This window comes from Sinohyriopsis cumingii, chromosome 17, assembly GCF_028554795.1.
Source record: "Sinohyriopsis cumingii isolate HCF-2022 chromosome 17, ASM2855479v2, whole genome shotgun sequence".
Classification (NCBI taxonomy): domain Eukaryota; kingdom Metazoa; phylum Mollusca; class Bivalvia; order Unionida; family Unionidae; genus Sinohyriopsis; species Sinohyriopsis cumingii.
Window position 1 is genome coordinate 8,271,326 of NC_142977.1, and position 121,896 is coordinate 8,393,221.

Here is a 121,896-nt window from a genome sequence, read left to right on the forward strand (position 1 = left end):
CGTTATGGGGGTGGGGGTGATGTTCACACTGCATCACTAGTACAGGGAAGTCACCGGCTAGGGCGGAAGGTCTCTACAGATCAACGGCAAAGTGTTCGGGACCAAGGCGCACCATATGTACTAGTGGACTGCGGCTGTGGCCGACCAGTTATGGATCGAAATAGAAGGGAAGGCAGATCACTTCAGTCATGGTTGGCCATCTGCCTAGAAGAGAGAACTCCGATATAAAACCTACGGCTCGTGGACCTCGCTGTCACCGTCCTGGCTTGCTGTGGCATGGCAGATAAACCCCAGGTTTAAAGGGTTGGTCCAGTTTGCTCAGACTGCACTCCACCTAAAAGCTCCATTCCTCAGGCATGAAGGAACTGTCTACTATCTACTGTTTACGTTTGACTCTATCAAGCCCTGCAGCGATGGGAAAGGGGCAAAAACGGTAGGTGAAATATATCTCTGGGACCGCATCCTGCATGCAGACGACTCATGCAGACGACTCAGGCCTTTGGATGTCTGGTGTTAATCCGGAGACGACAACATCGTGAGTGACCAAGTAGCCTTTTCTAGGGACAGCCCTACTTGCTTCGCATGGAGAGGGGCCTAGAGAAGGTGGTTTAACCAAAGGTCGTCTCCTTACCCACCCCCCAGTTTTCCTGCCGGTGGCAACGGGCATCTTCCAACGCGGTCGAAACTTAACAGAAAAAACCAAGGCAGGCCCTATCTGATTCCCATCGTGGCAGAAGCCTAAAACGGGCTTGTTTGAACATCAGAACAATGCTAGACTCAACCGACAGCAACAGACCAGAACGACGCTTTGCCTTAATAGCACACGAACTCTCTCGCCTTGCTGTTTACATTGCTGCATTTAGCGAAGTTCGCCTTTCAGAAGAGGCAAATTTGAGAGAACTCTGCGCTGGATAGACCCTTTACTGGTCAAAAAAACCCCCAAAAAACTGAAGAACGACTTTCAGGAGTCGGTTTCATGGTCAAGGACACAATCACCACCAAGTCAACAAACCTTCCCACTGGTCGCAACGACCGCATTATGTTCATGCGTCACCCATTAGGGAACCATTAACACGCCACACTCTTCAGTGTATATGCTCCAAACGCTCCAAGCAGATCCTTCTGAAAAGGATAAATTCTACGCTGATCTGCGCATACTTATCAAGAGCGTTTCAGAGAGCGACAAAATAATAGTCATCGGAAATTTCAGTGCCAGAGTGGTCAGAGACTCAGAAGCATGGAAAGCCGTCCTTGTGAAATATGGCGTTGGTGGCTGCAATGACAATGGGCGCTTGTTTCTTGAATTTTACGCAGAATTACAGCTCACCATAACAAACACCGTATTTTTATTAAACTACCTGGATGCATCCTAGATGAAAGCATTGGCACCTAATCGATTGCATCATAGTACGCCAGAGGGACTTAAAAGATGTCCTTCATACCAGAGTGATGCCCAGTGCAAAGTGCCAAACAGATCATCGTCTTGTCCGATGGAAGCTCGACTTCCACTTCAAGCCCAGGCCCAAACAACAAGGAGGTACTCCGAAAAGGAAGATACAGATCAAAAACTATGTTGTCTGAAGACGTCAAGGCAGACTTTTAAGAGACCCTGAAGTCTACACTGGAAGAATTTAATTGTCCGCCAGATCTACCACGGAAGAGATGTGTCATCGCATTAAGGCTGCCATTCTGCAAACCTCAGAAGAAATCCTTGGATTCACCAATAAGAAAACCAAAGACTGGTTTGACGAAAACAACCAAGAAATCCAAGAACTGCTTGCCAAAAAGAGATCAGCGTACCAAGCTCATCTCGCATAACCATCCTGTCCACAGAAGACAGCAGTGTTCCGCCTTATCTGCAGTTCCCTCCTGTGCAGTCTCCGAGACATACAAAATGAATGGTGGAGAAAGCTTACAGAAATAACCCAGCAGTACACTGATACTGTTGACTACAATGGGTTCTAAGAAACGCTGAAATCAGTGTATAGTCCTTCCTTCCTTCCAAATACATAGCCCCCTACGGAGTGCAGATGGCCAAGAGCTACTCACTGACAGGGAATCTATCCTGAACCACTGGTCAGAGCACTTCCACACCCTCGTCAGCACTAGCCGTACAGTCCAGGAGGCAGCTATTGATCGCATCCCACAACAAACACCTAAGATGGAACTTGATGCACCCACACTCCAAGAGACTAAAAGCTATAGAACAACTGAAGACAGGAAAGGCTGCATAAAAAGATAGTATCCCATCAGAGATATGGAAGAGAGGAGGCCTAGCATAGCACACCAAACTCCACGAGTTCTTCCTTTGCTACTGGGAGCAAAGGAAACTTCCACAAGACCTCCAGATGCAGTCATCATCACCTTGTGCAAAAACAAAGGGGAAAGGTCTGACTGCTCAAACTACCGTGGGATAACTCTGTTCTCTATTGCAGACAAAATCCTTGCTACAGTGCTGCTAAACAGATTGGTACCCACAATTGCAGAAGAACATGCTCCAGAGAGTCAATGTGGCTTCAGAGTCAATAGTGGCACAACTGGCATAGTGTTCGTCCTGAGACAGATCCAGGAAACACGCCGAGAACGAAACAACGGCCTCTACGTCACATTTGTGGACCTGACGAAGGCATTTGATACGGTGAGCAGAATTGGACTGCGGAAAGTCCTTGAAAAGCTCGGCTGTCCTCCTAAATTCCTTACCATGATCATCAAACTACACGAAGACCATCTTGTTCAGGTCAGAAACAACTACGACCTGTCACAATCCTTCCGCATTGTAAATGGCGTGAAACAGGGCAGCGTTTTAGTCCACACACTGTTCTCAATCTTCTTCAGCATGATGCGCTAAAAAGTAACACAATACCTTGATGACGAAGATGGCATCTATATCCGATTTCGGACTGATGGCAACCTCTTCAACTTAAGGCGACTTCATGCCGACACCAATACCTTGAAGAAACTGATTAGAGAACTTCCCCTCGCAGACGACGACGCACTTGCTGTTCACACGGAAGCTGCCTTACAGCGCGTAACATCCTGCTTTGAAGAAGCTTGCCAGCTCTTTGGTCTTGAAATCAATCTAAAGAAAACTGAGGTACTTCACCAGAGTATCTACCACCAAGCATATTCATTCATCAAACAGAGCTGAACCTAGTCCACCAGTTCACCTACCTGGGCTGATTGATATCCTTTGATGCCAAGATTGAGAAAGAAAAAGACAACAGACTGGCCAAGGCAAACAGCGCCTTCGGCGGACTCTATAAACGAGTCTAGCACTACGCCAGTCTAAAAAAATATACAAAGACCAGAGTCTACAGAGCTGTCGTACTGACCACTCTCCTATATGGCACCGAATCCTGGGTCACCTACACCCTCCGAACCATCCCTATTGGCTTTGAAAACTGAAGTTCCACACGAATTTGGCCGGATGTTTTAGGTTGGAAATGTCCCTCGTCGCTGCCTTGGTCTTGGGTGAAATCAAAGGCCAACAAATTGTAACCTTCTGCATAATCCTCGTACGTAATCCGTGACTGGTGTTGGTTCCTAATTGGTCCGTGGCTTCATATAGGGACAAGTACTTTCTCAAGTAATTTTTCTTGCAGATGGGTGTTTTTGGCTTCTTTTCCGTACGTCAAGAGATTTTCTTGGTACGCTCGGTAAGGGTAGGTGTCCATGATGCTACTGACAAGTTTGTTATTCAAGTACCAATTCACTCTACTGAACAATTAATGCGTGAAATTATTGACGGGAGCTACTTTATATTTGTACTTTATATCGGGACCGTCCGTCGATGTGTCGATCACTTTCACTTTTAAGTAAAAGTAACTGCTAATCAGATCAATGTAATGTTCGGGCTCTCCTTTGATTTTAAACTCGATGGGAGCTGGTCCTGAGTCCTTGACAGAGGAGATGGGATCAAACTCGACCCATTGGGAGTTTTGCATCGTCATCATCGTGTGTGACATGGTAAACAGATCTAGTTCCGACTTGGGACAGGCGCAATACTCTCGGTGCATCATTTTTCTCTTAGTCTTTCTAGCTTTGTCAGTGTGAAGTCTTCTTAGTCGTCTCTTTCTGCCTTGTCCTTGCTGTGGCGTCAGGGATGCAGGAATGCCTGATTTGTCAGAGTCGAGGCCATTTATTGGAGTTTCTCGCCGACCCCAAATGCCTTTGTCTGTTTGAAACACGACATTTTTGCATGCTATGAAGAAAGCTTCTTTTGGGTTTTGTTTGTCGATGATGACATTTTGGAGAAATTCTTTACCGTGCGTCAACACAGTATCTTTCAAAGCGCGCACCGATGACGTAACACATCACAAAGATTAGGGAGAAAAACACGATCTGCATTTAAGGCACACGTTCTCCACACCACACCCACAAGGGTTGCTTTTGTAGATCTTGCAGAGAAGAACTGGGTGACGGATTGGTCACATTAGTAGCGGTAGGTAAGCCTGTGTGGAAGTTCTTAATGGGCACTTCTTGTTATAGTCGATGATTTGCGAAGCGTCGATCCAAGAAACAAAACTGGAAAGATATCCTTTCCAACACACTTTAACTTCATTGACACGTCGTTTTCCCACTTTATGGGTTCTTCGATCGAGAATGCTTCGATATTCGAGCTCAAATTCTCTGCTGCCATATGTGGATGTTCATCCAAAATTTCAAAGAAACTACCATTAAACCTGATGGAAAACTTGTCTGTACCCTTAAATTTCATCAGAAGACGACGAGACGTTTTATGGTACTAAAGCTTAACACTTTTTATGCTTTGTTCATCTTCCTTTTGGTCACGCGTTATAACTCGGGCAAGTAAGACGTTCATTTTAACACTTCCCCGTTCAAGTCTTCAAAACTATAGACGGCAAGATAACGTTCACGCATTCGCCCAGTGACATGAAACAATTCTGTGGTCCAGAATATTTTTCTTTTGACGATAGGATATTTTCTTCTTGACCATTTGGGGAAGAACGTGTAGATGCTTGGCTAAGCATTCTTTCTGATATTTCTACAAAGGTATCGTGCCTTTCAAGACATTCAGGCAACATTCATGCACCGTATCGACGACGTCTTTGCAGGACGTTTGAATGAGTTGGTGTCGCATGCATGAGGGAGATTTGGACAGAACAGGTAACATGTCCCAAAGTTTGGCTAAACGATGAGGAAGTACTTTTCTTTTCTTTCCTTTTATACCCAGAGAGTGGTGTGTCCTTCTTTTATGGGACATCTTTGGGCTTTGTAGAGTACAATAAAATGAATCTCCATCCTTTACCGAAGGTCTCTCTTATACTGGAATGTGTCGCCACTGGTTGTCTTTACGTCGCACCAACTTGATGACGTCGTAGAGGGGTTCGCAACGGACTAAATCGGGATATTCCTTGCTTGGATAAGTCCAGTAATCTCTGTAACATTCCCGATCTCTTTTGCACTTTGACTTTGTAGTTAGCTACCGCAGCTAAAGACGATGCAGAGGGTGTCTTGGAGACGATTTTGGTTACGTGGGTTTTCGTTGTTTCATCAAATGAGGAAGAACGGGTGTCAAATTGGGTTAGCCAGGCATCACCAAAAACGGAGAAGTGGAAGACCCTGAGACTACTGGAGACGCGGTCACCGTCGTTGCAGGTCGTGATTTGCAAATGTAAAGTTGCTTCCTGGTCCAAGTACCTCTCTTACGGGGAGAAGCTTTTTTCTCGGGTCTATTCTGGGGACTTTATTTTTTTTAAGTGGTCTTTTATTTTACTGGTGTTGTGACCTGGTCTTGACACCGTTACAATTTTCTTCTGTCGGGTTCGTTTGTTGTTTTTGGGAGTGACATTTTTCTTGGGGACGACTTTGGGGGCATTAGGATCCCATTTTCACAGGGAGCGAATGACGACACCTCTTCGCGAACCGCTACCTCCAGGTTAGAAAATGATTTGCTTTTTGGTTGAAGTGTCGATACAGCGATCGCCCAGTTGCGTCATGGTTAATTTGTTTATGTCAAAAAAGCGTTCGGTTTGATGAGGAATGTGAATGATGCCTGCAGTATTTTACGTGCTGTCCATCGTAAGACTTCTCTGAGGCTGTCTTCTTAGACACGAGCACATATTTGTGGATTTTTTACGCGACTGATGCCGTATAACGCACGAATCAATTTGATGGGAAGATGAGACTGAATTGATGTTATGTTGACACTATGTGAGACAAAAACAAAGTGACCGAGTTTTTTTATAGATTCTTTTGTTAAGTCGACGACGGGGACGTGTACACGACAGGCCCTCCGTCTTGGCATTAGTGGTGAAACAGATGGGTACGAAATCGCATATAATCGGGAGTGGTAGGTTTTAAAAAATCCGCGAGTAAATGGGCATGTGGGATTTGAGTGGCATCGTCGTACACATGAGTCCGTCAAGACGTTCCTAACTGTTTGGCTAAGATTTGCACTTGCGATTTATCTTTAGAGCTTATAAACAAGACTACGTAATGAGCTTTGAGACTGATGGTGCGATGGGCTTTACTTTGTTGACAAAAAATTTGGGTGATGTAAATGACACTGGCATTACGATGACGCCCTTTGCGCGTAAGCCACAACTTAGATTCTTCTTCGTTTTCTCCTAACATATCGTCGAAGATGACCAGATGGGTTTGACTGTGGTCAGACACGATCCCGTCCTCTTCACCAGGAATGCCTTACACAAAAACGATGAAATCGCCTTGACTTTCTCGCAAGAGACTGTACGCCGATTGCCACATTTTCTAACACCACAAGATTCGTTGAGGTAGACGATAAGATCAAATGGTGGTTATGCTCGATGGCCATTGCCAATCTGAGTTTGCAACAAGGATATAAACAATTGTGGACTATTTTATGAGCAGTTGCATCGGTTACCTTCTTCCCAATCTTTCCCTGAAATACTCTCCAATCGGCGCTGACAAGTGGCCTGGTGCACATCGTTCATGGTCCGTTATAAAAAAACTGATTTTAAGTGTCACGTTCAGGGCACAGAGGGTCCATTCGTGAAACAAGCAACCGTTAAACTCGTACACGGTATTTGGGTCTTTTAAGTCCCAACCAACCTGTTCCATTGCGTGCATCTTGGATCCATTTGTCTTCCTTGTTGCACAAGTAATGAAGCCAGCGTAGGTCTTTGACCGAGTACTGATGTTTGACAAAGTTCTTCGTTTGACAGCTGATGACAGCCAGAGTGTTTTCGGGCATGAATCGATGGCGGTATACTAAGGAACACGTTTTTGCAATGGTGCAGGCATCTTTCAAAGGATCGATGCCTCCGTGTTCCATGAATAAATCTCGAAATCTTCTACAGCAACGCCGTAAAATGTCCGAGTCGGAATGACAATACTTTAACATTTCTTCCTGAAAGTCGATGAGGTCCGATGCGTGAGTCTGGTACCAAGCGTAGAAAGCTTCTCTTTGTTCGGTACGCATGGTGTCGTGGTCGTAGTTGTGAGCCTCAGGCAAAAGGGGTAGAATGCCGAATTGATTTGCTTCGTTATTGAAAAAGTGCGGAAATAACGTTTGGTCATTTCTGTCATTCCAACGTTTTAGGCATTCGACTCAAAGGCATGGCCAAGTAACTGATCAAATCTTTAAACTGCACTGATCCCAATTACATGGAATGAGTTTGGGTCCGTTCAAAGTCACTTTCGGTCGTTTGGTACTTTGTTCTGTATAATATCTCAAAAGAGACTGTCCATCGTATCCCGAGAAATTGTGAGCCATTACCGTGGCATGACGATGACAATCTCCGTAATGTTCGATATACTCTTGGCTCCATGTATCGTCGATTGGGTCGAAGATCCATTGGGCGAAATCGGCTATCGTGTTCGGTTTCCGAAAGATTTTTTCACGTTCTTCAGCTGCAGTGAGGGCATTTAATAAAGATTGGCTCATGTATTCACTTCACGTACGCTTCATGTGCAGCACAATGATTAGGAATGTGAATGCCGGTTTATTGCATGCATTCTAAATCTAAAATGATGAAACTCTCTTATTTTTGGTCATCTTCCTTCTCTTGTTTTGGAGTAGTATTTTCAAATGTTCCAATTCCACGATTTGGCGACAAATGTGACATTGTTTCTTTCCTCGACAAACGTGTCACTTGGCACTTTTGGTGCATATGCCTTGTCCACAGTTAGGGCATAACCTCAGGAGTTGGCAAGCATGTTTCTGCTGTGAACCTTGCATCTTTAGATGTTGTTTGTTACAGGTTGGACTGACAAAAGTTCGCTGACTAGCAAGGCAACGCAATGCACTTGTTCTTGTCCATCGTCCAGACTGGGTTAAGAGGCCAAACATCCCTCACATTTCGATCCACAATGTTTGTGTTTATCTCGATTGTTATAGGCATAGTCACATTTCTCACAGTCATAACTGTATCCCAGGAGGGGAGCGTTACTGGTAATGTCATCGAAATGTTCATCGTGATGATAGACGTGAACGTATATTCCGTCTTTAAAATTTTTTCCTCGAAACAACAAAGGTCCGCGCACTTCTTGAGGATGCACCTTTAAGTTGTAGCGTGGAGCGAAGACGTCTTGCAATTTTTGCATTTCATGAATGCCAAAGGGTGTGTCTTTGGATAGCCCATCTTGCTGTAAGAATAGTTCTGCTTTACTTCTTTGTTTGACTGGTTCGATTTTAGAATGATTCCCCATGCTCTTTCTCTTCCTACCGTGTCGTTCTTGTCGGCATATGTTCGTTCCGCCACGTCAGCAAGGTATAAACACATCTTGTCTTGAGGATTGTTAATTCAGACGAGACTCTTTCTGGTGCTGCGAAGATCGTCTACTAATAACACCGTTTTGTGTCCTGTCCCTTGTGGAAGTGAAACGTGGATCATGAACAGTGTCGCTTTTTCATCGGTGATGTGAAAAATGTCGTTGGATTGTTGCACGTGTTGAAATCTTATCGATGACTTTTGAAGGTGTCAATTCTGCTGGGCTGCTAAACTCGATCCAAACGGGGGACTTCAAACTGTCGCGATGAATAGAAAGTCTCAAGCGATCTTCTTCTTTGGCTTCAACTTTTCCTTTCAATGTGGTTAACAGAGAATCCCATACATCGGCGATGAACTCTTCTGATTTCTTCAGCGGTACATTGGACTTGAAATATTTAAACTTCACCGTGTAAATGTAAGCCGTGATTCTAAATTGTTTAGAGAACCGCTTTTCCGTCCCTCGAATATGGTAGTATTTTTCAGGGATTATTGGTGGTAAAGTTTGGTTGAGTGTAGACTCTCTGGGTCTGGATTCTGGCTCATTCATGTCGTCTTCAAAATCGCTGGCATGAATTTGAGCAAAGACTTCAGCTACTGTGCGAGGCGATGAATCCCGTTTCTGTCTCTTACTTTCTTCTCCTTCCTTCACGAAATAATGCGATGGTTTCATCTTGACTGAAAAAAGTCAAATGACTACATTTTGAACGCCATGGGCACCTTTATATCTATGTCAGACCAGTGTTTATATAAAGGGTCAGTGTCTTCCCTCCTAATATTAATTTCACTCTCAAACCGACCAGAACGATGAAAGAGCCCATATAGATTAAACTGGGTGGCCCTGAAAGGGACCGTTGGGTATTTATTTTATATAAAACAAGTTCTGGTACGTAATCTACTTTAACTGCCTTAAGCTTTTTCCACAGCCAAGACCAAATTCTGGACTTGCTACTGTGAATGATTTAGTAGAAATCACTAGGGGTGGTATCTCATGCCTGGTAACAGGATTGGACTGCTTGGCTCGGGAAGGTCATTTTCTCTTGGGCCGTAATAAGGAAGCATGATAGATTTGTTTGAGGCTCCTTATCTCTGCCAAAATATCTAAGAGTACCGTCACCGTTTGACTTTCACTGTCCTCCTTCAATCTTAGACCGTGTTTCTTCTCTGCTGTTCTTCCTGTCGTTTCCTTTTTCCCTCTTCTTCTTCTCGCTGTTGTTGTTGAAGGAGAAATGCTTGTTCTGCTTCTTTCAGCTGTTATAAAATCATTCTTAAATTAATCTTTCTGCTTCTCTTTATAACCTTCGACGGGTGGTAAAGAAGGAGAAAGTGGCAAGGTTCTGGTATCGGAACAAATTCTTGCAAAGAAGAAAGAAAATCGACTAAATACCAATTAAAATCGGTCTCTTCTGAAGCAAGTCTGTGTTGACTTTATTAGCCGATGTTGTACCATGGCTTCTCGTCTTCATGGTCGGTGCACCCCTTACATCGTCGTCTTAGGTTCCGTCATGTTTGAAAACTCAATCGCTTGGATCACATAGCAAAGACGCTAGCGCATCTATACAGGGAATGTGACGTCACATGCAACTCTTCGGATTGGAAGACAGACTCAACACTGTAACTGAATTTTTTAACGGGTGTTTGGATTGGTGAAACAAACAATCAATCCGTTTCGATCCGCTCTTCCACTATATATAACGGCAGTTCATTTCATTTCCTTCTCCTGTTTTGTTCACAAGAGGTGGACTAATGTTGAAGCATCTACTCTCGTATCGTTGATGCTGTTTCGTATGACTAACCCATGTATGTCAAATCATCATGGACAATCATCCGGATCACCGATACAATCGTTAGGAAAAGAAATATGTATGTAGAGAGACAAGGTTGTTTGAAAAGATTCCTCATATACGGTCCAGAAATCAAAAGAAATTTGAAGTAGGCAAGAAGAAGACCTATGAGATGACCTCTGTGTTAACAGAATGATGTTAACATAAAAACCAAAGGCCCTTTTCAGAGCCACTCATATGCATCGAAAAAAATTGCTTTTTTGTCTAAATTTTGTTTAGTCTGTTGTATAGTTGTTTGTATAATATATAGATGTTCATCCATGTCTGTATGTTGTAAGTGTTATATATGTCTATGTCCCGCCAGTTCCGTTCTCGCCAAGCGTTCTATGTATCTTTCCCGATGTTTGGTCAAATTGATTTCAGCCTCTTGCTACATTGTTACCAATCTTCAGTACCGTGACGTCACCTCGCCTGTTCCATTCCTATTGTCCCTATACAGTCCCTATACTTTTCTGTCCCTATACAGGCCCAATATGGTAAAGTCCCATTGCCCCCAGAGTGCCGGTACTCTATTCCCCATGTTAAATTCTCATTGTCCCTAATCATGCCTACGACCTTTTTGACTGAGATTTCCATTGTCCCTCCACAGCCATTTTTTACTACTGCCCTAAATTTTATCCCTGACTTAGAGAAATAAGTAATGTTAAATATTATATAATATGGCGCTGCCAACGTGGATCCAAATTTGTTTGCTTTCATGCGTATTTGAGCACGATTTGTCTTTGTTTCCTAGATAATGATCAACATCTGGACGATTCATCATGATGCAGCGATATGGGGCGACCCATGGGTATTCAGGCCTGAACGTTTCCTTGACGACAATGGTAAACTCTCGCCGGCAGAACATACTCTGATACAATCGTAAGTGTAGACTAATCAACACTTAGCAACAGCTTCACGCCTAGGATTCTGGTTTTGTATAATCTTCTGGCTTTAAGACAATCGTAAGTGTAGACTAATCGACACTTAGCAACAGCTCCACGCCTAGGATTATTTTATTATATAATCTTCTGGCTTTAATACAATCGTGAGTGTAGACTAATTGACACTTAGTAACAGCTCCACGCCTAGGATTATCGTATTATATAATCTACAGGCTCTAAGACAATCGTAAGTGAAAACTAATAGACATTTAATAACAGTGCCGTGCAAACGATTGCTTAAAGGTAATCTCTAAAACCCTTTTCTGAATTTCCGTTTCGTAATTATCATCTATCCAGAGAACAAATGCCGACGATGGAGTATTATCTTTAGATATTCAACAGTGTATGGGAACAGGAATTATTTTAATTCGTGAGGTGTAAATATACACCACTTGAATAGATAAGCGTATCTATAAGTTGACTGGCAAATTTGTATCATTATCGTCTTCTCTACACCTTTAAATACTTTAAGTTACAAACTTGCTTTAATCTACTTTTTATAACGATGAAAGCAAATATTATAAGTCGCAGCACAAACAAAGCTATACTCCATTAGCTCCATGAACCATAAAAACAACGTCGTATTAAACGTTTTTCATTAACATTGAGAGTATATGTTATTATGTTTCCGTGCGTTTCAATTTAGAAAATACTTTAATTTTTGTTCGACCTAATTTTATACTGGTGAATTTTGGATCCGGACCAAGGAGTTGTGTCGGTGAAGACCTGGCGAGCTCACGGATATTCCTCTACCTGACAACACTTGTACAGAAATATGACCTACTTCCGCCGGAAGTAGGCAACGGAATTTCGGACGACCCTCGGACCTTTCTTCCCGGTGGGGTATTGCGACTTCCTGATTACATGACGCGAGCAATTGCCAGATGAAATTAATAGTTTTCAAAATACCTTGCTTCATTATGTTTATGAACTATATATGTTTGTATGTATGTTTATATATCTGCATGTACAAATGTAAAGTCAAACGTTAAATGTATGCCCTCTACGAGACCGACTTGTCAAAAAAAAGGAAATGTTAGATGCTGACATATTATTAAAAGTAGAAAGAAACATTCAATTGTATAAGCGCCTATTGCTTGAAAAGGGATAATTTGTTACCTGTCAAGCTTATTAATGACAATAATTCTTTTTCTATTTGTTGTAGTTGTTTACAAAAAAAATTATAAAATCTTTTTCAAAAAATAAATGTTTTTAAAGGTGCCGCAAAAAGTAATGGCATGAAGTTTTAATCGTTCAATTTAAAAAGTACCTTTTATTGTGGGAACTGCTTCAAAACATACAAGTTTGCTTGTGGTTCTGAGAGAGTGTGTATACTGCTCGCCCGGTATACATATTGCAAAAACTCGCATGAGCTGTATTATATGTATGTAGGTGTTTGAGTTTGACGTCACGTCAACTTTATCTAAAGGCTTCCTTATAAACATCAACATGACGTACCCTTTCATGAAGGTTGAATATAATATAATAACTGGTGAGCTGTTAGCAAAGTGTGCATAAAATGCAAGATAAAGGTAAACATACGACATCAATTAGAAATAGGGAATGACAACATGTTGCGTATCGAAAGCAGTCACTCATGAAATGTGTCAAGCTTTGACTTGGTAGAAAAACATGAATGCTGAGTAGAAATAGGCAAACGAAGGCAACGAATGGCCAATATTAACTCTCAACACATACTCAATATAGCATTTAAAAGTGATATTTATTAAACTCGTTGCAGATTTTTTAAAGATTGGTATTCATATAACATTTTGTTTGTTCCACTGAGAAATACAAGAAAATGTGGATACTTCATCTCCCAGGAGCTGATCAATCATCGGTGTTACCCTGCAAAATACAAGGAAATGTGGATAATTCGTCTCCCAGGAGCCGGTCAATCATTGGGGTTCCTTACAAAATACAAGAAAATGTGGATACATCGTCTCCCACGAGCCCGTCAATCATTGGGATCCCCTGCAAAATGTAAGAAATGTTAATACTTTTTGGTCACCTACCAACATGAGTAGCACTGGATTCCACTGAGGAAAGAAGAAAATGTATGTAAGTGGTGGCACACATAAAGACCATCCTTTATCAAACAAACTGCACCCAATCAATAGCTGGCGGTTCTTTGAACCTCATGAAATGTATATATCATGTTTCTGTATAGTCATATGTTCTCAAATTTGTTAATTATTCTTTGTGATTACACTTACTCTATTTCCATGCCAGTATTAGTTTTGAAAAGTCATACAGAAAGTATGTGTGTTTGGAATCTAAATTTGTTCAAAGCAGACTGTAGCTCGCAAGTAAGCAAATGGCTTCGTCTGAAATGACGTGAAGGGAGGAAACTTGGCTCTAATCGTTTCTTGACTTTTTAAAAGTTGTTACCTTATTCCAAACATTATACAACAATCTTAGTTTTATGGATTGATAAAATACCTAACTGTTCCTTACACATGAAAAGTCAAATCCTCTTACATCGATCAGCAACTGTAAGAATGTTCCTATGTTTCTGACAGTGACATGCAGTAAAATTACTTGCAAGCAGCTATATATTTTGTATATGATAAATTGCTCTAGCTGTGAATGTTTTATATCCTATACAAATAAAAATCTAAATTCCCTTTTTACTACAATTTTACATGCCCCTTTCCTTTCGAAAGGTCTGGACCTCCTCTGTCGTTTTCAGATATTATCTGGAACGTTGATACAACGTTTTTCAGAGCGCATTGCACGAAATGATATTTTAACCCGATACACTTTTTACAGATGAAAATTGCCACAACCGTCGTTTGAACTTCAAAACTGGTTGTGTATCCTTTCTTTTTCCTTATCTATTTAGCTTTTCTTAGCAAATATCTGTCCACATCACAGGTTTGCTTTGTATATATAACTTATTACCACCATATCCCAATGATTGTTCAATGTCTCCTTTTATAGCAGACGACCCATTGTATTCTGTTTAATGTATATGGTACTAGTTCATCAAGATTATACGATGAGAACTTGCCACCAAATAAAATATGAAAGTGGTCCCTTTGAATGTCCACGAGAGAGTAATTTTATTCAAAGCCTTGCGTTTTCATCTGGATACTTCACCTCTACGGGAAAAAGATTCGTCAACTTTTAGGTACTGAAGATGTGTATGACGATGTGTGGAAAAAATTGGGGTTTAGAGGCTTGGACCAAAGAAGTGGCCAATTATGCTAAAGAGCTGTGATCCTTAATTCAAACGTCTAGGGAAAAACGTAACTTTTAAACCTGTGTTAGTGCCAGTGCTATAAGAAGAACCCGGCACCGAGGACAACCACTCCCTTCAGGACAGGACTGTCATAGACATTCCTGAAAGACCATTCCGGGAGAACCCCTGTGTGACTGTACCCAATGTAGAGACTTTAAGAACATTACACACTGTACATATGACACCTTGGTTACCAAAAACGTGTTGTACAGTGACTTGTTTATATCCCACTTTGATCGTTTCAATGTGTTTCTTATTGCTGTACTTAACCATATGGGTTTTATGTATTCTTGTATTTCGTGTTGTTGCATTTTAAGAAATAAACGTGTCCTGAAAAAGTATAAAAACTCTTGTCTTGTCTGTTTTCGGGACAAAAGTGACATTCCCTGCACTATGGCTACGTCTACTGTCTCTGCTCCCTCTTCCTTTACTTTCAAAGTCATCGACGAACACTTAGATCGTGCCAGTTGAGAGGCCATGGATCTTCGTCATCCCTTTAACATGTTAAATGCCGGACCTAGTGGTTCAGGCAAAACCGAATTTGTCAAACGATTGATCGAACATCAACATCATTTGATCGATAGTCCACCTCAACGGATCGTGTGGTGTTACAAAGAGTAGCAGTTGGCATAAAGCCTCCTGCGAGAAAGTCAAGGCGATTGCATCGTGTTTGTGGAAGGCATTCATCGCAAAGACCCATCGTTCGTGTTTGACCCCAGTCAAGCCCATCTGGTCATTTTCGTTCGACGACATGTTAGGAGAAGACGAATAAGATAGGAAACTGTCGTTTAGGCGCAAAGAGCATCATCATCATGCCAGTGTCATTTACATTACCCATATTTTGTTTCAACAAAATACAGCCCATCGCACCATCAGTCTCAATGTTCATTACGTGGTCTTGTTTAAAAGCCTTAGAGATAAATCGCAAGTTCAGGTCTTAGCCAAACAGTTAGGAACGCCTTGGCTGACTCATGCGTACGACGATGACACTCAAACACCACACGCCTATTTACTCGTGGATTAACCCACCACCATCCCCCACCAGATTATTTGCGATTTCGGACCCATTTGTTTCACCACCGGTGCTAAGATGGAGGGCTTGTCGTGTACACGCCCCCGTAGTCGACTTGACAAAAAAATCTATAAAAACCTCGGACACCCGAGTGGAGGACAACGATCATCATTAGCAAGTGGCTTTAGCCGATGTCTCTCATTTGGCCACCAGCAATCTCGGCCGGAAATATTTGTTTTGTGTCATCGACGTATTTTCTAAATGTGCCTGAGTCGTGCCATTGATTTCCTAATAGAGCAGTAAATTAGTGCGATCCCTCAAACTGGCGGTGAAACAAAGCGAACGTCACCCTCTTCGACGGCAAGCCGGCAATGACACAGACTTTCTAAACCAAGCTTTTAAAAAAGAATTAGACAAACGAGACGTTCATCTTTTCACCACCGAGATTCCCGAAACCAAAGCCAGCATTGTGGATCGTTTTGAAAGCAGCTTGAAAGAACGCATGTGGAAATATTTTGCGAATCAACACATTCTTAAGTACATTAAGGTCTTACCACACTTGGTTCAAGCGAACAACCAATCTTACAATCGGAGCACCAGACGTGCCCCTCAAGAAGTGATTCCCGACAACTAAGTGACAATTTCTGAGCGCCTGTTTTGTCCGTCCCAGACGGTGGCTGTCACCCAAGAAAAGTGGAGTGTTGGCATTATTAGATTGGGTACGCACTGGAAAAAACCAAACGCACTTTCGACAAAGGTTACTTACCCAACTGGATCAACGAATTGTTTCGTGTCACTGGACGATTGCATGGTCGTCCTCCTGCCGTCTATAAATTGGAAGACATGAACGGGGAAGTGTTAAAAGGAACGTTTTACTTGCCCGAGGTATAACGCGTGACCACAAAAGAAGACTAAGTGTACGACATCGAAAGCATTCTCGAACAAAGAACCCGTAAAGTTGGAAAACGACGTCTAGAAGAAGTCAAAGTGCTTTGGAAAGTATATCCTAAAAGTTTTGATTCTTTGATCGACGCTTCGCAAGTCATCGGCTATAAAAAGAGGTGCCTTTTAAGCCCTTCCACACAGCCTCGACCGCAGTGACCACTTATTCACCTAGTTCTTCTCTGCAAGATCTACAAAACCAACCCATGTGGGTGTGGTGGAGAACATATGCCTAAAATGCAAATCGTCTTTTCTGCTAAAACATTGTTCTGTATTGTGTTCTCGGTTCGGCCATTGCCAATTTGAGTTTGCAACAAGGAGACTAACAATTGTGGACCATGTTACTGAGCAGTTGCAGCGGCTACCTTTTTCTTATTGTTCCCTGAAATACTTCTGGTACGGGAACAACGGGAATCTTGCGTTCAGCGTCAGTCACCGGTCCAACAACAATAACGTTTTGGGCGGAGACACTTCTTTGACTTCCAGTGACCCCTTGGACAGTACCAGAACTCTGGAATTATGAACAACAACAACCAATTTTACTTAACGCTACCCAGTGACAGTTCCATGGAGGAGTTTCCCAATAACACCGATATTATACGGACAAATTACCTCATACCGTCCAATTAGATCACGAAGCCTATTAGAAAGCGGCTTTGGTGGAAAAGATTTACCCCACACAAATCAAGAACATCACTGAAACTCAAAACACTTTCAAGAAATACAGAATTGGGTTTTCAAGTGACACAAGGTTAGCAAGCAATCCATCATTCAGTATTTACACGTTGAAAATTATGCCAGGCTATTATTTTTGAGGTGAACATTTGGTGGACACAATTGCTGAGGTTCGAAGTAGCATTTTGGCAAAGCCCCGAAAGGAGTCAAAAGAAGTGTTAAGATTGAGTACCATGAATTGGCTCGTCACCTACAGATAAAATTTCACGATACCGACACGTTGTCTTTCAGGTTTAATGGTAGTTTGTTTGAAATTTTGGGTGGACATCCACAGATGTAGCACACAATCTGAGTCCAAACATCAATTGTAATATGGATTTTACGGGGCTGTTGGATTTCTGTAGAATTGAACGAAGGACTCAGTTTGATATTTGAGTACTCCGATCTGGTGGATTACAACGTGGTGGGGCACACCTCCGTACCGTTACTGTGTGTCATTCTTCTCAAAGTGGATTCTACCACGGCCAATGACCAGGAATTCGGAAATACCTATCACGTTCAACGCGAATTTGTACATCCTTACTTTTTACCCGTCCGTAATACGTATTTTGACACTGTCAACATTGCTATAAAAGGAGATCTGGGACAAAATATTCCATTCTCCCAAAGGAAAAGTTACGATAAAATTCCATTTTCGAAAACGATTCTCTAGCGATGTGTAAGTCATGTATCCAGTGTACTGATGAGTCGCTCGACAGTAAGGACATGGTTTAGCAGATATGATGAAATCGGCCTTTCGTTCGGTGGACCCGGTGTTGAAACCGATGGTGACACAAGGATTGCATGCTTTTAAAGATGCCGAACTGACGCATGGCAAAGAATTTCTCAAAAATGTCATCATCGACAAATAAAAACCTAAAGAAGCTTTCTTGAGAGAAGACAAAAATGTCTTGCTTCATTTGGGCAAAGACATTTTGGAAACTCCTGCTTCCTTGACGCCACAGCAAGGACAAGGCAGATTGAGACGACGAAGACACCCTTCCAGAAGACTTCACACTCATAAAGCTAGAAAGACTAAGAAAAGGAGAACTGTTGGAGACTTGAGTGTTAAAAAAATCACAGAGAGACAAAAAATATGCACCTAGAGTCTTGCACCTGTTCCAGATCGGAACTGCATCTGTTTACCATGCCACACACCATGATAATGATGCAAGAATCCCAATCGGTCGAATGTTATCTCGTCTGCTCTGTGAAGGACTCAGGATCAGCTTCCATCGAGTTTGAAATCAAAGGACAGCCCAAAGATTACATTGATCTGAATAGCAGTTACTTTTATTTGAAAGTGAAAGTAATCGACACATCAACGGACGGTCACGATATAAAGGACCAAGATAAATTTGTCCCCGTCAATAGCTTCTTGCATTCCTCGTTCACTGGGGTGGATTTGTATTTGAATGACAAACTAGTCAGTAGCAGCATGGACACTTAACCGTACCGAGCGTACCTGGAAAATCTCTTGACGTCCGGAAAAGAAGCCAAGAACACCCATCTGGATGCTTGCGTGGTATGGAAACCTGATACCGCGGACAAGTTTGATGATACCGATTTGATTGCAGATAAAGATCGCAACCAAAATGCAGGATTCAACACCCGACGAAACAAAATCAAATGACCCAACAAAAATTTAGAACTAATGGATCGTTTGCATTTAGAGATGTGGGTGCAAGAGAAATACTTGTTGAACGGAGTGGAAGTCCGCCTGAGACTGAATCTTAGCAGTGTCACTTTCCATTTGAAACGTGAAGCTGTCTATTACAAAGGCATCATCTTCCTCCACCATTAATACTGGCCGCCATGCATAGCTATCTTATGCTGAAAAAAGGCGTTAAACCCCACAATAATAACAACAACAACAAAACCATCATCGAAGAATCTAGACTTTACCTGCGACGTGTGGAAGTATTACCTAAAGTGGGAAACGACATCAGTCACACTTTGAGCAGAACGACCGCCAAATATCCGATACGCGGCATCAATCTATCATCGAAGATCATCTGTTCCAAGATCAGTTACCCAGACATGTGATCAGTGGTATCGTCAAAAATAGTCTTCACTGGAGCCTTCGAGGAAGATCCTTTTGAGATTCAGCACTATAATGCGTCCAAGATCGATACACACACACACACACACACACACACAGATATATATATATATATATATATATATATATATATATATATATATATATATATATATATATATATATATGCACACACACATATAAATATACGTGTCTGCAGCATGATGTCCCAGTGCTGTACATCACTGTAAACTGTCACACTGCAGACATCGTAGCGATATGACTGAAAACTTCTTAAAGCTACGTTAAAAATCTAAATCACACACACACACACACACATCTCAGCTAAACAAACTAAAGCAAAAGAAAATCTAAAATCTTTCTGCAATGAGCTTCAAACTGCAGGACATAAACTATAAACAATAAAATAGATTAATTACTTAAATGTAATATTGGCAAAATAATCTCCTCTTCTCCAACACATCTTGAAATTTGCCAGTACAGTTTCACCTATTACATACAATAATAAGAAATTATACGTAGAACACAAACCATTCATAGCAAAATTGTATCATCTCGCTAATGCCATTTGTCTTTGACATCTTTTCGTATATATTCACATCCTGCTTCCCTAACATCATTGCTTTGTTACGACTCTATGGTCTTAAACAATGTAACAGAAGGATGAAACCAACAAAATTAAAGTATGCATAACAGTTTACAAGCAACAATCATTTTCAATCTCACCTTTGGATTTTCAGGATCGTTAATACTTTGCCTTTACAAGTACAAAACTTTATTTCTGTATAAATAAGGCCATAATGTTTTAAACTAAATATAGATACATTAACAACAGACAGTTTGGTAAGAACCAACTCGCCGTCATTAGCGTGCAGACTGATGCATCATTGCCACAGAATATATGCCAGTAAATGCGATCTTGTGCCATTTTGTCCGTCCATTACGCAGCCCGAAGTCAAATCCTCAAGGACCTGCTCCACTATTAAAGCACCCAGTTAACTATAATTTCACATGGTGGGGGAGAGGCCTTGGTTTGGTACTAGTCTGACTTCCTACAGTGCGGACGTGAAGTTTGAAGTTAAGTGGGTAGGAGGCGCACATTTAGTACCACTTTACCTGATTTTTTAGAAACCTGAAAGAATTAAGGTTAAGGAAAGTTAAAATGTAATCGACGACCATTCGTCCTACACTAATATCATTGAATCTCTTATCCACACACACACCACCACACACATACGTCACCCCCACACACCACCACCAACCGCACAATAATACAAAACAAAAAAATGAAAATATGAACAATGACAAACCACACAGTTCTCCCGAATTCTTGGGTTGGCCCACATTTGTATCTGCCGCATACACCCTTCATGTATCAACCATGCACACAAGTTTACAAATCAGCGGTTTCGTCTTTGTATGGCCTTGATTGTTACATCATCTTCCATATTCATATAGATGCACAGACGGCCAGACAGACAGCCTGGTATACCCACACATACATACGCACATACAGCACACTGTTGCTGAATTGGTTTGGCCTAGTTGTATTGGGAACGCCAGCCCTTGATGGATCAACCATGCTCACTTACCCACAGTCAGGTACAGACAGTTACAATAAAACCGTGCTGGTCATAATAACAGGTACGGAATTAAAATCTATAGATACATGCTACTAAATTAAACTCCTAATAGCAATTTGTAACAGTTCAAAAGTTCACAACATTTCAAATCCGCGTAGTGGTAAAGGCATCAATTCACGAAATGACATTAAAACCTGACTATGTTTCACATATCAAATAAAATACAAATGTCACACTTACCCCTATGGCTGGAGAACAAAAATGGAGAACGTTCACTCCATGACAAGATCCCAAAAACCAGTATGTCAGTTAGAAAACAAACTCGCCTTAAATCTACGTGTGTGTGAGTATTGGTAAGGGTAAAACACCTCTGCATACCGTGCTTTTAGTGTCTCTCACCGCAAGCCATCTACAGCGAGATAAATGCTAGTTTAGATGCTTGACAATTGTCCACCCTAGTTAACGTTGTACGCAGGTACGAAGAAAATGATCAAATCGTTCTAAGGCGATACAAAGTTATGTCTTGCCTTATTCTGAGACAAACTGAAAGGGATTACAATATCATCTCCCTCCCAACAGAGATGGAAGTAAATTTATTAAATTTATGTCAGTAATTTAATCTACCGTCGTATGATTCATACTAAATGGTCTCCACACTGAAGCGCAATACACTTCTTACAGTATAACTGTGAGATATTAAGTACGCTTTCTGATAAGGTAATAAATGGTGTATAGACTGTGGACTTTGAAAAAAAATAATAATAAATAATTAAATAATGATTCTAAAGGTGGATGGGCACAACAATTTATATTTTATTAAATATTTGTTTAATATCTTGGTAAATTTAAAAATACAAAATGCAAAGTGATCGTCATGAACTAATAGTAAATTATTTCTGGAATAGAAGTTACATAAGATCTCTGAATCAATGTCATATTTTATTTACCTGCCTCAATATGAACTTTATGGTTAGAAAACAAACTTGCCTTAAATCTACGTGACAGTCAGTGGTAAAATGCCTCTGCATACCGTGCTTTTAGTGTCTCTCTCCTCAAGAGATCTAACACGAGATACATGCTAGTTTAGTTGCTAGACAATTATCCACCCTAGTTAACGTCCTAAATACGGAAACTTTCAGATTAATGTAAATAGGTAATCAATGATAGGCAATCATCTGCATTCCGTGAAGACTTATACTCTTTGTCATAGATTTTGTTGATTTTGTTATTTACGTTTTTTCTGTTCTTGTTGTTGTGGGGTTTAACGCTATTTTTGAGCACACGATAGGCTACGCATGGCGGCCAGTATTAACGGTGGAGGAAGAACCCGGGAAAACCCCGGGAAGAACCACCGACCCACGAAAAACTACTGGCAAGCTTTCTCACATACTCACATTAGCCGAATTCTAGATTCGAACCCACGCAGACAGAGGTGTCATGGCAGTGATCCGTAACGGAGAGCGCTTAACACCACTCGGCCACTCGGGGCCCCTACGTTTTTGTCGACTTTGATACATAATATCTCTGTAATGTTTAAAAAAGTTAATGCAAGAAAAGGTTTTAAATCGCTGATAGTTGTTCGCTAATTAAAAATTCAAGTATTCCATAATTCCTGCACCACGGTTGTATCAATTTAATTATAGCCATGTGCCTTAGGAATTATCTGACGATCTGGGTTTTTAAATCTTATTATTTAGATTGCCATTATTGTAATTACTATAATTCATTTAGTTTTCCATTTCATCTCTTACTCTTGTAATTAAAATCAAAACAATAAAACAATCGAACAAACAGGTACGTGCATGTAAGTTGGCAGGTAAAGGAATAGAATAAAATGAATGAAAAATGAATAAACGAATGAAAATAACAATGAATGAAAAACAAGATAGACAAATTGCAGAATGGCGAAATATATGCATTTATAAACAAATGAGAATAAACAAGAGAATAATAAAGGATAAGAAACTTTCGCTAAACGGGCTTTTTTATGTGAATAGAAATGCAATATGCATATTACGGGAACGAACGGAAGAATATATTTTGAAAGGGGGTAACATTTACTTATGTCCTCTTAGCTAATAAATTACTAATCTAGCCAATTGAAAGGACTTAACGACTATAAAGCCATTACGTTTTGTTTTCTCTGCTAAATCTAGTTAATAGTTTATCTTCGAGTGCCATTGGGTATAAATTGCTAAGAGCAGAGGAATATATATTAGTTTAAACCGTATTAGGGAAACGTTGTCAAATTCAATAACAAGCACGTAATTTTGAGGGATTCAGTGGAAAGCATAAGCTTATTAGCATTGTCTCCCCTTCCCCAGTAACAACAAACGTAACATCAGTGATCTCGATACTGCTGCATATGATTATACAGAAAATATGAATAAAATTACATACAAAGCATAACAATGAACATAGTTCCCATGGTACAAGACATAGTTTACAGAGTACAAGACATAGTTCACAGAGTACTAGACATAGTTCCCAGAGTACAAGACATAGTTTACAGAGTACAAGACATAGTTCACAGAGTACAAGACATAGTTTACAGAGTACAATACATAGTTCACAGAGTACAAGAGACAGTTCACATAGTACAAGACATGGTTCACAGATTACAAAACAGAGTTCACAGAGTACAAGACATAGTTCACAGAGTACCAGACATAGTTCACAGAATACAAGAAATAGTTTACAGAGTACAAGACAGTTTACAGAGTACAAGACATAGTTCACAGAGTACAAAACAGAGTTCAAATAGTAGAAGACATAGTTCACAGAGTACAATACATAGTTTACAGAGTACAAGACATAGTTCACAGAGTACCAGACAGTTTACAGAGTACAATACAAGTTCACAGTGTCAAAGACATAGTTTACAGAGTACAAGAGATAGTTCACAGAATACAAGACATAGTTCACAGATTACAACACATAGTTCACAGAGTACAAGACATAGTTCATAGAGTACAAGACATAGTTTAGCGTAAACATCACATTATGTAGATTCCAATCAATGTTCTTCTGTTTTTCCAAAGTAATATGGCATTTTACGCCAGGTCTTGTGGGTAGAAAATACATTATATTATATTTATAACAACACGGTGAATCCATAAACTGCCCTACCAAGGCCTGACACACTCTTTAATGCCTGATTCGAGTTGTATATCCAGGGCCAAGCACAACTCTTTAATGCATGATTCTATTTGTATATCCAGTGCCAAACACCACTCTTTAATGCATGATTCGAGTTGTATATCCAGGGCCAAACACCACTCTTTAATGCCTTATTCGAGTTGTATATCCAGAGCCAAACACCACTCTTTAATGCCTGATCCCAGTTGTATATCCAGGGCCAAACAAAACTCTTTAATGCCTGATCCCAGTTGTATATTCAGGGCCAAACACCACTCTTTAATGCCTGATTCGAGTTGTATTTCCAGGGCCAAACACCACTCTTTAATGCCTGATCCCAGTTGTATATCCAGGGCCAAACAAAACTCTTTAATGCCTGATCCCAGTTGTATATCCAGGGCCGAACACCACTCTCTAATGCCTGATCCCAGTTGTATATTCAGGGCCAAATACCACTCTTTAATGCCTGATTCGAGTTGTATTTCCAGGGCCAAACACCACTCTTTAATGCCTGGTCCCAGTTGTATATCCAGGGCCAAACACCACTCTTTAATGCCTGATTCGAGTTGTATTTCCAGGACCAAACACCACTCTTTAATGCCTGATCCCAGTTGTATATCCAGGGCCAAACAAAACTCTTTAATGCCTGATCCCAGTTGTATATCCAGGGCCGAACACCACTCTCTAATGCCTGATCCCAGTTGTATATTCAGGGCCAAATACCACTCTTTAATGCCTGATTCGAGTTGTATTTCCAGGGCCAAACACCACTCTTTAATGCCTGGTCCCAGTTGTATATCCAGGGCCAAACAAAACTCTTAAAGCCTGATTCGAGTTGTATATCTAGGGCCAAACAACACTCTTTAATGCCTGATTCGAGTTGTATATCCGGGACCAGACACCACGCTTTAATGCCTGATTCGAGTTGTATATCCAGGGCCAAACACCACTCTTTAATGCCTGATTAGAGTTGTATATCCAGGGCAAAACAACACTCTTTAATGCCTGATTCGAGTTGTATATCCAGGGCCATACAACATTCTTTAATGCCTGATTCGAGTTGTATATCAAGGGCCAAACAACACACTTTAATGCCTGATTCGAGTTGCATGTCATGGGATAGCTTTTTATCCATTCAAATAGATAGAGCATTTTTTGTACATAACACCAAAAACAGCTGATTCTTTGATAATTATTAATTAGAATTCCTTTTTTGTCATAAAATAAATCAATCAAAGTATAAGGGAGAAGTCCAAATATTCTGGCACTATTTGCAGTATATCGGTTATATGATAAAATATGAATGTTACAAACAACTCGGGCTAATGTAAGGTACTATAATAATTGATGTTTAGGGAAGCAGAGAGAACTCGCTCGTACAATGATCAAAGCCGTGATAAGGCACTAACAATCAGATATTTATGCAATCTACTACGACCTGTCTATGCGACTCAGCCCAATCTTTTTTAAAATTACCTTGGCGCTTGCTGTTTTACGCAGACACTATACAAATTGAAACTGGTCGATTTGAAAATGTACCAGTCAAGGAAAGAAATGTAATTACTGTGACAGATATGGTACTGGAGACGAATACTACTCATTATTCATTAGTCCTCTCTTTCGAGACCAAAATGGACGACTTTAGAAGCTATTTTACTACAGTAGACGTAATATTCTAAAATGTTGTGAACTATTTTCTACAGATAATTTCGTAATGTGTGTGTGTGTGTGTGTGTGATATTTGGATTTTTGACGTAGCTTGAAAACCTATTCAGTCATATAAAGATGTATGCAGTGTTGCAGTTTATAGTGATCTCTAGCACTGGGGCATCATACTGCAGACATGTAGCATGATGTCATACCCAGTCACATTATCCTGACATCAGGATGAGCAGTCATAACACTAACCTCTTAATGTTGAGCACTTAGCGAGGCAGCTGTAAGTACCGATTTAAAAAGTCTTTGGTATGACTCAGCTGGGGTTCCAACCCGCGACCTCCTAATCCGAGGCGGATTCTCTAACCACCGGTCTCACTTTTATAATGAAAACATTATCATAGGTTTTTTCATCTACGTATAGCTTTTTATTTACACGATAATTTATAAATGCATTTGAAAATAATTGTGCACACCTCACGACAGATATTTTATACGCTAAAATTCTTTTACACTAACCATCTCTTAATCGTCCCGAGAGTTATTTGTCTAATGTGAACCTTATACAATCAAATGATGCTTTCAATATAAGTGTGTTTTGCAAGGCATCTAAAAACTATGCCATGTTCTAATATAGTTAAAGGAAAGTGGATCTTAAAATCAGAAATATATAGTGTGCTTTTAATAATTTTTCTGGAAGTACTTGGAGGTAAATAAATATGGTCACTCGGCAATTAGCTATTGTCTTGAATATGGAAATGTGTCCTCTGTCCTTATTTATTTATTTATTTTATTTAAACACCAATCAACGCTTTCTCGTGATACTTCTTTCAAAAGGGAAAATGTCATTACAGGTCGTCGGTTACATTGTTTCACTAACGTATTTATTAAAACCATTTGAGGATAATTGTGGAGAATATTTTCAAAATGCAAGTTTGTTGTGTTTCTTGTAAAACATTCTGTGAAGATTGAAAAATCAGTTTTTCTTTGGAAAATAGACTAAAACCGAATTCCCGAAATTTCCAGTTAAAGTGAATGTGTGCAAAGTTACCACTCCATTACATCCATTTACCCAGTCTCCGTTCGTTATTGTGTGTAATGGGATTCTATAACCAGCGAAACCGCCGTAATGGAGGTGGTTTAATTTCGATTTGATGGTTGTAATGCCATTTTTCACCACAAGAGAGGCCATACAAGGCGGCAAGTATATTTGGCGAAGGAAAATTCAGTGAAGAACCACCGATCGACAGGAAACCACTGGCAAGCTTTCTCACGTTCCCACGCTAGCCTAGTTGAGATTCAAACCAACTGACATAGGTGAAATGTGAGTGATCTGTTAATTCGCAAGACTTAGACCACTCAAGCACCCGCGGCCACCTATAAAAATTAGAAGTGTATTGATAGCACGGTAATTTCAAGTAAAGGCGGATGATTTTGTGCCGTATAAGTTTTCAATTATGAATATATAAAAAAAACCAGAACAGTGCTAATATTTTCTTTTTTCTAATTATTACAAAAATATGTTCTTAAAATAAATAATAAAAAGAAGTGACAAGCAACCAGCTTTGTAAAACTTCAACAAGTAATTTCTTTCCCTAAAATACCAAAATAAAAAAATGTAAAAGTAGATTACGTTATTGCGAAACAAATCCCAAATAATCTTTGAGCTACTAACACAAGTCCTAATGATTAAAGTTCTGAATTTTTTTTATTGATATTTCAAAATAATTTTCAATGCTGATAGTGTTGATGTGCCTGTGTCGATATGCCAACAGTCTTTTGTTGAATCATAGTATTACAATCCAAAAATATATCCTTATCTGAATTGCGCTATAAATCCAAGTCTTTATTTCTAAGAATGTTATTTTGGGGCAGTTTTTATTTCCAGAAAAGAATAACTTCAATTAAATAATATGAATAAATAAAATGAATAAATAAATTCCAGTCAGAAAAAAAAATACTGGGCACAAAAATGACTCTGCTTCAAGAGCTGATAGCACAAAAAAATGTATATTTCCAATAAACAAGTTTACGTAGTCCTCTACTTGACCTCACGTCACAATTAGCATTTTAAAAACACAAAAACAAACAAACATCAACTATCACTTAATGAAAATTTCACTCTGGAAGGTTCAAATGTTTTCAAGATAAAATCTTAGTTATAATTAGAAATTATGTTACCAATAATGTAATAAAGAACATTGTAAGCACAATGTCATTGACTCATTACAATCCTAACAATTAACCCTTGCATCGATAAATACTTGTTGTGTAAAAGTTGTTAACAGAATTATAAATACCAATATTTTAATTCAAGTAGAAAATGAACTTGACTTTGGACAAGGTCAGATCCAAAATACAATTATTCATAGCATATAATGAATAGAACTAATAACAAACAATGCTAATTAAATATATATAACATAATTTATAAATAAAGACGCGGAAGATAAGGATCTATCAAAAATAATACTTTGTTACAGTGGGAAGTACTATGATGATCTTTCTGATTAGGTCATAATCCTCGTGCAGTTTTGTTTCGAAGTGTATTACAAGCGATCGGATTATCACAGGGTCAGGCATATACAAGCCGTAAGATTATCACAGGGCCTAGCGTATTACAAGCGATCAGACCATCACAGGGACAAGTATATTACAAGTGGTCAGACCATCACAGGGACAAGCATATTACAAGCGATCAGATCATCAAAGGGCCACGCATATTACGAGCGATCAGACCATCACAAGGACAAACATATTCACAGCGATCACACCATCACAGGGACAAGCATATTACAAGCGATCAGACCATCACAGAGACAAGAATATTACAAGCGATCAGATCATCACAAATCCAAGGATATTACGATCTATCAGACCGTACAGTTACAAGCATATTACAAGCGATCAGATCATTACAGGGACGAGGATATTACTGACGATCAAACCATCAAATGGACAAGCATTTTACAAGCGATCAGATCATCACAGGGACAAGCATTTTACAAGGATCAGATCATCACTGGGACAAGCATATGACAAGCGATCCGATCATCACAGGGCTAAGCAAATTACGAGCGATCAGATCATCACAGGGACTAGCCTTTTACTACCTATCAGATAATCACAGGGACAATAATATTACAAATGATCAGATCATCACAGGTCCAAGGATATTTCGAGCTATCAGACCATCACATGGCCAAGCATATTACGAGTGATCAGACCATCACAGGGCTAAGCATATTACAAGCGATCAGATCATCACAGGGACAAGCATTTTCCTACCTCTCAGATCATCACAGGGACAAGCATATTACAAGTGGTCAGACCATCACAGGACCAAGCATATTACAAGCGATCCGATCATCACAGGGCCAAGCTTATTATGAGCGATCAGATCATCATAGGGCCAAGCATATTATGAGCGATCAGATCATCATAGGGCCAAGCATATTACGAGCGATCCGACCATCACAGGGCCAAGCATATTACGAGCGATCAGACCATAAAATGGACAAGCATTTTACAAGTGATCAGATCATCACAGAAACAAGCGTATTAGAAGCAATCAGATTATCGCAGGCTCTTTTAAAAGTTGTAAAAGTGGAAATATACATGCGCCTTAGGCAGGAGAGAGAGAGAGAGAGAGAGAGAGAGACTGGTAATGAAGAATATTGAAAATTAGTTCGTGTTCATTCATAGGGCAAAACAATATGAACTGTAATTCTTATCTTCATTAAAAGTTTGATTGATTGACTAAAGAAGGAAACATTGGAACATGGCGAAATATGGTTAGAAATAATGGTTTATATTTGGGAGCGGAAAGGTAAGTCCCCAGATACCTCTCCAAACATTCTGCAATTTATGTTTGAAGAGTTATAGCAGATACTGTAAACTAAAAGGAAATAAGTGAGGTATTTTTAAAATGTGTGAGGTATTTTTAAAATATGTGAGGTATTTTTAAAATGTGTGAGTTATTTTTAAAATGTGGCTTACAAAATGTAATATTTGGGGAAACACAGCTAGTTTGTATTTCTGCGTTTGAATGCACAGTATTGAAACTTTTCATAATTTTCCAAATACTTGTTATAATTTGCTTTGTTCTTTTCTTGATATATATATGACCATGATGATCGCAGGTGTAGCGGTGGTCTCTTTTTTTTCTTTTCACATGATTAGCCATCATTTCATATGCTACCATAAACTCTGTATAGCTTAATTTACATTAGCGATCTTTGTGGTTTTAGTGGTATGTCACTCCCGCATACAATCCACATGTAATGCCTGTATCCCCATTCACTACTACCATGTTGTGGGAGGGTCATCCGGTTAAAACCAGTAAGTATTGTTCGTTGATGATGCAATATTAATTTATAGATAGTAACAACGTATATGAGGTTTCTTATGTGTTGAAGATCAAAACATAAATTAAGCTTTGATCAATGACCACTCCATGGTTTTAAAATAATTAATATAAATAGTGAGAAGCAACAAGCTTAGTAAAATTCAACAAATAATTTTTCCCTAATATACAAAGTGAACACTTAAAAATAGGAACTTACTGTATTGCGAATTAAATCCAAAATAATCATAGAATTGCAGACACAAGTCCTAATAATTACAATTCTGAAAAAACTTTAGTGGAAATCTTCATTTCTATACTCAAAAAGGCAAAACCAATTAATTCTGTCCCTACTCTCCCTCCATTGTGCTAGAAGCCTGTTTTGAAAACAAACTACCAATGAATTTATTTCAAAATTTACAAAAGACCTCGCCTCGCAGTAATCTGGTACACCAACACGAGGTGTCAATGTTTAGTGATGTGTCACCTTTTGCGAATATAAAACGATTGATCTTGTATTCTTATCAACATAACCACGAAAGCGAGCATAATGAAGCTCGACAATCCGTACATGTGCTAGAAACCTCATTTTTGAAGCAACAAATGACAGAATTTATTTATGTATATGTGGCCTCTCAGTGTTCCCCTAATCCTACATCAGGCAGTAATAATTTAAATTCATAAGTTGTCTCGCAGTAACCTCGTAGGTGGTAATGTGTAGCGACCAGTCACCGTTTGTGAAAATAAATCAGAACCCTGTTTGATTAGTATTAAGGCTCATTGAATATAACTTTTGTTTGGTGAGGGTGTGATTTTTATCGGACTGTGACAGTTTGGAAAAATGAGAACACTTGTACATCAGTGATGCAAATAGAAACTAGCCAGTGTTTTTTGCCAAGACTTGTTCTTTATTGCACTAAGCTTGCAATACTCAACATATGAGGAAAATATTAGCATCTAATATTGCATGCATGCACATCAGCCCTGGACAATATATTTTCTCTCACAGTAAATGCAATAAACTCACACTGATAGCTCACAGTATATGCAATATAACTCACACAGATAACTCACAGAAACTACAATATGACTTACACTGATAGCTCACAGTAAATGCAATATAACACATTGATAGCTCACAGTAAATGCAATAAACTCACACCGATAACTCACAGTATATGCAATATAACTCACACTGGTAGCTCCCAGTCAATGCAAACTACCTCACACTGATGGCTCACAGTAAATGCATTATAACTCACACTGATAGGTGACGGTAAACGCAATATAACTCACACAGGTAGCTCGCTGTCAATGCAACATAACTCACACTGATAGCTCACAGTAAATGCAGTATAACTCACACTGAAAGCTTCCAGTAAATGCAATATCACTCACACTGATAGCTCACAGTAAATGCAATACACTTCCACTAATAGCTCACAGTCAATGCAATATAACTCACACAGGTAGCTCGCAGTTAATGCAACATAACTCACACTGATGGCTCACAGAAACTGCAATGTAACTCACACTGACAGCTTACAGTAAACGAAATATATTTCACAGTGATAGCTCACAATAAATGCAATAAACTCACACTGATAGCTCACAGTATATGCAGTATAACTCACACAGATAGCTCACGGTAAATGCAGTATAATTCACACTGATAGCTCACAGTAAATGCAATATAACTCACACTGATAGGTCACAGCAACTGAACTATAACTCACACTGATAGCTCACGCAAAAATGCAATATAGCTCACACCGATAGCTCACAGTAAATGCAATAAGCTTCCACTAATAGCTCACAGTCAATGCAATATAAGTCAACTGATAGCTCACATTAAATGCATTATAACTCACACTGATAGCTCACAGTAAATGCAATATAACTCACACTGATACCTCACGGGAAATACAGTATAACTCACACCGATAGCTAACAGTAAATGCATTATAACTCACAATGATAGCTCACAGTAAATGCAATATAACTCACACAGGTAGCTCGCAGTTAATGCAACATAACTCACACTGATAGCTCAAAGTAAATTCCATATAACTCACACTGATAGGTCACAGTATATGCAATATAACTTACAGCGATAGCTCACAGAATCTGCTGTATAACTAACTCTGATTGCTCACGGTAAATGCAATATAGCTCACACTGATTGGTCACAGTAAATTCAATATAACTCACACTGATAGCTCACAATATATGAAATATAACTCACACTGATGGCTCACAGAAACTGCAATATAACTCACACTGACAGCTTACAGTAAACGAAATATATCTCACAGTGATAGCTCACAATAAATGCAACATAACTCTCACTGATAACTCACGGTAAATGCAATATAATTCACACTGATAGATCACAGAAACTGCAATATAACTCACACTAATTGCTCACGGTAAATGCAATATAGCTCACACTGATAGGTCACAGTAAATGCAAAATAACTAACATTGATAGCTCACAGTAAATGCAATATAACTCACACTGATAGCTCACAGTAAATGCGATATAACTCATATTGATAGCTCACATAAAATGCTATATGACTAACACTGATTGCTCACGGTAAATGCAATATAGCTTACACTGATAGGTCACAGAATTTGAACTATAACTCACATCGATAGCTCGCAGTAAATGCAAGATAACTCTCGCTGATAACTTACGGTAAATGCAACATAACTCACACTGATAGATCACAGAAACTGCAATATAACTCACACTGATTGCTCACGGTAAATGCAATATAGCTCACACTGATAGGCCACAGTAAATGCAAAATAACTAACATTGATAGCTCACAGTAAATGCAATATAACTCACACTGATAGCTCACAGTAATGCAATATAACTCACACTGATAGCTCACAGTAAATGCAATATAACTCACATTGATAGCTCAGATAAACTGCTATATAACTAACAATGATAGGTCACAATAGATTCAATATAACTCACATTGATAGCTCACAGTAAATGAAATAAACTCACACTAATAGCTCACAGTATATGCAATATAACTCACAGTGATAGCTCAGATAAACTGCTATATAACTAACACTGATTGCTCACGGTAAATGCAATATAGCTCACGGATGGTCACAGTAAATGCAATATAACTCACACTGATAGCTCACAGTAAATGCAATATAACTCACACTGATAGCTCAGATAAACTGCTATATAACTAACACTGATTGCTCACGGTAAATGCAATATAACTCACAATGATAGCTTGATTACATTATTACAGTCATTACTTCAGTGGAATATGATCTTGTTGAAACTTAATTATTTAGACGTTGGTACATTTGGGAAGACGGTTTGTATATATGCTTGGGGTCCTCCTGGACAGTCTCACAGAATCCTGGACACATTGTATAAAAAGTATACTTTAGGAAATACAGTTACGGTTTCAGTCTAACGCCGTGACCTTTTACCATCAGACTGGGCAGTAATAGCTAAGAGTTTTGCACATGGCAGGATAGGACAAAGATACTTTCCGATTCGTTTGTCAAAGATCTTCATAGCATATTGACTTACAAAATGGACACTTTTGGATCAAACCAAGAAAAACTGAGTTCTGCATACTTATAATTCTTTCAAAATGAAGAGAAGCATGTCTTGCAAAAATGACGAGAGGTCAGTTTCCTGATGATGATGTCGTAGACGTTAAGCTGGCATGACTGTGGAGTTATATCTTCTCTTTCAATGGAGAAATTGAACGTAAAGAACTGAACCAGGAGCCAAGTTTCATTAAATAACGTTGGCATGGAAGCTTGTAGGATGGTCGTTTTCAACTTCAGGATGATTTGCAGAAACATTACGATAAACGTTATCCTTTGTCAAATAAAGTACTGAATTATATTGGATTTTCCAGAAAATATGACACCTTCAGAAGACAGAAATAACAAAATATCCAAAAAGGTGTATCATGGAATTGGATGCATGGAAACTTGAAAACTTTCTTCTTAGATTTGCTGTGTATCAAACACCATGCTGATGGATGGAACATGTCATTCCTACCTAATGGTTCTGGTATGTACTACATGGTCAAGGTTTCACGAAGGTCACATGCGGCAGACGCTTCGAACTTCGCATGCAATACAAAGACCATGTGGAGTTCAGAGATGGACTAACTGAATTGCTCAAGTGTGACATAAGGGTTATGGCCCTTGTTTAAGTACTTCTCCTTCTTTAATAAAATATAACAGGTTTTCGCATCTTTTTCTGTTGCTTCCGTAACATTATGCATATATTACTTCAAAGTACAAATAACGTTGCTTTTCTTCAAGCACAGCTTATTTTTCTTATGGCCACGTGACCTTTTAAAGTTGATTTTACATGCAGTGTGAAATATATCTAACTTGGAAAAATATCGTTACGCATGTTCCTAGGTTTTGGGATGGTGATGGATTCCAAAGTTACAAACGTTGACTTGATGGATGTCCGAGGCGAGACGTCACCTGTTTTGTTACAATCTCAGTGTTTTCTTGGACTCAATTTTGTGGTTACACTTTAAAACACATTAGAGATGCATTTGAAAGACGTTAATACACTATGCAAAATGTAGGTGACAGTTACCTGAATTTCACAGTTTATTGATTTTTATTTGCCGCTATTCATTTGTTGCTCTTCTATGATTTTCAACCCAATAATAGCTATACTACGCAAACTGCCTCGGATGCAGGAGGTCATGGGTTCGTACCCCGGCCTAGTCCTACTAAAGACTTATAAAAATGATACCAGCAGCTGCCTTTCCTGGCGCTCAGCATTAAGAGGTTAGTGTTAGGACTGGTGTGCCTGGTGTCAGAATAATGTAACTGGATGGGAAATCATATTACATGTCTGCAGCATGATGCCCCAGTGCTCATCACTTTATACTGCCACACTGCAGACATCGTAGCGATGACTGAAAATTGTTTAAAGTTAAAAATCCAAATCACACACACACACACACACACATGCACTCGCACTCGCACGCGCAAATTATGTGTGATTACATATGTAGGTGTCTCTGACTTAATTTTTGTGCAAGAGTCACGCCTGTATTTTCCGGTATATGTAATCATCCTAATCAGTCTGCATATTTTCAGATGCACAAATGCGCGTCCCTGTTGGCGATGGTAATTGTGTTTACGTAACTATCTTCTTTATGTTCTTTTTCTTTAATCGTTATCCTATCGGGACGAGACGTTCTGCAATTGTATTATGTTCCTTTAGTCCACTGGATAATACATAAAGCTAATGCATTTTTAAACGTTACTTAAAATGATTATTTATCCTCCATGATGTTTGTTTTTTTTGTACATGATATAGAACATCATCTGATAACTAAACCTTTGCAAAGAAAATGTCTATTTGTCGTTATGATCAGGAGTTACGCAGCCAATTAGCTCGTATCACAAAAATCGAGTCTGAGACGGTTTACAGCAAATACTTTCAGTTCTGTATCTTTTTCACCGCAAACACTTTCTTTATTTTCTAGTTCATGTACATATTATTGAGATCTTTCGAATTCTACAGTAAAAATAACTGAAAAAAGCTATGATGTTTACGCTGACTGGCTACTCCGACCGCTCGTTCGTTAAATGGCCCCACTGTAGCGAGAATTACATTTTTTTATGATGTCTACCAGTTCGTCCGTCTCTTAACCAAAATCTCGAGTTGTAAGCCATCTTTAGTTGCCAAGCTCTGTGAATTGCTTGCATTTAGAGCAAAGAAAACGACGTTAAATTTTGCGGTACAGAGGTCAGAGGATGAGCTTCTGTGTATTTTAATTAAAATAAGAAATTACAGCCTTTTCGGTCTTTTTTTTTTTTTTTTTTTTGCCTACTAGCGTCAGCCGGTGTCACGTCAAATTGTATTCCAGCAATGGCAGGTTCGATATCTGACCAGGAAACCCCAGGTTCTATGTACATTTGGGACAGGTAGTTTGCTCCTGATTGTTCAGCCGGATATAGGAAATAGTGTGTTAGAAGCTACATAAAAAATGTAATTTAGTGATGTAGTACGAATCCGTTAGATGATCTAATGGTATGAAAAAATCAAGCCTAGATGATAACTTTTGCTGCATGTTACATTCAAGGAGTTTGTTTATCTTTTGAAAACCGAGATATTGATGTTCACTTTCAAATTGTGTATTACCGTTGTATTAATAATTTAATGATTCTATTAAAATACTATAAGTGTTCTAGAAATATGTATTTGTTTAATTACAACATGTATATTAGAAGGTTAGTTTCTTATTTTGAAGAACAAAATGGTAGCTAAAATGATTTTGATCTGTTCTTGGAAGTAAGACAAATGTACAATTATACAAACAGCCCAGGTGTCCTAGTGGTTAGAGCGTCCGCCTCGGATGCAGGAGGTCGCGTGTTCTAACCCCAGCAGGGCCGTACCAAAGTTATATGAAAACGGTACTAACAGTCGCCTCGCTAGGTGTCAGGATAATGTGATTGGGCGGGACATAATGCGACATGTCTGCAGCATGATGCCCCAGTGCTAGACATCACTATAAACTGCCGTACTGTATACATCGTAGTGATATGACTGAGAATTTGTCAAAGCTGCGTTAAAAATCCAAGTATCAAACACACACACACACACACACAAACACACATAACCAAATAGACTTAGATACACACACACACACACTATATATATATATATATATATATATATATATATATATATATATATATATATATATATATATATATTATTTTGTAACACTTCATAACCATGGCTGCAGATCGAATAGCAGGATGATGCTTTGTGGAGGATGTACAGTCAAAAAGAAATTCCGGTATAATTATAATTTTACTTCCCTTATCACAAGTTAATATCAGAATTATTATATTTTTTTATTATTAAGTTTGCTTCTCAATAATCTTGTGCCTGCATCCGTCTGTGAGTCATTCATATTGGATATGTATATTTGACATGATGAGTACAAAATCGATGATGGTACCTGCAACGGACTAAGATGGTTGAAAATTCAAATGGTCACTTCTGCAAAAGTTCATTCATTAGTGATGGTTTACATGTATGAGCTAGATTTTTGTTTCAGTTTTACATGAAAGAATTGTAATTCTCTAACCTGAGAAAATATTTCACTGCCAAATGTACTTGAATTGAAACATAAATTCAAATGTTCCCCTCCATGGTGTCGGACGAACGGACGGACTCTCTGGATTTGATTTTGTTTCCTGCCTTTCTGGAAGTCCTGTGTGATTAAATAATATTTACTAAAAGAGAACTTATTTTCGTTCCTGCAAGATGTTTAGTGCTGAAATATTATTGATTTGAGACGACCCTTTGCTCAGCTTTTACAAACTTATTAGAATGTAAAATTGCTTTCAGCAAGTTTGCAGATGATACAAATCGCGGCCATGGATGAATTCGTATTTCCTTGACGTAGATCGTTAAACACGTCTAACATATCACAGGGACCCGATGGGAACACCAACTGCATATTTTTTCCATAATTAATCAGTAAAGGGTGTGAACAGTTCTCTCGCATAGAATGTCTTCTTTCATTATCGTTTGTGTTTCCATGTTTTCAGATTTAGCTGCTTTCAATTCCGCACTTAAAGAGTCAAGTGCTGATCGCAGCAATGAGTCTTCCACACTGAAGGCTGTAAAGGAACTGAAATTTTATCAATAAAACAATGTCAAGATTTTATTTCAGTTACAAGTAAGATAAGTTCTGAAAATAATATTTTTTATTAAATTTTATCAACGAACTCCAGCCAACAGCTGAGCCGATATATACTCTGTTTTTATATCCAACAATTTATAGACTGGTTTCCATTCTTCCATATCTTTAGGACCGTGAGTACCATAGAGTAAAGATGTCTTCCTCGATTTAATAGTCCGATTATAACTTTGGGTATTTCAAAAGAGTCTATTTCAGCCAAAACTAAAGAATTAGATGCAAAATAAAAGTAAGTAAGGAAATCAAGCATGAAAGGATGGACAAGAGAAGGAAGGGAGCAAAAAATATGTATCAAGAGATACACATTAACACAAAAGCCATCGGAAGTACAAAGATACGTAGGCCAATCAATAGCCAGTAAGTGAGAGATATGGCTTATCCATGTCCCACATCCAAGTCCCACATCCATGTCCTACATCCTGATTATATATCCTTTCTATCGCCATAATAGTATATAGCTTCCTTTGTGACTTACGATATCACTTTCGCAATAGTTATATTTAAGGCACATAATAAATGATATACCCATTTTATGCCCAAAATGGTACTTTGCATCGAATAACATAATCACTGCCAAATTTATGAAGATACCAAAAACTATTGCCAAGATTCGTTTCGTAAGTTCAAAAGCCTTTAATGTTGTGTAGATGAAACGAAAGTGTGACGGACGGAAAGACAACAAGTAGAAACATAAATTTCATGTTGAAAGCATTTGTTTGAAAATCGCTGGAAAATTAGGATTTTAAGCAGTTTGTTGATTGAAGTTGTAAAATATACATCCAACGGATTATTGTATCTAGAGTGAAAATGATGGTTCCCATAAATAAATGAACTTGCAGACTCGATTGGTTTGCAAAATTTTTCCATGCATGTAATCATTTACAACAATATTGCGTCTTTTTCCAATCATTAAGAAGAAAACCCCTGTGCAAAGTCTTCAAGGAATTGATAAATGTAGGGTATTTTGAATTTTTTTTCTTCAACCAAAATGATATTGCTACACCTTTATTAAATTTAAATTGCAGTTTATATTTCAAACAGACTTTACAACTCTCATATTATTAAACAAATATGATTGGATAAATGCAGCCTATTCGACAATTTATCCGCTCACTCCCAGGCGCCTTTATGCAAACAAGTAGTAAACAAGCAATGAAATTTAGTGTAACGAATCCTAAATAAGCCAGTGTTATATATTATGAATTTCGAATGTACACAACCAACGTATGTCACATTGGTACTAGTAGCCACAATGTTAAAAGTAAAATATCCCCAATGCTACAAGTAAAGTATGTCCTGTGCTACAAGTAAAATATGTCCAATTCTTCAAGTAAAATATGCCCAATGCTATAAGTTCTATATGTCCAGTGCTACAAGTAAAATGTGCCCATGGCTACAAGTAATATATGTCTTAGTACTACAAGTAAAACATGCTCTTTGCTAGTGCTACGTTTAAAATATGCCAAAGTGCTACAGGTAAAATATATTAGTGTTACAAGTAAAATATGTCACAGTTCTACAAGTAAAATGTGCACAATGCTGAAAGTAAAATAATCCCAGTGCTTCAGGTAAAATATACCACAATGCTACGATTAAAATATGTCCAGTGCTACAAGTACAATATGCCCCGTGCTAGTGCTACAAGAAAAATATGTCACAGTGCTACAAGTAAAACGACGACGACCAAAAGATAACAAAAAAACTAACTTAACTAGAGAAACTCTCGGACGGTTAGAGGCTTTGGTTTGACGTTATTGACCTTTTTGTATTGTTTTCGAAGGAGGCTTTAGTTTCAAAATAAGGACCTTCGAAAAATTGGTGGGTTCGCCCTCTCTGCTGCTTTCTTTTCTCCAATTAAATAGACATGGATTACTGCGTTATTATTGCTTGTACTCCATGCTTCCATCCATATCACTTGTATAAAAATAGCCATCCATACTTCCAGAAATATTTATTCCAAAATGTTTTAATTCATCTTATCAATCACTATGTCAAATTGCGAGCAGTCCAAGAAAGAGATTGGCGTCTGTGAAGTTGTCTACTCAGTCTTGCTTGGAAACCGTATCGGTCCTCAATTCCTTGGAGCAATCGCACTGTTCTGTGTGTGAAACTAGTAGCCCATTGCAGATACCTTTAGAAGGCATTGGAAAGTGTCCGTGTCATTTCCACGAGGATTCATTTCTTTCAACTTAATCATGGTGGCATCTAAAATTTCCAAAGAATGTATGTATATGTGTGTGCGTTTGCGTGCGTGCGTGGGTGTACGTATGATTACATGTATGTATGTATGTGTGCTTGCATATATATATATATATATATATATATATATATATATATTTGTACATGCAGAAAACGGTTACAATAAATATATCTTTTGCACTACCACTTTCTCTCTCTCTCTCTCTCTTTCTCTCAATAACTGGACTGTTGACACATGTGTATCCCTCTTTCGTTTTCTCTCTCCGATCAAGAAGCCAAACTTAAATTCTTCATTTGACTATAATTAAAATACAGTGCTATTTACTAGTCCTAGCTATTATACACAGCAATGAACACATGTTTGTAATGAATTGTAATGTAGTCGGCGGGACGGTCCCTCGACCCTCATGTACGGATAATAATAATAATAATAATAATAATAATAATTTATTAAAGGATACATCTGTTTCCATGTAACCGGGGATAGTTTTTCAATATCGGTACTTAAGACTCTTTTGATTTTAAAAATGTTGAACGTCTGTTGAGAGAGGGAGGGACAGAGAAACAGAGACAGTGAGGAACTATTAAAATAGACTGATTGGAGAGTAATCTGTAAACTCAGGTTCTATTTTTCGTTTAGACTGGTCACATTCAACCATGCTGAGGCTTAACATCCTATTTTGTTTGGTGTTAAATATTGATGCAAAATAATTAATAAATACTTCTGATAATTAATTTCAGGAAATAGTTAAAAATAGACGTGCGGGTTTCTTTCCCTATAAATGAGGCGCCTTTTGGAACGATGAATGATATTATCTGTATCACTTAACGTTCATTTTTAATTTGAAAAATATAAGTGTTTTAATGTCGTCTGTATGGAGAAGCATCTTATGATCTTTTTTTCCTTTGAGACGGAACGACTGTGTTTGCTCAGTTCCTCGCTCCAGGCTAAGAATTTAAGAATAAATGATCTAAGGTTGCCATATCTGCGCATCATCGAAGCGAAACATTGTGACTCGACCTATACTTCAGTGAGCCGGGCCTAGCTGGAACAGCATTGCATTGCGTATTCTAGTTCGAACAGCATTGCAGTGAGTATTCAAGTTCGAACAGCATTGCACTGAGTATTATCATGGTCGGTGTCATATATCTCAGTTAATGAAATCTGATATGGCATTTTGTATCTAAAGAATAATTTCTGTACAAAGGTGACGTCCAAATGTTCGCAAAGATACGCTGATTTATACGAAACGTTCAACCAAAAATACTCATGAATGCCCTAACCCACTCGATTTAAACGCATGAATTTGAATCGGAGCAAATCAGCAAGTCAAAGTACCCTTACTTTTATAATACATACTATAGCAGATGCATATGTTTAAACTGAATTAATAAATGGTGGACTAACTGTGTGATTGACTAATTGTTAAGTTATTGACTGACTGACTGACTGTGTGATTGACTAATTGTTAAGTTATTGACTGACCAAACTACTTAAGTGAATGAGATCCAGAAAGCAAACACTGATATGTATGTTCAGGTACACGCCGCTGCTTAAACAAATCAGTCTGAAAGCAGTCTCTTTCCAAAACACACCCCACTAACATTCTATAATACGGGTACGTACAGTACTTCCGTAAACAAAGTTTTGTCTTCCAACATACCTAAACACGTGCTCAGTTTGCATGACAATATAAATTTTTTGGACATGCACAGTGTCTGTTCCAGTACCTGATCAGATTGTTTCTGGATATCCATTGTTGTGTTTCATCGTCCAATGACGTATTCAGCGATTACAGATTGTATTCTATGAATTCCAATCAAATTATGCGTCAAGAGAATCAATCCATAACCCATGAATAGCTATTCCAAAATGCTTTTTATTCATCGCATCCATCAATATACCGAACTGATTTCGGTCCAGGAAATAGAAACTGACTTCGGTGAAGTCGTTACTCAATCTTGCCTGGCCACTATTGGGATCCACTATTCTTTAGAGTAATCTCAGAGATTTCTGAGAAACAAGTCGCCCATTGTGGACACATTTAAAATTCACCCATCGGTATATGTGTGATTCCCTTGACCTTTCCATTTCTTTCAAAATATACATGCTGACATCTAAAATGTCATAAACATTTTGCTCCTGTACAGTCGACACTTATACATGTTCTTGTCCAAGTTCGCATGCTAAGTGCAACTCTGTGTATAGTTGCAAAATATTTCTCGATTCGTAAGACCTAAGCGGAAACAAAACATTGTAAAGTTACTCGGATGAGTCCTCCGTGTTGTGATCATTCCTTGTTAAAGTTTGTGTATCAGCCCACGAATCTTTATCCTTAAATGTTGACTTAGTATCTCGAACTTTCGAGACAATATAATGAAATTTCGAGATACTAAATGAAATTTCGTGTTTTAAAGTCAAAGGTTATGTCTACTTAGTGAAAATTTCAAGATAATGATCGCGCATTTCCATACACCAAGCCACACTTTCGACTTACTATGCCTACATTTCGAGATACCAAGTCGAATTTGCGAGTTACTGAGTCGACCTTTTGAGATCATAACTCGGAATATTGAAATACTAAGCCGACATTTGGAAGTAATATCTTGCAATATCAAGATCGTAAGCCGAAATGTCTTATTACTAAGTCGAAATTTCGATTTTTTCAGTAAAAAAAATCAGTTAATTTTTGTCACTTTGCTTCTACATAGCTCTCCCAAGTCACAGCTTGTGACATATATTTTGACAATTTCAGTTGCAATCCATAAACACAATTTTCACTATGATTTCAACTGTCCTTGACACACGTACTTGTTTCCATTATATCTGAAACTCAAAACTTCATGTAAGTAATGGTTGCCCTGAAATTTTGTTTTAGTACTTGATTGCGGGTTTTATAGACAGTTTGATGAGTTACGGTCGCTTGACATTTTTAGAAACAAACGCTATCTTTAAAGTAGTTATTACTCCTGGCGTACGACCCGTTTTACTTTAACAATTGCAGCGGACAGCCGACGAAAGCTTTGTTCAATACACATTTGGATATTCAAAGAGTTAAGAGAATTTAATCTATACATTATATATATATATATATATATATATATATATATATATATATATATATATATATATATTTTCCATTTTAGCAATTCACAGTTCGTTGATTTTTTTAAGCATGTTTTAAGTCTGCTCCGTGTGTGTGTGTGTTTGAGAGAGAGAGATATATATACAGGCTGAAAGAATAATGATCTGTCAATCCAAAAGCTTTCTTTTAAATGTAACACAGGTAAGCTCTCTACCTTGATGAGACTGTACATCATAAAACGGTTTATGTAAATAAAATTATGGACGGATTCATTCCCTTTTTCAGGATATGGTTCAAAATATACGTGTATGTTGTTTGTATATAAATATATATATATACGCCTTTGAAGCGACGAATGATATGTTCTGTATTGTTGATTTAAAAAATTTGTCATGTTTTATGTCATTTTATCAGAAATGCAGCCGATACTCATCTGGTCATCAGAGTTAAAATAATTGCTTTTCGCCCACGTCTTCGCCCCACGCTAAGAGGTTAATAGTTACGGTTCAAAGGCGGCGGTATCTGCGCATGTTCGCTATATGTTGCCACGGCTTGCTTACTGATCAACATATCACCTTGCTGTGCTTAATTTGGATAACATTCGATTGCGTTCTGTATTCAGAAAGAGTTATTTCTGCACAAAGGTGACGTAAAAATGCTAGCAAGGGGAAAAAATCTTCCCGGCCCACAGGGTTGGCCTATTCTGGGATGCCTCTTGGAAATTGATTCCAGCCGTCTCCACATCAGTTTTGATAAATGGGCCAAGCAATATGGGCCCCTGATTTCGTGCAAAATAGCCACCAAAAATTTGGTTGTAATCAGCTGTCCTCGCTTGGTCAAGAAAGCTTTGGCGGAGAAGGGTTGTTCTGATGTCTTAAATGACAGAACAGAAACAGCCTTTTCAAAATATATCATGGATGATGCAAAGGGTGTCATATTTGGTGAGTATCATTCTTTTTCAATTACTCTTCCTCTAATTCATCCATATTACGTTTTGCATTTTTGTGCTACTTTCTTGTTGTTTTCTAAATTTAAAGATTTGCAAAATAAGTCGAATAGAAGATCCTGCTACCGTTTTGTTACGAAGAGGAGGGTCACCGGTAATGTATTTAGGGTTTACACTGACTTGATTGTTTCCCTGTATATTATGTTAAGTTAATTTCCTTTATATTTTGTCAAATTCTTCAGGTGCTTTTAGTAAGTAGCATATTTCTAAATGCGGTATAAATGTTCCCAAACCAGGTATATCGTCTAACGACGGAACGGCAGAACATAGATACATATATAAATGCAGAAAAGAAAATAACAGCTACATTATCTATTTGTTGACAAGGATTTGTTTTATACACGAGTTACTTTATATTTTGAACAGGTTTTGTCATTCTGGACTTAAAAATCATCTCTTTATCTGATATGCACGCATGCGTTTTATCGCCACTACAGCTTTCCAAAACATTACAATATACTCTGAAACAATGTACATTTATTTTAACCCATATTGATGGAATCCACAAGTGCATGCCAACACTGGTAATTCCTGTTTGACATGTGGGATCATGAATTATATTTCTCCATGTATATTAGAGATCTGGCTTACGACCTCATCACCGTCCATCCAGTGTTTTTGGTTTGCACACAAGGATATATGGATACTAATGGAATGCACTGATTGCTCCACTACCTCCAAACCCCTCCTGCTTCACATAGTGCTCGAGATTTTAGTGTACTCCTGTTAAGACGGACGGAAAGAATGTTTAATTTACACATAAAATGGGTTAAAAAAATAGGATATAAAAAATGTACAGTAAAACAGTCAAAGCATTTATAGGTCCTTGAATGAAAATTCAAACATTTCATGGTATTATTGCAATGCATCACCTGTAAATATAACAATGACAGATATATGTAACAATGATTTGATTTGCCTTCTAGCATTTACTTTGTTCTCATAGTCCTGCATACACCACGCTGTTAGTTTTCTTTGATTTTACCGATTATTGGTCCAGTACAAATTTTCATTGTGTTGAGGACGGGTTGGTGAATGCCACAAACGGTCGTTGTTGGGAAAAAGTTCAGAAAAAGGACAAAAATATAGATATCTGCCCTGGATGTAAACAGGACACTGATCTGGTGGTCATGGCAACGTGAGCGCATCAGTTACTTTCACCATTCTGATACCGAAAACACTCTAACGGCACTACACTTTTTCCAAATTGCATGATATAATTTCTTAATTTCATTCTCCTGAAAAGACATAAATCAAGTTTTGTGTTTGTACCTTGCTAGAACGTCCACGCTTGTGTGCCATATATAGGTTTCTTCTGAGTTGCTGTCATAGCACAAGTAATAACCGCCATTAATTCATGAAAATGGAGTCAAAGGTCAAAATATCAATGGCATCTTCCTGCAATAATGACAATGTATTTGCTTGCTGAAGCATTTATTATAAACAATGTCTTTACACGTCGTCATCATTACATTTGTTGACTGAACTAACTGGATGCCCATGGCCTCGTTGGTACATATATCAGATATAGTATATTTCAATATTTTGCTGTATGTCTTGGTGAAAAACATCTGACATCGTCACCAACATGGATTTCTGTTCCAGCTGTGTTTTCCAAATACAAACAAAGAACACCACCAGGTACTACATATTTAGAGACTCTCTACGTGTATGTACACATGCACTTTCTCTATATATTTGAGTCATTCTAGTATTCTAGAATTTAGTAGAACAGCACCACTAAAAGCAACCGGTTCTCAGCTGGACTGAGTTCCTAATGGCGTCCGTCTGTGACTTGTGTGACTGTGCCAAGTATAGCCTTATTCACACGGCTATAGTGCATCTGCAGCTTTATGCAACCTGATCCTTTCCGCTATCGCACTGGTGCTTTTAAATGCATATAAATGACCTGATCATTGAATTTGATCAGCCATGCGTATTAAAGAGATGCCTGCCAAATTTCATGCGTCCACCTCAAGAAGCTTTTACGTGCCCGCGATAAAATTGTAATATTGTCCGACCATCCGTCTATGGGTTTTGTGATCATCTACAGTTTATATCTAGTTTTCGTGAATGTTTTGCACTTGAAGTTTATAAGCAGAACCTTGTGTTCGATATCTAAAAGTACACAGTCATCGTTTCTCGGACAAGATATAAATGGTTTTCTCACAGTAACAAATGCTCTGCTCATCGGGCCGGAATCAGTCTTTGCGGAAGACTTCCGGGTTGTGTTTGAAAGAAAACTATTAATTTTGGAAAAAAAGATAGAAGGTTAAATTCACTGTTAGTGAAGATGTCAATAGTTTTCCCATGATACATTTTTATTGTCTAAAATTTGTGGTGGGATCGTGCATCAAGTTTGGAAAAGGCCCATTGATTTGTAATCAAAAAGGTCAAAGGTCAGGGGCATTGTAGCGAAATAAAGACGAGTTTGAAAAATACATTCTTTTCTGAAGTAAGTTCATTGACCGAGCTTTGTGTTTTGGATGACTTGTACTTAACCAGAAATGCAAATTAAATCGTAGAACTTTGATTTAATTTATTTTTCTGGTTGAAGTGCATCATACGATTGGTTTATAACTAATAAATAATAAATTTCAAATGTCACGGTTATGGTAAGTTGAATAAGGAACTAATGAGTTATGCGCAGTACTTCAAGATGGTCTGCATTCTCCAAAGGTCCCGGTTATTGGGACTGTTTGATCTATTCTATCCGGAGCAAACCATTTGCTACCAGTGCCTCAAGATACGTGTATCCGACATGGGGTTGGTGGATAATATGCCAGAGAACATTATCGTTTTTTTGACGTGAAAGAAAGTCAAAGAAACATTGCTATATGACTGAATGATAAAATAGTGAAGAACTAGTCACGTATACAATAATAACGACGACTATTTACAGGAAAAGTCTTACACGGGCGGAGCAGAATCAGTATTATCAATATGGCTGATGGCTTTTTACAGAAATTATAGATCGATTGCGCAATGCAGATATACATTTTTGCTCTCTCTGCTTATCTGTCAGAAGCATTTATTCGTTAATCAATGTATATATTCAAAAATAGATATTTAGCATGGTGGTGTTTACACTTGATTTCAGTTTTAATCGCGTTGGCAAAAGGATTCATTTAATGCATAAACCAGGTATAACTTGGGACATAGACACATTTCTAGTGATTAAAATGGATTTTATTATGCTTTCAATTTACTGATGATTGCAAAACACCACTTCAAAAAACAGCTCTTGATCTTTATGACATGTCACAACAGCAACACCAATTGCAACGATATGCCCCATCTGGCGAACAATATCCTTCTCACTGGTCGACTGTTGTTGCCTCAGCAAAGGAGACAATCAGACTTCTTTCAGCAGGACTTCGGGTTCTTTAGATAGTATGCTTTCAACTTAAAAGTAAATTAGTGACTTTTATTTGGATATTGTTACACTGGTTCCTTGAAAAACTCCATTTGCTCTTTATATCTGATGTAGACACCGGTCCCTTGGCAGTAAAATGTCCTAAGCCAAATGATATAAATTTTCACAAAGATTATTTTCTTGAATGTGAGAAAAATCAGGGATGAGATGTGTTTGGATGAATGCCGGTTGATTAGAGAACGCGCAAATTTTATGCTGAGTCCATTTTAGGCTTCGATGCATTTTACAACATGGTCATACGTATGCGAAACGGATCGATGATTTTTGCACTGTTGTTCGCTTCGTCTGGCCTTCAAGCATGTAACAAGAAGAGACACCCATGGATATATCAAGCTGCTATACCTCTTGATCATGACTGATACTTGACAGCTAATGTTGTTTACTAGCCGTGATTGCTTATTTCTATTTCCTGTGGTTATTGATGTCTAAAGGATGATTGATAACGGCTTTGTAGCCAGGATCAAGCGAATGTTAAAAGGTGAAATTAATGAATGGGATAAATTAGGATTTGATTAGAGAGGAAGTATAAAGCATTATGAACTTATGTAAACATGATTCAAAAATTTATTTAATTAGATAAGCAAAATAAACTTGTGCAAGACCAATTGTATGATGCACTTCAACCATAAAATTTAATAAACTCCAATTTCTACAATGCAAGAAGGTAACCACGAAATTGTGCGAGCGTTTTGAACATAATTATCCGTCATGTCTGCTAAATCTGATATTTGGTTGCCGGTCACTCTCCAGTATCAACAAATCCAGTCCGTTCGGGTCGACTTGCTTGGGGACACTCTTGTTCTCTCTGAAACCTCTCTTGTGTCACTGCCTTAGTGACCTTTCTCGTCCAGTCTCTGAATTGTCGTCCACTCATATGTCCAAATGTATGCTCTACCGGTCAGCCGTGAAAGTTATTTTCTTGATCAAACAGAATAAATGTGGCCTAATACTGTGATCGCGTTTCCCCATGTTCGGAAAGGAACATCCCACTTTCCGTTACATTTCAGAACGCCTGTATGATATTTCACAAGAGAGCCCCGCTGCTAATCGGTTCAACGTCATAACCTTGCATCCAATACATGCAATTCAGTATGTGTCTACATACTCTAATCATCGCATCCAATACAAACAATACCGTATGTGTCTACATAGACTCCACCTTGCATCCAATACAAACAATATCGTATGTGTCTATATAGACTCCCCCTTGCATCCGATACAAACAATATCGCATGTGTCTACATATACTCCACCTTGCATCCAATACAAACAATATCGCATGTGTCTATATAGACTCCACCTTGCATCCAATACAAACAATATCGCATGTGTCTACATAGACTCCACCTTGCATCCAATACAAACAATATCGTATGTATCTACATAGACTCGACCTTGCATCCAATACAAGCACTGCCGGATGTGTCTACATAGACTCCAGCTTGCATCCAATACAAACAATATCGTATGTGTCTACATAGACTCCACCTTGCATCCGATACAAACAATATCGTATGTGTCTACATACTCTACACATCGCATCCAATACAAACAATATCGTATGTGTCTACATAGACTCCACCTTGCATCCGATACAAACAATATCGTATGTGTCTACATAGACTCCACCTTGCATCCGATTCAAACAATATCGTATGTGTCTACATAGACTCCACCTTGCATCCAATACAAATAATATCGCATGTGTCTACATACTCTACACATCGCATCCAATACAAACAATATCGTATGTGTCTACATAGACTCCACCTTGAATCCAATACAAACAATATCGTATGTGTCTACATAGACTCCACCTTGCATCCAATACAAACAATATCGTATGTGTCTACATAGACTCCACCTTGCATCCAATACATGCACTACCCGTATGTGTCTACATAGACTCCACCTTGCATCCAATACAAACAATATCGTATGTGTCTACATAGACTCCACCTTGCATCCGATACAAACAATATCGTATGTGTCTACATAGACTCCACCTTGCATCCGATATAAACAATATCGTATGTGTCTACATAGACTCCACCTTGCATCCGATACAAACAATATCGCATGTGTCTACATAGACTCCACATCGCATCCAATGCAAACAATATCGTATGTGTCTACATAGACTCCACCTTGCATCCGATACAAACAATATCGTATGTCTCTACATGCTCTACACATCGCATCCAATACAAACAATATCGAATGTGTCTACATAGACTCCACCTTGCATCCAATACAAACAATATCGTATGTGTCTACATAGACTCCACCTTGCATCCGATACAAACAATATTGTATGTGTCTACATACTCTACACATCGCATCCAATACAAACAATATCGTATGTGTCTGCATAGACTCCACCTTGCATCCGATACAAACAATATCGTATGTGTCTACATAGACTCCACCTTGCATCCGATACAAACAATATCGTATGTGTCTACATAGACTCCACCTTGCATCCGATACAAACAATATCGCATGTGTCTACATACTCTACACATCGCATCCAATACAAACAATATCGTATGTGTCGACATATACTCCAGCTTGCATCCAATACAAACAATATCGTATGTGTCTACATAGACTCTACCTTGCATCCAATACAAACCATATCGTATGTGTCTACATAGACTCCAGCTTGCATCCAATACAAACAATATCGTATGTCTCTACATTCTCTACACATCGCATCCAATACAAACAATATCGTATGTGTCTACATAGACTCCACCTTGCATCCGACACAAACAATATCGTATTTGTCTACATACTCTACACATCGCATCCAGTACAAACAATATCGTATGTGTCTACATATACTCCAGCTTGCATCCAATACAAACAATATCGTATGTGTCTATATAGACTCCAGCTTGCATCCAATACAAACAATATCGTATGTCTCTACATTCTCTACACATCGCATCCAATACAAACAATATCGTATGTGTCTACATAGACTCCACCTTGCATCCAATACAAACAATATCGTAGGTGTCTACATACTCTACACATCGCATCCAATACAAACAATATCGTATGTGTCTGGATACTCTACACATCGCATCCAATACAAACAATGTCGTGTGTCTACATAGACTCCACCTTGCATCCAATACAAACAATATCGTATGTGTCTACATAGAATACAAAATTGCATCCAATACAAGCACTACCGTATGTGACTACATAGACTCCACCTTGCTTCCAATACAAACAATATCGTATGTGTCTACATAGACTCCACCTTGCATCCGATACAAACAATATCGTATGTGTCAACATACTCTACACATCGCATCCAATACAAACAATATCGTATGTGTCTACATAGACTCCACCTTGCATCCGATACAAACAATGTCGTATGTGTATACACTGACTCCGTCTTGCATCGAATACAAGCAATACCACTGGAAAGCGGCAATTGTCACCAGAACGTTTTGTTCAAAAATATACTAATTTTGAACACTCTCAAGTTATGTCGGCCTATTTTGCGCATGGCATTGATTGCTGTAATGTAATATTAATGCATCATGCTACGGAAATGAAATGCATTTCTTTGCACTCTTTCTGTCAGCATTTCATCCACTAAACGGCAAGAGGTTTTAGGCAAACAACACAGATCTTGTACTAAAATAGCAAATATTCAACATTGTACAAAAATAGAAACAACATTAAATAGGATGTAATGTGTTCATAATGTCTCGTTCATTGAAGATAAAATTACTAAAGAAATTCGAAATGAACTATCCTGTAATTCTTGAGAAACCGTTCGAACGGCAATTAAACAAGTTAGGTAGCTGACGATACAGTAGGTGTGGGACAACTTGCAAAATTAAGAAATTTGATTACAATGCCGTATTTTTCTAACGTCAATATTTTTATCCCTTATTTAATGCATTTTATTTGTATGATTCTAAACGATAAATGTTACGTTTTTCTGGATTACAGTTTACTGAAGGTTACGGAGTTGGGCTTCATGTATGACATTAAAAAATTTCATTTTCATCTGCAATTAGAATATAAATGTTGGATATCTTTGTACACTGTATAAATACCACTTTCGTTAATTAAAAGACGACATTTGTTTCTTAATAGAAACAGGATTTTAGACCAAAACCAAAACGTAATTTAATGTTTACAAATATATATATATATATATATATATATATATATATATATATATATATATATATATATATATATATAAACACATATGGGCTTCAGTCATGCGCAGAAAGATTAGAGTCCTTTGCTTTAGTTGGAGGGTGCGTTATATCTGAGCAATTACAGTTCTGATAAAAAAATTAGATACGACGAGATCAAAGGGAAAAATGAGTGGTTTATTGAATTGTGAAGGTAAAACTACTTATCTTGCAATAATACATATACACGTGATCATTTCTGAATCATATATTTATTGATGTGATTCATCCTTTTCAGTGAAACTTGCTTTAGCAGCCGCCATTTCCAGATAGTTCCAAACCTAATCTTCACGCAGAAGTTCCAATTAAAATATGTTTCTGTCCGAGTTCTTTTGATGAATTCAATTATAATAATTATAATAATTGTATTTATACCCATGCCTTTTCAACCGGACATCTAAGCCTGACAGATGGACTGTCAGCCAGTCATTCCAGGTCATGAATGTATCACTCTGATGGCATTCATTAGTTTCGCTACACTGCTTGAGTGAATTCATTCTTGAATATACACAAAAGCGTCTTGTCGTTTCAAATCCCACCAACACTTTCAAAGATAATAATTTTAATCCGACCATTAAGACGTGCCACGATCGGCTCTCACTCCTCCGTTTCTAAATATAGTTCTAAAGACTACCTGTGTATAAAAAGGTTCCATTTGTACATATATTGAATAATTTATCAGGCGATAACATTTTCGGTTGTACTTGATAAACAGATACATACTTTCGTTATGGATGATTTATGATTGCATGTATATTCGATTTCGTCTGAAATTTTACATTGACCATAATTATTTCTGCGTAAATTAATCTGTACATGAAGAAATGAAACATTAGAATATGTGCACCTAGATTTACACGTAGAGTATTTCTTTCCTCACTAATACCTATCAGAGGTAACTGGTGGAAGGTTGACATAAGTGATGGATGCTGAAGATGGGAGGGGAAAGGGGATGAGCGATGGCAAAAGGGGGATGGGAAGGGGGACACTGGGATGACAGATGGCAAATATGGGAGGGAAAGGGGATATTGGATTGACCGATGGCAATGATGGGAGGGGATGGTGGGACATTTTGATGACCGATGACAATGATACGAGGGAAACTGTAATATTGGGATGATCTCATCTATGGTTGAGAGAGAAAGGGGACACTTACATTGGAAGGACGGAGATTAGTCGAGTCCTTACAAATAGTTTCTGTACTATATCAGAACGAAGACAAGAAGTTGTCTCTGATTCCACACGATGATGTAAGAAGGCATGACGGATGGAATTCAACGGCAAAGGTCAGATAATGACAAGCAGGCAGGAAGATGGTCGGAGGGACATAATTTTTGGAATACAGTCGTAACCTCTTCAGCAAATTATCAGTAATCATGATAAATAATACACAATTACCCCTACTATGCAGAAAAGCTGACGCAAAGAATGTATTCACTTCTAAGAAAGAATGTATATTTTCTCATAGAAAATGTCTAATTTTATGAGAGAGAAAAAATTATACTTTATCATAGTTTACAGACAATTAGACAGAAGTTACTCAGCTTCACCCAATTAACTTGGCACTTTTACAACATTGTTTCAATTCTACGCATTCAGCAGCCATTTTGCGTAACACCTCTTTTTGACAATCCATTGACTATTTCCCTACCTGAATTCGTTTTGCTCGTATCTTAATGTCATCAATTTAGATTTGGATGGAAGCTGCAGAACATGCAAATTGTTAATATATCAATATTGGATTGTTGCGCAGATGGTCTAGACGATCGCCATGGAAAAGTTCAAAGGGCATGTTCTCACTAACATTGAGCAAACTAAAAACTGTATAAATAGCGAATCAAGCTTACGAAGAATTAATTCGTTGCTCCAGTCAGAACAGCTCTGTCTTTTCCTTACAGGTAAGAATCGTCTGCGTTCGCAAACTTCTTTAAAGAATGTGTACTTTTTAATATTTTAGATTTTAACGGTAAAGTTCATATTTTCCAACATTTTTGTGAGTTCTTATATTTTATATTATAATATAATGTAATGTTTAATTATATTTGTGATATATATTATTGGAAAAGAAGAATTCGCTACTAACTTCTTGTTTAGATTTAATTTGCAAATTAAAGATTCTTTAAGTAATATTGAGTAATGTTTAGTAACCTATTCCAAATTAGTATCCTATTTTAACACGATACATTTCTTATAAATGATCATTGCATTATTCGCAACTATTGAATTTTATACTCGTTGGATATAATGAAATTAATCAAGATTTAACTATCTATATTACATTCTAAAAGTTACCAATTAATATGTACAATGAAGTTGGTAAGCACGATGGTAAAGTGTAAGATGATATGTATTTCTTGTATTTTAAATATAAGGCTTTATATATGTGTCTTTAGAATTTAGCAATATATATATATATATATATATATATATATATATATATATGTGTGTGTGTGTGTGTGTGTGTGTGTGTGTATATATATATATATATATATATATATCAAGAATTCGTTGCTCCAGTCAGAACAGCTCTGTCTTTTCCTTACAGCGGTCCCGTACCTCATTCCCCAAAGATGTGGTCGTATCTTCACTGTTATTTGTGACACCCTTGTTATGATACAAACCATGTCATAACAATAACACTAATATATGGTCGAAATTATTTTCTTGAACTTGTTAATACTAGACTTGGGTATGTGCATAACATTGATTGTATTGCTTATCTCCGCCTTGACGTCGCATTCCTATTAACATAGACACTATACCAATGTTTTCAAGCAAGAAAGATACAACTGATCGATGCACGGAAGTCACAAAGCTGACAACTATATCGTGATATTTTCGCACTTAACAAATTCACAATACTTCCAGTCTCTTGACTTATGTAGTAATCAACAGATGTTGGATTTGAAAAGAATATGACGGTTTTACTCAGACAGCCATATATTTTTCCACAGATAGTATATTTCGTAGATGTGATAGTAACGAGTACATCAAAACACAGCAACAACGTGAGATATATTGGGCTGTATGTCTTAATTTTTAGCCCTCTCATTTCAAATTATAAATAAGAGCAGTGATGGACAACGGGCATTCACTTTTCATCAGGTAAATATTTGAGATTGGTTATCGTTTCCAGAACGACATTGGATACGCAGAGATTGCGATTAGAAGGGGAAACAATGTCGGAACGTCCCAATCAAATGCTACAGGATGGCAGTTTTTTGTATATTGATACACCTAATGTTCTTAAAATCACTTGGTCTCCCTATTTTGAAATTTCCGCATTCTACATTACGTTCTGCTATGATACATTTGCTGCATAGTATGATTATATATATATATATATATATATATATATATATATATATATATATATATATATATATATATGGGGGGGCTAAGAACAAGAAAATCTTCATTTGAAACATAACAACAAATATGGCTTTGCGAGAAAATGATTTATGTGGACATGCATAGTACATTTACCACATGGCAGGTACCTCAGTAATGTATGTAATGAGACAAGTTGTTTCTACCATTAATTTCACGAACAGTTTCTTTGCATGTTTTACTGATATTAGCTACTGCTGATAGTTTGGTGTTCATCTTAGGATTGTTCAGGTTTCAGCACAAAAAAATTAAATTTCATTTCTCACAGGACTATTATGGGGGAAAGGTTACATGTAGTTTAAAACTAGATAGAGGGGTTATCGAGTGGAGTGGATATTCTGTGCCCATGTTAACATGCATGGAATCAAATCGGGAGTAGATTCGTTAGATACACAATCATTCTGAAAACACACTCCACACATGATTGCACTTGTTGTCATTACAGATGGATGACTATCCTAAATAAAGTTAATATAATGTTTACACATAAATTAAATAAAGTAAATATGATGTTTACACATAAAATAAAGAAAGTAAACATGACGTTTACTCATAGAGTCTGATCGAAGTTGGTTAATAAAGAACATCTATTTGTCAATATTTGCACTTACCCATGCACATTTATCTTTTTTAAGTTAAATTACTCAAATATAACCATTTGGACATAAACGGTGTAGAGGTACATAAGCGGTGTAGAGGTACATATCATGTTCATTTAACCCAGATTGCTGTAAATCTCAACTATACACAAAAGTAGACGAAACGTGTCAAAAGTGAGACGAATCTAATTGATTACCAGGATAAGTGTTAATCTAATTTTCTAAAAACACAATATTCTTTCTACCTTTTCTACTTTAGATGGACATACATGTTATTGCCTCTGTTTTCAACACAATAGTCAGGATTTACGTCTTACCAGCGTGGAATGCTTTGTCACCATTTTTTGTATTTTCTTCAATGCAGTCCTATTAGTGATGTGGCTGTGACACAGGAGAGAGGTTTGGTTCCCCGTCCACCACTGCTGTATCTACCTTTATTTGTTCTATCAGGTTGCCAGTTCGCATAATAGAATTCCAACTTGGTACATATGACCTGGTACATGTCGATTTCAAATCCAATTTTATTTGTATCAGTGACGATTGTTGTTGTCTGGAAAAATGAATCTTTTACAACATCATTTGTCATAAGGATCCTCCATGGTAGGTACTTAAGTACTCGTCTTTCCTGGTTTATGTCCCGAGTAATGTTGTCTCGCTGTTCTTTTCATGGGAATAAAAACAATCATGAACGGCAGTGGCGAAATTAAACGGTCTTGGATGATTCCCCTTTAGATCCTGAAAGTGACTAATGTTTGGCCCCGTTTCATAAGCTGCATGCACCAAATCTTTCACTTCGTGCTCTGGTTCTTCTCGTGTTTTATATTATAATAAGCAGCTTGATTTATATTTGTTCATTTCTCCTTTGCTAAACGTAGTCATCTCATGTTTTCAGTCTCATCCTGATTAGACAATTATTGTTTTGAAGGTAAATACGACCCGACTACGATCCAGTTAAAAAAGAACATGTGCAGAGGCCTGCAAATGTATGGCCAAGGCGTACTGCAATTTGAGACCATGGCACAGAAGGAACTGGATAAACTTCTAAAGAGTGTAGCAGATCAAAAAGATAGAGATTTTAACCCCAGGAAGTTTGTAGCCAAATATGTGGCCAACATCGTCGCGATTCTGGTGATGCTCTCTCTCTCTCTCTCTCTCTCTGCTTTTCGGTCTTTATTGTACACAGGAAAATGCTTGCTAAAGACCCAGTGATTGCACACGTTTCCAAGTTTCTAAGTTTGCATAACATTTATGAATTTTTGTGATAATTCTGCATTGCGGATTAGATTGGCTAAATTCCGAAAACATACATGTTGGATATTGTTTTGAACAGAGATTTTTACGTGGTCAGAGTTAGGAAGGATATCATTTCAATACCAATATCTTAGAACGGTGCATTGTATGGCGAATCAATAAAGAAACAATAACAAGAGACCTAAGACTTTGATAATAGGTGAGACACGAATGTAATGATGTTGACACGAAATGTTGCTTTAATACGTTTGGTTTAAAGTCATTTGTAATACATGATAGGTTAGAGTTGGCGGCAGTACATTATGGGGGAGGAAGAATCCATAAACAAAAACGGAAGAACCGCCGATCGACGGGAAGCTAATGACAATCTTTCTTGCTTCCCCGCATAGTTTAATCCATTACTCTAACCAGCACGGACAGAAGTGAGTTGGCAGTGATCTGTAAGAGCGAGCCCTTAGACCAATTCACCACCCGGGGGCTTCGCATGCTCAGTGAAACGTAAAACTTACCCTGTATTCATAGGCATGCATAGGATCAAAGGAAGACGCAGCATTCTTGTACTAAAGTATGTTACTTTAAACGTCGCATTACTAACTCTCAACTAGCAGCGATTTATGCCCGCCTAGTTTCAAAAACGATTGACACATGAATTCTTGAGGAACATGCATACATCTTTGCATCTCCGCAATTACCTTCAATACATGTAAGAATGATTTTATCTGGCATCTCAAATAAATTTTATAAAATCCTTAAGAGTATGCCCGTTGACTAGGCTTGAACCTGCTATATACATTAAGTCTCGAGTATTCCAACTGATAGCCTTGCCTAGAACTATAGTGTTCAAACATGCAATGCGGTAGGTAATAGTGACAAATAAATGGCATGTTCATAGTACATACTCTGTTTCCTTAAACATTATTTTTCAACCTCAATCTTCATTTGCACTACACTGTCATGATAGCATCGAAACATATTGATTTTAGATGAAACAGAGTGATTTTAAATAGAGAGGCCAAGCATGTTTTTAATTTTAGGGTCCAGGTTGTCGGCAAGGGTCTGATAACTGAGAGCCCAGAAATATAAATTGTTGGTCCAGGTAGGATGGAAACCCCCTCTTATGTGAGGCTCTTTTATGCCATCTAACTGAATCATCACGATGTCAGGCACTCATTTTCAATTTAATACCCAACATCGCACAAATTAACAGAAGACTAACTGATAATTAAACTTTTTCATTTACAAAATCGAAAACTGGCCAACTGTTAATAGTAAAGTAATTACTTTTGTACTACCTTGGAAAATCTAGAACCTGTCTTGCATGGCTGTAGATAAGTTTCGTGGTGAATATTATACAACTTTCATGTCTTGAATATTGTAGCAATACAAAATCGCGTTTTTATTTCCTTAAGATTTTTGTAGCGGTTTCCGGTTCTATAAGAGACTGGATCGTCGGTATCTTTCTATGCTGATACATGCATTTGTTATTTTCTTCACTATTAATATTGAGAATTGTAATTGTCTGGAGCCTCGTTTTGGAGTAAGCAAAACAGTCATCTGGCTTATCTTACGAACGGATTTTCACACGATCTTTGTTGAAACATTCAAAGGTTCAGTTGTATTTGTTCACCTTTTAGTTTGTCTTCGTTCAGTGTAAAGTGGTTCGTACAATGTTTCAATGGTTCTTTCAATTGTTAGTATTAAAATCCTTGACAGAAAAATGTCCATTTTAGAGCGTATTAGGCTTGCAATTAGTCCACATGTAATTCAACATTTGTTTAACTTTATATAAATCTCTCAACAATTGTCTAACTTAATGTCAATGTAGCATGTTAAAAGTTTAATTGTATTCTTTAAATATTGTGCCAATTATACTTATACATATATATACATAGAAATATATATGTCCTTATATGTATCTAAATATATAGGCATATACGTATATAGTCTTAGAAATATATCCAATACAAGGAACTCATGGTGCTAGCATTTCCATATACTACAGTGGAATGATCTGATCTTAATACTTGATAAACTCTATGCTGCGTAGACATGCAACATTCGAGCCAAAAATTTGAATTCATTTCCACCTTAGTATTCCAGATTAAGCTCACTTTAAAGTTAACAACTCGAACAAGGGTATTTCTGGTAAACAAGAACAGCGGTATTTCTACCTGTCTGCCTAACGTTTATTCCAATTAAGGAATCCTTAAAGAAAATTTTATTATGCGATTTAGAGGCAAATTTTAGAGTATAAAGGGATTTTCTATTTTCCTTCTAGCCAGTATTTCTAGTGGAATATATTTAGCGCGATCTTTTCAATCATTACGTTCAATTTTGTGAGTGTAGTTTTATGTATTAGCAATATGACTGAACTGTATACGCAGTATTCTGGCTCCGTGTTGGACGAGACCGATGCAAAAGTGATTTGGGAATACAACGACGCCATCAAGGGGTTGCTGGATGCATCGACAGACACCATGCTTTTGACCTTTCCGTTTCTACGCTTCTTGCCTACGAACACGGGGTGGATCTACAGACGCATGGTGGAAGCTAAAGAGGAGCTACTGAAAAAATTCTTCCAGTCACAGAAGGTGCTTACAATTTATTTAGTTCATCTGACCAAAGGCCAAGCGAACATATTTTTATGCTTTAGTCCGCCTTGCATCGCCCGTTGTCCGTCAAGCTGTAAACGTTTGTTTTCGAATAGTAGTTTCATGTGTGTTCAGATTCCGATTGAATTTAGAATGCAAGCTTATATCATCCAAACTTCAGGTCAGTCCGATCATGAGCAATAATGTTATATAATAATTAACAAATAATTTATGATTTAAATAATGGAGAGAATTTTTAAAGAATAAATATTTTAACATTACCCATTAACAATGTGCCTTTGCATTCTTGGAATTCAACTGACGTTGGAAATTAAAGCACGGTAATAAGTTTGAAACAGCCAGATGATGTAGGAAGTTAGCTTCCTATTAATCTTGGGTTTTCTCCCCTTGCTCATATTTATGGCGTTAGCTCTGCTGAACAGTGGAATTAAACTTAGGAACTGAACACAGTTTTTTTCCCATTTATCTGCTAGTAACTAAAAATTGTACCAAATATTTAGTTCGTTATTTTAATCATAAATCGATTCATGATTCAAAATGTTTTATAAATATAAGTAACAGCTTTCCTTTGACTACATTAAACCTCTACCTTTCCTCATGGAAGACTGTGCTAGATGCACCAGCTCCCTGTTCTAGAGATTTCTTAAAACACGTGCGTCAACCCAGTCTGATCAATGCCATCAGCCCATGCTGTAAAGAGCATTCTCATTCACCTTGAGTATATCCATGGGAGAACTGTGAAGAAATAAAAATGTATACAAGAGCAACGGTTTCCTGTTAACTTCTTACAGTTAACTTTAAAGCTCTGTCGGTATTTGACAATATTAACTGTTTTGTATACTTAATTTGCATCCTTTCATTGAATATTATCATTTCGCATTACATGATATTGTAATGAAAGATTGGTTGTTTTGACTTAACCTAGTCAAAAATCTCGTCTATTTTCTACTTGACCTGAAATATTAATATATTTTGTTGTGAAAAAGGCTAATAGACAGCGTTACTATTATTTATTTGTCAGAGTTTAATATTAGGATCCTTATTAATTGAATACAACTGTTTACTTCAGTCTGGGTCTAGATTATTTGAATCCCCTTACAATTTACACGGTGTATCTGACATAGTCCAGGTTATATAAAATAAGTTTAATACTAGACGTTCTAATAATAACTAACATTTTATTTTTTTAAACATTAAAAAGTTTCTAGAAGGTAAAATTCCTTCAGGAAATAGTAACCATTTCTTCTCTGCAAATACAAAACGTATCTAATAATATTATTGGAAAAAGAGGCGATTTGAATTATACTGAAATTTCAAATAAGGATTTCTTCTTTTATTGTATTACTCTCTTTTCAACAATAAATTGTTGGCACATCAACAACTTACGTGCCATCCGCAGGCACGTGAACAACTTCAGCGTTGGATTTAATTTGAAATTCCACAAAAGTTTTTTCAGAAGTTATATTATTAGTACTTGTATCTGTAATTTTAAGATGATTTGAGGATTAAATTCGCAAAACCGTAGGTTCTGGTTTTTTTTTTTTTTTCATTTTCACTTTGTATTCTCTGGAAATAAGTTATTGTTGAATTTAACAACGCGTGTTGCTTTTCACGTCTTTCTTTTACTTTTTTAAGAGCATAGACTCGTAACATAAGATTTATAATTTGCATTCGTGCGTTGTGCGCACGGCGAACCACCTACCCTTTCCCCTCCTAGTGTAAAGGGTGTGGGATATCATGGCAATAATAAGTATGCACTAACCTTGATTCTCGGGAATTATCCAGTCACAAAAGTTTTTCAATAGGGGTGGGGTCCAGATGGTAATGTTTTTAATGTTTATTAATACAATAATGTGACCACGACACGGAATCTCATAACAATTATTTCTTAGTATACTCTAGACCCCTTAAATGTTTTAGTACTATGTCGTTGAACATTACGCCAACACAACAATGGTCTTGTGTTTATGAGTCATAAACAAAATAATTGAATAAGCTCGAACATTCGTGTTTTCAACAACAACAAAGAAACAAACAGTAGAAATGAAATACAACGAGACTGACGCAACCTTTGATTATTTTATCATCTATTATTTCTTGGTTCGGAACTTTAATTTGTCTCATGTCTGAAACAGTTGGTACGAATGGGCATAGTCAAAGCACACGGAACTCTCACTTATTGTGTACAAACGGTACACGAATGGCCATAGTCAAAGCACATGGAACTCTCACTTATTGTGTACAAACGGTACACGAATGGGCATAGTCAAAGCACATGGAACTCTCACTTACTGTGTACAAAAGGTACACGAATGGACGTATGTTTGTAACATGTCTGAAACAGTTGGTACGAATGGACATAGTCAAAGCAAATGGAACTCTCACTTAGTATGTACAAAAGGTACACGAATGGACGTATGTTTGTAATATGTCTGAAACAGTTGGTACAAATGGGCGTAGTCAAAGCACATGGAACTCTCACTTATTGTGTACAAAAGGTACACGAATGGACGTATGTTTGTAACATGTCTGAAACAGTTGGTACGAATGGGCATAGTCAAAGCACATGAAACTCTCACTTACTGTGTACAAAAGGTACACGAATGGACGTATGTTTGAAACATGAAATTGGTTCAATGATGATTAACATTCACTGAGAGTTAAATTGCCTCAAAGAAACAAATTAACTTATAGTATGGGTTACAATAAATTTTTCTATAATTGCGTAAGGATAATATAATAGAACACATTTCGCGTTAATCAAGAATCGAAATGTTCAGATTATGCCTTTCATTGACCTTGTTAGACATCAGTGTTTGCCTTTAAAATCAAGCGATAAAAAGGCTATATTTTTTCTGTGTGGAAAACATATAACTCCAAAATAATCTGATCTTTTATATTAAAGTTTTATTTTGTAAATTATGTCTCATTTGAGATACACATGTAAAATAAAAGAAAATATAAAAACAATAAAAGATAGAACCCCAACTTACGTTGTATTTTGTATTATTTTAATGCGTTCATAATCAGTACCCATTTCAAGTCACACTGCTAGGAGAATACCTGTTCATATCAATAAATACTCAAATGTAATCTTTAAAATGTTTAACAGGAAACGTACCAACCCGGACAGGAGCGTGGATTGGTCGATTGTTTCTTCAAACTCCAATCGGAAGAAAGGAATGATGGAGAAATACAATGTCTGACTGATCCTCATATCAAGGCAATCATCCAGGATGTTATATTTGGTGGTAATTTTCTCAGCGTTAACCGTTCAGTGCTTTGTTTTGTGAAGCCTAGTGGTAGGATGAATTGGATTGATATTTAAAAAAAAACGCAAACAGTTCAACTCTTTTAGAAGTTCGGGAAAAGCTGTATCCCTGAGAGAACGAACTGTTTTAAAATCGAGAAATTCCCATATCAATCTCAATATTTTGGCTTTCTTTGTAATAGGAGGGGAGCTCAGTGAAAATACAGGAACACCATATACTCAATCACACTTGATTGGTAGGTGCTATTCGCGGAGTAGAGCCTGCTGACAATGCATGTAAAGAACGGTGGTGTCATCTCATTTAAATACTATACACCAACATGTGTAACTTGCAATTGGGTCCACTTGACATGCCGAGGAAATGTCTTCTCGATGCAAACATTTGGATGTGCGTATCAAATCATGTACATATTTTGCAAGAATAGCAACTATAGTTGAAATAGTTATCATTATGTAAAATATTTTGTAAGACCCGTCCGATTCATTGTAGGCACAACTTTGACCTTGAAATCACTAGAAATCGAAGGTGGCGTATTTAGTACTTAAACAATCAAGACATTGTTTGTGACACGGATTTGTTAGCACAGTGTTTGTGTGTTTGAATGTAATTGTCCTTTTGATAGGGTTACCGATTCCTCATCCTTAAGTAGTTATCTTTCATAACCGCCGAGGGTATCGGTTTTATATTAGAGAGCTTTTAATAAAATGAACTGGAGCAAACATTCCAAAATATTTAGAATATTTATATTTGCTTATTAGGTATGTTCAGGGTTCAAGTAGCTGAGTTGGGAGAACGTGGACGTATATTGCTAGGTTTGCTGGTTCAATACTGGCAAAGGTCACACATAGATGGGTGCTGGATCGTGTCCTTGGGAAGGACTCTCACCTCCATTTTCCCAACATGATAATGTGCTAAATGTGCTGCCTAGTAATTACTGTCTTTATCTGTCCATACATAAGTTTAGGTTATCGTAGGATTGTCCCGCTTTCCCTCGATCTATATATTCACTTTTCGAAGTCCTTGATTTTGCATGGCTGCATGAGTATTTGTTAATCCGTGGTCACTAACGTCTTTGAACAAAATAATGTTCCTAAAATGATCTATTCAGACAGGTCTCATCTTTTCAGGAATTACTAGCGTCACAAATAGCACCCTCAGCGTTCTGCTTGTCCTTCTTCATAACCACGAGTGTGTAGACAAGATATATCAAGAAATCGTCAAAGTGGTTGGCTTGGACAGATATCCCAGTCTTCAAGACAGACCTGCCATGTCGTACACAGAGGCAGTAATACTGGAGGCACTGCGCTACATCACACCTGTGCCTATATCCGCTCCTCATCGGTATGTACTTTATTTTTCTCTAGCCACTCTCTGCATGAATAGCCTTGTAAGACTTGAGAACGTAAGTACATATATTCGGTGATATTTGAGTATTTTGTCGTGTCATGGCAACACTTAAAATATTATATTTTATGGTCAACGGTAGATTAAAGTACCTTGCCCAAGGAAACCTAATGGCAGTCGCTCGAGACTGATCTGATGGTGGGAATCGAATCCGACTCATTCTGGCAAGGCGTCTAGTACCTTAACTTCAGCAGCTCGATGCGGGCTATTGTCATGTCAATAACAGATAGTCTGCCGTCTTGACAAAGGTATTTGACTTCGGATGCCTTAGCACGATGTTGTCTCTCAATCTAATCAATGAAATAGACATACATACAAACATACAAACATACATACATACAAACTATAGGCCGAAATATGTTGGTAGTGATTAGGCCTATTAACACATGTATACACTCTAAAACTGACTAATTTGTCTATGATCTTGATGCATGTGGTATGGGCGAGATATTATATAGCACAGCAAGAGAAATATGATGACACAGATTTCGTATGCAGGAAAGAGACCAATGTAAATGGATGGAAGATATTATATTGGATGTTAAATAGATACTGTTGGTACTGCTATGTATATAAGCGTAGAAGATTAACCAAATGATTGGTATCAGAGGACACCCGATCGTGTAAAGCTACAATCAAGGGACAACCGACCCGCTGAGTATAATTGATTCCCACCAACTCAAGAATTTATTTTCCTTTTGTATGTATAGTCTACTATGCTGTATGTTTGTAGGTTTAACAACAGTAATTCAATTACGATGTATTATGAATAAAACCTTGCTTTTATTTCTTTCTAACATGGTTCAGATCTATCCATGACGTAACTTCCGGTCAGATGAAATCAGTATGCTCTAAAATGGCTTTTCGGTATATATATATATATATATATATATATATATATATATATATATATATATATATATGAAGGCATCATTATCAAGTCCGAGATTCCAACATCCCACAAAAAGACAGGACTCCGAAGTCTTTTCTGTATGAATAACATGAATGCATGGTGTTTAACGGCACGTGACCTTATTATTTTAGCTATATAGTGCCAGCTAAAAAAATAAATTCTAAGTATGTAAAGGTTAAAATTGAAAACAAATTAGGAAGATAATATCCTTTCAAATATATTTAGACACCATGTCATTCAAAATAAAATATTAAACTTATGCATGTTGTAGTTGTTTAAAATTAAAAACAAATTACCAAAACAAAGAAAAGATATATTAAGTCGATCAAAAGTCAGAATTTGTTATGTAATCTGTATTTGTATAGAAAGTGAAGTATTTCCATTAACCATGACATACCGAGAGTGGAAGTCTATTGCCTGGAAAACAATACATTCTACTGTCAGTGGACACTGGCAAAGTAGGAATTTATTCGAAGTTCATCCTTGGAGGAATGAGTAGGTTGGATATATGTGTCCACATCATCTCTTCGATTTTTGCGGGAATAAGGGGTGTCACTTTGCAATGAGATCTAATGTTCCAAAGACTTTCTTGAAGTTTTCAATTTAGATATTATTGCCAAGTGTACAGAACACGTACAGGTATGCTATTTGCAGCCAGCAAATAGAATCTTCCAGTCAAGAACTTGTGACTGCAGGACACCTTTGACTGATTAATCTGCCCTTTCGATGCTCTCAATGATATTTTAATTAGGTACTCTACAGTGTAGCAGATACGTTTCAGATATAAAAAAATATCAGCCATGTTTCTATAAGATATGGAATATGAAATGATTGTCAAATTTTAGGTCTTCCAAAAGTTATGAGTGGGGACAGTGAAAAGGAAAAGATTTAATTAATGACAGGATTCGATGACATCAGCATGACCGTCCTTTTCTTTGGGGTGTAGAAATGAAGGCTTTTCCTGAAACCTGATTGAGGTGGTGCCATGGAATATTGCAACAGCCTCCTGTCGTTCAACAGTCTTTCAAAAGTCTACATACTGGCCATGATTTAAATTAATTTATAAAAATGATAATTGGTGATGGTTAAGATAGAATATTATTTTAGAGGCTTTTACGATCTTGGAAATGGAGACTTTTCAGTATTGTCAGAATTTGATTTCTAACTCTACTGACCATAGATCGTGTCGTCGACGTCTGTCATCCTGCTTTCGTTTGTTATCGCTGGTCAATAAACTAAAGTGAACAATGCATTCTGATTAACAGATTCATTCGAATGTATGTACGGTCCAAACCAAAGACGTCCAGTATAGATTCCGTTAGTGCAATTTCGAAAATCTATTGATCACTACAATTCTTCTTATTAGTGGTGAGGATGAAATGGGGTTTTCGCCGAAAGACTTATTTAAAAAGTCTGATTGGTTCTAAGTGAAACAATTAATGATCCAGCATTCAATATTTCGAGCATTTAAAATATTTATATCGATATTCCTTTGACGCCCAGGTTGTCCTAAGTAGAAATAATGTCCCCATCAGGTATCTTGTATTGCTTACAAAACTGTCATCATGTCTTATAAGCAATATTCCGTAAAGATGGCCACATAAGCCTGATGTTTTCTATCAAACGCTGCTTATGAGATCCCTCTGGTCCTAAGTGAAAATGGCAGATTTAACATTCATTGTGGATATCACGGTGTCAATTTTGAAAGTCTTGTTAGTATGTTCTTCCTGGACGAAAGGTTGTATCGACACGTGGCTTCAATTAACGACATGTGTGTCTACTTCGTACACAGTTAAACTAGTGCTAATCTGATCTCAAAACCTAACGACCGAATCGTTTCTTATTTACTTCTTCCATAGGTAAAGTAAGTTTATTGGAAGATTTGCAATTATAAGTGACTTGTTCAGCATGAATCTGATTCTAATATCGACAAAATGGTGGCCATCTTGCAAATCTTTTACCTATTGTTCTTAAATGGATGGCCGTAGTTTCTTGTTCCATTGTATAAAGAGTTCATATACTATGTTGTTCCATTGTATAAAGAGTTCATATACTGTTGTTTCATTGATAATGAGTTCATATACTATTTTGTTTCATTGATAAAGAGTTCATATACTGTTGTTCCATTGTATAAAGAGTTCATATACTATGTTGTTTCATTGTATAAAGAGTTCATATACTATGTTGTTCCATTGTATAAAGAGTTCATATACTATGTTGTTCCATTGTATAAAGATTTCATATACTATATTGTTTCATTGTATAAAGAGTTCGTATACTATGTTGTTTCATTGATAAAGAGTTCATATACTATATTGTTCCATTGTATAAAGAGTTCATATACTATGTTGTTTCATTGTATAAAGAGTTCATATACTATGTTGTTCCATTGTATAAAGAGTTCGTATACTATGTTGTTTCATTGTATAAAGAGTTCGTATACTATGTTGTTTCATTGATAAAGAGTTCATATACTATATTGTTCCATTGTATAAAGAGTTCATATACTATGTTGTTTCATTGATAAAGAGTTCATATACTATGTTGTTTCATTGTATAAAGAGTTCATATACTATGTTGTTCCATTGTATAAAGAGTTCATATACTATGTTGTTCCATTGTATAAAGAGTTCGTATACTATGTTGTTTCATTGATAAAGAGTTCGTATACTATGTTGTTCCATTGTATAAAGATTTCATATACTATGTTGTTCCATTGTATAAAGATTTCATATACTATGTTGTTTCATTGTATAAAGAGTTCATATACTATGTTGTTTCATTGTATAAAGAGTTCGTATACTATGTTGTTTCATTGATAAAGAGTTCATATACTATGTTGTTTCATTGTATAAAGAGTTCATATACTATGTTGTTCCATTGTATAAAGAGTTCATATACTATGTTGTTTCATTGTATAAAGAGTTCATATACTATGTTGTTCCATTGTATAAAGAGTTCATATACTATGTTGTTCCATTGTATAAAGAGTTCATATACTATGTTGTTTCATTGTATAAAGAGTTCATATACTATGTTGTTTCATTGATAAAGAGTTCATATACTATGTTGTTTCATTGTATAAAGAGTTCATATACTATGTTGTTTCATTGTATAAAGAGTTCATATACTATGTTGTTTCATTGTATAAAGAGTTCGTATACTATGTTGTTTCATTGATAAAGAGTTCATATACTATGTTGTTTCATTGTATAAAGAGTTCATATACTATGTTGTTTCATTGTATAAAGAGTTCATATACTATGTTGTTTCATTGTATAAAGAGTTCATATACTATGTTGTTCCATTGTATAAAGAGTTCATATACTATGTTGTTTCATTGTATAAAGAGTTCATATACTATGTTGTTTCATTGTATAAAGAGTTCATATACTATGTTGTTTCATTGTATAAAGAGTTCATATACTATGTTGTTCCATTGTATAAAGAGTTCATATACTATGTTGTTTCATTGTATAAAGAGTTCATATACTATGTTGTTTCATTGTATAAAGAGTTCATATACTATGTTGTTCCATTGTATAAAGAGTTCATATACTATGTTGTTCCATTGTATAAAGAGTTCGTATACTATGTTGTTCCATTGTATAAAGAGTTCATATACTATGTTGTTTCATTGATAAAGAGTTCATATACTATGTTGTTTCATTGATAAAGAGTTCATATACTATGTTGTTCCATTGTATAAAGAGTTCATATACTATGTTGTTTCATTGATAATGAGTTCATATACTATGTTGTTCCATTGTATAAAGATTTCATATACTGTTGTTTCATTGATAATGAGTTCATATACTATGTTGTTTCATTGATAAAGAGTTCGTATACTATGTTGTTCCATTGTATAAAGAGTTCATATACTATGTTGTTCCATTGTATAAAGAGTTCATATACTATGTTGTTCCATTGTATAAAGAGTTCGTATACTATGTTGTTCCATTGTATAAAGAGTTCATATACTATGTTGTTTCATTGATAAAGAGTTCATATACTATGTTGTTTCATTGATAAAGAGTTCATATACTATGTTGTTCCATTGTATAAAGAGTTCGTATACTATGTTGTTTCATTGTATAAAGAGTTCATATACTATGTTGTTCCATTGTATAAAGAGTTCATATACTATGTTGTTCCATTGTATAAAGAGTTCATATACTATGTTGTTCCATTGTATAAAGAGTTCGTATACTATGTTGTTCCATTGTATAAAGAGTTCATATACTATGTTGTTTCATTGATAAAGAGTTCATATACTATGTTGTTTCATTGATAAAGAGTTCATATACTATGTTGTTCCATTGTATAAAGAGTTCATATACTATGTTGTTTCATTGTATAAAGAGTTCATATACTATGTTGTTTCATTGTATAAAGAGTTCATATACTATGTTGTTCCATTGTATAAAGAGTTCATATACTATGTTGTTCCATTGTATAAAGAGTTCATATACTATGTTGTTCCATTGTATAAAGAGTTCATATACTATGTTGTTTCATTGATAAAGAGTTCATATACTATGTTGTTTCATTGATAAAGAGTTCATATACTATGTTGTTCCATTGTATAAAGAGTTCATATACTATGTTGTTCCATTGTATAAAGAGTTCATATACTATGTTGTTCCATTGTATAAAGAGTTCGTATACTATGTTGTTTCATTGTATAAAGAGTTCATATACTATGTTGTTCCATTGTATAAAGAGTTCATATACTATGTTGTTTCATTGTATAAAGAGTTCATATACTATGTTGTTCCATTGTATAAAGAGTTCGTATACTATGTTGTTTCATTGATAAAGAGTTCATATACTATATTGTTCCATTGTATAAAGAGTTCATATACTATGTTGTTTCATTGATAATGAGTTCATATACTATGTTGTTCCATTGTATAAAGATTTCATATACTGTTGTTTCATTGATAATGAGTTCATATACTATGTTGTTTCATTGATAAAGAGTTCGTATACTATGTTGTTCCATTGTATAAAGAGTTCATATACTATGTTGTTCCATTGTATAAAGAGTTCATATACTATGTTGTTCCATTGTATAAAGAGTTCATATACTATATTTTTGATCATGAATAAAAATGATAGTGAGCAGGTCTCCAGCATGGCTGCGATGGAGGTCATCTTGACAACTTTGTTACCGCTTCTTCCCCAATAATAATGTCATATTGCTATGGGTTTTCGTTATATTACTTATAGCTTCTTCTTGATATGGGATATTATTTATGATAATTATATAGTTGGTCCTAAATAAAAATGGTGTCTGACCAGACCTCAATTATGGACGCCTTAGAAGCCATATTGAAAATATGATATAGCTATTTATCCATGTCTCATGGGCATATAGATATGGAGCATTAATAAAAGGCTTCCTTGTATACGTAACTGGGCCTCAGTCTAATTGGTGATGATAAGACATCCAATTTTATTTCAAGAGTGGCCAGATAAACAATATCTCTACCCTCTTGTGACGGTATGTCTTATTGCCAGAGAGCTGATTTATATGTATATTTTGTTAATCTTAAATGAAATGATGCCCGTGAGACACCTTATAATGTGAACAATTGCATAACAGATGCTTGTCACGAGCGAATAACCAAACCAACGTTTGAAGAAAAAAAAATGGTACAATGTATAGTTACTTTGTATGTAAAAGTTTGGTACAAGTTGTCTTGATAACCATAAACATCTTTACATGGCATTTCCTTCAGAAATGATTATCGCGATGAGGTTGAATAAAGAAACGCTAGGTAACTGAAATGATGTTAATGTTACCTCCAACATGGTATCATTAAGGCCATTGAAAAAATCGTGTTATCACCACACAAACGGAAACCGTTTCCTGAATGTGACACGTCACTAATGACACAAGCTGAGAAGTAGTAAATAACTATAGATCGCGCGGCACAATTTCAAAGATTCCCAAGATTCTAAGGCAGATGTGTGTTATACTAAATTAAAATCTTAAAAGTGTACTGGGGTCTTTCTGTGGATGAAAATTCTGCCTTTCCTGTTATTGCTGCTCCAGATCCGCATAAATGTGCTAATTTGAAAAATATTAAAAAGTGCTAGTGCGCTATTAATTTTAGAGTTGTTTATTTAGGATGCGTGTGTGATGTCCTGGAAAAAATTCAAATTAAAATTTGTTTCAGTTCTTTAACATAGAATTAATACGGTGATGCACACACACATGATTTTGCAGCTCCCTCATTGTTAGCTGGACTATATCCTGTACTAGTAGTTTTCAATTTTGATCTTTGAATCCCTATACAAGGCATACAAAATGCCGATGCACACCAACATGGTTTAGTCTGCTTTAATCCGATTTAACAATCCAAAATGGCTCATACCCTTACTACTACCTTCCATTGCACTGACCATTTCAGAGCTAACAGTCTTGTCGGTCAGTGATACCAGTAGACCGTTTACCAAATCGGATTCCATCCATTTGGTAGTCATTAGGTAATCATTTGTCTGCCGCATGTTTTTTTTTTCTATCTAAAGTCTGACACCTGGAGGTATTTGCCTATAAGACATGCGCAAATTATACATTTCCCGTTATTTGACAAAATTAGCGAAAAATATAGATAATGCTCAGCAGGAAGCACTATCGCAAGGGATGCAAATTTTCCCAAGATGATTCCTGAAATTGGTTGAGTATATTGTGGTTAGAGTTTACTATCGCGATGTACTGCCTTTTTCTCCTTCTCTTTGAGAAAGGGCAATACTATATTATTGGTGTAATTTACCAAGATGCCAGATGACAATTCTGTTTGCAAGAGCAATTAATAAATGCAAACAATGGACACATTGATATCGATAATAGCTACATGTAATATGCAATACGAGTTTAAGATTACGAAATTTACTTTTTCTTTCCTTTTGTTTCTAGTGCCATGGAAGAAGTGGAACTTGAAGGATACATCATACCCAAAGACTCACTGGTAAGACCTAGAATATTCTGATGAAAATATGATTGAGAATCTGCAATTTGGCATATAGTAAAAGAACAAAGAAATAGCAATATTTCGAAAACATCTGAATTGAACCGTGCATTTATTGACATTCTTTGCTAATATCTTCATTTGTGTTATATATATATATATATTTAAACGTTATGTAATATTTGTATTGCTGATTATGAAAACAAAGTTTAACTGTTTAAATGTACCTATAGTGGTCAGTTCCGATACGTGAATTGGTCACGTGATAAAATACGCATATTAGTCTAACATGAAATGCAAATCAATAAAATATAGATCTCAGTGTATGAGTTCCCCGCTGCCACAGTCTATATCCGGCACAATGAGAAAAAAATAACACACCAAGTATTTATGTAGGAGGGCCCCAGACCGCCTATTGGTCTAAAGCGTTCACCTTTACCGATCACTCCCATCTTACCTCTGTCCGCGTATTTTCGAGTCTCGGGTTCGACCAATGTGGGAATGTGAGACGCTGCCAATTGCTATCCGTGGGTCGGTAGTTCTTACCAAGTTTTTATTGGGTTCCTTCAACGCCAGTTATACTGACAGCCATGTATAGCCTATCTTGCGCTGAGAAGTGGCGTTCAACCCCAAAACAAGAACAATCTTTGAAGGTAGCTTATAAACATCAAAATAAGCTTTCAAGGTTACTTTGAATATGTTCACTGATTAGTTGTTAACTGAGACGGACAACTCAGAGAGACAGACAGACAGACAGACAGAGACAGAGACAGAGAGAGTTATGGTGCCGGCTAATGTACAGTTGATGGAAAATGGGTGCATTGAATCCTGTTGGCCCTGTATGTAGTTATAACTACAATGACAAAACTAATGTTTAATACTGGTATTGAATCTTAATTAAATCTTAACAATATGCATCTGTGTACTAGATAACTGCATGTGACTCACCTTATCTCTTTATCTTCGTAATGACTGGGATAAATGCGTCATACTCGACAGTATACATTACAAGGACTGAGATAAATGAGTCATAGTCGACAATATACATTACAATGACTAGGATAAATGCGCCATACTCGACAGTATACACTACAATGACTGGGATAAATGCGTCATACTCGACAGTATACATTACAATGCAGTTAGCTTTGATTCAACTTTGTTTGCTTTTCGATATCAAATTGGAGCATGCGTATTTGAGCATTTTGTGTTTTGTTTCTTCAGATAATGATGAACATGTGGACAATTCACCATGATCCTACAATATGGGGTGACCCCTGGATTTTCAGACCAGAACGTTTCCTGGACGAGAATGGAGGACTACTGCCAGCAGAACATACTCTAAGACAATCGTAAGTGGAAGCAAATTGTCCATAGAAAAGACACAGCTTAAAATAATATCTACATACCTCTTTTCCACATTACCCTTTAGTAACTATTCTGCTTGCAAAGAACAAATGCCAAATATATAGTATTAGTTGCAGATATTTTTCACTGTAAGGCAACATAAATTAGTTCGTGGGATTTAAATATACACCACTTGGGCCTACCCACAAGGTGACTTTCACTTTCTGTCACAATCGTCTTATTTACACCTTTAAATCAGCTACATTGCAAAATTCCTCCAGTCTCTTTTTATAACGATGGAGAAAGAAAAAAGAAATCGTAGAACAAACAAACCAAACAATGCTCTATTTAATCAATCCTGTTAAAAGTCACCGTTAACTTTTTGAGATTATTTTGGCATTTACCAATTATATTATGCTTTGTCTCAAATTCCAAACGACTTTAACTTTTGTGAATTCAACTTTTAGACTGGTGAATTTTGGAACCGGGCCAAGGAGTTGTGTCGGTGAAGTCCTGGCTAAGTCACGGATATTCCTCTGCCTGACAACACTTGTACAAAAATTTGACTTACTTCCGCCGGATGTAGGCGCTTTAATTTCTGATGACGCTCGGACATTCCTTCCCGGTGGGGTATTGAAACCTCCAGATTATAACATGCGAGCAGTTTCCAGATGAAATTACTGGATTTCAAAATAACTTTGTTCATTATGCCTGCGAAATCTTACCTTTGTACGTATGTTACATATATATATATATATATATATATATATATATATATATATTAGTCAGAATGATACCATACGGGGACAAATGTGCGATCATTGGGGGACTATGTCCCCGAACCTTGAAATTGTTGGTACCCTAATAGTCAAAACACATTTACGGGAAAATAAATGGAAAAAACAACTTTGTTTATGTGTTAATTAACAAAACAGGCTTAATTAACTTAAGTTTATAAATATTTAGAGTTTAGTTAGTCACATTTGAAAAATAAATAGAATGTTCGAAAAGCCGTATATATTTGCTTCTTCTAGAAATAGCGACCTTCGGGGTACCTTTAATTTTTTAACATTTTCTGTTGTACAGTCTATATATAATATGGTTAGAATTTTGTACCATAGTATATAAAGAAGACCTATATTTAAATCCAAAGTGACAATATAAAAATATTCATGACAGAAGAACTGTTCAAAATATATTATTTCGAAGGTGAACAAAACATGGTCTGAATTAAAAACTATTTGTCTTCCAAGATCAAATATTACACGCATGCGTATTAGGTTAACTATAAAGGAAAATGGTGGCACACGGTAATGCAGATGTTGTACTCCTGTGGGCGCAGAATTAAGCTTTGATGAAAGAATGGTATGTACATTGAAAATAACATGCATCTTTTAACTTTATAGTTTTAAGTTTGATTGTTAACAGTAATGGATTAAATGCCAGTTGATGTCATTCACACATGCGCGGCAGACGCGTCGAAGTCTTTGCCAAAGAGTTTAAAACTAGCTACGATGTCGTAGCCTCAACTTGATTTGTTGTGGTTGACGAGGTACGAGTAAGGGTACTAATATTAGTACTAGTTTAAAACATGCTCTAAAGTATTTTTGAAAATCACCATCTCTTTAATATAATTATTAAATTGAACTGCGAAATCCATTAAAAAAGCGTCCTAACTTACGCGCCGGTAGCCGGGTAATTTACAAGCCCATATTTTAAACTATAGCAACCGGCTACTGTTGGAGAAACACCCACCTGTTACTGCCAAATCTGTATGTTATTTCCAATTTTATGGAATGACACGCGAGTTAAATTAATATTTGTTGTGTTGCCAGATAAGTGTTTACTGTATTCGAATATAATAGTCGTACGAAGGAAAATGACACCTCTGGTAGTATCAGGTTGTATGATTTCAAATTGAATATGGCATCTCTAGGAAAAAGTAAAGGAGTCTGACGTTTTATCAATAAAGTAGGGCGAAATCTCTGACAATATGAAATCACCTTGTCGGTAATATAAATGAAAACAAGGACTGCAAGCGTGACCACAGTCCTTCGCTCCATTCGTCTTTTCTCACGCGTCTTTTATCGCTTCAGAATCCCCAAAAGACTGAAAAGCTACACATATACATTCAAAAGACAGTGACGTACCAACGCATAACTCTCGGACCACCATCACTCATATGAATCCAATCCGGCGAAGTAACCTTTATTTTCACCATTACGGTTACAAACCCTTTCTAACATAATCCATCAGACGGAAGTAGCCCATTCTACCACAGAAAGTAGAAAGTAATTTCACAAGATAATACGTTTAGCTTGCTTTTTTATTTCAGATTGTATCATTTTATAATTTTATATAAATTTCCAAAACAGAAATATGTAGATTAAGTTCGGATTGTAGAAATAACGGTGATGACATTATCATACTTCAAATATTAAAGACAGATGCTGGACCCGGTAGATTAAAAAATGTGTTTGATCGACTTTCTACAGCTGGCTACCTGATAAGATCATCTGTTGTTTGTACTTATGTTTTTTCATAACAAAAAATAAAAGTGAAGAAGAAAATATACTTGCATGAGAGATGAACTATTTATTATGATGATAAAAATAAAATAAAAGTAGGAAAGGAGAAAAGCTGATACTTATACCACATATTATCCATTGATGATGATGGTGATTGTGTATGAGAGAGAGAGGGAGCGAAAATAGTTGTGATGGATATTATCAATACGTAATATAAAATTAATGATGGTGCAAGAGAGAACAAATGATTCTATTATGATTTACCAATGATGAGTGAGAGAACAAAGGCAGATGACAAATGAAAAAATTACTTATATTTAGCATTGGTAACACTGGCGTTAGAGAGGTACAAATGATATTTTACCTGATAATTATACCATGATGAGGTGAAAAACATGGTGATGATAAAGAATAAAAAAAAGGACAGTGAATGATACATTTATCACATATGACGATGAGAAAGAAGACACACTTGTGAGTACAATATTGTTTACTAGAGATTTACCATAGTTAATAATGATGATGACAGTGAAGAAGGTGGAAAAGAGAAACATGTTTTACTGTTTAATACCTTGCTCGTGCGAGTGATATAAAGATTTGTACTGAAATTGTTAATAGTTCATCTAATACCTGAAAATTTCTTTAAAAGGTCCGGAAAGGTTACAGTATTCAATCTTCAAAACTACCGCCCTCCTCTCTCTCTTTCTCTCTCAAATACACATGTATGTATGTATGTATGGATGGATGTATGTATGGATGCATGTGTGTGTGTGGGTATGTATGTATGTATGTATGCATGTATGTGCAGAGTGAGAGCATTTTATTTCCAACTTTTGAAAATAGTAATAATGTAATGCTGTAAATATCATTGTCATGATGCGTTCATTATTCTGAGGAAATTCAACTAATCTATTGATACTGCATTATTAAATTTCCCCAGTATTAAAAGATAACGCAGATTCTGCGCTGTGTTTGGTATGATTATTAGAGCCTAACACATATTTACTGCAGGGTAGAAACTTTTAGAATGGGCTACTTCCATCTGGTGGGTTATAAGGTTGGTTAAAATGCCTGTAAACTACATTTGACCTGTTTGTCTTTGAAAAAACATGTTCATAAACAGAACCACAGTCTGATGATCATGAATAGCATTTTATTATTTCAAAACACCATTTTAAGTTTGTAAGCCACTGAACAGTTCTTAGAATTATGTGCCTCTCCATGGAACACATTGAAGGCTTTCAGGGATGTGAGCTTCCGCATCAAATACACATCAAATTCTCCAAGGATGCACCTTTTGTGTGTTTAATGCATCTCCACGATGTGCCTCAGTTTCCATCATAATACGCCTCTTTTTATATTTTTTGTTAGCCATGGCCGATCTGCAGAATAGCTAATGATGAGACTTAGGTAAACAGGCATGAACCCAATTTGACTAATTAAGAGCTAATCCTTCTCTGATGTGATGACTGATAGTCTATTGAATGTGTATTTACATGTAAGCACCTGCATTTGTTTGGCACATAAAAGATGCCCCTCATTGTTTAAATCCTGTTTAAGTTGGTATTGATGCATATATAAATCATGAAAGTGATCAAGGCTTTCTCTGAGTTTGAGTTGGACAGTACTGTCCAATCATTATTATGTGACAATAATAATAATAACTGCTACTTCAGTGACTTTAGACTAGGGCACTACAGTATCAGTAGGCACTTTTTAAAGGGTGCAGAAAAATGCTTTGACTCATAAAAATGAGTCACCAAAACCTTTTTTCATATTTAGGAAAATGAACTTACAATGAAAACGACACAAATGTTAATAACAGTCGTTAAATATACAAGAGTTACAGCACAATTAAGACAACAAAGAGAACTACAGGAATATTGAATGCAGACCCTGTCTCAACTATAGTAAAATATGCTGATGATACACCCTAATTGTGAAAAGGTGTCAAAAGGGGCTTTGTTATTCTGAAAGATAACATACATATGATCTAATTGGAGGAGTTAGATTTATTTGTTTTCCCACATCCTACCATATATACTCGCATATAAGCCCGTTCGCGTATAAGCCAACCCCTAAAAACTAAATAGGAAAAAACACTAAAAAGTGCATGACCCACATATAAGCCGACCCACAATTCTGAGGCATCACATGATGCACGCGGCAAGTTCTAGATGCATTTATTTAGGCAAACTTATATTAACAAATATTATGCATATACTTATCTTGAGATTGGCATGTATGATTAATAAAATGAAATGGTATAAACTTGTTTGAAAAGTAATTTTCTGTTTTTTTTATTATTGTTTCTGGTTAATTTAGATTTTGTTTCTAATTTGATCGAACAGTGACAAGAATTGTGCATTCACAAGTTGCAGTAACACTACATCTCTCTTTTGACTCAATTATTGTTTGTTTATGCATTATTGCATTGGATATTTTATATCATTGCAGCAGTAATTGTGTTTTTATTTTGCCTTGAAATTGTAAATACCTGACTCACTAAAATGTGATCCCAGTATGACAGTACAATGAACAACACTACTGTTTGATTCAACCCTCATAATTAGGCTACTGAACGTATTTAAATAATTGCACCACCGCATGTACATTGTAGGTTTGAACACGCATTAATGAAGTACATTCCATTTGATGATGTACACCCCTTAGAGTAGAATCATGGGCACCACTGCACTAAACTTTAATGATATCTCCAAAATACAATAATCAGGTTTCAGAAATAATGCTTTAAAAATTATGCTAATACCATAAAAGCTGAGTTGTAGTTTGCTTTGATGTAAGTGACATTACAGCGGACATGACAACTTTAACGCCAATAGAGAAAAAAATCCTGATTTTTGGGGTCGCTCCATGCCTACCTCCTGATTTAATATCTCCCGATTTTTGCAGAGAACTTCCAATTATTTCAATATGTCTTTGATTTTCATTTCTCCTAAAGAATCAAAGTCCTACATATTTAGATATATCGTATGCAATCCATGAAAGCCATGTTCTATTGTATCACCTGTGAATATTGTTGTGATGAAATAATATATTACTTTACCAGAAAGAATTCGCTTCTTCACTAAATAGAATGTTAAGTTTAAACATTTTTCACAGAAATTATCTCTACAACAATACAAAAATCAAATTTAATCAAAACAAAAAAATAAACCCCAACAATAAAACTATATGCTATTGCGCCATTCCCATCGAAGAAACTTGTACGAGTGAACATCTGGCATTTTTGTACTGTATATACGAATATTAATTACCATTAAAAAAATAAAAGAAGGAATAAAAATACCTTCCACACATAAAACGTGTGCTCAAAAAACTTTCAGAATACATGTTTTATAGTAAACAATAATAAATGCCTTACGAGTCGACAATAAGGAAATAAGGTCAGATATACAACCAGGGAAAAATAGTTGCCACATGTAAGGTTCTGTGAGGCTGCCTCCTCAGTAAAACAAAATCCTTTATTTGCCAGTCAGTTGCTGGTGCTTGCATAACAGACAGTAGTGTAGAACATGGTTTCTTTGAATTATGATGGAGGGCTAGTCACTTTCACAAAATAGTTGCATCGATAAGGATTAACTTTAAGAGGGCTAGTCGCTTTCACAAAATAGTTGCATCGATAAGGATTAACTTTAAGTTGTGTTGGCTTTCTTACTTGTTTATTTAAGACTAACATTTAGTTACTATGCATTTTGGCCACAGCTGACCAGAATATGAAAATAGGGCACGTACTTGGGGAACATAAGGCGCGTCACAGGGAGAAACTGCGCATCATTTGCGAATTTCACACATATTGGACCCAGAAGATCTGTTTTAGGTCCCAATATCCCTATATTTTTTTCAATCTCCCTACTTGGCTTTTGAGAAGTTGACAGGTATGCTGTACTCCCCATTTTACAAAACTACGGTAATCTTGCTAATATTATGGAATAAAAGGCAATTGCACATCAATGTACTCGTATAGTTGCCAGTTAAAATTCCATCTTAACATAAGCCAATTTCAGTGTTTTAATGATTAACTGGTTAACAAAAGACAAATTCGCCAACTATCAACAAAGGAGACACTGAAACATAAAGCTGTCCTTTGTGTGGAAAGTTATGATGTTCAGCCAAAACACAAAACTAAAATAGATTGATGATGATCTTTGTTGATTTATAATGAGCATTTTAGCCTTTATTATTACCACTCTTTGTGAGCTTGTAAATTATGCTGATTATGTGCCTTGTACAATTAAACATGCATACCTTTTCATAAATATTGCCTCCACTTGTAGGATCACTTATATCATTGAAAATAAGTAGCTTTTATGGGTGTGATTCAACATAAATGAAACAGCTATTAAGGACTAGCTGGAATGTTATCTGGAAGAATGCAGTTTGGTCGAAAAAAGGAATAAAGCAAAATCTGCATCTAATATACTTGGGAATAACAGGGATTTAAGTGACGCTATGCACACTTTGCACTGTGTAAGTACTGTACATTATAGGTGAGCCTGGTCTCCTGGGTAAACTCAACCGGCCAGCAAATTATGAAGTCTGTATTTACCTTTATTTAATTTCTTGTTGGAGAAATCAGAAAATATGCACATGCAAAGTAATAACAAAATCAATCATGGTACTTTTTAACAGTTTAATAAGTGTCAGGACACCAAAAATTATTTTTTTACATGCATATGTCTTAGGACATGGAAAAAGACTATTTTTACGTGTCTCACGATTTACAGCCATTATAGTAGTCAACAAAAAGACTTTAAATTTTTTTAGATTAGACAATGGCCATTGGATAAGCCGATCCCCCTTTTTCTCATAAATTATTCAGCTTATACGCGAGTATAAGGTAGTTGAAACTTGTGTGTAACTGATAGCAATTACCATGTTTGTTTGCCCGAAAGTCTGTAAAAAAGCATGTTAAATCGATAATTTGGAAAGAAAAACATAAGAAGAAAACAGAAATAGCAATTTTTAAAATAAAAAATAAACATGCCTTGAATATATTTGGAGAACCCCTTTACCTCAGGCCTTGGTGTGTGTCTTTTTTATATGAAGCACTAGACCTGAGATTGCATCATTTTAAAGGTTATGCATTTACATTTAATGTTGGTTTGTTCCCCCTCCCCTTTAAAAAAATAAATCATTCTCTCGATCTTGGAGAAACTTTAGTGACTTAGCTGAAGGAGGGGTGTGGGATCAAAATTATAAGGAATCATTAAGATATACAAAAACAATGGTTTCATGTATTAACTGAGCAGTTCTTTTTCTTCGTCCAGTTGTCCTGGACATGATGGTTTAGAAAATTCACTTGTCCCACCTACCTTTTTCACTTGTCTCAAATTTAGATCACTTATCAAGATTTGATGAGATGTTTCCACTTTAATCCCTAGAGAGAACAAATGAACATTTCTTGAACTCTTCTGATGTATTATTGTTCTTGAATGGTACTTAATTTGTTCTTTATGGTATTCATGTTCAGTTCAAGAATAGTTAATAAAGTTCATAAACTGTTCATAATTTCAAGAACTCCATTTTGCAGGGGCCTGAGTCTCTTAGCCTAGTTTTGCAAATTAAATTTCATGACTGTGATTTAAAATGCCTATTATGTGTATATATATATATATATATATAAATTAGCATAAACTAACAAAGAAGCTTTAATATAGATGACAGTAATTATAACAGTTATAAGTGTTGTGAATGAATTTAATTGGTCTCCTAGCAGGTCAGAAAGTAACTGTTTTTCTTTCTTCACATCCTGAATAATCGGTATCAATAAAGACCATACATTAAACAGACTTCAGAAAGTAATAAATATGAATCAGAATTCAAAAAGTTGCAGCATCCACAAAACATTGATTTATAAAAAAAAATGATACTTTAAATTTCACATTTTTATATTCTGTGTCTCTAGACTTGTACCTGCCATTTATAACAGACTCACGGAAAAGGCAGAACCATGGCAGCTGTGCTCACGCGCGGAAAGAGAATGGTAAGAAAGATGGCTTTCTCTGTCATACATGAATGAACAAACTATGTCCATGGGTTTGAAATTATATTGCAGTTTGTTTATGGTATGTGAAATTATTTTCCCTTATTACTAACATCATATCCAGCATTATGATCTTTGCCGTTTGAAAGAAATCTCTGGACAATGTGCACATTGCAGATTTTTGTAGAAAGAAAGGTCGCATCTATTTTCTTGTTTTTCAGTATAAGCAAATCAAGACTGATTGATTTTATATTATTTTAGAAATACTATAGGATTAAATGATTATGGGTGGATATTCATCAAAGTGTAAATTTTACCTAATCACTCACAAAATGAACATACAGTCCAGACTTTCTGTTAATTTTGTGAGTGAATAGGTACAAGTTACACATTGATAAATACCCACCCATGATCATTTAATAACTTAATTTCAATTTTCCTACTTTCTGTCATCAAATCACTGAATTCTGTCAACAAAACATTTGATTTTAGGTAGTTCACAGCTGACATGGATCAAGATTATCAAGCCTATCTTTGCAAACCAATGGTCATTAATCCAGTTAATTCATTGTCAGTGTGGAATTAATGTATCAATAAACCTTGGTTAGTGAATTATCCAGCCTGTAAGGCTTTACAAATCCACTTGCCTCACATCCAAGACAAGCTCAAATTTGGCTTGGGCAAGCTCAAGTTTCCAAGGTAAAAATATTTAGAAAGAGAGAGGTTGTGTTCAATTAATAATGCTTTGTAACAATAGTTTGACACTCTGCAATCTCTCCACAGTATCAGTACATATATCAACACCTTTGTTTGCAATGATATGTACTGCAGTCTTCAATAACATATCGAGCCATTAATCCACACAATATACTGTCAAAGTCTGCCATTTTCATCTTGTAGTCAATGTTAAGGTCAGCCTCACATTTTCAGATGCCTCATATGAATATTTACTATTTAAGGCAAGTTTTGACAGTAGGAAATAAACATTGATATTTTAACTTGTCAGTTATATTTCAGTTTTAATATTTGTAAGTATACAGATTTTCCGACTTTAAAGTCCTAACCTGGCCATTGGCAGTGTGTGAGTTCGAGGTGAAAGAATACTCACTCTAAACAGTCTGCTTGTCAAAGATTGTTTTAATGCCTGTCACTAATTTGAAATTGATGAGGTGATTATTGTTAATAATATAACTCTTGATATTTCTGTCACAGTTGTGTTTGCAAATAAAAGGCACTCATCTCTAATGATTATTCACTTTGAAGTCTAGAGCTCACAATTAGTATTTATTAATCTATTGTTTATGTGATTATTATATGTCACTGATGCATAGTTGCTGTAGGCAAATAGTTAAATGGATAAAAACAAATCTTTGCAAAGTTGGCTTGTCAAAGATTGTTTAGATACATGTTGCGAATTCACAGTGAAAATTGGATGACCTGGAAGTGGAAGCAGACATATGAGTGGACACAACACTCCCCAGAAGAAAAATAAAGAGTGAATTCATTAATATTGGACTATATAATGAGGGAATCAGTTTTAACTGTTTTCTTGCTGGATGGAAACTTAAAGCTGAATGATCAGTTGATCTTTAAATGAAAAGTAGATACAGAAATATGTCATGATATATTGAAACATCATTAAAATTAAGTTCAAATGGTTTTGTTCTTTGCTGTTTAATTTTTAAGTTCGTTTTTTTTTTGTACCTAAACGTCTCTTTCTCTCTCTCTTAAAAATCTAGCCATTTCCAAAACCATTATCTACCTATCCATTTATCTGTCTATTTTGATACATGTGTAAGTTTCTCTTTGCTTTTCTAACTATATCTGAATTCCCTTCCTTTTTATCCCCTCATTTATTTATCTATCTACATATGCTATTTTTTGGATAACTCTAATTATTGACATATGGTTTTAAGGTGCAAGCAAAGATAAAAATCTAAACAAAAGTTCTGTATTTGTGGGGAAGAGACATGCAATAGTCTGGGATTGCAGGGGTGTAGGAGGCTAAAAATGGGTCTTTATTCCAATGAAAAATGCTTATAAATGCAGAATTCCCAATTTTTGGCAATTTATCTACGATTACTCTGTTTCCAATTTGTCCAATTTATCATTAGATCAGATACCCTAAAAATATTCTTTATGGTTTCCTCCTGGAAGAATTACAACAAAGTGTGGTTTACATGCTGTTCTACATGTATTGAATGCACAGGTTCCTTCTCCTGGAAATATATCATTACCAGTTGTACACAATAGCAGCATAAAAAATAGTTTTCCAAAGAACACTCAGTTCTTGTTATAATGTGTTTTTGTTATAAAAGTGTAATAAATAATTATATCTAGTTCTTAGTTTTAACCTATTATTTTTGCTGGGTATGACTTTTTTCCCTTCTTTTTTTTCAGCTTAGAGCCAGCCTCAAGAAACAAGAGGAAAAGAATGCTTGTTCACCAAAGGTACATAACTTTACTTTCTATCATTAATTTCTGTTGTATGGTGGTCTTCAAATATCATAGTGGTGTGATGTTTGCAGTTTGGGATCCAAGTAAATGACCACTTTGTGAAGGCATGGAATTTTTCATTTAACATTTTTTGTATTATTAATATGGCAAGAAATGATGAAGTAAAAAGTCATGATCAGTTAATTAGAGAAGACTGGTATATCATACAATAGGGAATCTGATATTACAACCCATTACTTTTAGAGTTTAAGTTCAAGTAAGCATCACCTTCAGTGAGTTTAATGAGTAAAGTTGATATTTCCCAGTTATCTAGTTGGCTGTCAAGCGTGTAAAGTTTGCTTATTTCTGTAAGTTAGGTTTTGCATTGATAACAGAACGTAGATGATAACAATAATGTATTCATACAATTTTATGAGAAATATATGTACATTTGAATGAGTGATATGAGTTTTTGCTCTAACTGGTACATTTTCGTTGAGTTTAATAGGATGGACAGCACCTGCAACAATGCAGAGTGGAGGGTTTGTCACGTTTAAATTATTTTGATGTGAAAGCTTATGTGCAGCTGAAAAGAATCATGCCAGGTATTACTTAAATGCATGCGTAATTATGGGTTCAAGATATTTTAGGTATTATATAGTTCGATTGCACCAACACTTTTCATGCTTATGTTGGGCACTAACTTGGATGCTGCATGTAAAACAAATCATAATAGGTGATGTTGTATTTTTTGGAAATAATTGCATTTGAATTCAATGCCTTGAATATTTACTGCAAGTGACCTTTCCAGAATGGGCCAAATCATCCCTTGTTCATTGATATCCTATTAGCTGTACTGGTCATAGAGTAGATTTTATGGGATGGCCTGTTGTTCATCATCTGTCTGTCTGTTGGCTCACGTTATCACTACTTCTTCTAAACTACTTGGAAGATTACCATAAAACGTTACACACACATTCACCCCAAAGTCTATCTAGCTGGTCCTAAATGAAAATGGTGCTGCTGGAATGTCCCATATGGCAACTACAGCAACTATCTTGAAAATATTAATGTTACTTCTAGATGAATAGTCATAGTCAGCATGGGATTTCATTAAAAAGCTTTGTATGATGTCTAGTTGGTCTTAACTGAACATGGTGCAAATCTGAAAACCAGTATGACCGTCACATCACTGATGTTCAGAATCTTGTTATTGCTGCTTCACCTGAATAGAAAGTCATATTGACATGGGGTTTTTACCAGAAGGCTTTGAATGATTTTTAATTGGTCCAAAATTAAAATGGTGCAGATTTGACCTCAGATATGGCTTATGGCTGCCATGGTGGCCATTTTGAAATCTACATGTAAAGGGTTCAGAAAGCCCATAGTCTGCAGACTGAAGCATGCAATCATATAGAAATGCCAGCATTAAGTATAAAACATGCCCAATGCAAAAACCTAGTATTCATAGTGTAGTTGTAATGCTTAGTGTAAATTTTCCAATATAGCACCAGGGCAGCCATCTTGAAAATCTGGATTGGTTCTTGGACTCGATGGATTGTTATATTAACGTAGGGCTTTCAGTGCAAGCATTGTTAGTATGCCAATGATAGATAAGTATGTGAGTCTTTGTATTGAGACTGCATGCAGCATACATTGATAGAGTAATGAATAACAATGTATATTTACATCTGATATAGTTTGTTATTTTATGATCTATAATAATATACTTTTGATTGCAGAAAAGAAGCAAGTGTGTGGACCCAGGAAAAGATGCAGAATGGTGGTGCCATGTGGGACTGGACAAAGATGGCTTTAGCCTCAAATATATTTCTGACTACAAAGGTAGTATTGCATAAATTAAGATTTAGGTAAATCCTTTTGTTATTTGTTTTGATGTAGAAGAGCAGGCTCCCATAAATCCCGGTATTTGTCAGATATGTCCATTAGTTCAAAGGTTTTGACTAGCATATTCTCTGAGCAACCAGACATTGGTCATAGGATATTCCATAAAATCATATCAGACTGTCTTTGATTTGTTTGTCCATGAAACTTACAAAAATACTTTAAAAAAATAAATGTCACTATGTATAGTTTACAGACTGTTTCTTTGTCAGACAAACATTAAAGGGGTCGCCAACTAAACCTAATTTTAAGGTGAGCTTGTTACAGCTCAACTGTATCAAGGATATATTCCAGACATTTAGCTGGTTAAATGGAAGTTAAGAAAGGCAACTTATACTTTTAGTGAACAATAATGTGGTAAATTTTTTGTTTGTTATTCTATAATTTTGTATTTATTTGGGTAGGCTTTATATGCCTAGATGAGACAATAATAAATATCAGTCCTACTTTTACTGCTTGAGAGAGAGCACTACTCACCATGTCAAAACATAAGCATAATCATGATGAAAACTGTAACCCTTAGCCAATTTTGCAAGACATTGGCAGACCTGCCAGCTCTTACGATTCTGCTGTAAGTCTTACAAAAATTGCCCTTAAAATACAGACTTACGGCATACTAGCAAAAACTATGGAAAAATGATCATTGCCGGAAAAATCCGGATGATAGGTTCATCCGTGTTTTATTGTGATCCAGGTTTCATCTTAGAATTAGTGAAATTAGTCAGGGAAAGAGACTAACTTTACTGTGGCACCTAGACGCTTTAAACTGCACCTATTTGTTCATGTGAAGCATCTGCATGATCAAACTGTTGATTGTAGAATTTTTTAAAATGGCTTCCAGAAAGCGATGCATGTTAAAGGAAAAATAAGTGTCTCGAAAAGTGTTAATAATCAACACAGAAAAATAAAAAGGAGAGTTCAGATTCTTGTGAATAAACGCTGGAAAGGACACAATTACGTTTTTTTGGACATCACTTGCCAATTTGAGTATGTCTCGTGGCGGGAGATATGATTGCTGTCGTCATGTGAAATGGAGAAACATTCCAAGATTTATGTCAAGTCAAGAGATAGAAACAAGCAATTGAGCTGCATAGGGTTTGGAACTAGAATTTATGCAACTGTACTAGTGGTAAATAAAGTATACACATACTTTGCAAAATTTCGGTTGAACATAACATTTATCATCGATGCGTCAAACTTTTAATTATGTTTTTCAGCTTTACAATAGCAGTACTGTTATTGATATTTTGTTACACCTTACTGAAAACTGGTCAATCTTACGGGAAAAAAATCAACTGCCTTACTGAGACGGACATGTCAGGGTTGGCTGGTCTGCATTGGTTCTACATTACCATGAAGCAACATGTTGATGGATTTTTTTATATCATTGGAGCCTTGGAGATACACCCTATGTGGTGAAAAATTGGTAGCTACCAGGTTTGATTGAGACCCTTTATTGATTGGGACCCTTTATTGTGATGATCAATTGAGAAATCCCTGTGCCGGAACATAATAGTTAATTGATATTTTTGAAATATAAACAAATTTGAGGGCTGAATGCAGTATGTAGTGAATCGACGATAGCAATAAACCTTCTACACTTGAAGTTTTACTGCTCTGGTGGCCTAGTGGCTATAACATCCGCCTTGGATGTGGGAGGTCGTGGATTCGATCCTTGGACAAGTCATACCAACAACTTATAAAAATGGTACTAACAGCTGCCTCGCTTGGCGTTCAGCATTAAGAGGTTAGTGTTAGGACTGGTCAGCCTGGTATCAGAATAATGTGACTTGGTGGGATATCACTATAAACTGACACATTGGAGACATCATAACGATATTACTAACATTATTTAAAGCTAAGTTAAAATCCAAATCACATCACATCTCATCACGCTAAAAGTTTTGCAAATATGTCTTTTAAAAATAAAATTAAATATGACCATTTTGAATAAAGTAAAGCAGGTGGAAAAGAAATGTAAGTAATACAAGGGAGGGTAGGCAAACCACCATGGATTGGGTATAAACTTAAGTGAATGTATGTTTGTCACCAACATTGTTGGCCAAACGGTCAAAAGAGAAAGTCACTGTGATACAAAGAATGCCATCTATGGTACTCATGTTAGGTACATTATATTTGCACTACTGTTGATGAAGAAAATTTTGGATTCTAGAAGGTCCCAGAGTGGGTTTGAAATTTGAGTCCTGTTGCTACTTGCTTATTATTGCATTTCTATTGCTTAACAATACACTGGTATTGTTTTACTGAATTCTTGAAATGAAAATAAGCATGTATTTGAATAGGGCATAAATTGCAGATTACCAAATAATAGCAGTCTCTAAGTATATACATGAGCCTTTTGAAGAGAAAACAGGAAGCAATCTAGATCCATTTGGTATTTTTCAGGTTATGGTGTTTTCACTGATGAGAAATGGAAAAGAGGGGATTTTTTGTTAGAGTATTTTGGAGAGCGCATAAATATCCAAGAGGCAGAAGAACGTGAGAGAAAATATGTTAAAGATGGGATGAAAATGTTCTATATCTTTTTATACAGATTTGATGGAAAACAAGAGTGGTATGTGTATTAATATTGTGTTTATATGTTTAGAAATAAGATTCAGTAGCCAAAGTCTTTGAGATACACCCACATTGTGCAAGATTTATGTACTTCATCTCTCTGCTTGGGCACACATTTTTTACATGCTTTCAAATCTTCTGGGCACTGACATTACACATTAAACACCCATGGCCAAATTTTGAGGAGTACATGCTCAAATTAGGGGGTTTATATTTATAACATTGATGTGTGTTGAGAACATCTTTTGTCATTTAACATTTGTTTTTGCATACTACATGAAGAACCACACAAAAAAACTGTTAAACAATGGAAACTTCTAGAGCTGAAACAAATACCACATTTTCCTATTTGAATATTCATTGAAGTATTTGGATATGATTTGAATTGATGATAATGAAAGTATCAAATTCATTCTCTTTTCTTTGCCTACTTTGGTATTAATGGACACCCCCATCAATCCCACTCCCTATTTAAGCTGCATTGAAAACAAGTGAACTATGTCATCTAAATCTAATTAAATGACACTAGGCGTCTTGAGAACATTTTTGAGGATGTAAAAATCGAATCGGTGTAAGTGTTATTTTTCCAGTTTATCTTCAAACTCAGTATGAATGTTCCTTTTATGCTGAAGACAGATGGTAAAGAGGTGAGACTTGATTACTTGTTCATTTAAATGCTGTGACTATCTCTAAAAACAGCAAAACAGAGTAGCAAGCTTTATTATAACAGAAGCTTACAAATCTTACAGCATAAATGGTTCTGTTCCAAAGTCATATCAGTTGACCCATGTATGTTTTAATGATACAGAGCTGACATATGCATTACTGAGTTTTAAGTAAATAATTAAAATGATGGTGTCAGATTTTAAGCATATTAATTCCACAGCTACCTAATGGCTTCAAAACTTTAAGAAGAAGAAACAAATGCAGAAATGTATTGGAGTTAACTTTCCAAGGCAATTTGATCAGTTGTTGGTGGTGGTGTTAATAGTTTGTTACTTTAGACTACAGCTGGTCTGACAGAACAAATGGCCAAAAAAAGGAAAAATATTGGGGGGAGTTTGGTTTGATTGATGCATAAAAGCCTTTTAAACTCTATTCTATACCATGTTCTTCACCAGCTTGCATGAATACATGTTATCTTTTAAAGTGATGTTGTGAGTAATATGACTATTCTGAATGTTGACATGATTATCTTGCAAGTTTGAAATTGAGGTGATTTGGAAGGTATGAAATTAATCCCTTGTAAATTAATTCAACGTTGCATAGTTCGCATTTCACCTTCTTTTGTTTCTTTTACAGAATTCTGCCAAACTTACTAAGATAACAAAATGAATATTCTAATACCTGTTTTCTACTAAAACATTTGCTAAAATGTATTTTATTTTGAAAGTTTAGATATTCGTTTCAGGTCTAGAAACTTGTCGAAGACATGACATGGAAATAATGTGTTATCTGATATTGGGCAGAATTTGCCTACTAATCTTGCATCTAGAATAGACCCTGGGTGATAACCACATGGAGGTGAAGGGAACTGATAGATTTAGATTGCTTATGAAGTGATAAAGCATATAGTTTAATGATAAGCAGTGTTTAGTTTCTCTTTGTCAGAGTTTATGTAAAACATCTGGATGCATCTTGATCAATTTGTAATTATATGAAAAGTAGATTTCGTACTGTGAACCTGTTTTCATATTTTGCATCACTGAGTTTGGTTAAGTTTGTTTTGGTATTTAATATGTACTTGATACTTTGCCTATAAAACAGAATCTTTATGTGTTATAACTGATGAGTGCTACACAACAATATCAAAACCAGGTCACTCTGACCTGATTTACATGTTTTAGTGCATTTGATTAGAATCTAAAGAATCAAATTTACCACAATGTCCAGTGTATGTTCGTTCATCTGGAGTTATGTCAGAAACAGAATATTCGTTAAACAAAAAATAACATCATAACAAGAGTTGACATTTGTACTTGTATGTTGATTTTACACATCAGCCATAACATGGTGATCCATAACTTTTTAACTGTGACCTTAAAATTGAATCCACATTAAAATTTTGACCCTCAGAATAATTGCAAACAGATCCTTGTTTATTACCGACTTACTTTAAAAAATATTGGCAAGATAGGATCTTCCATTGAACCTTTATTATTTGATAAAATAAAGTGGTACTTTGTGAATTTAGCGTCTGCTTTCTATATTATAGCATAGATGCTACATGCACACAGGGCAGACTCTGTCAGTATGTAAATGACGCTTATCCGGAGCCACCAAACTGTGTCATGAAGTTGAAAAAGTTTCAAAATCAGAAGAAACCACGATTATGCCTTTTTGCTCTAAGGGATATAAAGGAAGGGGAGGAACTGATTTATGACTATGGGGATGAAACAAGAAATCTGTGGTGGAGGAAGAAGGTATGTTTTGAGGTTATCAATAATATGTATTATACAACAGTTAGTGCATATTGACATTCTTAATTTGTGAAAGCTGTTTTGTCAGGGCTTCACTTTGAGCCACATGTTGATGTACTTGCTTGAGTCCAAAGAGTTTGTAAAAGCTTTTTCCCCTATGGTATCACTTCAACAGCAATGCTGATGATGGCGTCACCATTTTATCATCATTTTTAAAGTAACTGTATGTTCACATTCATTGATATAAAGTTACAATAAATGTTTTGCAAAAAATAAACTCTTACATGCCACATGAAAATCTCATTAATTTTCTAAAGTTTTAAGAAATTTCTGAGTGTATTTATAGTTGCAGAATGAAAGCCCAATATCATGTATGTCTTAAATCAAAGCAACATAAATATTTTGTCTTGTTTTTGTTGGCCGGTTTCGTTGTATTTCCATTGTTTTATGCTCCACCATGAATGTGGAAGAAGCATATGGTGTTACCCATGTCTGTTCATCCTACCATCCATCTGTCAAACAATTGTTAACTTTTGCACCTATGTCATTTCTCAAGGATTAGGGTCCAACAAAGTTGTGGTTTTGCATTCGTGTTCATTGAACATACTTGTATATTTTTTGTTTGTTTTTCTAATGTAGAAAAACCGAGGAAAGAATAATGAGATGCTCTCATTTATAGGTAACTGCTGGAGCTTTTTGTCGAGCCACTTTGGCTGAAGCTTGAATAAGCATTCACTTTCGTGGCCATATGTCTGACCAGACCCTAGATTAACCTCAATGTTAAAATATAGATTAACTTCACTATTAGTGTTTTTTTACATTGTTAAATAAAAGGTGAGCTCGACAAAAAGGGATCTCTTGGTTTTGTTTTTGTTGTTTTCTTTTTAATATTTATTTTTAAAATATTTGCAGCTGCACTGGTAAATACAAAACTTTATCAAAGATAGCTATTTGATTTACCACAAAGCAGTTGCTTCACTTCTTTGCTGTTGGCCGGATTGCAAAGCAGGTTCCAACCTACAGATTGATGGTGTCTGTTAATCCGACTCATGGGAACATTTTGCACTTCAAGTTCTATTTTGCTGATAAAATATATCTGTGAGTAATGCAACATCATCTTAAAAGTAAGTCACATTGACCTATATTTCATGTTACACTGATCATGATTAACCTTTGTCTTAAATTTCATGTCTTGATTTTATATTTCATAATAACCAGTGGCATTAAAATGGTTTGGGGATGTGTTTATACAACATAGAATTGGTCACTCTGTAACCGATATTCAGACTTTTTTTTTACCCTGGTTTCTTCTTGTATTTAGTTTTTCTTTCCACTTTTTCAAGGTCATTTAACAGGATGAGATTGTTCATTTCAATTACTTCAGAACATTTGATTATGATGAAACACACTTCGCAGTCCGACCATACAGCAGTCAGAGGTCTTCTTTATTGTTCATGCCGTTAATTTTCTTCCATGGCAAATGTCGCAGAAAGGTAGATTATGATATGCTCATAATGGTGCTCCCCATCAAGAATAATGAAAACATTCTAAAAGTGGCATTTATTGTCACATTGGTGACTTCCAGCATGTACTATCATAAACACATAATCACACTGGCAAAACAGGCACTGCATCATGGGAAAACAAGGTGTCAAGTGTATGCTATCACTTGTCCCCTAAGTGTCAATTTAGGCAATTTTTTCGACCTAAAACCAGTTCTGCCTTGGAAAATGTAATAGTCCCAATCCAAAGTAAGAGTACAGTGCATGTTTACAGTCTGGGAAAAGGGAGTCTCGTTTTTTACAATCTCCATGTAACTGAGTGTAATCAACACTATTTTTAGGCTAAAGTGGTCATTCTAAGTGGTTATTTTTGTTGTGGGGTTTAACGCCATTTTTCAGCACATGATAGGGTATGTATGGCGGCCAGTATTAATGGTGGAGGAAGAATCCGGGAAAACCCTGGGAAGAACCACTGACCCACGAGAAGCTACTGGCAAGCTTTCTCACATACCCACATTGGTTGAATCCGAGACTTGAACCCACGCAGACAGGTGAGATGGCAGTGATCTGTAACGGAGAGCGCTTCAGACCACTCGGCCACTCCGGGCCCCCATTCTAGGTGGACTTTGGTGCTTAGACATTCACTTTAAATAGAAATGACCAACAAAGAACTTGATGGTCATATTAGTTTTAAATTTATGTACCACCAGAGAAAATCATAGCCTTAATGGGGGAAATGCAGTTTTTATTAGAAATATTGTAAGAATTTTATAATTTTTACCTTTATCTTTTATTTTATATACCTTTTACAAAGTTTTAGTATTATCTTTTTATCTTTTATATTGTTTACATGTTTTCGGACAGGTTGGTCCAAGTTGTTTTATTTAATTTATTTTGTTGCAGTTCTTTATTATTGTTATATAGCTTTTAAATAGGAACCATGTGGTCAATATTGTGCTGACGTGCCATAAACCATAAACAATACGTACATAAATACCTGACAGATGAGATGAATCTACAGCATTAATGAAATTTGACCTCGGGCTGGTACTCGCCATTTTCATGGCTTGGCACATGACTACCTAAATCTCTCAGCCTATATGTCCATGGCATCAAAATTTATTATGGTCATCTCGATACATACAGACATGCCTACCAAATTTTATTTGTTTATCTTAAGTGAGTTTTGCATGAGCTAATCAGTATATTATATGCCCAATTTTGAATTTTAAAAGAGATATTTATCTAGTGAGATGGATACCTCTTTTGAAGTCATTACTTTCTTAAATAGGTAATTGAACTAGTTTATATGCTGAGTTTGTTGACATAAAAGACGGGAAAAAAAATTGAAAATGATCCAATGGATATCTCTAAAGTTCATTTAAAATGGTTAGCTTGGTGCTTAGTTTATGATATTGCAAGCAAGCGATTATTTTATAAATTTCCTTTAACTGCTTTAACAGATGTTTATTAAAAACATTTTGATCACTCTTATAATTGGCTGATTATTTTTGTGAATTTCAGTCTCTGATGATGATCCATTTGATCTTGACAAGACATATATTCCTGATGCAAGTAGTGGTAAGTTGGTTCTTCAGAGACAAGATATGCCCAGAAGTTTCAGTCTCTTAGTTTTTATAACTTTTCAGTATAAATAACTAATAAATGGTATTCTCAGCTGGTGTTGAAACTATTCCTACTGCAGGGTCAAACCCATTTCAGTGCAGGAACACTTTTACAGAGCTAAAGTCACAACCTTTCATTTTAAAACTTGCAATCATTGTCAAGGCTTTTTTTTATACTACAAGACTGAATAAATGCCACCCATTTCATTGTACATGAACATATGTCAGCAACACTGTACTCACAAGGGTATTACACACAGGAGAGTTTGAACTATTCAGGATCTAAGACAGGCCTAGCTGATTTGGGTCAGCTCAAGTTTTTTTATGCATGTGCATTAAGGCAGAGTGTATTATGTTATGATGTTATCCACCTGTTACAATTTTGGTTTCTGCACAATAAGTTTAGTTGTCCACATTCAAGAGCTGCCAAATTTTGTTGATAACTTACGCTTGGGGTAAGGGGAACCCTATCGATTTCATGTTCAAAAGCTTAAATGTCAAGATTACTGACTGAAAAAAGGAAAATGTTTTCTGAACAATAAGCCAAGTTCTCCAGTTGCCAGACTCTGTGGATAGCTTGCACTTGGGATAAGAAAGAAATTTATCGATTTCAGGGTCCAAAAGTCACGATCCTTTTGACTGAGACAAGAAAAATGGTTTCTGAACAGTTACATAAGATCTCCATCATCTATGGTTACCAAACTTTGGGTATGGCTTGCACTTGGCATAAGGGAAAACCTATTAATTTTCAAATCAAAAGGACAAAAATCAAGGTCACTGTGGCATCAAGAAGAAAATTATTTTTTTCATAGTAACATAGTAACATTAGTTCTAAATGACATACCTCAAAAAAGTGTTTTGGACAGCTTGCACTTGGTGTAAGGAAGAAGGTTATTGATTTTGGGGTCTGAAATTCAAAGGTCAGGGTCACTGACTAAAAAAGAAAAGTGGTTTCTGCATATATTTAAGTTATTGATATAGACTATTAAACATGGGGTGGGTACATAATGTGTTGTTCAAAGTACTCTTTTTAAATACTGTCAATGAGCATATAGTGTTATCCATGTTTATCCCAAAGTATGTATGTCCTGAATTTAATTTAAATAGGGTTGAAATAACTCATTTTGTGTAAGATAGGGTGTAAAGGTTTTTCTTTGATAGGTCTTGTTTAATAAACGATCTCTTGTTCATTTCAGATTATGTTTCTGACAGCATTACATCAAGCAACCAATCAACGTGTATCAACATGTTAAGTAGTAAGTATAGAAACATTGCATAATTGATTAACATTTGAAAACTTGTTTTAAAAGCTTTTTTCTCACTTCAAGATCTATACAACATTTACACTTCCTTTATTTCAGGGCGTACAATTTTATTCTCTCGAACTCAAAACACTATATGCTGGTACACACCTTATAAATATATGGCATAACACAGGGTCTGTTCTAGGATGTACAAATTGCAAGATTCATACAAATTACAATGCATCATGCCAAAAAATTAACTGAATGTGCAATAATTGTTCATTTTATTTTGCAAGGTATACCTTGTTTACTTAAATAAATATCTCCAATATTTAGAAAATTACCCCATAAATTTAAATTTGGATGGGGGTGTGTTCAAACCACACTTTTCAGTTATAGCATATTTAGAAACTGTTTATCTTACTTTGCAGTTTTCCAATTTCTCAAACGCTTGTTTCGTATATTAAAAATATAGGGTTACATAATGTATCTTGATGCATCTTTGTATTATCTGAATAAGACAGTAATGATGCCATCAGTCAGTAAGAGTGTGCAAATCATACAGAAATGACCATATATCATGCAGGTTGAATTTAGGTATGCATAGGAACCCCTTATTAAAACTTGAATTTACACAAAACAACTCTTATTAGCCAATTATTTAAACATGGTCATAAACTTTAATTCATTACATGACATGGCATTTTGAGAAATTTGTCTGATATTGTCTTCCCTCCTAGTAGATTATGCTTCGTAGAGCCAGAAATCTATCAAAGAATAAACAGTTGGCTTTTGGCCTTGCATAAGCCAATTGAGCAAAGCCTAAATAAATAGTGGATCTTTAACATTTATTTACAGCTTACTGTCTAGATATGTCTGATGAAATCAGCATTTCTCCTCATTGGATCTCCAAAAGTGAAATAACCAGTGATATAGCCAACATACATACAAGGAATACACCAAATGCCCCTGCTCCCCCATATGACATTACCACCACTACCCCAGAGAACATGGACATAACTGCTTCACTGGACACCAACCCAGCTGGTATGTTTGAACTTTAAATGACATCTGTAACTTCCTAGACTTTATGCACTGTTTTGGTATTGGAGTCAGTAAGACAATTTTCAGTTTTTCCAGCTGTCCATAGGGACCATTCCTAACATACCCTCAGTATACCTGGGGTATGCTGAAAATCTTGAATACATTCAAGGCCACTAAATGACTAATCACATGTTGTTGTAATACTGTTGCCTTGGGGGTATTATGTTGAAAGATTACTTATTTATCAGTAGTAGTTTTGTCTTTACCAGTTACTTAAAAATTACCTGTCAGATTTAATATAGGGCTTCTTTATTGTGTTTGGCTTGTAAAAACATATATGGATTGTGGACCTTGAGAATTTCATTATGGTTTGTTTTACAGGTATGTCTCATACAGTCACCATCTCTGCTGTTTCATACACCCCTACAAATGAAGTTGACCCCTTAAGTGACCCTTCAAAAATCCCTCCAAGTGATACTGATAGCAGTCCAACAAATAGCACTACCAATGCCCTCCCATGTGAAGAGGCATACATTCCAACAGGGACTGCAAACCAAGCTGCTTCAGCTGATACTGCTAGTGCCCCTCTCAGTGACATGGCTAATGCGACCAATGAAGCAGGTATATGTTTTAAGATTAAATAAATTGTTTCGATTATATTTTCACTGTTAAACCTGTACTAAGGTTTAAGTGTGGATGAATCTTGAGGTAAACATTTGTCACACTTCCAGAGCTATTTACTGCTCTAATTTCACTGTTGTTGCTGGGAAATATTTTACAAACATGTCAGCTTTAGTTCAGGGTATTTATTTTATGGGCTGTCATTTTCCTTGAAGATGATGTTGATGTTGTAGGGTTTAACGCCATTTTTCAGCACAAGATAGGCTATACATGGCGGCCAGTATAATTGGTGGAGGAAGAACCCTGGAAAACCCCGGGAAGAACCACCAACCCACGAGAAGCTACTGGCAGGCTTTCTCACGTACCAATGTTAGCCGAGGCTGAGACTCGAACTCACACAGACAGAGGTGAGATGGCAGTGATCTGTAACGGTGAGCACTTCAGACCTCTTGGCCATTTGGGGCCCCTTTCCTTGAAGATGTAGTTTGCCTTTCATTCCATTTATTAAGTTCCACAGTTCTGTCACTGAAGTGCTTGAGAATGCTCTTTGGCATAAATTTCAGCATCTGTAGGATGAGTGAGGTCAAATTATACCCCAGTTCTATTCAGTCATTAGGCTTTTTAGCAATATCACTGAAGTGCTTGAGAAGGCTTTATGGCACTAACTTTTAGCATCAGTAAGGTGAGCAAGGTCAAGCTTGCAAGTGTGATTCCATGATGAACGGTTGACAAGTAGATAAAATAATGCCTATGTGATATATGATCACTCTGAATAATAGATGAGATAGTCCTGATAGAAATGATTTGGTTGACTTTGGTATTTTACAGCACAGAAACACAGGTTATTTACTGCTGAGGCAGTTGGAGTAAAGTGCCTAACCAAAGGAAACCATGGTACTCAAACCTGAACCTGTTTGGTCGCCAGTCTGGCACACTAACCTTGTACTAGTCACTGCAGCTCCTGCCTAATTCAGTCAACTCTTTTGACATACAGGAGGATGTGCACCGCTCCCTCAATAACTTGCGAACCCGCTTATGACGTGGTGTCCGGCATGGATCCCGTTTTTTTTAAAAGAAGTATATTTTTTAAAAATGAAGAAAATTGTGATCAGAACAGGTGAATGAAACTTGATAAATCGCCCATTTTATCATTGAAAATGGCGGTTAGTGCCCAAAAAGTTAGAATCAACATCATGAAATTTTCAGGTTTTAATAAGAAATCACATATCTTGTTAGATTTTATCGGAAAAAATATTTTCTCAGTTCACTGTAAATAATAATAATGTATATGTATATGGCGAAACAGCCATTAATGAATTATAGTAAATGCTAACAGGTGGCAACACTGAATGAAATGAACACTAATTAAATATGTCTTATTATGGAAAATTAGCGTTTTAATCTTTTCATTGTGTTGCAGTGTAAGCAGTATAATCGTTGCATGTTCTCTTCTATTCAGACATGAACAGAGTCAATTGACCGTCACATCGATGCCCGCGAGCACATCTGTGAGAACCTAATTAAGTGCCGGCTGCGTTTTGATCGACGACTTGGAGAAGTGTTTCTTGCATTGTAAAAATCAATTAAAATAGACCTGCTTTGTTTTATCACGTTAAGTCGGTCTTTTGTATGAAATCGGATAAAAGACGTACAATACAACAGTTCAAAGGAATGCAAATCCTACATGCATAAACTCTTGTGGTCAATATCGTGTCTCAACATCAATCAATTTAATTGAACCAATTGAACATGGTTTCAAATAGTATGTACTTATTGTCATTAAAGTATATATTAATCAGTAATTTATCCTAATCATTTGTAAATGTGATCATGGAGAGCAAGGGAATCAAGCGAAAGGCGTACTCGGTGAATGAAAAGCTTACTGCCATAGAGAGGGTTCATAATGGTGAATCAAGATCAAAAGTTTGTAGTGAACTTAAACTTGCCGAGTCGACACTCAGAGGTTGGCTCAAGGATGAGCAGAAATTTCGGGATTATTTGCATGAAGTTGATTCTGATGATAGATTTAAACGGAAACGGGCACGCACTGCAAACGACACAGAATTAGATGATGCTGTGTACACCTGGTTCACACAGCAACGTGAACAAGGTGTTCCGATTTCGGGAACAATTCTCAAGGCCCAGGCAGAGAAAATGGCCAAAACTATGGATACTGATTCAGATTTCATGGCAAGCCATGGATGGCTTTGGAGATTCCAGCGCCGACATGGAATAAAACAAAATTCTTTGTCAGGAGAGATACGCTCAGCAAATCAGGCGGCCGCATCTAGTTATCCCAACCAACTCCGAGAGATACTGACCCGTGATGGATATAAAGACGACCAAGTTTATAATTGTGATGAGGCTGGTCTATGCTATTGGATGATGCCAGACAAAAGTCTAGCTACCAGAGATGATATACACAAAAAGGAGGGTTTCAAGCTGAACAAAGAGAGAGTAACACTTTTGTTTTGTGTTAACAAAACTGGCACACATAAAATGAAGCCATTATGTGTTGGCAAATACAGGTCTCCCCATTGTTTTCATCACATGAATATGGACAGCCTTCCATTTGTATATAGAAATAGTGGAAATACATGGATGACTGCAACAATATTTACGGAGTGGTTTTCTAAGATGTTTGTCCCCGCCGTCAGAAACCACCTGTGATCCAGGGGCTTAGAGGAGAAAGCTCTGCTGCTATTAGACAATTGCCTAGCACACCCCCCTGCTGATTCACTACAAACAAGCGACGGAAAGATCCGGGTGGATTATCTCCCTAAAAACATAACATCATTAATCCAGCCACTAGACCAGGGAATTATAAGCACTTTTAAACAAAATTACCGTCGGCTGTTAATACAGTCCATGCTGGACAGTGGAGAAGGTGTTACAACCTTTCTCAAGAGCGTGAGTTTGAAGGAGACTGTTTTCATGGGTGGACAAGCATGGAGATTGATCACACCTAAGATAATAGAGGGGTGCTGGATGAAGGGTCTTGGAGCTGCCTTTGATATAAAGCAAGACACTGACCAAGACAGTGATGACGAGAGCGACTTTGAAGGTTTCAGCGAAACGGATGTCGTTCGGGCAGAGGCTGTTTGGGAGAAATTTATACAGACCCATGGTGCTCAGATGGATGTTAATCGCGACGATGTGGAGGGGTGGTTATGTGCTGACAATGACTGTCCCACAGCTGAGTACATGACAGAGGAACAGATTGTACATTCTGTAACAAACAGTCGCATTGGAAGACGACTTCAATTGGAGCACCCCTAGTGTCGAGAGTGAAGCCGATTCAGATGTTGCTTCACCTCCCCCCTCTGCACAGGAAGCGATAGAATCTTTTAATGTTGCCATCCGGTGACTGGAGACCCAAAATGTTGACTCTGTGAAGATAATTCAATTGAGAAACCTAAGAGATTTTGCTCAGCGGCAGAAAAATCAACTGACAACACACAAAAAATTAACAGATTTTTTCAAACTGTGAATTTATATTTGTTAACTGTGTCAAAAACTGCAAGTATTGTCGTATTCTCACTTGCGTATTTGTATTTTTTTTTTTTTTTTACATGTCTGACGTTTAGATCCATTAAATTCATGGTTGGTAATGGTTTATCCTTGTGAATTTATTTTTTTACATTTTACTCTATCTGTCTATCCATCTAAATCTATCTATCTATCTATCTAGTGATAGCAGAACTATTCTTTTAGAGCAACACAAGTTTCGACGTTGTCGTTTTTCGATGTGAATGTTATCTTTTTTGATAAAAGAAAACTCTATTCATTTTGAACAAACAATAAAACTAGAATGTATCCAAATCAATACAAAAAGCAGTGACGTAATACACAATGGTTTAGCGATACACATGTTAAGAGTACTGATACCTCGTGGAATAATGTTTGTTTTTACGATCTTTTCAAGATAGTTTATCCAGAAATTAAAGGTAATTTATAAAGACAAACGAACAACACCTGTATAAAGAAATATTTATTCAGTTATTTTCAGCGCGATTATAAAACGAGTATTTAACAATGCAAACCCCCCCCCCCCCTTCGCCTCTCTCTGTCGATCTCCATCTCTTTATTAGTTTTTTTTATAGGTCCCTCGGTAACTTGTGCCCTCACTTATAGTGCAGTCGATGTTTTTGGACCCCGTTGTGTGCGAGTTATCGAGGGAGCGGTGTATTGGGTATATTCTACATCTCTGAACACATAAAGGAGAGGGAGCCTAATAGAAATTAAAATATGCCAGTTTGTGAAAAATATGGTTTGGGTGTGGATGGGTCAGCTGATTAGAGGATCAGCAAGGCTAAAAACAACTAAACAACATATTTTGCAAAGTTCATCGAACTGCGTGTTAGACATTCCAGCTGTCAGTGTTAGGATGACAAATACTGGACAACTGGCTAAATTGATGGACAGGTCACTTTTGTACTGATCGACATCTGTCAGGGTAAACACGTTTGCATTCCATAACTGGGTCAGTGTGACAGGCAACTAGCCGTCTTTTAAACTTGTTTTCAGACCATATTAGATCTTATGAAACTAAAATAACTAGGACTATCTATATGATTCACCCTGAGAAGATTAAGTCCTACATAGCAAAATATTGATTAAGAAAGGCCTAATTATTCTTTACAAACCTTTTAGTAAAAACTAATGTTGCCTTTGCTAACTCAAATCACGCTTCTGAACTTCTCAAATGCATGTTTTCCAAGTTGACTGTAATAGTACATGTTGTTTTGCTACACCTTATCGAAAATTCGTCTGACTTAGCAGAGAAATATTGACTCTCTACTCAAATGATTTTGTTTCAGGTCTGTTTGGTTAGAAAAAAATGGCAGCTCAGCAGCCCTGGTTGGTATCAGTTTCATTTTGGACATGTGGCAATTTCTTTTGGTCATCATTAAAATAAAAATCATTGTTATGCCTGCAGAGGGAAAAAAAAACGTTATATAATACCCACCTACATATCTCATGGCATTGGTTTTTCTTTTTCTTTTTCTTTTCAGATTTTCATTGTGTCCAGTGTGAGCGCAGATTCAAAACGAAAGGGGGTTTCTCAAATCATGTAAAGTCTCATACAAAAGGTAATTTTTAATAAACCTCTAATGAAGTTGAAAAACTTGATAATTTTAACTTTTTTTACCAAGGGTCAATGTTTTTTTTGTGGACGATAGGGAATATGTAATGGTGCCTTTCCTTTTGTTCATTTCATTCTTTTACCGTCTGTCCCAGTTTCATTTCTGTGCATTAATTTCCTTAATTATGGCTGGAGCTTTAATTAATCTAGTAATTAGCTTGAAATTGATGGCCAGGTTAGATTTTCAGGTTACACATCCAAATTTAACATTTTTAAAGCCCCAGATTGTCTCACTCACCCACTCTCGCAAGATCTTCTGTTATCATCATTGGATTTAATTCAGATTAGGTGGGTATACAGTTTGATATTAATGAGACTTGGACTGGGTTTGATTGTCAGCTGTCTGCATTATTATTTGGTGAAGTGATAGCCACTGAGTATCTGACCTACCCACCTTTGTTTCTCAACAGTAACTCTTAATTATTATCCTTGGATCACGACCCAACTTGGTATACAGCGTGATACCAATCAGACTTGTAAAGAAATTTATTGTCAATGTTTTAACTTGTTATTCATTATTTTATAGTAGTTATTGCCACCTGTTTTGTTTTGACCCAATATTAGATTTAAGTCAGTTGTGATATTTAGCATTATATCAAGAAGGTTTAAATGACCAGAGTACACTGTTGTGTTATTCATAATTTAGCTTTATATAATCTAATTTGAAACAAGTGATCCTTGATAGAACTCTTTCCATTATGGCCTTTGAAAACGGGTATGTGTTTGGGGAGTAGGGGGACATCAGTTACTTGAATTTGATTGTTCCCATAGTTGGATAATTGGATGAGTACCTGTTCATTGTTGCCCTATGTTAGTGTAGGACATTCCCTAAGCACCATTAGCCGAGTAATTTAACCACCTAAATCTGTCAGAGCAACCAGTTACCCTGTACCCCTGTTGGGGGACAACCAAACCACTCATGTTACCTTAAAATCTTTATCTGCTACTTCCAGTTTTATGGAATGCCTTTTATATGTTTATGTACACCCTACCATATGCAGGTCACACCACATAAGAACTTTGCTTACGGTATGTGCTAAATTTTCATGAAAGAATGTAATCAAAGGGCAGGGTCATTGGTTCTCAATGGGTGAACCTGTACTAGAGTGCAAACCCTTCCTGTCTACTGGCATTGGAATACATTTATGTCAAGTGTATCAACTTCCAACTGGCAAGGCAAGAGTTTTTTTAAGTGAACTAAGATGAATAAATTTAATGGTGATGTACCACCAGAGAAAATCATAGATTGGGGGGGGATATATAATAAGTTTTGATCCTATAATGTAAGGATTTTATAATTAAAAAAAGTCCTTTATCTTTTATTTACCTTTTACAGAGTTGTAACACTACTCTATATCTTTTATCTTGTTTACATGTTTTTGGACAGGTTTGTCTGTCATTTTATTTAATTTATTTTTTTGCAATTCTTTGTTTTAGAACTTACTTTTAAATTGGCACCATGTATCCAGTACTGTGCTGACAAGCCCTAAACCATATACATACATCCATACATACATGCCTGCCTACATTACTTTCTGAAAGACATACCATTTTTGTATATCCTATTATTATCCAATATATGGTATTCCTCTAAAGCCGTTGGTGGGAGGCATGGAATACCACTTTATAGTTAGACAACCTTAAATGAAATACATTTTGCATATAAAAATGAGATCTGTTACTATACCCACAGTATAGCAGTAAATGTGTAACACTAAATGGCCCAGTAGTCATGGGGTGCTGTACTTATTGCATTACTGTGTCCCCACATCATTCAGTATAGGCTGTAAATTGTTAAATTGTCATATGTCCCCCATCTATTTAGTGTCTTATACACTAGCGTGGTTCACACAACCTTGAACAATCCTTGCATCTGAGGAGTTACTTTAAAAACTGCATAGCTCCTTGAGTTATGTGAGGGAATACAAACATCAATATTGTATAAAATATATCAGTTTCTTAATGTAAGCCTTTTGTTTACATGCTTTCCAAAAGTAATGAAATGGGATAAAATTGTGAGTATCAAATGAAACAACAGTTGCTAGAAGGAGTAAAGTCACTTTGCAGTAGTGCCTTGCTAATTACATTTATAAAAGGATAACTAATTTATTAAGAATGACGCCCAACTAGCAATGAGCTGTATGCAGTTCAAAATGGGTGCATAACCCATTTTCTGTAAGATAAAGTACTCCGCAAAAACTTTTGGAAGTCCTGACATTTTTGAAAGTCCTTGCAAAGTCCTTAGAAAAGCTCACCTGGGCTATCTAAACAATAATAGATAAGCATACAGACACAGAAAGATGCATGCACATTTACACACAGAGATAGAGTTCAGTATCCAGTATATTATATTAAATTGCCATGTCCCCCAACCATCCAGTATATATACTGAATTGCCATGTCCCCCAACCATCCAGTATATATAATGAATTACCATGTATCTCAGTCATCTATTGTTTATATACTGAATTGCCATGTCCCCCAACCATCCAGTATAAATATTGAATTACCATGTATCTCAATCATCTATTGTATATATACTGAATTGCCATGTCCCCCAACCATCCAGTATATATACTGAATTGCCATGTCCCCCAACCATCCAGTATATATACTGAATTGCCATGTCCCCCAACCATCCAGTATATATATATATATATATATATATATTGAATTGCGATGTCTACCAACCCTCCAGTACAGTACTGTAATTGTACTTCTATATACAGATATTTAAAAATTATGAGACTGATCGTGATGTATGCCAATAAACTTAAGCTAATGCTTTGTTTAGTGGCTTTATACACAGATGGACAAATTGAAACAAAAACTGATAAGGCACACAATTTGTTTACCACCACTGATATCTCATTTAGGAACATGTGTAGAATTAACAAAATGTTTGGGCTTCTTTCACACAGTTCAATTTTCATGCTTGCTCACATGAAATATTCAAGAGGTTAAGTAGCAGACTTTTTCCCAGGTATTTGTCCAAGGGACCAGTGTCTGTTTAAATGGCATTCCAGCTAGGTAACTCTTCTTTGTGAAATGAATGCTTGGTAAGATGTATAAAAACAACAGGAAAAAGAAAATTTAACAAAATTTGTTTCAATTTCTTATTCTTTTTTCTTATCATTTTTTTATATAAAGACAATACACTTTACATAAGGTTTTGGGGCACATCAGGCACTTTTCAAAAGGAAATTTGTTGATGGACAGGTACTGTAAGATTTGAAAATTGAGCTTGTTTGAACAAGATTTAAATGTTTTGTTGTAATTTTATTTTGTAGAATTTTATTGTGTATTTTGCTTGCAACAGAGAAAAGCTTTCTCTAAACTGTACTGCAGAAACACCGAAAGATACCAATAATGTTTTAAACATTTATCAAAACTTGTTTGCTATTTCTTAATATGCATTCATTGTGCTTTCTTGGTTCATAGAAAATCAAAATCACTTGATTACACCTGTCTTCAAGGTATTGATTATCCATCTGTTAATATTTGCTAGTCTGGCCCATAACTTTGTAACTGTTGGATAAATTTTCTTGAAGCTTTGCTCATGTATATATCTTGACCAGTCAGACTTTGTGTGTCATGTACCATAGTCAGGCCCAGCCTGTAGGTCAAGATCAAGGAAAAATGTAACTCTGTAACTTTTTTGTATCTTTGTCCAGAATTCAACGTTTGCACACCTGCCGACTCATATGATTTTGTCATACAGTTTACTGAAAATACCCCTAAATTATAGATTTGTGGAACAATAGCCAAAACGTTTAAAATACCGTTGTTGCAGTCAAATCTAAATAATGGCTTGTCTAGGTTTGGTCCAGATCACATTGGAGTTGGTCAGTGAACCAGACTAAACTTTACATGGTGTATCTTAGACACTTTAATCAACCAAATTCCCATAACCAGCAAAACTTTTTCATATACTTTATGGCATGGTTTTTATGCTGTCCATCGAGTGAAAACATGTTGAAATTGAATGGGACAATCAACCTCTTAGCAAGTCCAAGTACTTGGGACAAAAGTATAGAAAATAATATTCAGATACTTTGTCAAGCATGGATGGAAAGATGATTACTGCTGCTGCAAGAATGAAAATTAAAAACACAAAAAGATTACATCAAGTTGATCCATCAAGAAGTCATTGACTGCCATGTGGTTTGTAGATGCAGTTTCTGAAACTGAAATGAATGTCATTTAGGCTGAAGCGTTTAATGTAATATTGCTTTCCCTTCATTGGACTACACTTCTCAACTTTTCCAAAGCATATTTTCTACATTGACAATAGCAGTACATGATACTTTGTTGCACCTTATTAAAACTTGGTCTAACTTGGAGAAAATATTAGCTGCCTTACTGAGGTACATTTAGTCTTGGCAGGTCTGCTTTTCTACCACTGAAGATATGTTAATAAAATTAGCCAATTTTATATCATAACTAGATGGTGTGTCAGGTACCATAGCCATGCCCCCGTCTCAAGGGCAAGTTCACTGTAATGGAAATATAAATTTGCAAATGATAATCTATGTCTGGAATATAACTTTGTAGCCACTGAAGATATTATAATGAAACATTGCCAGTTATATATCATGTATAGATGGTATGTCACATACCTTAGCCAGGACCTCTAACCCCAGGTAAAGATCAAATGCAACTCTGACTTGTATCCTTGTCCCCACTATAACTTTGAACTACTTAAGATATTGCAATAAAACCTTTAACATGTTATATATTATGACTAGACTGTGTTACATACCATTGCAATGACCCCTACCTCAAGGTCAAGGTTACTGCAAGGGGGAATATACACTAATGACCTATCTTCATGTATTGATGTATAAGGTAGAACTGTTTAACCATTGAAGATATTTGAATGTAATTTTAGCCTGTTATATAAAAATGGTCTTACATTGTCTTGTGCATTCAGTCATACCACTCTTCCTTTCAAAGTCAAGGTCACAACAACGAATAATGTAAGCCAGTTGCTAGTTTCCAGGCTGTCACTTTTAACCCGTACAGATATTCTGATGAAACTTTATCCGGGTTCACACCGTATCATACCAGAGTCTAATCCCTAGCTCAAAGTTCAAAGTTGGAGAAAAAAACTCGCAAGATGTGCATGTTGTTTGGGGTGTTCTTGTTATTTTATTTTTATGTTGTACATTGTAAATTTTGATAACTGCAATATAAACTGTTCAGATGCTCTGGTCCTGGTGTATCTCAATGACTTTTTACCCTGTAAAACTTGAAACAATTGAATTTTTGACTGATACATCTACCCCCAAACTACATAGAGTTTTTAAAGTTCTAATGCTGTGATACCATAATAGCAATAAGTCTTGAACATAAATAAATGTATGCATCCTAAGGCTTATATGTAGGTAAAATATATACAGGTTTTGGTGTCCCAAAACTTGTAGACACAGAAAAAATGTAAAGACAAAATTGTGAAGATGCCATACACCCAAAAAATCATGTTTATGTTACATGAGGTTATGATAGATAAAATATGCCAGTCAATCAGTAGACAACAAAAAAGTTATAGGTATACTAAAACTTATAGTAAATGAAAAAAATTGACTTATAGACAACAAATTATGCTATACAGTTCCATATAAAACTATAAGGATTTTGATATGTTATAATTTACTGAACTCCCCCAAAAAGCTGTTGTCCAGTAGAAACAAGAAAACATCAAAAAGATGGCATCTAAGCTTGGGTTGCTTCAGATTCTTAGCACTATTGTTGTCATATATATGAATAAATTTTGATCAAACTTTACAAGTAGCCTCTATCAGCAAGAATATGACTGATACTCAGAGATTTGTTGGGGGAAGTTGTAGTTTAAATCGTCTTTAGTTTCTGTTAGCTGAGCTTGTTACATTTCTAGAGGTTATGTGAAGAATTTGGACTTTGTATTTGGGCTTACATTATATTAAAGGGATCACATGTTCATTTTCAGTTTCCACTGTTTACTGCAAACCAAAGAGGCTATGCAAATTCTGTGGACAGTTCTATTCAAAACTGAAGAGACATATAATCCAGGTTCATAAAGATTGTAAGGAAGTGAAACCTATAATAGAAAATCCTGGTCAGCAAAGAGCAGCTATGAGCACAATTAGAAAAGAGGGTATCTTTGAACAGAACAAGCTGCAGTGCACAAAGGAAAACCCATCATTTCAGTCTCAGAAATATTGTATGGGGAATATAGTTTGTTGTCCAAATTGTAAGGGATTTTATGCAAAGAAATTCTTCTTTAGGCATAGGGATAAATGTCTCTTGGACAAATGTGCATTTTCAAAACCCATTCCAATGGCAATGCTAGCTACTGAAGGTGATACAGTAGATACCAGCTTTCAAGACCTGTTGAAGTCTTTGAGGACAGATGAAGTAGGATCTGTATGTCAAAGAGATTTTACAATAAAGCTGATAGGAGCACGTTTGTGGGAAAAAAACAAAACAAAAACAGAAAAAACAATGGAAGTGAGAAAAAGTGTTCGCTCAGACATCAGAACATTGGGAAGACTTTATGTAGAATTCAAATCTTTTGAGAAAAATGAATGCATAGAATCTGTAGAAATGTTTAACCGTGAAAAATTTAGTTCTCTTAAAAGAGCTATCTACAAAATAACAGACAAAGAAGATTCCAGCATCAAGTATGGCTTAAAGGAGAATATCTACTATTTACTGATGACAAGTGCAGAAATCTTGAAAGGAGAAGCATTACAGGGTAAACACGGAGAAGTAAAAGCAACAGAGTTGGACTACTTTGTCTCAGTTTTAAAGTTGAACAGACGAACAGTTTTTGGTGATGCAAGATACATGATTACCCAAAGTAGGCAAGAAAGGCTTCGATTGCCAGATAGACTACCAGAGGATGAACCCGTGGAAAAGCTTCGAAAATACACACTGCAAGTGATATCAAAACACACAGAGGGAAAATTTGATTTCATTGGAAAACATGACTTTGTAGAACTGCGTAATGCAGTTAGTTCCAGACTAACTCTTTTCAATGCTCGCCGAGGTGGAGAACCCAGTCGATTAAAGATTGATCAATGGTGCAAGAGAAATCAGTGGATTATTGAGTCCCAGATGAAGAATTTGGATTATCTTTCACCAGTTGAGAGGAAAGTGTTTTGTGACATGGAGGTCACTTTCCAACAGGGAAAAGGGACACGACTTGTATCATGTTTGATACCTGGCGATTGCAAGAAGGCAATGGACATCCTCTGTGACAGAAATATTCATATGGATGCCGGTATTTTATCAGCAAATGAATTCATCTTTCCAAATACTGAGTCTTCACCAAACCATGTCATTGGATGGGACTGCATAGATTACATGTGTAAAAAGGCTGGAATTGAAAATTCAAACATCAATGCCACAAACAACAGAGCTAGGTTAAGTACCATGTATGCAGCACTTGAAGTCAAACCAGAAGATAGAACCTATTTTTACCAGCACATGGGGCATGCAAAGGAAGTAAATGAAAATGTCTACCAAAGACCATTGCCAGTTATGACTATCGCCAAAGTGGGATTGCATTTGCAGAGTTTTGACAATGGTATGTATCTCTGTGTTTTAAAGTAACTGTTGTAGTATTCTGGAATAAATTCAAGTGCCACTAATAATTAGTCACATGCTCTTGTTTTAATACTGGCACTTTGGTAGTATTATGGTAAAGGGTAGTTCATTTATCAGTAATAGTATTGTTTGTACCATTTACTTCAAAATTACCTGTCAAGAGAGTTTGTCAAGCAAAGTTAGTGGAGGGCATCTTTGTATAGTGTTTGGTCTGCAAATGCATATATGGATTGTGGACCTTGAGAATTTCATTATGGTTTGTTTTACAGGTATGTCTCATACAGTCACCAACTTTGCTGCATCTGATACCCCTACAAATGAAATTGACCCCTTAAGTGACACTTTGAATACCCCTCCAAGTGACACCAATAGCAGTCCAACAAATAGCATTACCAGTGCCCTCCCATGTGAAGAGGCATCCATTCCGACAGGGACTGTGAACCTAGCTGCTTCAGCTGACACTGCTAGTGCCCCTCTCAGAGACATAGCTAATATGACCAGTCAAGCAGGTATATGTTTTAAGTTTAAATAAATTGTTTGAACTATATTTTAACTTTTAAACCTGTTACTACTAAAGTTTAAGCGGGGGTGAATCCTGATGTAAACATTTGTCACACTTCCAGAGAAATTTGCTGCTATGATTTTCAAATAACTGGGTCAGTGTGACAGGTGGCTTGCTATTTTTAGACAATATTAAATATTATGAAACCAAAAAACTAGAAAACTGGGCTGTCTATATCTTGCAACCCAAGAAGACAAGTCCCACATGATGACATAGTAGTTGTTGTTGTTGTTGGGTTTAATGCCATTTTTCAGCACACAATAGGCTATACATGGCGGCCAGTATTAATGGTGGAGGAGGAACCTGGGAAATCCCCAGAAAGAACCATCAACCCTCAAGAAGCTACTGGCAAGCTTTCTTGCATACCCACATTGGCCGAATCCGAGACTCGAACCCACGCAGACAGAGGTGAGATGGCAGTGATCCTTAATGGAGAGTGCTTTAGACCACCCAGCCACTCGAGGCCCCTGGTGACATAGTAAAATATTGACAAGAAAGATGAACATTAAACGTGATCTAATCTGGTTTTTCTTGATATTAAGTTCAGTATAAAATAAGAATATAATGATATGGACAGCTGACTAAAATATGATATAAAATTATGATATTTTGCAGTACATGTTACATATCCATGACTGGTTTATACGTATGGGTATATTAATAGTATGCACATGAAAGTGAACTAAGATAATACTAGAAAGTCATGTTTTTGTCTATAAAATAAAAATGAAGGTTTCCCCTACAAATGTTTGAGCACAAGTTAAAATTCTGCTTGAAATATTAGCTGGGAAGCTGTTAATTATTACAAGAGTCATTACAGAGCTGAAGAACTTGCTCAATACCCCAGCTTTTATTAAATAATCAAATAATGCCCTACCTTAAGTTGTAAAAATTGGTACACTAAAAAGTAGGTAATAATGATCCCTCAATGGCATGCATGATGGAGAGTTATTTACCTCAAGATATACTATCATCTTCACACGTGTTTTGCAAAATATTTGGAGCCAATTGTGCAAAGTAGGTCAGTGACCCACTGTTGGTGTTGAACCCATGATGACTTGAAACCACAACCCATCTTTAGAGGCTACAGATGATGAAGTATTGAAAGTATAGTCTGAACAGGAGAGCTTGAAATTAATTAATTATCTTGACATAAATCTTGAAAAATCTCAATGGTTTCCCAGCAACTAAAGCAGAGCATAATAGAGTGGTGATAGGTTAGTATCCCCATTTTATGTTTAGGGAAATACCAATTATATTCCCACAACTAAAACAAAACATGGTAGAGTGGTGATAAATCAATGTCCCTAATTTCTGTTAAGGGAAATATCTGTTAATAACCCAATGCTTTTAAAGAGAAGTATCTGTTAATATCCATATGCTTTGTAAAGTGCCATATATATTATATTATCCTTCCTGTCTGTCAGTCCATCTGTAACTGCACTTTCTTCCTAATGGCTGTTTGGAAATCCACACAACTTATTAATTATCTTGCCCATCTGATGACTTTGAGCAAGAGTGCTATCATTCCTACCTTCCTCTAAATGGGTCCCAGGGAGGGATGCAGCTAAAATATACAAAAATTGCCTATATAGTGACATTTGACCAAACTGAATATATAGGAAGAAGACACGTCATGTATGTGACAGATTTTGCATTTTAATGTCTGGGTCACTGTTTGCAGGTGAGGGTGAGTATGGGGTGGGGTATGGAATATGCTTTATAAAGAAAAGGGATTTGCAATGGCAAGCCAACTAAATTGCCTTGGTTTTTATGCTTCTAGTGTATCTGGATCAAAAGAGTAACAAATGAAGAAGAAGGGTGACTATTCATTTTGTTTCATTTGATTTAACTTCTACCACTGTATAACAATTTTACCAAGTACATGTATGCAGCAAGAAATATATTTAAATATTCAATTGTTATTACAGATCAAAGGTTTCACTGGGATGCCCCAACAACGAAAGTTTTAAAAGATGCATTCATTGACTGGATTAAAATGCCTTATGGCTGCAGCCTTCCAGGTACTGCTCATACATTGTATACATTTTGTCCAGTACAACCTTGCATACATTGTTTGTACTAGTTTTTCTTAGTTTTGAATACCCATTCTTAAAGCAGAGCTACTGCAGTGCCCCCAGCAGCTATCTCTGTGAACAGGTTGGTTTTATTGCAAATTCAGAAATGGTCCTGTATTGAGTTGTAAAATTATCTAGGTATATTCATCTGGATCTTGTTGTTCTTTTCTACTTCAGTTTTGTTCAGGAAGAAGATGTATGCAAATAATGTAAGGATGATCTTGTATCTGCTGGATTTGCTCACTTGGACTAATTTAGCTCCTTTTCAGTTATGCTGATTTGATGTTTAAAGTGTTGAGGCATAGTTATAGTAGCTCCTTGTTAGCCCTTCTCCCAGTAATGCAAACTAGGGGAAATCTATGAAATAAATATACACTGTTTTATTTGGTTGTTTGGTTATTTTGTGATCATACAGACCCAAGTGTATCAGCAGGTCTCTGGAAAGACTTTGTGGGATGAAATCAACACAAAGATCACTAACATGGACAGGGTCTGTTTCTCATCTCATGTTGTTATATAGATAAGGTTCAGATAGAAACTTATAGCAATTTGTGTATGGCTGCCATAAGGCTAGTTTGGTTTTTGCACAATAACTTTAGTTGTCCACTATCAACAAGTACCATTCTTTGTGGATGTTTTCCACTTACAGTCTGGAAGAACTCTACTGATTTTGGGGCAAAAAGTTCAGAGGTCAAGGTGACTAACTGAAAGAAGGAAAACAGTTTCTGCACAATAACTCAAGTTACAGTTACCAAACTTCGTGGATAGTTTGCACTTGGGGTGAGGTAGAAACATACTGATTTGTTATTCAAAAGATCAAGGTCACTGACTGAAAGAATTGAAAAAAGAGTTTCTGCATAAAAACATTAGTTCTACACAACATACCTCAACCAAACATGGGTGGTTTGTACTGGGTGAAGGAATAAAGCTATTGATTTTGGAGTCATAAGGTCAGTATTTTATACATTTTTGATCGTTGATTGGCTTGTAGCTGCTCTTTCAAGACATTATTGGTTATTGCATGCCAGGGAAATGGGAACTAAGTGCCATTCCCAAGAACACACCAAGGCAGCTGATCTAGACTGGCCTCAGCTGTTATCAAAACCTCTGACCTTTGGATTATGAGTACTGCTAAGTAAGCTGCTGCCATGGACATGGACTTTTTCCATGAAACATTTCTGACCAAGATTAAACCAAAACCAGATAAGATAGACTAATGAAATGTTTGTAAGCATATGTAGACAACCTGGTTTGATGTGTACACCATTGGAACATTCTGTCACAATTTTATGCATTTTTTAAAACTTTTTAGACTTTGACTTTTTATAGTTCAGGCATATTTTACAAACACAAATCTAGTGTTGGCTGTTAAACAATGACAAAAAGAATTGTTTTATATCACTAACAGTGAAAAATACAGCTAGGTACACAAGCTCACTCTCCTTTGTTTTCTCTCCTGCTCACTATTTTGCTTATCTATACATGCCTACATCACAGAATGAGCAACAAATAAAGATCTAACCATATAAAAAATCTGCATTCTTTTGAATTGGGAAAAACAAATCAGTGAGATGAATTTGTCATTGCTATTTAGAAATGTGGATAGTAAGGAGAAAAAAAGAGGTCTGTTTAATTTACATAGTGATCACAGAGTGTATGGCCATATATCACTTGCATCCATGTTGTAGCTACTGAGTTACACTCCTCTTTGCAAAGAATGTTCAGTGAATAATGCACATTATTGTCAGTGACCTGGTTGATGAAAATAGATACCTATGAGTGAAAACTATTAATCCAGAAACTACATTAATTTTTATTTACAACAAATGTGCTGCATGAAGTACACACCTATATCAACAGAACTTGGCAGATGGTTACTGGGAGCAACAGTGGTGACCAGGGAAACTCTGCAAAGGGTAATTAAATCAAACAGCCACATGAACCAGATCTATTCATAAAGTGTTTGCATATGTAAAGTTGTCAGAAGTTGTTTTTTTTAATTCTTTTGCTGCAGCTGGTTTGTTTCATTTTCAAAAAGATTGCATTGATCAATGTAATGTTTTGAAAAATTGCTGAAACCTGAACATAAAATGCTGTGCTGTGAGTCTACATGTTCGTGTACATTCTATCTGGTTATACACCTGTTTTATGATGATACTCTGTAGTTCATTTTTTCATCCAATCCATTTATTCATCCTGGCATTCATTAGACTCCCTAGGATTAAGGCATATTTGATTGTGTGACATAGGCTTGTTTTGTGAATGAGTGATCGAGTATCCATATATTTTCTAACACTGAACAAAAAACATGCCTTTTTATAAAGTTATATCAAAGAAATTATAAGAATTCTTGAAGTTATTTCACATTGGGATCAAGAGTTTTGTTGCTAATCGACTGGTCTTCACAGATTTAAAATAAAGTTGTTCGTAAATGACAATAAAATATAAATAATGTTCTTCCTATGTTATTTATGAAATCATTAAAACTGGTTTCAGCATTTAGAATTTAGTATTCATTCATGCAAACTACAAAGAAAACTGATTAAATATGAATCCAAAATTAATCACAGAGAGAGAACTTCCAAGATATGTGGGCAGTTTGGAGTACAAGCATTGGGATGCAGTATTAGTCTCTGGTCTCTATCTTTCAGGCAAAAGAGCAGTGGAACAATGGATACTGAAAAGCAAAATCAATGCACCTTACAACAAAGTCAGAACAAAACTAATGAACATGAAGAGGCTTCAACAAGAAAAAATCAAGCATCAGCTGCAGAAAATTGGTGTACCTTAAAATGCTTCTTCTTGGAACCCTCATGTCAATCCATTCATCCTTCCATCCATCCATCTGGCACACACTCATTAATTCAGCTAGTCCTGGTTTTCAGTGAATGGCCATGAAATCTTGTAAATATTCTCGGCATCACTCAGTGATGGTCAGATAGACATATTACTTTGTTCCGCATTTTGATAAGTTTCTTGCAGTTTAATTCCATGTATGGCAAAGTATTCTAAACACAATTATCATACATTTTTCAGTGGATTGCCATGAAGCATGGTAAATGTTTTTGTCATCAACTTAACATGTGCATTTCAACAAATAACTTCGCTCTTCAGTTATTGCCATTTTTATTAATTAAATACATTGTATGTCATAATCTTGTAAATGCAAACAGTCTGTTTCTGATAGATCACTGTAAACTTGATACATATTATGGTCATCATCTGAAGATGCACATGTCAACAAATTACTTTACTCCTGCAATAGTTGCTTGAATTATTGTCTTTAACTTGCAGCTTGAGGTAGTGCATGATTGAATCTTTTGAATGCAACTACTGTCCAAGCTTTAAGTTCATCTCCAGGAAAGATAATTTGAAGATGCACATTTCACCAAATTACTGACCTCCTGCAATTCTTGTCGTTGAATTATTGCCCTATTTTGTCATACAACGACAGATTCTTATGCATGTGACTCGTCCTGCCGTTTTGGATGCATCACTGTGAATTTTTGGTACATATAGTGTAAATATGGTGCAGATATGAAAACAATTATGTCCATACTTTTGTGAAGAAGTTTGAAAACCAGACATAATTGATCTTGGGTTCCAGTGAAGGTCGTATCTTGTATTTTTGTACTTGCCATAGCGCAGATCTCCATATACAATATGGATTGCCACATTTCCTCTATGGGGTGGTATGTCATCAGTCCATCCATTAGCACAAGCTTATTGTCGCTACACCTAAACTACTGCCATGAAACTTTACACACACCTTCAACCCTCATACTAGCTGGTCCTAAATGAAAGTGGTGCCATTTGGAAATCCAGTACGGCTACCACTATGGGCATCTTAAAAATCTTATCGCTACTCCTACTGAATGGATGGACAGGTTTTCACTATAAATCTTCTTAATGATGCTTAGTTGGACCTAAATGAAAATGGTGCCGATCTAGAGTCCATTATGACCACAACCACACCCATCTTGAAAATCTTGTTATCGCTACTCCTTCTGACTAAAAGGTTATATTATATTGGATTTTCTCTAAAAGTCTTCTAGTTGGTCTTAAATTAAAATGGTGTCACTTTTAAATCCAATATGGCAACCACAGAAGCCTTCTTCAAATCCTATCTCTGATCTTCCGGAATGGATGGTCGTATTAGCCTGTTTTTGTTTTTATACTAATTGACTTCTTATAATATCTAGTTGGTCCTAAATGAAAATGCTGCTGCTCAGATATCCTATAGGGCTGCAGCAGTTACTATCTTAAAAATATTGTTATCACTACTCCTGAATGAATGGTCATATTGGCATTGGGTTTTCACTAAACAACTTCTTACCGTCTCAAGATTGGCTGATCTGAACCATCATGGCAGCCATCTTGAAAATTTTGTTATCATTACTCCAAAAAGAACAATAAGTCTTGTCAACTTGAGGTTTCCAACAGAAAACTTCTTATCATGTCTTGTTAGTCCTAAATTTAAATGTTGCAAATATGACAAACAGTATGTCCACCACAACAGCTAATTTTGAAAATCTTGTTATTGCTGAAGAATATTAGAGATGGTTTCAATACTCAGCAGTTAAAATTATTATGAAATGTTCTTCTCTTGAAATCCTGGAAATTATTTTTGGCCAGTAGAACATCAGTCCCTGGGGAACTCTTTATTTTTTCATATGGAAAACATAACACTGAACTTGGCCATTTTCTTTTGTAGGAAAATGCAGAGTGTATGTCTTTGCTATTTTTTCACACTTGAGTAAAAATGTGGCATGTGGACTTGCAATTCAGTATGGGCATTAATCAGAATTTACACCTGCAGGAGACACCATTATACACATTTTGTAAAATTGGAGCATTAAAACAAAAAAGTACATTATTACCAAAAAAAAATGCCAGAGACAACATTTTTATTTTATTTAATCTTACAATGGCAAGCTAATTACCATATTGTGAAGTTTGAAAGCACTGGTCAGCTTAATTGATTCTTGATAAACTCTGGTCAGTTCCAGATGCTTTAAGCCTGATCCATAGGTTTCATTTGAGTATTAAGATTCTCGTAAAAAAAAAATCTGTTGAATGATAACAAAATTCCTTGAGTTTTGCTTTTACAGAAACGATGAGGATAATATTTTTCTTTTACATGATGGGAGAGGGGAAACAAAACTTTGTTGTGTGTGTCGAAGGTTCAGTATGCTACTTATGCTGTCCAGCTTCACTAGGAAATATTAGTTTGACCAATAGTTTTTACTATATTTATGATATATTAATCCTACTTACATATGCAAATGAGAATTTTGAGCAGAGTTTGTATTTAGTGTATTCCAATAAAGTTGATAGAGGGCACTCGGACAAAGATCAAGACTGAGGTGGGGGGGTGTTGAATGACAGTAATGTATGTAATTGACGGTGAAAAGGAGTCTCTGATTCATTTATTTGATTCAAAGGATCTAGACTGATCTTATTATGTACATATATATTTTTGGAAGGCCTTTGATTTTTAGCTCTACTGGTCATAAAACAAAAGACCTTGTGGGATGGCCTGTTGTCCATTGCCCATCTGTGAGCACAAATTTATTATCGTTACTCATAAACTACTTGGAGGATTGACTTGAAACTTGACACCATCTTGAAAATCATTTTATTGCTTCTTCTGCAAAATGGATAGTAATATCAGCATGGAGGATTTAGTAGAAGACTTCTGATGATGTCTTGTAGGTCCTGAATGAAAATGCTGCTGATCTGACATCTGATATGGTCACCAACATGGCCATCTTAAAAATCTTATCTCCACTCCTTCTGAATGGATGGCCACATCGACATAGGGTTTTCACTTAAAGACTTCTTACGATATCTTATTGGTCCTAAATGAAAATTGTGCCAATCTTATATCAAGTATGATGTCCATCTTGGCAATCTTGTTATAGCTACTCCTACTGAAATGATGGTCATGTTGACATGGGGTTTTCACCAAAAGATTTCAGATGATATCTAGTTGGTCCAAAATGTAAATGTTAACAATCTTGAGCCCAATATGGCTGTCACAGCAACTAGTTTGAAAATCTCATTGCTCAAGAATAACAGCAATGAATTCAACACTTATTGGTTAAAAAGAAAAAATGCTCTTCAATTGATGTCCTGAAAATTATTTTTGACCAGTATAGCATCAGTTAATTTGAGAAGCTCTTGTTTACTTTTTGAATTGTCATTTATTTGTAGAATCCCCAAAATTTTTAGGTGTGTTGCAGTGGTAGTGACCCTCTTATGCTTGATATTAACTGTGACAAAAGTACATACCTATTAGACAATGGGCTTCAAGATTCACAGTATCATTTAAACACTTGTATACCTCACAAAAAAACTGTACTGAAACCTTGTTTTTTAGCTGTATCACTCCTTCCTCTAGTTACAGAATATGATTCAAAAAGTTATCCCTAGCTAACCTTGTATCCTAATTCTTTTGTCAGACAGGTGAGTGATCTGAGACCCACATGAGCCTCTTACCCCTAGCATAGTTCGTGCTAGGATAAACGAAATTGGCAAATGTTTTGTGTCTTATATACTGGATTCTGCTATGTAAAATCAGTCCGAATCACTAATAACAAATACACATTCTTCTCACACACACCATTTAGTTAATTTTTATGTCTAACTTTGACTATGTGCAGATAGAGGCTTTTCATTTTGTGAAAATTATGGGACCCCTTACCCAGTACACAAAATTTAGTATCCATGAAAATGTAATTTACCCAGTTCACAAAATTAGGTATTCATGAAAATTTTATTTTTCACTAAACCACAAATTTAAATATATTTACAGTATCCTATTGCTTTCTTAAAATGAGTTTTTATTGTGGTTCTGCATTTGTTGTGCATTGACAGTTATAAGTTGTGTACCTTGAGCAGAAATTCATATTGTACATTTACATTTTTAGCTCACCTGGCCATGAGGTTCACATATATGGTTGTGGATGAAATATGCTGATTAAACAATCTTAATTTGAATGTGTGCTCTTTTTTATTGCTTTGTTGAAATGTGTGTAATGACATGTACATAAGACTCGTATGAATATAGTTTTATATATATATATAAAAAGCCAGGAAAACTTGATGCAAAATAATGTGTTTTTGTTTGTTGACCTCTCTATCTGAACATCTACATACAATGTCAGTGATGTAACTCACTCTATACTGTTCACTTTAAATCTGCCTCTTTTCTAACTTTCTTTGTTTCTTCCCCTTTCTTTCCTCCTTATTTTCACTATAAAGATTAAAAATTTATTTTCAAATTCCAGAAGGATTTACCATTTGCACAGGGAAACAATTATTAACACTGATTTAATGTTCAGTTTCAAAACATGAAAATTAAAATATCCAAACCAATTTGCAATGCATTTAAAGTGTAAGAGTTATCTAAATGGCTAATGTGTAAATTTTACTAAAACGGGTTTGAAAAAATAAATATACTGATTCATTGCGTATGTGATGAGACAGAAAACTTTTACAGTAACATGAAGGATAACCTAAAGGTTTATAACACTATATAGAGTCTTTAGAAAGGATAGCATATTTGGTTACCACAAATGAATAAGGGACTTTGTAAAGGGGAGTAAGATAGTTGTCGGTATATATACATAATAAATGTATATATTTATTTTATGCTGGGCAGTAAGTTACTGAATTTTCCGACTGAAATAACTGATAGGGTGAAAAATAAACATATCTTTCACTGGCTGTCAATAGATATTATATTGCTGTTGTTGTTGTAGGGTTTAACGCCATTTTTCAGCACACGATAGGCTATACATGGCGGCCAGTATTAATGGTGGAGGAAGCACCCGGAAAGAACCACCGACCCACGAGAAGCTACTGGCAAGCTTCTCACATACCCCATTAGCCGAATCCGATACTCGAACTCACACAGACATAGGTGAGATGGCAGTGATCCGTAATGGAGAGCGCTTTAGACCACTCGGCCACTCAGGGTCCAGATATTATATTCAAGAAATTTCAATGTTTTGCGATGTGAGTAGTGAAAGGGGTCACCCTAGCGACAATGGGAATTAGCATTACAGAGACCCCTGGGTCACTCTAGCGACAATGGAAATTTAACATGGAGAAAAATCGTGGGTCACTCTAGCGACAAGGGGAATTAACATGGGAAAAAACCCTGGGTCACTCTAGCGACAAGGGAAATTGAACATGGGATTTTTTTAAAAATTTTTTTAAAAAAAATTTTTTTAAAAAAGGGGTAGGCAATTCAAAGACTATCTCTTTTCGAGAAATATGGCTGGCCCTGAAAAGGGCCTTTGGGTTTTATGTTAATCTATTCATTAACATAAATGGCACCGCATTGGTCTTCTTCTTGTTCTTAGGCTACGTCTCACTGTTGGTCCGTACATCAGCACTCTTTTTAGGCATCCTTGTCTTTCGACGTAGATCCTACGTATCCACAGGCTGGTGTTTGTCCTGTGGACAACGGTCCACTTCGATCGGACATACATGAGCAAGTCTGTCCGAAACATCATGGAAGACACAAGGGTGGATGACTCAACTGTGGTCCACATCTTGAAGCGACGAGAACAGGTGAATCAATGCAGTCAACGGCGCTTATTTATAGGTACAGGTAGGATTGAAACGGATTGAGTTCATTCACCAATCCAAACACGCGTTACAAAATTCAGCCAGCCGCATCCAATCCGAAGAGAGCAGTCTGTGACGTCACCTAGTCAATATAGATCTGCTAGCGCTTGTGTGCAGTCAATCTATGCGACAGTCATTCAACATGACGGAAACTCAGAAAACGATCCATTGGGGTGCACCAGCAGGGGAGACTGCCCAAGGGAACTCGGACTTACTTTCAGAAGAGGTGAATTGGGATTTTGTGGATTTTCTCTCTTCGCAAGAATTTGTTCCGGAACCTGCGTTACCTTCTTCATTACCGCAAGTGGAAAATTTT

At 36.3% G+C, this 121,896-nt stretch overlaps 2 protein-coding genes across 3 annotated transcripts; both read left to right on the forward strand.

The window, feature by feature from the left end:
• The first annotated feature begins 43,773 nt into the window (after positions 1-43,773).
• Positions 43,774-82,183, forward strand: LOC149777709 (steroid 17-alpha-hydroxylase/17,20 lyase-like). 2 transcript variants are annotated; one of them, XR_016415447.1, is made up of 9 exons: positions 43,774-44,154; positions 56,805-57,007; positions 59,515-59,721; positions 62,855-62,993; positions 64,142-64,355; positions 72,257-72,308; positions 73,533-73,660; positions 74,123-74,384; positions 82,113-82,183. XR_016415447.1 is itself a non-coding variant. In XM_089938761.1 (8 exons), the coding sequence occupies exons 1-8, from the start codon at positions 43,869-43,871 to the stop codon at positions 74,328-74,330; spliced, it is 1,437 nt and encodes a 478-aa protein (XP_089794887.1). In that variant the 5' UTR covers positions 43,774-43,868; the 3' UTR covers positions 74,331-74,561. The 2 variants fall into 2 exon arrangements, 1 of the variants encoding a protein (XP_089794887.1); XM_089938761.1 differs by lacking the exon at positions 82,113-82,183 and having other exon boundaries at positions 74,123-74,561.
• A 9,331-nt stretch (positions 82,184-91,514) lies between these two features.
• On the forward strand, positions 91,515-120,058 carry LOC149777710 (uncharacterized). Its single transcript, XM_089938760.1, has 11 exons — positions 91,515-91,531; positions 94,555-94,611; positions 95,852-95,911; positions 96,758-96,946; positions 97,325-97,564; positions 102,580-102,657; positions 108,679-110,280; positions 110,570-110,809; positions 112,794-112,886; positions 114,782-114,856; positions 115,592-120,058. Exons 3-11 carry the CDS (start codon positions 95,902-95,904, stop codon positions 115,729-115,731), a joined length of 2,667 nt encoding a protein of 888 aa, XP_089794886.1. The 5' UTR covers positions 91,515-91,531; positions 94,555-94,611; positions 95,852-95,901; the 3' UTR covers positions 115,732-120,058.
• The last annotated feature ends 1,838 nt before the right edge of the window (positions 120,059-121,896 follow it).

Excerpts from the sequence above, each read along its gene's own strand:
- LOC149777709 (XM_089938761.1), top strand. The coding sequence starts at position 43,869 with ATGCTAGCAAGGGGAAAAAATCTTCCCGGCCCACAGGGTTGGCCTATT. Across the intron at positions 57,008-59,514 it reads CCAACATCGTCGCGATTCTG|TATTCTGGCTCCGTGTTGGA; the intron begins GTGATGCTCTCT and ends CTGTATACGCAG. Across the intron at positions 72,309-73,532 it reads TCATACCCAAAGACTCACTG|ATAATGATGAACATGTGGAC; the intron begins GTAAGACCTAGA and ends TTGTTTCTTCAG.
- LOC149777710 (XM_089938760.1), top strand. Across the intron at positions 110,281-110,569 it reads TTTGCAGAGTTTTGACAATG|GTATGTCTCATACAGTCACC; the intron begins GTATGTATCTCT and ends TTTGTTTTACAG. Across the intron at positions 110,810-112,793 it reads TAATATGACCAGTCAAGCAG|ATCAAAGGTTTCACTGGGAT; the intron begins GTATATGTTTTA and ends TTGTTATTACAG.